The following is a 135,995-nucleotide window of genomic DNA, read 5'->3' on the forward strand; positions in this document are numbered from 1 at the left end:
AATCCAGCTGGTGAGGAATGTTAGGACTCTCTTCTTGGCTGGCTATTTGGCACAGGGAAAACTTTTTTAAATTCAGAAGGCTATTTTTTTTTGTGTCCTTCTGTCCTAGCTTAGAAAGTTTATTTCAAAATGAATGAAACTTATGAGACAGACTCCTCTCCACTTGGAACCACCAGGGTCCCTCTTATTCCCCCTTAGTTTCAGGCTTCCTAGAACACCCTCGGGCTTTATTTTAGTAAATAGCTTTGTCTTTAAAAAATACCCCTGAGAATATAACTTGAAACATAAGTCTTAAGTCTGTAATAATCTGCTTGCTTTCCTAGTAATTTTCTTATTGGATCTGGGATCAGTCATGTCAGCATGATATGAAGAGAACCCTGGTGCATATCTAAGTCACCTCCCTTGAAGTGCTGTTTCTTATCGGCAGAGCACATAGATACCAGAAGGGAAGAGATAAATCTGCACCTCACAGAACAAGAAAACTCCTTCAAAGATAGTTGCAGGTTAATATAATTTAACTTCTTGTTACCAACTACACTGTAAGCAGGGTGGGGAGAGGGGAACAGGCAAAAATTTGGGAACTAGCAAGTAATTCTAAAAGTTGTTGCCCTTGAACACACTGTAGGTTGAGACCCTGTTTTAGAAGTTACACTCAAGAAACTTTGCCTTTCACTCCATTGTATAGGCATTTTAATGGTGTCTGTGACCACAGTGTTTCACAGCAATTTTTATTTGTATGGTATTCAGTGGCTGTGAACAAATAAATACAATGATAATTTTATGTGGCGTTTTCTTTGTCAAGTGTTGGTTATATATGACATTTAGACCTGAACTACAAGAAATGCATTTTGAGATATCGTTTTTAAAAAACCCATCTAAGTTAAAGTGAACAGGGAGTACTTACAGTGGGAACTGTAAGACACAAAACATGTTGCTTAGCCAGAAGAGCAGGAGTTGCCTCAAGAGACACTTGCACAGGTGTGAAAGGTAAATTTAGGATAGGTTTTTTCAAAGTGTCAAAGTCACCTTTTTAAACTTGGCAGTTAAGAGAACTCATGTTCTCTTAATTCTCCTGCCTGTATATAAAAGCATAAGCCTTGATTCCCAGTCCCCTCCATAAGTTAACATCCACAAGTTGCTGTCAGCATCAGTGCTTCTTTGCTCCTTATCAACATTTTAAAAAAAAGTACAAAAACTAAACACAGCATTGAACAATGACCAAAATTAAACTATGTTTTCTAGTACTGACATTGCTTTTCCTCTCCAAAGATGACTTTGATAAAGCCATCACTATGTGGTAGAAGTATTAAAAATAAAGGAAGCCAGTTGCCATGACCTAATTACTTTTGCTTGATAAAACCATAAATATTACATCTTGAATTAATATAGTTAACAATTTAATCCTTATTTCACCTTTGGGAACTCTGTGTATCTTAATATAAATTATGTAACAAGGTACATAAGGTTGAGAAATTAACTCTTAGTTTCATAAAGGGAAATTACTAAAAAAAAAAAAAAACCCAAAAAAAAAAAAAAAAAAAAAAAAAAAAAAAAAAAAAAAAAAACACTCCAAGAATTTTTTCTACAGTAAATACTAATAGTGATTGTGTCACAAATGGATGCCTTTGGGAGTCACTGGCTGCTAACAGTGCAGCTGCTCTTCTACTGTTTCCTGGGATCACATTCAATTTAATAGATCACAGTGGCCCTGAAATGTGAGTGAATGTCTACGTGACCTAAGGTCTAAGCTGCTGGAGGTTTCTATTCCGGAGCTCAGAAGATGAACGCAAGTGGGGTCTTATTTAGTCCCCTTGAGCCATCAAGTGTGCAGTTGCAGAGTTTTTCCATGACGGTGGCACTTTCAGCTCTACAGCAGCCCATTTTCTAAGATCCTTTTCTCATCCTCAGGGAAGGTTTTGTCTTGGGCAGCATAGCTTTGGAGGAACACCATCAGGGGTGGAGAAGGCAGAGGAATACAACTAAGCTTCCCAGTATGTTTCCCTGATGGAGTGCCGAGGGTCTGATGTGCTTCAGTGGTTTGTACTGGACACGAAAACCTGTTTTTGCGGGCATGGAGGTGATACCCAACAAATGGCTGAATAGGAAAACGCTAATAAGCCTTGCTAACTGCTCTCCTGCTGTAAACAAAACTCTCACATAAACTGACTAACTACAAGAGCGTCTTTCGTTGCTTTGCTGTTCATTTCTGTGGTACCTGAATGTGTTTATTTCACTGAAACCCAGGAGCGGCAATAGTCCCGTTCCTCAAAAAAAAAGGCAATACTCAGCGACAGAGGAACCACAGGTTCTGGTAAGAGAGTCATTAATCGCTATTTTAGTATTTAATAGAAAACCTGTTTCAGTTATAAGAAGATCGACGCGGAGGCGGGGTGCCAGCACCTGTAAGCAAAGGGCGGTGGGTTGGGCACGGCGGGGCGAGAGCAGCTCCCGGCCGGGCAGCAGCGCATCGCCGCCGCCGGGGATCGCCCGAGCCGCGGGACGGAGGGAGCGGCACAGCCCAGCCCGGCCCGGCGCGGCCCCTCCGGCGGCGGGCGGGAAGGGGCCCAGGGCAGGCGCACACACCGCCCCGGCCGCCGGCGGAGCCGCCCTCCCTGCGCTCCCTGGGGCTCGCCCACGCCCAGCGCGGCAGCGGCGCTGCCCGGCCCGAGGCTCACGCCGCGCGGGCCGGAGCCCGCCGGGGCAGGAGGAGGCGGAGGTGCCGGACCATGCTGGCGGGGCTGGGCCGGGCGCTGCGCGGCGGCAGGCGGCAGCTCCCGGTGCTGCTGGGCAGGCGGGATGGCCGCCTGCCGCCCTCGGCGCCTCAGGTAAGACGGGGAGCGGGCTCGGATCCCCGCGGGACAGCGGCGGGAGGAGGCGGAATTGCCCCTCAGGGCTGTGCCCCGGGGTGCGGCGGGGGTGCGGGGGGACAGAGCTGGGGGCAGGTGTCGCCCGGCCGGACCGGGGCCCCACGGGCTGCGGGGCTCCGCCGCTCCCCTCGCTCGCCCCGCGCGGCTGCGGGCGGGGCGGCCGTGCCCGGCGGGGCGCGGTGACTCAGGGGCGGCGGGAGCCGGGGGCTCTCCGCGGGTGACTCACGGGCTGCTCTGTAAACAGCGAGCAGTAAAACGCCAGTGCAAAAGAAAGTTTTCGCTTGCGGGCTGTCGTGGTGCTGCTGCTGCCCTGTACGTGAAGTGCTGAAGTCCGCCTGCCTCTGAGCTTCTCCGGGCTTTCAGAAGTCCCAGAGGTTCTGTGATTGGGAACAATACAGGCAAACAGACGCAGGATGAATTTAAAGATCTGCTGGCACGTAGGACAGTGGGATATTAAGAGTCCTGAGCGACTTCTAATTGCTGGGAAAGGAGGCAGTTCAATCCTTTTTTTAATGTTCTTAATAATAGAGATATGCCGTGTGTATGCTTGGAAGTGCTGCTGTGATGGAACACGACAGACCCCGTTCGTTCCTGTGTCCGGGGCCGTCCCATCGCAAGGAAGTTGCTGGGTGTGTGTGGTGACAGAAGGAAGTCCAGGGCCATCTGGCGCTTCTGACTGAGCAGCTTCCACTGCCCGTGTCTGGAAACCTGCGGCAGTGGGTGGAGCTGAGTTGCACGAAATTAACTTTCTACTTTTCCCCAATGTTTTTTTTTTCTCAAACTATTACAAAATTCCATTGCATTATTTTGCCCCACATCCCTTAATGCGAATAGCCCTTCTTTGCTTTCTCCTGTCTGTGGACATCTAAGTAGGGAATTCAAGATAAATATTGACTTAGCCTCCTTAATCTTCTGAGGTTTTAGTGGGGCGTGCTGAAAACCCCTTGTGCTCGCTGAGAGGGTTTACACTGTCATTGAGCTCGCACTGACACTATCTATTCAGTTTGCCACCTCTCACTTCTCCAGGATACTGCTTTGCAGACAAGCTTCGTGCTTTTCCAAGGCTCTAAATCGAGACTGAAGGCTGATAAAGCTTTAAGAAGAGACACCAAAAATGAGAGGAGAAGGAGGAGGTGGAGGAGGAGAAGCTCTTACTTTGGCACCACTGTCATAATAAGAAAGAGCAAAAAATGATCGTGTCTGTTACTTTGTGGGATGGAACGACAGCGGCATGCATTGGGAATTAAGTTCTTGTATCAAATAGGTGAAACAGAGAGATGTTGTAATGTTAAGGAAAGATCTAATTGGGAAAAGTCTTTAATACAAGATTTGGTTTATTTAATAAGTGGACATTTTTTGAATAAATTAATACAAAATACTTTTTATGATCTCTGCAGCTTGTTTCATGCTGTGTTTGTTGTGGGAATCAGTCCACCCTTTTGGGGCCTTGGCTGGAGTTTCCACTCACAAAACTGGAGGTGGTACTTCAGTGGCCACCCCAGGTTGCAGGATGTGCACTTGGTCATCACATACTGCAAGTGCTCAGGTGTTGATGGGCAGGTGTGAATGCACAGTGTGTTTGTGTGCTGTGTTTTTGACTAATAAATACACAGCTGAGGGGATAAATGAGCCCTTATTGCTAATTAATTGTAATTTTTTTCAGGTTTACAGGATTACAGCAGGGATTGCTGTCCTAAGGAGCTGTATCCTAATCATTAGCTTCTCAGCTCCACTTCTAAATGAGAACTACAGCTCTTCCTAAAGCTGTCATTAGCTGCTTTACCTTTTGGAGGCAGAATTCAAAATGCAAAATTCTGCAAAATTTTGTAAAATAGAGGTTTTTGTTAGGTGGGTCTTTCTGTATTTAAAGTTGTTAGTTCTTAGACAGACTCTAGCTGCCTGGCATGTCCTCGGATTGGTGCTTTGAAAATAATGTGTTAGAAATCTGGACAGCAGGCTATGTGCAGAAGAGAAAAGGGCTTAGCAGCATGGTCGGTTTTTCAAAATAATTGAAGCATATTATTTTGTATTCTTTGGACAGGCATTCTTATTACGCATAATTTCATTCCCCAAAGGCTGCAGTTCATTTTGCTAGAGTCCCAGATTTGTAATTCTGCAGTTATTTTGTATGTGGTAAAACCTAAAGGTTGCCAATTCTTTTGCTTCCTCTTGACTTGCGTGTTTTAACTCCTGCAGCTCATGCTGAAAGAAATGCCCTGCTTGCACTGCTCCCCATGAGGAACATCTCCCCTCACCATATCTCAGTGGAGAATGCATTTGTTAACAAAGAATCAAGGCTTTTAATTACTGGTGGTTTTGTTGTTTTTTTTTTTGTTTTTTGGGGTTTTTTTGTTTTGGTTTTTTTTTTTTTTTTTAATTCATAACCCTATAAGCCAGGAAACATTGAAGGAACTGTATTTTTTTTTTTCCTTCAGATGGTTCTAGTTAGTTTCTCTATAGTGTTAAGTCCTACTGGTCTAAAATTGTGTTTCTTTTTATGGCCATTCACGTAAATGAAATTTCTAGTTTAGTCTGTGCTATGGAGATCTCTACCAGCATGCCTGCATCGCTCAGGATGGGTGGCAACCATGGAAAATGAAGAAGTCTGGGTTACATCGTTTTTCTTAGTTTAAAAATGGGTTTCTTTGCAGTCACACAGCCCTGTGTCTTGCTAAAACTGTTTCTATCCTGTGTGAAGGTGCTGGAATCGTGACATTTCCTCTGCAAAAGGCAGGGCTTGCTTTGAGCATATTAGTGAGGGAAGTAAAATGGGAAAACTTGAATTGTTTTCAAAATGTACGTTTATTTACCATCATTAATTCAGAATACATTCCATTTCTATGCACAAAATTCTCTTAAAACTGTGCCTCTGGAATATATTGGCAAGGGGAAAGAGTGTGTGTAAGCTGGCTAGAGCAAATTGCAAAGGTTTCTGTGAAAAACATTATGGATTTATTTTCTTCCTTGATTGGGATATTGCATATGCTTGTTGCTGAGGAGAATTTTCTTCCTAACTGCAAACTGCAGCCAGTAGGAGAGTCATTGGGTTTATCTGCAGAAAGCAGAGTAGTGAGGGTTTTATTTTGGGGTGGTTTTTTTTCTGGTGTGTTTTTTTTTTTTTTTGGTCAATTCCCAATGTCATCCATATCTGTCAAAATATTTTTTTTCAGTGCTTTCAGCTGATAAGTTTTTTACTACCCAGTTCCTCAGACTAGCTTGAACTTTTTTCCTGTCCTTCCTATTAATTTTTACAGTAATTCTTACTCTCAAGTCACCATAATTCTCCTGGCATTACACCTATCTAGTCTGTCCGTCAGTTCTATACAGTCTTATAAGCAAGGATCTAAAATGGGTCCTATTATCCACAGGATATTTCCATGGAGGTTTTTAATTTTGCCTCTTTCTATTTTTGCATATGATCTGCTGGGATTTCGAAGATGTTCTGACAAACAGCAACCCCAGGACATCCCAGGCGACTACAGAGAAGCAGATTGTCCCTGAATGTCTTATGCAGCCAAATATTTCACATAAATGTGGTTTAAGTCCCTGCTTTTTATTTTCAGCCCACTCAAGTCCTTTGGAAATTGATATTTAATTGGAGCCAAGAACTGGGAGTAATTTATGGCCGCTGGGCGTGTTTTTTCTTGTCTTTCCTCCACTTTGAAAGCCTGGTGCAACAAAAGTTAGCTTGTTGATCCAAATCTTCTTTTCTAAACAGAAACGTCCTGCTCATACTGGCATATATCAACAAAACCATACAAACTGCTGAACTGTTTGTTTATGAAAGTACTGTTCACTCTTTCAAATACTAATTTCTGAATGTCTTAGAAAAACCTATTTAGAAGATCTCTGGTGCTTCTGCTGCAGAAAATTTTCCTGTCTCAGCAAGTTCATTTTTTTGACTTTGCTGCTGTGTCTGTGCCAGAATAACAGGGTGGCATTGAGAATGGCTGCTAGTCAATTGCTGTTGTCTCTTCTCATCTGGCAGCTGGGAGATGGCTCTATTTTCTCTGATAAATACACTTTTGGGGAGAGATGTCATATATAGCACAGAAATTAATCTCTTTGTATTTCTGCAGATACTGCCATGAACTGTTTTGCCGTGTGTTCTCTCTCCAGTACAGCTGCTGTAGTGATGCAGTGGACTGTGAGATCCTCTTGTATGTGCACATACAATTACCTGCAAGACACTTAGTCCTTTAGAGATTTGGGAAATTGCTAAAAACAAGCCTCACTCAGGGTTTGAAACATGCATCAACAGTGAGACTTCAAATTATTGGTGTTGTTTTCCAGTGGGGCAATTGACATAAAAGTAGCTAATTGAAATGTGTGGATCAAATCAGCTTTTTTTGCATAATGTTGCTTTTTTTGCCTGCTCTGAGTGTCAGCAGATGTATGTCTTTGGTGGTTGTGTGAATATGGAAGTTCCTAAGGAAAGGAAATGAAAACCAGCTCCTGCAAGGCTGGAAAGAATGTGGTCATTCTCTTCAGCATCACAAGCCTAAGGAAGTTAGAGCTTTTGTGTGCAAAGTCAATGCTGTGTAGTACTGCAGGAAATGTAAAGAAAACTGAAATGCTGGTCTAACATTATTGTCCATAGCAAAATCTGTCTAATTTTTCAATATATTTCTTGAAGAGCTTTCTCATACATGGTATAGGAGCGTAGAGTACAGACTGTGCTTCCCAAAGCTTGGGAAGTACCTTACTCCAAATATATTCAACAGGTTTGCTGTAAAGGAAAATGAAAATTTATATAACTTCCTGTTGATAGTGACTTTTAAAACAATATTTCATTTAGAATGGGGATAGAAATAGTCATAAGGTGACCCACCTGTATTGGGTGCTCCGTGATTAATAAAGTGGATGACAGAAAATGATGCTGTGATTTCATTTGCAGTGGATGCTGTGATTGTACAAACAATGCTGTAATTATAAGTTTTTTGAAGCTAAGTCTGGCACTGTTCCTTTTAGCACTCTTAGCAAGTGTGCTAAAAGACTTCACTCACAATCTTTATACCTGCAAAAAAAAAAAATACTAAACCTCTAGAGGATGTCTGAGAAAATTGCTTTGCAAGTGTCTGAGATGCTCTGAAGATTGACCACAAATCACTGAAGTGCTGAGCACTTAAGGCTGTTGACAAACCTCATTTTAAGAATACGAGTCTCTTCTGATTTTTTTTTTCTTTTTACATTTTGGTGTTTGAGAGCTTATAGGACAAAAATGTAGACCTTGTCCTAGAGTTTATAATATCTTAATTTCTGAAGGGATAAGAGAAGAGGGAAAGGGAAATAGAGATGTTTGTGTTTTGGTTTTTGCTTTTTTTTGTACTGGGGCTTTCCCCTCTGGAAGTCCTTCTTACACAGTGAGATTTTTGGCATCAGAGAAGAAGCAAACAGCACACCTGTTCTCAATATCTAGTTCAACAGCAAAAGTTTCAGTTCTTCCTTCCCACTGAGGCAGAATGATCTGAAGGAAAATGAATGGAGTAGCTGGCTTGAGTTGGGCTTGCTTTCTTTAGGATCATCTTCACCCTGAAGACGTTCTCAGAAAACAGCATCAGAGGTGAATTTCTCATTGGGTAGCTCATGGTGGGGAAGTCCCTACATCTGAGAAGACAGTAAACTCTTCTGAGCCTAGAGGTGTTTCATGGTCACTTCTGTGCCTTTTTATGATATGATGTTAAGTGTCTTTTAAGGGCGCATATCAGCAGCTCTTAGTCTGGGTTGGTTTCTTACCTATTTTGCTCTTTTCCAGAAAGATGAAAGGGAGAGGCAGGTTCTCTGTGTTTCTGTCTCATTCTCTGTCTTGCTGTCAAGATACTGAGTAATAAATAACCTGGTCATTAGGTTTGCATAGGAAAGAGGTGACTTTTTATAAGGTCACTTCTGCCATTCATATGACTACTCACTTTGTTGTTTCTATATCTGAGAGCAGATCTGAGGAGCCCAGCAAAGAAGAGAAGTTATCTGTTTGTTCTGTGAACTTGCATAGGGAGGCTGGGAGGAGGACAATTTTCAGGCCTGCAAGTCATTTGCTGTGACATGTTCCATTCTCAGCTCATGCATGAGTCCTGGCTCCCTAGAAATTCCTGCCATCCAGGTGTGGGGAAAGCATGGATCTATACTCTGGGATCAAGTCCATTGCTAGGAGAATAAATCTCTCATGTCAGAATGACTCTGTGGCACAGCAGCTGAAGAAAATAAGCTAAAATGAGCATTGTTTGGCTGCCTGCCTACTAAGGATGGTAGCTTTTGTCCATGAACTAATTCTCCTTTGTTCAAGTGAGGCTGGGTGTAAGCAGGCCACTGTCAGCTGTCAGCAGTCAGGGCATGCATAAACAAAAGGCTTCGTGCCTGTGTGATGAGAACTGGCAAGCATAACATCCCTGTAATGATCAGGAAATATTCAGTACTCCTTCAAATGGAAGTGGAAGAAAGATGTTTACTCTATAAATGTGACATTTATACCTTTAGAAAAGTTGAATTTGTCATCATGAGCACAGGCAGTGCTCATATCTACAAAGAGGCAGAAAAATTGAGTACCTTATACACAGGCAAGATATAATTTACTTTTTTCCTTCAGATTTTGAACAACTTCAAAAACAGTTTTGAAGCAGTTGTTTTCACATTTACTGTCTTGTCATTTTTGATCAAAATTATGTCAGTCCTCACATTCCTGCCAGGTAAAGAGAATTAAACTGTCTTCTTTTAAGAAGTATTTTGTTTATCTGAAAAGTAGGCAGCAATTTGAGCTTCCCAGCATCTCCCTGTTGTTACCTAAAACTAGAGACTACAAATTGATTTAGAGATCATAGAAGCATCCTTAAATGTATTGTATGTTTGCCAGAGTGAAGGAAAAATTACATTGCTTTTCTTCCTGGCAAATCAAACTCCATATATCACGAGGATATCACTTTGGCCAGAGTGCTGTGGTGAGGAAAAGATCACAGAATCACAGAATGTTAAAGGCTGGAAGGTACCACAGGGGGTCATCTGGTCCAGCCTCCTTGCTCAAGAAGGGACGTCCTTGAGCACATGGCAGAGAATTGCATCCAGATGGTTCTTGAATATTTCCAGTGAGGGAGACTTCACAGCCTCTGTGGGCAACCTGTGTGAGTCTTCTACTCCAAGATAAGTGTTATTTGTGCACTGTAGTCACTGTTGTACTTGAAGTGCTTGTGCCATACTGTTCCCAGAACAATATTCCTATGGGTTTGTTCGAGGTTTCTTTTTTCCTAGGGCCTGACCTGACCCTCTCTGCACCTTCCCATGCAAACTGTTTGTTATTTATACTCTGTACTTGCTGTTTGAACCAGCTGCTCTCTGCCTGTGACAGCACAGCTGTGAGCATTTTCCCTTGTGCTATCTGTGGTAGGAAGCCTTCTGTAAAACACCTTTATGTGTTTGCTCCAAATAGAAGCATAAAGGTGCCAGGCCCCCGAGGCGCAGCAGCATTCACCCTGCTAGGGGCTTTTGTGGCCTCAGCTGCTCCTCAGGCATCCCCTTTAGGCTGGGTCCCTCAGGGAGGACATGGTCATGACAGGGTTCCTGATCCAGGGACAGGCCTAGCACAGGTGTGGGTTTGTAGCTGTGGCCCCTGTGAAGGATGCACTGACAGGGATGGAGGGAGGGTGGCTGTAGCAGTGGGATAATCTCCAAGCTGAGCTAGCTAGAGGCTGGGAACTGAGGTGATGATTCATCTGGGAGTGGGGCACAGGTTTTGGCTAGCCTGAGGTATGTGGTTTTAACAAGTTAATTGCAGTAAAGATGGGCTTAACAGTCTGTAGTATTTTGAGAAGGTGGCAAACCCAGTGCATAACCACAAAGTAGCTCAGCTTTGTTTCCTACACAAACTGTCTCTGCCCTTCCCTAGACAAGGAAATAAGCTTAAAGAATTATTTGCAATGCAAACATATAAGCTGAATAGAAGTGATATATCTGTAAAAAAGAAATGCTGTGTGAGAAGTTGGTGTTCTTGCTTACCTGAATGCTGGGCCCAAGGCTGGTGATAGAGTCAGCTAAATGTTGGAAGTCAAGGATCTTGATCAGTGGCTCAGGTGAATACTTGACACTTTTAACATAGATGAAACAGTTGGAACTTAAAGGCAGTTGCTTTCCACAGCTGTGTTTTAAGAGCTGTGTATCTGATCTGCGTAGCTGATGTGTTTTAGGTAGAAGGGATATTTGTGAAATGGCAAGGTGGGGAGCTTATCTTTGCTTCTCCGTGGATACATTTCAGTTTACAGGCCCCTCTACTCCTCTCACTCCAGCTTTTCAGAATTTTAAAATTCCTGATAAAACTACCAGGTGCCAGTTTCTTAAAAGACAGAATCAGTTTTTAAAGTTTATACTGAGATCAGGACTTCCCGCTGCTCTGTAAATACTTTTCCAGAGCAATACACATGCTAGTATTTTTAACTAAAGGCAGGAAGTCTCTTAAATTTGGGAAGGGAGGGAATGCAGACACAGCAAATAATGATCTTGAACAATCACTTTTTTTCTGCAGCCAGAGGGTGAGTATGTTTTTCCTGCCTTCCCATTTTCGTTTGTCTGCTGGATGGCCACAGCTGTGTTGAAACAGGAAAACTGAATCAAGTCCTTGGAGCTCTTTGTGAGGAGTTTTTGTGCTCAGTAACCAAATACAGTGCAGGGTTGAATCATGGTATCTCTGTTAGATGGAACTTTGCTTACAGTTTACGCTTTCTCTTTTAATCTTCCCTGTTGCTGGCAGTATCCTGGGTTCCTGCTAGTGCTTTCCCAAAAACTGCTTTCAGATGGGTTCTAAACTATTAAGGCATCAGGTTGCATATATTTGTGGCGCACCTTTTGGCAGTTTGCCTTTTGGTTTTGAAAAGTGTTTTAAAGCCATAATGTGTTTATTGTAATATTGTAAGGCGTAAGCCTTGCTAAAAGTGCCCCACAAAGAGGCAGTGAGGATTGAAAATGGGGAGATTCCTGGAGAATTTGCCCTCAGTTGACTTGGGAAATGACCTGCTGTAGGATGAGTTGAAATTCACTTAAAGAAAATTGTAATTAAAATTTTGAGACAAGATTCCTGACAGAAAATGTTCACAGGCCTTGGTACCACAGCATTATCCTTTGCAATCAGTTCTGGCTGGTACATTTTCTCAGATAGCTGCAGTGGATTTCAGTCAAAAGGGTTTTTTGTGAGGCACGTAACACTATTATTTTTTGCACAGCTGGGATTAGTCCAAATTTAATGTGCAGGGACTGAAATTTTCTGTACTGAATTGTCTGCCATTTTTTTTTCATTTTAATCTGTTGGGTGTGAGATCATTCTTCAGTATTTTTTATTATAGTCATTTTCAGTAACATTATTTATCTGATGCCATAGAGTTTGATAGGCTAAAGGATATGAAAATATAATTCATATTTACATCGGTGTACTTCCATCAGAAGCCAAAGGTGTGTGCTCAGTGTTTGTAGCCTTTCTGGTAAAATAAAATCAGGCATACTTAAAAGATTGCAGTTTGAAGGCTGACGTTTCAGGCTTAGTCTTGCGGTGCCCTGTGGCTTTAAGCACACTGGAAATACAACTGAGTTGGAGTAATTTAAAGAGATGTCAAATAACCCAGGCTCTAAAACTGAGTTATACCTATTAAACCATGCATGCTCCTTGGAGTACTGACCCAAGCTGTTTTTCATGGCAGTGGAAGTGTAAAGTGCATATATTTTGCTATAGATCAGACTCTGATACAACTTTAATCTGTGCAAACCCTCACAGTGGTGCCATTCTTCAGCACTTCATAACGCTGCACAATCTGTAGCTTGTTTCCTTGTGAGTTCCTGGTTAGTTCTCCTTATGGAATAACTGTTAACTTATGGAATAACTGTTAACTTTTCTCATGAACAGGGATGCAATTATTTTTGGGGATTCCACTGAGGCAGCAGATGAAAACTGTGATCTCACTGGCATTCTAATACAAATACAGTTTTGGGTTGTTGGGAAGTAAGACCTTGTAACTGGGCACTCTGCTACTAACAATTACAGCTCATCTTGTCTCGCTTGGCATCAAGTATCAGTAGTTAATTCTTTTCTTGACATATGATAAAAAAAATTTGTGGAACTTAGGAACACTCATAACTAATAAAAGAAGTAACTGCATAAAGGTACATAATAAGGTAGAAGCTATCAAAAACTATTAACAGGTTAAAAAAAAAAAAAGCCCATGTAGAATATTCATATACTGCTAAAAACTTTGAATGTCATATAACTTTTAGAATTCAGACCCCTAGATACTGCTTTTGACCTTTGTGGTGCCTCTGATTCTAGATTTTGGATGAGTAATTCCACAGCTCAAGAACTTGAACTCTTAAGAAAATTATGCAACACCCTGTGGCAGGAGCCAGACCAGCAAGACCCACTGGACAGAACCAGGAGCAATGTGCTGGTTCATAGGTCAGTGCATTCTGCTGTGGCACAAGTTCATCTTACCTGCAAGTGTGCAAGAGAATAATAATAATAATGTATTTCCGTGGCACAAATTTGAAATACTCCATATGCACAAGCAATGCAAAGTTCTGGGAGTCAGCCAGCAGCTATTCCTAGGCCTGGAGCTGATAGGGAATCCACCTTATCTGCTGGTTTTTTATTTTATCTGCAGCCAGACTCAAAACTGGCATGGCAGGTCACATACTCTATTTAAATCAGTTGGCTGCTGGTGTCATAGGGCCTCCCTTGCTGTTGTAGAAGTTAGAGTGTGTGTCATTTAAAATTTAAAAAATCCCAATGCCACTTTATCACACTTTGCATTGCTGACCACAGAAATAGCCCTGCCCACTGCAGTTGGCCTGCAGTGTGCCTCCAGCTCCTGCTCCAGACACCTCACTGCTCTTTCATTCCAGAGCTGCTCAAAGCCTCACACCCCTGCAGTGCTGCTTTCTCAGCCTGTGCTGGGGTCTTGATGTGGTTTTTGGTGTTCTCAAGGGATCCAGTTCAGGGGGAAGATGCAGTTGGAGGAACTTTTTTTCCCTGCTTCCATGCTCTCTCCCTGTCTGCCCTCCACTGATGGAAGCAGAAAAATCCAGTGTGTCTGACTTCAGGGAAATATGTTTGAAGCCCAATAGCACATATTCAGAGAGAGAGAAATGTGGAACAACACTTATTCCAAGGCAGTGGTAAAAGCACAGAATTAATGGACTCTTATGTTTAGCCCAGACTATCAATATTTACTGAGCAGTTCACCTACATTTTTGCTGGTTGGTTGTAGCATGCTCTGTCTACTGTAACATGCACTCTGTGGTATTTATAAACCCTGATCAGTGCAGAACTAACTATTCAGACTGTCCCTTCTTGTTTAAGTTATTTTTGATAGTGTTACTTAATGCCTTTGTTTAAATTTCAGTAGTGTTTGCATGTTGCCTCAGAGCCTGCAGCAGCAGCAGGTAGATATGGCAGTAGGGTTTAAACTGAGTTTCACTCATTCAGAGAGTAAAAGAAAACAAACATAAGGGGGAAACAACCTACAGATACTGATCAGTCTCAAGTGAGGAAAGAGGTTTTTTAATGATGTTTATTTATCCATAGCAAATCCTGACTCTTGGAACTGAAACAATGTGAAACTATATCCCAGTGAAATCCTGTGGTATCAAAGAGACTGTGACTGTATTTTCCCTTGTGCTTTCTTCCAGGATGACATGTTGCAAAGACGGTTATGAGTCTCTATTCCTTACTTTTTGTAGATCAGTTAATTTTGTGGACTTCTAATAAGCCATTTTGCACTCTGGGAAAATGTTCATAATAAAGGCCTTTAGGACTCAGTAGGTTGCTGTAGCTTCTGCAGACTGCATTCTTCTCAAGAAGTTTTATAATGTGAGTAAGATTTACAAGAATCCTTTTACTGTGTGACTGTGGGGAACTCAGACCAGCTCCCACTGCCTTTCTTCCTGACAACAAAGCAACAAGACAGTCTGAGAGCCTGGCCAATGCCATTTTCTCAATTTTGCTAAGAAGGATGGTGAGATGAAATAGTCCTGGATATCTGCTTTTGTAATGCAGATGGTCTTGGATATGCAGATTGGGCTCTGTGGGCATGATTATGCTTTTCACTGTGTCTTGTTCTGAGTGGGCTGCAATATCCAGAAAAAGCTGTCCATATGGAGAGGCTAGCTGTGAACCTGGAAGCAGTGTACAGCCTCTCAGTGTGATGGTGCACCTGGACCTGAAGCCCTTCTGTGTTTGGGGGGCATGTAGTGTGCACCTCATCACCGGCGGGGGCAGAGAGCAGTGAGCCAGAGCTTCTTTGAGACTCTTGCCTCAGGATGCAGCTTTTTGTCCAAGTGTCAAATTTACAAGGTAACAAAAACAATAAAAATTTCTTAACCAAGGCAGGTTATAGGTTACAGAAACCTTTTTCCTCTCTGTATTTCTACCAGTGGATGTCATCTGTGTCCATTTCAGTCACTTGATGGCCAGCAGCTCCTTGAATATTTTGTGTGTGTATTTTCCTTTAATGTCGTAGCTTCTCAGAAACTTCAGGCACTTATCTGCTAAACAAAATACTGGGGTTCTTTGTACTTGCCTTCCACTGAGATTTGAGCCTTTGAGATGGATTTGAATAGTGGGTTTTTTTCAAGCTCTTTCACAATCAAAAGGACAATTCTTTTATAAAAACTGAGATTCTTATCCTGTAGACAAGCAATGACAGAAGGTCTGACATAAATAGATTTGGAGTGTATGTGTGTCAGTGAATTGCTGATGGGTATATTTTACTCTCTGGGGTTGGACTTTTTTAATTTGATTTTTTTAACTTGGTCAGCAATGGTGACCTAAGTTAAAGATTGACTTGACTGAATGTGAGTGGGGTTGTTTCAGAAGGCAATGGGTTTCAGCATCAAATAGATTTTACAACAAAGGAAGTTTAATTACTGCTTTGGTATTTTTTCAGGTATTCCGGAGTATTTTTGGCCTCATTCAAAAATTAAAAATACTTTCAATTTTATTGATTTTTAGTGTTCAGCCTCTCCTACATAAGTCAATAAATTATACTAGCATGATTTATTATAAATAAAAAGATGTGAAATTTATACCTTTTGAAACATGTAACAGCCAAAGTCCTAGATTTGGAAAAAGCTAAGGAACTGGTGTTAGTCTTAGTTTGAAGGAAAAACAATCAGTGTAATTATTTACCTATTTTGTACATATGAGCTATTGCTATACTGAGAGGCTTTGCTGCTATAACTATACTATAAATCTTTTCTCGTGGCCCCTGTGGCAAGCAGGAGACATTTATTTGTTTACTTAGGCTTAAAATACTTAAGAGTAGCATATTATCATCATAGATTCATATAATGGTTTGAGTTGGAAGGGACCTCAAAGATCATCTTGTGCCAGCTCCCCTGATATAGGCAGGGACATATTCCACTGGACCATGGAGGGGCTCAGAGCCCATCCAACCTGGCCTTGTACACTTCCAGGGATGGGGCATCCACAGCTTCTCTGGGAAACCTGTTCCATGTCTACTCATTGATCATTTTCTGTGTTTCAGCTAATGACTTTAATTAATGGGGAAGAAAAGTTTAGTGGATTTTTTTCATTAGATACTTCTGAGCCAGCAGTAATATCTAAGGCACTCACACAGAAATATACCCTTTGTCTTTGTAGAGATGTTTCCTGATGATAGCTATATCAGTAAATGCTTTTTAATGCTTACAGTGCCTTAGCAGAGCTAATGTGAAAACATTTTAAAAATATATAACTGCATCTTTAAGTTCTTGATTGCAGAGGCAAGAGCTAAATGTGGTTTTGAGCCAGCTGGACACTAACCACATCTATTCAGTGATGCTGTGAATCCAGGTGAGCAGCTTGTCAAGGATAAATAGTGTGTCAGGTTTTCTTTTGGCAAGTCAAATTGTCTTTTTGTTTTCTAAGGCAGAGGTTAAGAATTCTGATGGGTACTTAGCGGAAGCCAGAGGTGCTGTCTCTCAAAGAAGAAAGATGCTGCCAGCCAGTTAATTGGCAATATCATGCCTGTACATGCAGCAGTGGCTCTCAGTTTCTGTTCAGTGCAGAGCTCTGTGTGAGTCAGAGCTGGGAGCTGATGGGGACTCTGGGTGCACTGGGGTGCTGGACCTGTGCCAGCCTGCCAGCATGGCCTTCAGCACTCGCCATAGCACTTCTGTTTGCACCAGCACCATGCGATGCTGATGTCTGCTTTGAAGAAAGGACAGAGGTCAAACTGGAAGCTGTTTTTCCTTGCCCACTGCCAAATGCAACATAATCATCTGTTTTGTTGTTACTAATGCTAAAGCAGATTTAACTCATTCTCATAAAATGCCTGCTGTGTGAGTCTCGTATTTTTAGTGGAATACAGAAATAAACCAGCTGGTGTAATAATGAGACCTGCTGCTTGCCATGGATCTGAAGGTATATTTGGGAGTGCAGTTCTGGCATTACTCTTACAATGATGCTGGTGACAGTTGAGCTGGAATTACAGAAATAAATGATGTTTGAAATCCTCATTAAAAAAACTGAAACAATCAACTTTCCTCTGCTGAAAACAGTCTAACTAGAGCTTGTTGCTGAAAATCAGAGCTATGAAAGAAAGCTGCTTTGTCCTATCTTTGCAGTGGCACATAAAAAGCATAAAAAGAAATTGCAGTGTTGCTTAGACCCACAGATGTGTCCAGAAATGTATTTTATATCAGCCCTTTGGATATGATCCCTTTGTAGCATTCTAATCCTTATGAATGTAGTCAATTTTCTTAGAAAATAGATTTACATATTAGATAGGACCCTGTGACTCCAGCTTTAGGGGTTTTAGTGCCTGTTTTTTTCTGTGAGCTGCTCCAGCGATCTCCTTTCAGTTTTGAATGCTGACCTGAGGACTAGAGCTTTAGAGGTTTCAAGTAACTCTTTTTCCTAAGGACATCCAGATATGCTAAGTATAATTTTAACAGGCTGAAGAGTTTAAAAAGAGGAAGAGAAGATGGAGAAGTGATGGTTGGAATGACAGCCACTGTCTCATTCAGTTCTCATGCAGTTCTTGTTGGATGGAGGAGCTGTGGGCGTGGAACAGACAGCTGGAACAGAGAGTGGCCAAGACTTGTCTTGCATCCTCAGAATGGTGCAAAGGTTGGGGCTGCTCTACACTTAATACTTGTGTGTATTAAGTGTATTAAGTACTCTAACTACTGGGCCCTGGAATTGCCTGATGACTTTTTCCACATCTGCCCTTCCTCACCCTGGTCTATGCCCAGCTGGATAACACTTTTTCCATAACTGTGAAATGCCACCCGTCTGTCTCCTTCGAACAATTTCTGAGGCTAAGCATGGTTTTCTCCCTCTCTTAATGGTTGGGAAAAGTTGTTCTAATCTGTGAATCTGAAGCTCATAGAGCAACAAGTGTAGAGCAAACATTCAGATGATTCGTTATCTGAAGAGATAAGAGTGACTGAAGTTCATTTCAGAGTAAATGCTATTGTTATGTATTAGGAGGATCCTTGAGGAAAAAGGTGCTAAATACGATAAACTCTCAGCTTCAGGCCATAAGGGGTGAGGAAGGCTTGATTCTGAAGTAAATTTAAGGAGAATCAAGCTGAGAAGTCTGTTGGCATGGTTCTGGTAGTTAAATATTTACCAGCAGCAGACAGCTCTTAGAGTCTCATTTTTCTTCAGCCATCGGTATAATGAGGTAATAAACCGTGCATAGATCATAGGTTTCCAGGGAAATGACTGCAAAGGGTCCTGCTTCCTGAGCAAGGACAGTTAATGTCCAGTTCCTTTAAGCAAGAAACTAGAATACATTGAGTATTTATTGAGAATCACTAGAAAACGAGTTTCTGCTTGAGCTGTAGAGTTGGTGTAGCATAGGTGGTTTCATGTGGGATAGAGTTACTTTTCTTCACTTCACAGTGGCTGGTATAGGGCTAAGTTTTGTATTTCTGGCAATCATTCAAGGCCTCTCTCCATATCATACGTGACTTCTGCAGGTATGTCATGAATTTGATGGCCTCATTTGGTGTTGTTCTCCTTTCCAGCCCCCCTTATGGTCAATGGCTTCTCCCTCTGGACTGCAGTCCTTAATGTGCCTGTAGATGTCCAGAATCTGTGTTACGTGGAAGGGGAAGAGCAGGAGCAGCAGCAGAGCAACACCTGCTGTGTCTTAACACAGCTGCCAACATCATCCTGCAGCTGCTGCTGCTGAATAGAGAGACTGTGCTTATGTGTACCTTATGTTTTGCATAGGCAGAACACAAGATGAATCTATGAAGTGGATGATGGTTTTGGTTTTTTTCCAAAAAAACTGTGTTGCCTCACTGATGCCGAAAACAGTGCTATTTGATGAAAGAGATTAATAACTGTAAATTCCTTTTGTGTCCCAGTGAAATCAAATGGCATAGATGTTGAGAGAGAATCTGAAAGGCACCTGAAATGTGAGAGGCTTTATTGAGATTAACACAGGGTTTATTTTGCAATTTTTTGTTGTAATAAATTAAACTTGAAGTCGCTTGACATTCCATTTCACTTGGCATTATCTCAGTGCTAGACAAAATATTGCTGGTCAGAAGAAAAAGCGGAATGTAAAACCTTTGTTGTGCTCTTCCCCATCTCCTTGTGAGGAAACCCTCTGAATTTTGGCAGTCTTGAATAAAGGTTTTAAATGAGGAATCCCTGTGAATATGCTGGGGTGGTAGGAAATGTCAGTATAGTCTTGTTGCATGTGTAGGAGGAGTTGTTTCAGGGGACAGGAGAAGAGCGCTGGTACTACAGGAGTTGAAATATTGTATTAGTGTTCATGTTATAAAGACAGTGGTCATTGAAGGGGAACTCTGAAGCATTAAATGGGTAGAAGCTGTATAGATTAATTTATGAGGAAAAAATGTGAGAATTAAATATGTATTTAAAACTTGCCTGAGCAGTGACTGTTTGGGTTCATAAGTCTAACAAGCATAAGAGGTATAAGCACATACACAAAAATAAAAAAAAAAAACTCTGCATGTAGTTGGGGCTCTATCTGGAAAGAAAACGTCTAGTATCCTGTGTGTGAGTTCCTAGGTGTATATCTAGTAAATATGCAACAGCAATGAACATCTTGCCTTTTTAGGGTGATTAGAGGTATCTATTGAGCCTGGCTTCATCCCATGACATTAGTCACGTGAGCTGTCAGCGTTATTTGGACCTAGTGTTCATCTAGAGTTAACTGTGCTGTCTTAGGTCCTACAGACAAATGCGGATATGTAAACCTGACAAACTCCTCACTCTCTACTCATCCTTGAACACCAAGCTGGGGGAAGGAGTGTCACAATACTTTTCAATCTCTAACATTTACAGGACAATATACTCTATAAACTAAACTTTATTTAATGAGCTTATTGTGAATGAAAGCGAACAAATATGTCAAATGAGCTCAATCCTCTTTGTACAGACTAGTCTAACATGATTTCACTAATTCATCACTTCATTCATGAGTGATTATCTTTTAAAGCCCTTCCAGCTAATTTGATTATCTCTTCCTCACAGTATAATTGAGCATCTCTGTCTGTGATCCTCAAACAAGTGCTGCAGGCAAGGAAGAACAATTACTTCTTTATGTGCTTTGAAAAACCATCACTGTTTAAATAATCTAAGTTGTTTAAAAGTAATGTAGGTAACATTCCCAAGTTCTCTGATTTGTAACCTGTGCACCAGTGAGCAAAGTAGTGACCTCACTGGTAGTGCTGGTCCTTCCTTCTCCCACACAGTGCAGGCATCTTGGTGTCTCACTGAGATGAACAAAAGCCTCAGCAGTGCCACTGCTTCAAAAACTTTTTGAGTCAGCTGAGGATGTTGGGTCTATAGCATTTCCCTAGGATTTGGACAAAACTGCCAGGCAATCGTAATGCTAAGGTGGTGGTTGCAGGAGACAGCAAGCTTCAGGTGTTAACAGCTTCTCCTCCTTTGCTGGGGTTTGTCTTAGACTTTTGCTGTTCTTCCTTGGGGTTCTTCTTTGAGGATGTGCCAATTGCATTTTCTCTGTTTATGGTCCCTGAAGCATGCAGGAATGACAGGAGTCTACCTGAAGCAGGCCAGAGTGTGGAGCAGAGCGGGCTGCAGTGTGTGCAGCCCCTCTGTGCTGCATTTGTTGTTTCTGTTTGTTGCAGCTGAAGCCTATGAAATTAGATCTCTAAATGCAAGTTGCTGAATGTCTTCAATACATGTGATCTTTGCAGTGATAGTGGTGAGACAAAGCAGAATCAGAGCGTGGCAGGGATGTCAAGCTGCTGCATTTTGTGATAGCCGCTTTAAAGGTATTTGTATTTTGCTCTTTCTGAGTGGAAACCTGTAAAATGGGCTGTGAAGGGGAGTGAAAACATTCTTTCCTTGTCCTCATTAGTCCTTGGGTACCCCTAAGGGATTCTGAGAAGTTGTTGAGCTAGCTGTGCTGTTGTTGGGCCATGAGAGCCATTCGGAGGGTTTAAAAGCAGTTCTTGGTTTTCATGTGGTTCTTGTTTCTTCACAGCTGATCTGTTATGCCCTCGAAATACAAGCAGCAGATATTTTGACAACACTCCAAAAAAAACCAAGGGTTCTTGATAAAAAAATACTAAGTCAACAAAAATATGCACTTACAAAAGAAATAGATTTAGACAAAAGATTTAAAATTCAAAAGTTGCATGTGAATAGTTTGAAATGTAATGTTTTATCTTGGTAGGGTTTTTTTCTGCTGAGTCTTGGGACAGGGAAGCACACAGCACTCTTTCACACGTGATGCAGAGATGACACTCATACAAACCGTATTTGTTCTTTCCTCTACCACAAGTTTTCTATGTTACCTTTAAGTAACTTGAATTATTTAAACTGTGTTGGTTTTTCAAAGTTGATAAAGAAGTTAATTGGTCTTCCCTGCCTGCAGCAGTTGTCTGAGATTCAGAGACAGTCAGTTATACTGTGAAGAGCCTTACAATCAAATTAGCTGGAAGTTCTCTGAAGATAAGAATATATTTCCTGTCTCCATCCTTCCCCTGTTCTGCAAAGCAGTTTTTTCTAAAATGTTTTTTGGCAGGCTCACCGCTCTGTTGTTGAGCTGCAGATAGTGGCACCTGTTATGTTCTGTGCAGAGGTGCTCTTTGCTGTCTGTGCCTGACCACCCAGCAGTTGCAAATAAAGCAGTGGAAAGGACCAAGATGCCAGGTGCTCATTCCGTCTCATATTTCAGATGCCAGCTGTGATTACCACATAGGGTCAGGCTGTTGAAGCAGAGGCATCTTGCAGAGAACGTGGAGTGAGGAGCTGCAGAGGGCTGTCTTAGGGCACTCCTTTATCATTCCTTGGTGTCAGTCAGCTGCTGTCTGTCACAGGCTGAAAGTGCAGGAGCTACCAGAGCAGCTGCTCCTCAGACATCGGCTGTACTGAGACAGGAGCACGGCTTTTTCCATGACAGGAGCTAAACAGCAACATGAACTAAAGCGAATAGTTTGGTGTAAGGAAGCAGCACTCCATGGAGACCTAGGAAGGCTGCAGCCCTGTAAGAATATTTGCTCTTGTCCTAGTTTAATTTTCAGAAAGCTCTTCCTTCCTCTTTTCTACATTTGAGCTGTTTCCTTTTTCTTTAAATGCAGCTCATGAAGTACATTGTTAATTTAGTCAGGTAGTTTACAGTTCTTTTATAAAATCCAAATGAATTACACAGTGTGAAGTAAATACAGGTTTTCAGCACTGTGACTGGTACAGGTTTGCAGTTAGCTATTGGACCGTGGCTAAATCTTCGTGCTGCAAGCCCATGGATATTGTTGATAGTTGCTCCAGTTCAGTCATCCATGAAATATTCACAGATTTATAGTCAACATAGAAGTGAAACTGTCAAAACAACTTGCCTGATTATGACAAAGAAATAGCTATCAGAGAAGTGGCAGGCGGCTTCTGGGCTGAAGTGTTTCACTTAAGAAATTTCAGTACCATTTGCATTTTGTACCATTTCTGAGAAATGCATAATATGTAAAATCCATTTGTGGTTTTTGAAGAATTTTGATATGTCCAAATCTGTCATCTGGCTATTGCTTTTTATGGTATTTTTCTTTGGAGAAAGAAAAAGTAAGTAGACTAATGACTTACAACATATATTATAAAAAATACCTGTTGGTGGGTGAATTGCTACAGCTTAACTGCCTGACCCCATGGTCTGCAGGCAAGTGGCTGAATCTCGTTTTTTTAAGTTTTCAAAAGAGATTGTCATATCAATAATAAAATTGAGTAAGTATCAACAACTGGAAATACAGCAGTTGAGGCTGGCTGTTTCCTATCTGATTTCTTAAACACTGGTCTCCTTTTCGGATGAAGAAAGTGAATGGAAATGGTGCTATTGTACTTATCTGCTTGGCTTTCATGATCCTGATAATAGGAACATGATGTGGAAATGGTCTCATCTGGGATAAAAGTATTATGAGACAGTGTGGAGAGATGTAACTATGTGAGCACCACCAGGTGAACTGAGAGTTGCAGGACTACTGAAGATTGACAACAGTGATACCAACAGCTTCCTTGAAGCCTTTCTTTTCTGCCCCAGGCATCTGTCTGTCCTGCCCTGCAGAGCTCCAGCAGAAGGGTTGCTTACCCTTATTACGGAGGGTCTGCCCACCCTGGATTGCTCTTATGAGTCAAATGTTAAGTCTAGAAACAAAAAAACGAACCCCATAATTTTCAGTTTATTTTTGTTGACATCCCAGGCACTGTTAGAGTAAATCCAGGCTGTACAGAATACCTGTAAAATTTAGGTGATAGCAAAATATAGATGGGGTCTCTGGGTTATTAAAATGCAAATTGGGAGTGAGAGGGAGGTGTCACTGGTGTGACAACAGTGGCACTGGTGTGGAGGCAAGACTAAGGTACAGAAGGGGCTGCAGGGAGAAAAGCAGCAAGCTGTGGTTCTGTAGCTTGCTGTTGTGATGCTGGTCACGTGTGCCCTGCTGAACTCCCTGTGGTAGACTTAAACAGAACAGAAAATCCAAACACCATTGCTAGAACAATGTACCTCGATTTTGTACCTTTAGACCTGTAACATGTTGTGAAGGCTTGAGACATTTTATAGCTACAGCAACTCCCTTCCCTTCTCTGTCTACCATGCTCTCAATGAAGTATGGCTTTGTTTTGGGCTGAATTGCTCTGGAAGACCAGAAAATGTGAGTCCTGCCTTGTGGGAGCTCAGTGTCCTGTGTAAATTTAAGGTATGTGCAAAACTGATGCAGAGCTAAAAGATCCCTTTTTCAAGCTTTTCTTGATGTTTCTGTTCAGGTAGTCTGTGATTACAGGTTGCACAGGACAAGCCATCGTGGCTCATGGACCTAACGAGGCTGTTTCTCTGCAGGTATTCCCCTAGTCACCCTTCCCACAGGACGTGCCATGCTGAGCTGAGGGTGAGAAGTGTCACTGGGTCCCCAGTTGGTAATGCAAGGACTGTCTCTGTGCCTGCCATCTCTCAAGACTGAGTGGAAATTTGTTAGCAGGTTCAGTAGCTCCAAGGGTTGAGATGATTTCCTTTCTTTTGTCAATTTAGTATTTTGATGGCCATGGTCAGGTGGGTTTGGGTGAGAGGTGGGATATATGATGAATGTCTCCCAATATGCAGTTGTTCAGCACCCTTGTAAGAGTGTAAGAGATTTCCTTTAAAGAAAAAAAGTAATCTTTAGTATACTAAACCCCTTTGGGAGATCCATGAGTGTAGTCACGATGTCTGTGTATGTATTCTTGGTTGGTTAGAATAATGCTGTGCTACTTTTGGAAAACTGGATGCCACATTTCCAGGAGTTACAGATTCCAGATAGTGAGGATGCAATGCAAATGTTCTGAAAATAACGAGCATGGTTTAGCAGCAAAACAGAAATAGATCAAGTTGAATCAAGCCAAAATAATAATTTTGTTCCTTACTGGAAGAGAATTCTGAAGTGAACTGGGGAGTTCACTGACCAAACTCCACCTGGTTTTCAGGCTTTTCTAATTTAAGCTAAGGACAGGAAGGCTATATATATATATATATATGTGTGTGTGTGTGTGTGTATGTTCATTAAAATAGAGATAGATGTAGATCTCTCTCTATATATGTAGGTATGAAATAGCTATTGAAGTGCCTCTGATATCATTTTTCATCTTCCCATAGCTCAGGGTTTGGATTGGCTTATCTTGGCTCTAGGCAGAACAGGAGTATGAGTCTCTGCAATGTGGCCTGTCATTTACCTTTAACAGTTAACATGTGTTCTGGGTAATAATTATAAAGAATGAAAAAGAATAAGTATTCTTTGGCTTGTTGCTTTAATCTTCTAGAGATAACACTGAGCTTTAGACTTTGCCTGCCTTGCCTTGGAAAAATAATTGAGTCATTAAGTTCTTTGAAGAGAGTAAATGGTTTACTTCTGACTCTTTTTCATGTACAGGTGATTGCACTGCTTTTACTTGTCGGACATGAATTATGAAATAAAAGTGATGTTGGTTTTTGTTTTTTTTTTTAATTATGACCCTAAAGACATTTTACTGATTAGCTTGGAAATTGCCTGTGGCTGGCAGCTCGGTATTTCAAAACAAAAAGAAATTCAGCTATTCACTGTTTGACAAAAGCTGAGCTCTGACTGCTGTACAATTTTGTAAGGAAATGGGTAATCACACATGATGTAACAGAGGTTAGCTTGACCAGAAGAAAGGTTTGTTTTCTTTCTGATTGCAGGGGATTCTTGAGCAGTCATTATGTTTGCATGGTGTGAAACCTTTTGCTGTTGTGTCTATTGCATTTCATCTTTAATTTATATCCTTGAAGCCAATTTCCCTTGTAAAATTGTATTGAAAGCTGTCTTCCTCCTTTTTGTGAAGGAGTATCTCTGACACTGTGAAAGGTGCAGTAATCCATTTCAAGTTCTGAAGTTTGACAAACTGGAGGTGGGAACAAGTAAGGCCTAACTGGGCTCCCAGCATACCAATTACTAACACCTCCTAAAATGTACATCTTGAATTTGTAAATAGGATGGCACAAAATAAACTGAATGGAGTGATGCCACTTGCTTGGTGTGGCTGTGTAAGAGCTCTTACCTGCCAGTGTTTATGGTTTAGTATCCTCAGTGTCTAGAGCAAAATACAATTACTGACAAGATACACAGATTACCCAAACAATATGTTTTACCAGTTGCTTTGCTGATTTATGGAGAGGTTGGTGGTAGGAAACTCTGTGTCCTTGCTGAAATTGAGTCCTTTGTATCCCATATAATATGTAAATGTGAGCAGAAGTTAGGTTAAGCGATATTATTTCCATCTTTGAGGTGCAGTAACATGTCCAAGGTTTTCCAGTAAGCTACCAAACCCAATAGTGTTGTTTCAATGCTGTTAAAAAAAAAAAAAAAAAAGTAAAATAAAATTACAGGATGTAAAAAGTAAGTTCCACCATCTGGAGAACATAAATGATAGATATGTCCTGTAAAGTGGCCATTGTGAAAGAGGCATGAGGATAGGGATGGCTGTGTGGCTGTGTTTGAACCCCATTGTAAGGTTGTATTCAAAAGATTTTGGGGCAGGTGAGTATGGGGAGGGTACTGTGAGTTAGGAGTACTAGTCTCCCAGTGTAACGTTAGTGAGTCTGGAATTCTGAATGCTGAAAAACTGGAAAGTTTTGAGTTTTCTTTAAAGACACTACAAGAATGGTTTCCAGAGAGAAAAAAATAAATTTTATAGCAAAAGCCTGAAGGTTTTCAATCTAAGTAGCTTCCTGTAGTCTACAGGTATTAACAAATAGGAGGCATTTCTGAGGCTAGGGAGTTGTAAATCTAAGCAGGTTAAACTCTACAGATCAACTGGCTCAACTCATAGAAGAAAAATACAGCACCTGGCCTTTTTTGATTATGCTAGTTTATGATTGTAATCTCTGATTTATGGAGAATCCACAACATCCCTCTATTAAAATCTTTAAAATCAAGGCAAAGATGCTTTCTGGGGGAAAAAAATGGAATTCCAGCTTAGGCTGAGCTTTGTGAAGAAACTGCCATGCTGTACACGTGCAGCACATCAAATAGGATCAGCCTCTCTGGTCTATTCTGGCCTTAATATCTTGGGGTGTGTTTACTGATCTGTGCTGCTGTTTTGCTTGCTGAGCTATATTTATTAGCTGCCCAGGATAGCAAAATGTCTCCAAATCAAACAAAAAGGTTCTTCCTCTTCCACTAGTACATTTTTGTGGAAATAAGTGTACCTGCCTTTCTGTGCTTGCTTTGATTGCTTTTGATGATCCTAAGCTGAAATAGTGTAAATGCAGTTTAAATAAGCTTTTGTCCTAAGTAGTCTTGGCTGCAGTTGTGTACTGGAAATATAGAAATTGTATTAATGTATTGTGACACTCACAATTCTTTTTCTAATAAAAATGTGGGAAGATAAAAACTGACAACAACCAGAGTTCTTTGCTGTCCTTATGTGTTGTTTAGCTGGTCAAATCAGATACTTGATTACATTCAGTTTTTATTACTGCAATGACATTGATTGGGGGTTTTTTGGGCACTACTGGAACAAATTAATTTGTGTCCCTGTTGGCTGTTGAGGTTTCAGCCTTAACTAAAAAAATAAGTTTTATTCATTGCATTTTAAATGTGGGGGGAAAAAAAGAGAAAGAATGAATCCAGTAACTGCTAGCGGTGTTGTAGCACTCTCAGTTGTACTGAGGAGTACCAGTACATCTGTATGCCATTTGTCCTCTGCTCTCTGGTATATCCTCTGAAGTCACCAACATTTTGTTTGTGATAGGCATTTACAGGTAGACCTTTCATTGTTTTACATCCTGCAGTTCCCCTCAGCTAGCCATTAGCTGTGCATAAAGTACTCTGTATGTACCTCTCACTGATAGGAAAACCTGATGCACCAGTGTACACTTCCAATTGAATCTCTTTATTCCATGAGTGCTACATGCCGCAAGTAAACAGAAGCGTTGCAGCTGATGAATGTTGTACAAATTCCTGTGAGGGTCCGTATGGAAATCTCTAGTTCTGGTTGCTACAACCTGTTCTGTGCTAAGCCAAAACCCATGAGAGAGACCTCGTTAAATCTCATCCTCACAGAATCATTCAGGTTGGAAAAGACTTCCAAAGATCATCACGTCCACCATTCAGTGATGTGTGTTACAGATTATGGCAAGCTATGGCTGGCTATGTGGTCTGCTGGGAGTCTCACAGCTGTATTTCAGTGTGAAGCTGAAGTTTAGAAGCTGAAAACCCCAACATTTTATGATGTGCATGCAGATTTGGGGTGCTCAGTTGGAAGGCATGTGGTAACTTTAGGGTGCTTGATGCCAGGCTTAAACACCTCAAGTGTGAAACACCTTGAGGGTACTGCTCTACCTTAAAACTTGGATGTGGATGCCTTTGCCATGTCCAGACAGTGAGACAAAACCAGAATTACCACTTGGTCTGACTTCCAGCTCACCTGCTTGCATTGGCAGCAGGAAGAAAATTACTGCACTGTAAGATGGCAGAGAATATGTTAGCATGGTTCTTTCCCTTTATGGATGTTAAAATTGGTACCTTTGCTGAGGTATGAAAGATATATAATGGACTCCTGGAACAATCTGTGCTATCCTTATCCAAGGGCAGATTAGACTGGGAAGAGCTTGCAAAAGGACTCTGGGAAAAAAAAGCCTGAAAAGTGCAGGAAAGATAAAGAATGTATTAGGCAGTTTATTAAGCCATTTTCCTACACAAAAGTGGTTTCTCAGTGTAGATTGAACATCTTTTCCATGCTTCTGGCAACACCTTTGTTACTTGATTATTTCAAGAAGGGCATGTCTTTGAATATGGTGCCCAGAGTGCACTTACCCAGCCAGCACTCAGGCTTTATGGGAGATCAGGGATTTTGTGGAAGATGAGTCTTCCCTCAGTGATAGGGATATACAGGTGGAAAGTGGTTTTTTGTTTGGTTTGGGGTACTTTTGTCCACATGCACAGAAAAACATGTTAAAACTATTTTACATAGAAATTAATTGTTGTTAGAAGGTACTGGGTAAACACACCAAGGTGGAATAGCTCAGCCTTGCTCCTGGAGAGCATTGCTCCTTCCTCTTGTTTTGGTGGTGCAGGGTGACAAGTGTGCAGTCAGGAGTGAGCAGATATTAAATGTCAGCTTTGAGTAACCTCTCTAATCATATTTAATTTAAAATTAACATCCCTAATGTGCTAAAGTATCATGTGTCCCAGTAGAGGCAATGCAGGCTGTTGGGTCTTGGAGCATTTGTTAACTGTTTCTGAGTGGCTGGTAAGCTACATTATTAAATGATCTTAAATCTTACTGGAAACTGACTTTAGTGTGCAGACATGTGGTGTGATTGTGTTTCTCCTTCCTCTAGGAAACCACACTACCAAAAATAAACCCAAAACCAAACCAGGTTATTCATAAGTCTGCATAATACTCCTGCCTTCAGGTGGGACATTAATTATAGGGGTTTTTCCTATCTTAGTAAGGCTTTGAATTGCCCCTGGTGAACTGAGAAACTTCACCTGGAAAATACTAGGTCACTTGGAAATTCAGAAGTGCCAGTTAATGAGAGAGATAACACAGACCTGCCTTGCTAATGGATTTAAAAAGCTGTTAGTGCTGTGAAGACACTTCAGATTTCTTCAGAACAAGAAGTTCTGGGAGCTTCTGATACAAACCTGTACTCTACATCTTCCTTCAGATTCATTCAGATCAAAGCTGATACAAGGGAGGAACAGGATCCATAATTTTTAATGACTAAGTGTAATTTTGAATTTCATTTATACATACTTTATTCCAATTTACAATTAACAGATTTCCAGTAAAGTGGTTTGGTTGGTGTATCAAAAATACAGGTTGTCCCTCTGTGTTAGTGTTTTAGGGATGAATTTCTCTACTGTTTCAAGAGAAATTTGATGCAACATGTTAGAACACCTGTTGGCTTCCCTCAACCTTTTTTTTTCCTTCATAAACTGGATATATATAATGCTTTACAAATTTAGACAAACTTGTTATTCTTTGGTGTTTAATGTCAAAATATAGTGGCAGAATATTTTCCTGTTAGGAAATCTCTTTGCATATACACATTTGTGTAACAGAGGGAAGGAATAACTTTAATTTTCCAGTGATCTGTGTTAAATTTTAGATCAAGATTAAGAACTGAGCAGTTTTCAGGTAATTGGAATGCAAGTATGTAGTACTGCTTGTTCTGACTATAAAGCAGTAATGATGTGTGTGTCAAAAACCACAATTCTAAGTTATTTGAAATTGGACTTTACATAGAATTCCTGGATGAGTTTGGGTGGGTGTTGGGAGTGAGGTGAAAATAGAGTGACCACAGACCATTCTTGTTCTGGGACAGTGTTGTGACTTGTTCTGGTGTACAGGCTATAAACATTTCAACCTGATGTAGAGTATTCTGTGGGATTTATTTATAAAACGTCTTTTCTAGTATTTTCCTCTAGTAGTACGTTCCCTGAATAAGATGCTTCCACTCAATTAGGAGCAAGACTAGGGACAAAACTCTGTTTTAACTTTATTAACTAACAGCCTGAGAGGATTTATTGGAGGTACCTTAGAGGAAACTTGCCACCATAACTTGTCAGTGCTGCAGGCTAGAGGTTCTGCTCTCTGCGGGAGTCTGATTCATAGATGGCACCTGCATTTAAATGTATCCCAAAGATGAAGCTGGGTAAGAGGTTCTGCCTTACAATCACTGTTACAGCAATCTGCATGTGTTGGAAGACAAGATGACTACATCCAACATATATATTTGTGTTAGTACAGGCTTGAGGAGAAAAAGAGCAACAGCTTTGGGCTACTGCCTGCTTGCTCTGTGTGGCATCAAATTCTTGTTTGCTGTAGTGATAAAATCCTAAAAACACATGGTAAACCTTGCATTCAGAAGATCCAGATTCTAGCCCTGCCTATTGCATTAGTCTTTCAGATACATGTCCAGAATTCTTGAATAGAGGAAGAGGAAATAGAACAGCTCTTAACTGGCTGGAGTTCAAAGGCTCTGGGGTGAAAAGGGAGCAGCTAACATGCAGTTTTGCTCACTTCCCCCCTGGGAGGCACAGCAGGCACATCGGAACACAGGTTCTGGTCCATCTGGAGCACGCAGAGCCTTTCATCTTCCTGTGCTGCTTGTGATTGTTTTTCTTGTGATAGTAAGCTTTAGAAAAAAGCACTAGAAACCTCTACAGGAAAACTTCCATTTTTTGTTCTCTTTGCCTGCTCTGTAGAAAGGAATAAATGTGCAAGCATGTTGTACAGAGTAAAACTGAAGGTCAGAACAGTAGCTCAGTGTATCACAGCCAGTACTGGTTGTTGATTTCAAAATGTCATTGCTGTCTGTATGCTTCGTGCTTTTACTCCTGCAGGAAGAAGGTAAAAATCTGTTTATGATGCATTTGGTTTTGCAAATTAGTTCACTCAGTCACTGGTTCAGCTAAATTTTGTTTCTAAAACACTGATGCCAACAGCTGAAACATGGAAGTGAGTAGTATCACCAAAGCACAGCCATTTGACAGTTCTAGAATAAAAAAGCTTCTTGAATAACAATGGGAGAATAGAGTTCCAAAATAATTTTTAAATGAAGCAAAAATATTTCCTGTTTGACATTTGACAACATTTTGGTGTGTCTCTTTAGGAATGGCAATGTTCAGACCGCAGTCCACAAGGATTTGGGAGTGATGGCTCCTTAGACACAAGTCATGAAGTGCCAGGAACATACATGCTCATTGGGACCTTTGCTGAACTATTGGGCTAGCAAGACCCCTCCACTCGTGGCAGCATGTTTGTGTTTCATGCCAGAGTGGTTGGATTTTCTAGGTACCTCTGCTGTGGCTACTTTCCTGTCAGAAATGCTCTTGAAAGCTACTTCTCCCAGCAGAGCTCTCTTTCAAGAAAGTAGATAGATGGTTTTAAGTTTGGCTGCTAGATGAGTTTCATGTTTTTAAAACAGTTAATGTAGATCTCTGATAAGTACTTTGAATGAGGTTGTTGTCTTATGTAAAGTGTTGGTATTGCTAAGCCCAGTTTGTTATAACTGCTCTGCAAAGTGTGCATGAAGGCTGGAAGCTCTTGAAACTGGTGTTTTTGTAGTTGCCCCTTTGATCTTATTCCTTAGAAATGTTTTCTTCCTTTGGTCTTGTGTTTTTTAAATTCATTATGTTTCCACTGTCAGGCTCTATTAAATAGCAGCTCTGAGGTTTCTGACACCACCTGTTAAAGTTGTGATGTTGTTTGCAGTTGGTTGCTCACTTTGGATGTTCTCACAGTGTCTGCCCTAGACACTTTTAAAAACAATTATTCATCAGAAACTATCAAAAGGGAAAGTATTATTATTCTCTGTCTACTTCAGTTCTTGTGCCTTTGTTTTCTTGGGTTACTTTCTAACAGGGTAAAAAGTCTGTTCTGTACTCCCTGTAAGTACTTTGAGCATCCACAGGAGTGCAGCAGCATATAAAGCTGGAATATAAACTAAGTTCCATTTTGGAATTGCTTTATAACTATCTGTTATAAAGGATATGGATCACTATATCTACATCCTAATGCCAGCTACTAAGAGAGAATTTGATTTGATCTAGTCTGTCAGTTGTTTTGTTCTTCTGCTCCTACTTTTTCTTTTTTTTTTCTTTTTTTTTTTTTTTTTTTTTAAGATAAGCAATCAAAAGTGTTTTCATATGTGAAATCATATAGGTTTTCCCTTTGGAAAGGTACCTGTTTACAGCTGCCTGCAAAAACCATGAGTTCTTAAGCATTTGGGCTAGTCCTTTAAAGAAAACAAAAAAAAAAAAAAAAAAAAAAAGGTGTTTCTAAACCATTGGTATATTGGTGTTTCTAAAACCATCAATATATGATGTGCTATTTTAGAATAATTATATACACAACGCATTTCTGGAATTGTTGTGGCAGGAGAAGGAGAATAAACCTCTCTAATCGTGCAACACCAGATAGTCCCAGTATAATTTAGAGCAAATCTGGGTGTGACTAAGCCAGACACAGACTGTTACTGTTCTCTGTTGTCCTAGATTTGATCCCTAACATTTCCCTGTCCCTCCAAATAATAATTAACAGTCTGCATTGCAAAAAAAAGTTCTGCCTTTGGGGTGATGGTGTTTGGGCAGGAGAAATTGCTGGCTGTGGAAAATGCTCTTCAAGAGAGCAAAGTTTCTCTGCTACTTCATAGAATGTGCAGTTAAGTTTCAGGAAGTGGAAGAGGCGATACAATTGAACAAGAGAGATGGTTGCTTTGATTTTGCAGGGTATTGTGGTTTTTCATGGCTTGTGGTTGGACCCTGGGGGAGGCCTTGGGGGTGTGGACTAGATGGGAAACATCCCCAGCAGGAGAGAGATGGAAACCCTTTGCTGGAGAGGTGGCTGGGTGAGGAGTGGCGTGGATGCGGTGAACTGCCAGCTTTCCTTGCCTGGCGCGTTTCAGCAGCTGCTCAGCTGGTTCCTTTTCCAAGATCTGTTTGGAGAGCGATTCTGAAGTGTGTTACCTGCTAGAAAGCTTGCTGAAAAGCTGGGTGAAAACTGTCACTGCTGGTAATTGTGACTGACTTTTCACTCACATCTGTCAGATACTAATTCTAAGCCTTGAGTCAGTCAGACTTTCCAAGCAGTCTCTTCTTTATTAGCCAAGCCGTAAATACCTTAAGGCTTTTGAAATCTGCAGTTGACTAAAGAAAAGCCTGGGGAAAGAATGCCCCTGAAAGAGACGTACATCCTTGTAGGTATATGAAAACCCAATATTGTTGAGTTGTGGGGAAGAGGAACAGGGTTATATTTATGTTGTAAATAGAAAAGTCCATTATAAATGAAAGTGTTGATAAGCAGTTCCGTTTTCTGAGTTACATGATCTTTTTCCTGCGTGCTACAACCTGCTCAGTGTTCCAGTGTGAAAAGTTCTGTGGGAGAAAAGGAAGACTTGGCTGTAACTTTCATAAACATGTAAGTGTATTCATCTAACTTTGCATCCTTGTGTCTCTTGTTCTCTCATTTCAGCTGAAATTTAAACAAAGTTTTTCTTATCTGGCAGCTTGAACAAATAATGTTATTCCTGGAGAAGAGTTTGAGCAATTTTTTTTTTCTTTCTAAGAAACATGAAAGCAGCTGTGTACATTAAGATACAGTTTTTCTAAGACCTTTGTAAGAAAATGTTCAGCAAGCCCATTTTCTTATCTAATAAAATATAAGTGTATTTTTGAAAACAAAGTCACTCTTGTTACTCTTAAAGTTTTCCAACATTTCCCAGATCAGCGTGCCTTCCCAAAAGAAGGCACAAGAGCAAAGATCTATTCTGTGGGACAAATTAAAAATCCTGTCTGTGCTGACACATTAATTTTTTAACCTACACTGTTCAGGGGAACAGATGGTACAGCTCTTGGACGTGGGCTTGCTTTTGATAAAGCACAAATACGTTTTCATGCTATAATCCCTCCCTCTCAAATTCTTAGCCCTGTCTGATTTGCAGACTACCTTTTAGGTGTTGCATTCTATCTTTCCCTCTGAAAATGAAGTTAATTAGGAAGAACAGCAGCTTTCAGACAATCAGACTTCATTGAAACGGGATGAAGATGCAATATTTCCAGTAATTTAAAACTTTAGACTCGGAAGAGATTTAAGATTTGCTTTTCTTTGTAGGAAGAGAAGAAAAAAGTTTGATAAAATAATAAGACACAATGGTGTTGCTCCTAAAAATGCACTTGGCTTGCACAGCTGTCTTGGTTTTAGGCCTGTTTTTACACTGTTTTGGACATGGGCTTATTTTGAAAAGGGGGAATGTCTGTACCTTCAGAGTAGTCCCCAGAAGACACTGCAGGCAGATGCTGTCAGCTGATGTTCATCCTTCTCATCTCCTCAGCACTTCTGGTGTTGCTTTTTCGCAGTGAGGAGTCACTGAAATCAAACTTTTGGTTAAAGGGGGGTGAGGCTTAATTTCAGCCTGGTTTAAATGTCAGTTTTTTCAGCATCTGTTTTTGTGGCTTGTAAAACGGGTGTGGATGCAAATCATGGTGCTTCCCTAGAGCTCTGCATCCACAGGTGCCTGGTGTAGAGTCAGATGACCTCCGTGAGATACATCTCAAGAAGAGGGACCTCTGCCCCTGTTGCACAATGGATTCTCTCCCCTGCATGCATGCACCCAGTGGAGTGGGGTGTGCATGAGGGCAGGGAGTGGGTGAGAGAGCACAAAGGAGTAGTGAGGGAGCAGAATGCAGCAGGAGCATGCACACCTGCTCAGCAGGAGATCAGGTGGAAGGTCTTCCAGGAAAATCTGCTCTGCAGTGGTGGGTTTGACCTGCTGGACCTTCATAAGAGGGGTTCTTGGTGGCCAGTTGCCTCAATGTACTTCTTATCATAGCTGTCATTTTGGTCATTGGTAATGTTTGGCTGATTAAAACTGGTGGCAGCTGTTCTTGGAATCTGAGCAGAAGCAGGAAATGAAAGATCAGCAGGGATGATAAAGGCACAAAAAATAACAGGCACATGAAACCAAAATTTTCACTGGGTTTTAACAGTGCTGTAAGGCAAGTGAGTTTTGAGGAAAAGCCATGTGAATCCTGTATTGCTCTTGCTTCTTCAAGGTCACTGGAATGTACATACTCATATTGAAACTACTGTTTTGCTGGAAGAGACCTGCTGGGTACTTCTTTTAAAGTTAATTTGTACTGAGGAAGGGGTTAAAAATATTGCAGATTTCAAATTAGCTGCATTGAAAGGATTGAAATATAAATGTTGCAGTGTGGTTTGTACAGTGCCTTGTGGAACAGCTGGGAAAAGATATTCACTGCATGGTCCATTTGAGACAGGAAAGCTGTCTCTCAGGAAAATAAAAAAAATCTCTTTGGTTTTTTTTTTGTCCTAAGAAAGGGAAATGTATCTTGAATACTCCAGGTGTCAAAAGTATCTTCCCTGGCTGAAACTGGTGTATTGGTATAGGGGTGTTACGACAGAATGAGTGATGTGTTTGTTACAAGGATTTTATTTGTTTAATTTAAGTTGGGCTTCCAGAAATCTGAGTGATGGGTAAATCAGAGCGATGTGCTCTGAAGCTGCTGTTTGCATTGAGGCTGTTGTTGCACGATCATCTAAATCAGTTCTGGGACCAGTGAAGAAACAATGACAACCCTTTAAGTGTAAGAAGAGACAAATGAAAAGTTAAGAAGGGAAAAATCTGTATCTCAAATGGGCACTTGTAAGATGATTGTAGGCGGTTGTTAGGGCTCGATATGTCTTATTTTCCTGATCATGTAGGATTGCTTACAAAATCAGCACAGAAATTAAATAACAGATATCTCAAAAATGGCCTTAATGACTCATTTTTAAAAGGGAAATACCTTATGTGTACTTCTTGTAAACTTGATAGGAAGAATGATTCATTTTTGGTTAGCTTGGTTGCGCATGATCTGCACGCTCAGTAGACTGTGGCAGCACTTGCTTTTTTTCCTCCTTTCCCTTGGTTTTAAACCATTCTTAAATGTCTGTAGATTATTCTGAAAATACAGATTGTTAGTCCGTAATTAATCAATCTCGGTTGGTTTCCCTCAGAGAATCAGACAGAAGCCAATATCATTCATCTGCAGGGAACTTCTAAGTGTGTTTGTCAGAAAAACATGTAAGTCACTATGGAAAATATACACAGCTGTTTATAGCACATGCCTTCACTGAACGGTGCTAACAGGTACCTGCCCTGTTTCCCCTTCCCTTCCAAGCAGGCAGCATCCAGGGAGGTGACTTGTCCTGCACTCTGCTTCACAAACTGGGTGAGATCAGCACACGAGGACAGCAATGCATACTGAGAATGTTGGCTTATCTGGTGACACTCAGGGGAAAATAAGGCCCCAAAATTCATTCTTGCGCATTGCAACTACTAGTTTCTCCCATGAATTGTCTCTTCTTGCTCCTTTCCTGCAGTCCTTTTCAGTAGCTGTGTGGAGGGAGCTCTACCAGGTGTTGGACAAGGACTCCAGGAAATAACTGAGCTCTCCTCTTCTGCCTGTAGCACTATCTTACTTTGGAAAAGCACACTGCAAGATAGGTTTTAATTAGAATGTGTTTTGCTGCAGTGTAATTAAGGGTAAAATGCTTGTGCTTTGTGGAGTAGGGCATTTTATTATTGAGCTTTTCAATATCTGATTCTTATCTTTGCCTCAGAGAAAAGGAAATGAGAATGTGGGAGACCATTCACATAACAGTCTGCATTATTTTTTGAGGACTACTCATGAGTTTGACTTGAGGCAGTCTCAAAATGGTCTCACACTGAAGGAATATAGTATTTCACTTTGTAGTATTGCATGTCCCTTCAGGAAGAGGGCAGACAGAGTTGAGTTGACTCTTTTTTAGTTGCTTTCTCTAATAAATGCAAATTACTGGGGACTCAAATGTTGAAGGAATGTTACATTTTTTATTGCTGTTGAAATAACAAACAAAAACTACCATGTTTTCCAAGATGCATATAAGCAAGGACAAAAATTTCAAAAATATGATTGCTGGCTAGCTGCATTTTGATTCAGATTTGTTACAGTATTTTGGTATGGTAAGTCAAAATTAAGTAAACAATAATTCAGAAAGGGTTATCAGAAAGTGTCCCAATAACATCTTTTTGTAGAATTCCATATTCAAGATGACTTTCTTGTTCAAAAAAATACTTTATTTCTGTGCTCTCTCTCTTCCCACCCACATTGTAATGTTCTGCAGAACAGAAGTTATGGTTCCTGGTGAGGTTGCTATATGCATGCATACTATTTGTAGTGCTGAGGAACATCAGATATTTCATGTTGCCTCACATACTGGTAATGATACCAATTTCTTAGGCATAACTGGTCACAAGTGAATTTGAGCTTAAGTTTGCAGGAGCAATCACTCAAAATCATAAGAGGTAGATTATTTGGAACTGCTAGCTCCAGAAACTGCAGTGTAGGTAGGTTCAGTCATTTGCCACTCTCAAAAGTGAAAAATACAGTATTTCTATTCCAGTCTCTCTCACTCCTCATGTCTGGCTGCCTGGTTTTCCAGCTCAGTAATGATGCTTCATTAGTCCCTAAAACTTTTCTGTAAACCACCAGAAAAATGTTGAAATTTCCACTCTTGACTTGTACAGTGGAAGCTTCTCTGTTGTTAGAGACCAGAGGTGCCCTTAACAGAGGAAGTACATCTTTACATTGTATACATATTTCCTGTTTTATACCAACTGGTATTTTTAACAGGATATGTTGGATTATTTTTATCACAGTTAACACTCTATGTCTTAAATTCTTAAGAGTTTTCACTCCCCGGAGGGTCCTTGCCTTGAATTGAATCAAGAGATGAGGCCAACTGCTGCTCCCATGTATTTTGCGTTATATATATATTTTGCAGGTATAGCTGAGGGGGAAGGGGTGTTTCACAGCTAAATGCTGTTTATCAGCCTTTGACTCCTGAACATAATTGTGGTTGTGTTAGAGGTGTTCTAGCCAGATGTCCTGCCACATGTGTATGCAAATTGCAGAAAGCTGTAGAATAGCTTGCTTAGCCTTTGTGAGGTTAGAGGAATTAGCCAAGAGGCACGGACTGGCATATAGAAGAGTTGTCAGTAGTATGCTGTGCTCCTTACAGTATCTCAGAGGTTGTGATGCAGTTAATTCAGGGCACACACTCCTGTTTCAGCTCTCACTGATGATGATGTGAGGGCAGTCCTTTTGCTTTGGTCCCCTAGTTCAAGTCTTCCTTGTAGCTGCAACACTTGCTAACTAACATTTCTTTTCCAGGGGCAGGATAGGGGTTATTCCAAGCATCTCAAAAGGAGCACAGTGATTTGGCTGTAGGGCACAAGGTTTAATAACTTCACTGAAAGTTGAGATTTAAATCTGGAAACAGAAGGAGAGAGTTAACCCAACCCTTCATGCTTCCCAATTCGTCAGCCTAGAGCTAATATGGAAAGAGTTAATTATTTGGAAATTAGTTAAACTCCGTGGGTCTATGGCTTTTGTTTTCCTTATTCTTTGCAGGTGATTTTAAGGGGTGCTCTAAATTTAGACACAATCTTAAAAAAACCCCAAACCAGAACAGCTCCAGTATATAGAGATTCCTTCAGTGGATCATGAATGGTGATGTCAAAATCTAAAGAAAAATAGAATGAACTACTGTAACGATCTTATTTCAATAAATGTGATTTAATAATTATTTTAAATTGATATATTAATATATTTAATTTGCATTAATTGTTGAATGCATTGTTTCTTCTATAAGTATATAATTCATTACTTTTGTTGGGAATTTGGGTAACCTTCAAATAAAGGCAGGTTGCAGTTCATTGCCTGAAGCATGTTGGATGATAAGTATTTAGATATTGATTGCAAAGTTACACATTAAGTGTATATAATAAAATTAGTTCCTTTTTATCCCTTTATTTCCCCATGAAGAAACAAGTTGCTGTTGTGTTCAAAGCCATTAGTTTTCCTGCATGCTGTTCCAAAGCAGATCCTGTTCCGAGGGCTGTCTCCCTGCTCTAGGCTGTGTGTTCCTAAGTGTTTTGTAGGTGCCCCCTGCAAATGGGATGAGAACTGGTGAGCTGGGTGTGTCCTGCCTGGCTCCAGTGAAGGTCTCTTGCTCTGCTCCACAAAGACATGCATCCTTAGCTCTGGGTGGCTGTCAGCATTCCTGTTCTCCTACTGTCTACCTTTCTTTGAGCATTACTTTTGTGTTTAAGATATTCTGCTGTTTGGTCTAGATTTCTGACTGTCTTTGATCGCTGAAGATTACAACACACAAATTTCTCAGTGTTGAAAACACCTAGAATTACTTATTTTCTTTAAATCCTGAAAAGTGCTTGTTCCAGGTAAAAAGTTAGGGCAGTGTCAGCATCTTCGAAACACATATAACAGATACATTTAGAGATGACTTTTTTATTTAACCTGATAGCATATTTCTATCCAGACAGCCAAGGCTGTATTTCTTTAAAAACAAATAAATCATGTGAATGTGGTGAGCAGTGTTTGGCATATTGAATAGTCAGGGCCTTGTGCATTTACAGTTTTGTTTTCCTGCCTTGTCAAAGAATATTATCTTGCAGACTCTGAAATGTTTTGGCCTTCAGAAAGATGAGCTATAAAGCTCACCAGGGGAAAATCGATCCTTATCATCTCATTGTTTTCCACCTTCCCCAGCTATCATATTTCAAATCCCAGGCTTTGGTCCAGCCCATGTGTGGTTTTTGTAACTGGTTTGGTCAGGGATGTGATTTCCCTTCTTTTACCTGTTACTCTTAGTTTATAGAATAACATCTGCTCTGTGGAATCACTGCAATAAAATTGTCCCTCTCCTTGTGCAGGGGGATTAGCTGTGGGTGCAAAGGACATTCCACTTTCCACAGCCTGGGTGGACAGCTTCAAGTAATGGGTCTGATCAGAGCAGTTTGTCTTCTGTGTTTTGATATGACTGTGTTGAAGATGGTTCTCGCCAGTGGCTCTGGAAGGGGCAAGCTTTGGCATGTAACCCTGCAGGTTCAAAAACCCGCTGTCATCGCTGTCCCAGGGCAGAGAGGATACTCACTGCATCTGGCTGTACCTTCTTCACTGTCATACCAGAGCACAGTGGTGCTGGTCTTTGTGTCAGCATCTCTCAGCGTGCAGTTGAAACAGCCATTCATATTTAAAACATAAAAGATCTTCAAGCTGTATTGCTGTTACTGTCCTTTAGCAGCACAAATCTCAACAGCCAGCTGTTGGTATACAGTATATAACTATGAAGCAGCAGGTAGTGACCTCAGTCCCTTATTATTTTATTTGTGATTGTTGTTCACGATTCAGCAGTGAATCTTTACTGAAGCCGTGCCCTCTGTTGGAAGTTACACTGTGGAATTCTGCCTTTAGGCATCATGAAGTACAGGTTTTTCAAGAGGCTGTTTTGTGGGGAGAAAAGAGGTTTTGTTGCAAGAGTTGCATGAAGCACTTCAGAAACACGGCAAATTTTTTCCTTTCATTTCTTCCCCTTCTCTTTTTTTGCTTGAGTTAATTAAACCACAACAGACAAAAAGTTTTTCTATGGGCAATACCGTAATAGCTTTAGCAAACACCATGTTTTCTATAAGGATGGTTTCACCTTTTACATAGAATTGCCAAGTTAGGGGTTTTTCTTCAGGCAGATGCCTCTGATGTCAGATCACACGGAAGCAGATCACCGTGACAGGCTGGGTGCTGCCTTTAACCAGGTACACTTCGCATCCTGACTATTCTAAGGCGAGTTTCCTTGTGTCCGTGCTGCAGGTGGGGTTCTGGAGGCACACCGGAGGTTGGAGGGGCCGGCAAGGAGCACCTTACGGCACGCTGGTGCCCTCTGATGGTAAGCTTCCACAGCAACTTTTCCCCCTTTCCATCAGTCTCTACAAGCTTTTAATTTATTTTATGAGTCTGGGAGATAACATTAGTTACATGGTTTCATATATATCTTCCAGAAGTATAAATAATATATTATTTTTTTAAATCTAGAAATGCTTTGTGTAATTTTTCTTGTTTATCCTGTGTTTTAAAAGCAGCTTTACATTAAACTACAAACTACAATGCAACTTTTTAACTTAGTTTTCATTTTTTTACCCCCCCAGAAGTAACTATTAATTACAGACATGGTCTTCCTGTGATAACTCTTACTTTGCCCACAAGAAGTGAACGCTGTCAGTTCACTGTCAAGCCAGTAGTGACCACTGTAGGAGCATTCCTGCAGGATGTGCAAAGAGAAGATAAAGGAATTGAGAGAGCTGAAGTCTTTGCAACAGGTATCTTGTATTTCTGTTATTCCCTGAAATAAATGCACTCCTTTTCAAATGTCTCTTACTTCTCTTCTGGGGCATAAGTTCAGTCCTCCATCAGGTTGCTGTTGGAGTACCTCTTGAATGCTTCTAGGGTTTATTGTTGTTTCAGAGTTAATAACTGAGTCCTCTTGAAAAGGCTGATTAAAAATACAGGATTGGATCTATTACTGGAACTCTCCTTTTATCCCAGTAGTGTCCTCTGTTACCTTTTTCAATTAGTTTCTCCTTGTAATGCTGTCTTTAAGTGCCTCCTGATTTCCTTGATGTCTCTTTCTTTCCTTGTCCTCCATGATCATTCTTAAAAGACAACCTATTGAATGGGGGCTGTTGAATGTGATGCCTGCCAGTTCTTCAGTGTTACCAAGAGCTAAAAGAATCCATTTGCCTTACTACAATACAAACTTGTGTATGAAAACTCAAGAGCTAAGCAAACAGATAATGTGTGCAATAGTAAAGGATAGCTTTCTAAGACATTGAAGAGATTTTATTTATCAGCTGGAGTACAATATTTCAGTAAACTGATTGCTAGGGTCAAAGGGTAACTGGTATTCTAGCATTGGTGTGGCCTGCTCCTTGGGTTGAAAGGAAACTGCTAGGGTCAAAGGGTAACTGGTATTCTAGCATTGGTGCGGCCTTTCCTCCTTGCAATATCCTGTTTGTCCCAAGTTTTCAGATAATTTTCTCAGGCTTTGCTCACTATTCTGGCCTTTCCTCTTTGCAATATCCTTTTTATCCCATTGTCCCAAGTTTTCAGATAATTTTCTCAGGCTTTGCTCACTATTCTTCTATTTTGTTCTCTTCTGTTTTGTCTCTTTGGTTTGCCCATTGATAAAACTAATATTGAATTAACCTTATTCTCCATTTTACCTCCATGAAAACTTGGTCTTTATTTTGGCAGTGTTCTTGCAACCCCTGCCCTGGTACTAGAGGAGGGTTCAGTCTTAAAACTAGACTTGGGATGTAGGTTTTTTTGTCTGAATCTGGTAGAATAGGTACTTGAATTTGGCTAATTAAAAGCATCTCTTTCTCCCCTTCACCACTCACACTCCTACAAAGAAAGAAAAACAAGGATGCCTGCATATCTATGGAAAGATTTGTTTAACAGCAGGTAACACATAAGCAGAAGACAAGATGGTGCCAATGAAAGCTGGTCCAGTTTCATAGCTGGGTGGATTCATAACATTCTTTTATTTCTGGTTGATACTTACTGAGGGCTGCAGGGCCTTTTAAAGAAACTGAAAATAGATTGATGTTCCCAGAAGGTCAGGAAGCTACAGACCTAAGAGAAACTGCTTTATTTTCCTTCGTGGGCACATTTAGTAAAACAGGAAAATACCCCACAGAGCAATTTGTTTATATCCTCTGGAGCAATGGAGATGTGATCTGTGTGGATCCCAGTGTGGACATGAGCTTCAGGAGCTTTGTGTACATGAGAGCTTTGATGTTGGGTTTTTTTTGGTCTTGTTTTGCTTTGTTTTGACAGTGTCTGCTAGGGAGCAAAACCAGAAAAATCTCTTGAAGACAATTTCCTAAAAGGCTCTCTATCTTCAGAAGCCACTGTAAGAAATGGTCGTTGTGAGCAGCTGGCCTTCCCCTTAACACAGAATTTTTTCCCTACAAAGGATTTCTTAGTGGGGTGGGGCAGAACTTGTGCTGGCAGCAGTTAACCTTTGGGTATGGCTGTTGTGCATTTGAATTGTTTTCGACTTGTCTGATCTGTTTAAACACGCCCCCATCCCCTCTGATTTGGGAATACTTAGATCAAAACACTGACTCAGAATAGTTCTCTGCTCTGTATTTGTCAAGTGCCGGGCAATTGTAATGTTATAGAACAGCTGAGATGTTTAATTCATTAGGAAATTGATACTGTAAAGAGAAACTATTGGTCAAGTACTGAGAGTTGAACTTAAAATTAATTATTAAAGAAAAATTATGAAGCCTTGATTTAGTGTAGACACACTTCTATGTCATTTAACCATTAAATGGAACCTAACCTTAAATAAAGTCATCAGTGCTGTGTATGATGACTCACTTTCATTATCTGTGGATTTGATTTTCATCCTGCAAACCTTTTGTAGACAAAAAATGACTCTTTGTCCACATTGGAACAGTTGTGTTTAGGTACAGAAGGCTATAAAGTAGCCTTTGCTTAAAGCCTGTGAAGAATTTTCTAAAATAAAATACCTCCTTTTTTTTCAAAACTTCTTTTCAGTTAATATAAGGTTGCACAGGTTAATAAATCAGGGGTGTATTCAGAACATCTAGAACAAAGAGCCTGTCTGGCACTTCTTTTGAAAAGCATTTTTCCCTTAAATGTTACAGAAAGAGTTATAAATGTCACCTTAATAATGTACATGCAAATGAGCCTTGATGCTTTATTACAGTGGAAAAGAAAAAAGGAAGGAGTGGATAGGCACATTACAATTTTGGATTGAAGGTGATTGGCTTCTGTGTTTGCTTTGCTACTCACACAGAGTGGGCAGGCAAGCCAGCTGGGGCGTTTGCCTGCAGAGTTCAGCAGTCTAAGCCTCATCAGATGGGGGCTGAGGACAGGGTTCTGGTGAACAAGTAATTGCAGATGTGGGATTGTCTGTGGAGCCTTTCTGTTGTGGATGTGTGAAGACAGGTGGAGGAGCTGAGGCAGTAGCACTGTGACAAATATCTACATACAAAACTCTTGGTATTTTGTAGCCTGTTTGGTTATTCATCTTGGGAGTAAAGCTGCCTAGCCTTTGGCAAGGGGAGGGTGCCCTTTTTGTGTACAGAAAATGAGAATCATCTCTAATAGCCACTGTGGGGCAGCTGCTCCATGGCTTTTCAGACCCTTGTTCCACAGTGATGTGCCCAGAGCAGTGGTGTGTGGCTCTGGGGGCTCTTGGGCCATCTGAGCCCCAGTGTGCTCCTGGCAGCCACTGTTACATGTTCCTGCTGATTAATCCAGGGTTCCTTTTTGGTAGGAGCTGTAAAGTTGCATGTAAAATTTGTGGGGTATCATTCATGTCAATCTGCATTTAAAAAAAAAAAAAAAAAAAAAAAAAAAAAAAAAAAAAGTAGAAAAGGGTTTTCCAGGGGATCAAAGTTCAACTCCTTTCCCTGCACAGGACAGCCCCAAGAATCGCACCCTGTGTTCCTCCTGATTGTTTAGTATTATCTGCCAGCTCTAAAACTCGAGTTGCTTCCAAACATTATTAGTGAAGAACCCCAGCAGTTTTCTACAGGGTTATCTGCTAATGTTTAAAACTCCTCATGATAAGTGAACTAGAACTGAAATCTTTCTTCTGCAGATGGTACCAAGGTCTCTGATGCAACCTTAATGGAGATCTTATTGATGAATGACTTTAAGCTTGTTATCAACAACACAGAGTACAGTGTGTCACCTCCTGTAAAAGGTAAGAGCAATCCTTAATAACTGATCATCTCACTTCATTTAGTGAAAGGCATGGGAAGTCTCAGAAAACAGGGACCTGGGAGAAAGGTGTTTCTCTTTGGCTTTGTCTTTTTAGCTTCAGGTAGTCCTGCCTTTGGGGTTGGAGGAGGGGAGAGAATGAAGAAGGGTGTATTCTTGAAATGGTATATATGACAAACATATTCTTTTCAGATAAGCTGAGCAGTGAGCATGCTACTGAAATGGAAGATATCAAATCCTTGGTTCACAGACTGTTTGTGGCTCTACATTTAGAAGACCACCAGATCAGGAAAGAGAGAGAATTGCTACAGAAATTGGACCATCTGAAAGGAGAGCTGCTTCCTCTTGAACAGGTTGGAAAGTGGGGGTACTTTTTTTAAAACTCAAAAGCTTTTCCTTTCATCAGAAGTAAGTCCTGTGACAGAAGAAGATGAATAGCTAGGGTGTGTCTGTTCTGTCTGTTATGTTTGTTATGTAAATGAGGTCAACTCAGGTAGAATGTAAATTATTTTCAATTCAGTTATTTTTCTTCCTGTTGTGGACCTTAATGGGGTAGAAACCACAATGCCTGGAGAAAGCTGTCATGAACATAGCTAGTACTGAGATTGAAAGGCCATTTGTTAAATTTCATTGAAAGTCACATGTTGCTTTATGAGTTCTGAATACCCATGACAGCAAAACACCACAGTAGTAGGGTTACCATCCATGGCTTAGGGTAGTGGACAACAGGGTTCCTGCTTTATGAGGGCCAGCCTCAGTGTTACCCAGCACTGCCTTGAATGGTAAATGGAAATCAAACATAGGTCCCTAGTAGAGCAAAGGGGAGATTAACAGCAGGAATTTGTGGTGCACAATGGCAAGAAGATCTGGTTGCCCTTGGACTTCAGTGTTTTTTTTGTTCTCAGCAGGGATAGTCAGTAAGAGGTGTTGGTAAGAGTTATGGAGAAAGGATCTAGCGCAGGGCGAGAAAGCATAGCTGAGGAGCTGTTCATCAGAGGAGCACTCATGTTTATTTGAACAGGTTTCTGCATTTCTTTTCTTCAGATGAAAACCAGAATCATGGACAGTGCAGATGCAAAAACCTCCAGGCTTTTATGGGTTGGCCTAGCCCTGATGTCAACTCAGGGGGGAGCGCTGGCATGGCTCACGTGGTGGGTCTACTCGTGGGACATCATGGAGCCAGTCACGTACTTCATCACCTACGGGAGCGCCATGGCTTTCTACGCCTACTTCGTTCTTACCAAGCAGGTGAGTGAGTCCTTGTCTTCTAAATGTATGGAATACTGAAAAGGAACAAAACTGAGTCTGTGAATCACAATGTTTGAGCTCTGATGAAAACAGAATTCAGTAAGTGGCCTTGCCATCAGAGAAGGACTTGTTTGATCCCTAATGCAGCTGGGTACAAACACTACATCATGCAGAATCAAGCAGGTACTGCTGCACATGAACTGCAGGCCAGCTACTGAGCATAACTACTGTCGCAAGATTTCATAACCTAGGGAATGAAAGGTGAGGAAAGAAGTTTCTCCTTTAAAATGTTTGTGGATCACTTTGCATACAAATGGCACCTTGCTCACTGCAGTAATGGAAGAGCAACTGGTAGTGCTGTGCCAGTTTGTGAATGCTGCCTTACATCAGCAAATCACCCCAACAGTAGATTTTATTTGCTGGAGTTTGTGTATATACAGTGCAGGGTACCAAACTGTTTGGAACTCTGGCAGTTGCATTACTGAAATATACTGAAATATATTTAATGCCTGAAGAAGTACTGTTGCTCCACTCTTCATAATCTGACTGCTTTTCCATTATTTAGAATGAATGGAGGTAAATCTAGGACAGCTGAAATGAGGCAGGCATTGTGTAGAAGCAAAAGGTTTGCTCAGATCTTAACTTAGCTCCACAATACAGCCTTGTTCCGAAATCCTCTTAAGACTTTGAGAAATGTTTCTTTTTCCTGTTTTAGCTCTGTTCTTTACTCTCAAAGTGGACATCTTGATGCTGAACTTTCTATGATGCAAAACTCTTTTTGTTGTGGAAGTATGTGGAAGAGTAACTGTACTTTCTCCATATTCCAGTGGACGATGTGGGAAATTAAGATTCCTTGAGTGGAAAGGGGAAATCTGTTTTTATGAAGAGCTGGCTCAGAATGTGGGTTTTACTCCTTCTGACTGGTTTTTAAGAGGGGCTAAACCATTCCTACTTCTTGTGAGTAGATAAAGAGATTACTGCTTGGCTTTTTTGAACAGCTACCTGTGCCATTGCTTAAGACTTTCAAATAAGTCCTCAAGAAGTAGTTCCTGAATTTTCTCTGACTCCTTGGAAGTACACTCCGTTGGCTGAGGTGGCTCCAGTCAAGAAGATCACACTGTGTCTTTATTATAACTGAAAATCCCTTCAGGCATGATAGAAATCACTCCTACTACGTATTTAAAAAGCCCCTTATGGCCCCCATAAGAGCAGAATTTCATAGGTAGCCTCTTTACAAAACACACATAGGTGCTGGGCAAGGTAAGTCTTCCTGAAACAGGCTGAGTTTTCAATCTGCTGACCTGCTAACCACAAATCCATGTCCTCCTTCCTTCCGCAGGACTACATTTATCCTCACGCTAAGGACAGGCAGTTCCTCCACTACTTCTACCGCAAATCCAAAAAGCAGCGTTTTAATGTGGAACGATACAACAAGCTCAAAGACGACCTAGCAGAGGTATTAAAGTGCAGTCCTGCAATTATGATGCAGCTTTTGGCTTAAGACATTTCCAGTAAACTCTCAGCTAACAGAAAATTGACCTTTGAGGCTTGCTATCAAAACTCTGCATTGCTTATCATCCAGTTTCGGCTGTTCAGATAATCATACAATGTTTGCCTTTGATGTATAAACTACTTCTGTAGGTCATCAGAAGGGGAGACCTCCATGAATTTAATTTAAAACAAGTCAGTTTATCAGCATGACATCTGTTTTTTGCATACTCTAATTAACGTTGCATTTTTGGCCATTTGATACAATAGCTGCATTTATTTTGGGAACAGTATGTTTGCTGCACTGTTGTGCTAAACCAATCTCCTCCCTTCCTTGGAAGCAGATTGCCATGCAAGGTGTTCAGCATTTAACATCATAGCTTTATTCCATTTGTAAAAGACTTAGATTTACAGACTATGTGTGACTGGATGGAAAAGGTGGTATGTACACCTAGAAGAAATTTGGTGGCCTTTATGAAATAGCTGTAGCAGATCTCTCACTCCTCAGTTGTCACTCCTCCATCCCATCTTGTCAGCCCTGTGTTCAGTGTCTCATAAAAGAAAATGGAAACTACCTCTAATTTTAGCTCAAACCCCATAGTTCAGGATGTAATTTCATGTGCCATAATTGATGTAATGTTAGAGTTTGATGCTTTTTCAGTGGCCTGGGGGTATGGATTTTTAAAGTGTCATTTCAGGAAAATAATCCTTTGAGGTGTGGGTGAGTGGGTTGATGTGCAGTGTTCATGTTCTCTCTGGAGACTGCATGAGTTGAGCAGGTCTGTCATTGGTGTGGTTCCTTGCCTAAGACCAGTGCCTTCTGAGAAAAGAAAGACAGTGCATGTGTGAAAGAGGAGAAAACAGAGGCTGCAAAACAATGAACTCTCCCTCTCTCTGTCACTGGCAGGCAGAAGAATCTCTAAGGCGTCTGCGCCAACCTCTGCACCTGAGGCTTCCCATCCAGGAAATCAACGACAAGGACTGACTTTGGTTTTGTGTATTTTGGAGATGCCCTTTCAAAGCTGATATGAACATTTAGTTACTCCATAACACCTGGGTATTTTTGACCACTGAAGTTTTAAAAGTTGCAATAAATAGCTTTAAAAATTATTTGCTTACTTGATGTTACTTTGGTTACTTTGGTTTGGGTTTGTTTGGGTTTTTTTTTCTTTCTTCTATGAAGAAACTGCTAAAGCAAAGTTCTTCTAAATATTTGTCAAATCTCACTAGTACAATGGAGGCTGGTAATTCTTACTGCTGGTAAAATGACAGAACAAGGACAGCCTTTTTAGTACCATTTACTATAACATAACAGTAGTCATAGGATAATAATTTCTGCATGAAGTATTAAAGATTCTTTTCCTGAAATTATGCTTTCCTTTTCCCTGGTCTATGCATTGACTCTTTGTGACACCATAGGTGAAGTTTAGATTAGCGTGACAGTTAAGCTTTCTTAGTAAATAGTGCTGGAAAAGTAAGGTATCTCAAACTTGCTATAAAATCATTTCTGTTTCACTGTTGCATTTTATTAAAAGAATTTATCAAAACATTCAAGCATACATGATTATACACCTGTTTAAAAGAAGGTGTAGTAAGATACAGCATCGATGACTCAGAACATTGTACACAGAAAGACTTAACTAAAGCAGAACCAGTAAACCAATTATTTTTTCCCCAGGAAAGTGGATTAAGACACTTTGCTCAGTTTGAGTTCTCTGTTGACCCCCAGAGGAACAATTAATAATGCTAAAAAAAAATATATTATCTGGTTCAAGTCAGCACCACAATTACTTGCAGCAGTAACAATCCTGTGGTGACCATGCACCATCACTTTTATGTACACAATGCCAGAGGTATGGCTGATCTTCTCCATGGCCAAGAGGAGGCCTGATGCAACTCAAAGGCCTGAAGCCTGAAGGTTTGCATATGTTATATTTTGTAGAGCTGCCTAGAGATGGCCAGCAGCTTTAGCTTTAGAGATACAGACAAGGCAAGATCACCCTGAGCAAACTGTGCATGGTCTTGTCTCAGTACTGCTGTTTATCTCCTGAGGATGCAAAGCACCAGCAAACTGTAATTGTACCCCAAGCATCAATTATATTCAAGTAAAAGGAAACCCTTTATTAATCAACCCTATTTGATTAATTCTGTATTAATGCTATAGTTGTATTCAAGGAATTAAGTTCCTTTTTAGTGTTGCAAGAAAATTAAAAATGCCTAAAAAGCCCAAAAAAGCTACAAAAGTTGTGGATTCTGCTGTCTGCAAATTTAAAAAGATGTCTTATAGACCATATTCCCTGTAAACTGTGCTCTAGGAGCAAGACAAGTTAATCTAATAGAATATGAGAAATGTTTTGGAAATAGTAAAATGTGCCATAATTAGATGGCAATCAAGCAAGAAGCTTTTAAGAAAAAAGTAGTCTGGATCATCAGTTTCCATAAAACCTGAGCACCTTCTAAGACTTTGGCACCAGTCAACTTCTCCCATATTCCCTGAGATTAATTCCCTGGTGTAATTCTAACTTTAAAACTGCTTCAAGATTTTAGAAACTATTAGATGTACAAACTGTAACGTCTGATCCCAGTGATGCTGCAGACAGTCTTGCAGAATATTACGTCTCCTCAACTAAGATGGTATTCTTTGCTCTGCAGCAGGTAATAGTAGTGGTAAAGAGTAATTTAGCTCTGCTAAATAATCTACTTAGATTTTGGATGAAAATACAATTTTTTAGTTAACATTGAGGCAAAACAAGGAATCTGTTTTTTCCCTATAGCATTGATGTCTTTGCACATATGTACTCTGCGATACGATACTTTCCTGTTAACAACAGTAAGAAGTTCTGTGAACTCCAAGGAAGATCCATGCTTCCTAAGGGTCTCACACAAATCTTGGATGTACCAGGAGCCATTCAGAGTTTCACGATGAGAATAGTAGCCTAGAGTAGAAAAAAAGCATAAAATTACATCCAAATGTAAGTAGTGGTAACCTCTCGGAAAAATATTTATGGGAGTCACTGTTTGCTAGCTACCATCTGTAAGGAATTACTAATGGGTGTAAATCTTACTTTGCCAATTACAATGCAAATTGTAGATGGGAAATGGCTTTGGTACCACTTGTGGTGCTCAGCTAAGAGGAACACAATTCAGGGATTGGTAGCTTACAGGACTGCATCTCTACTTCATAAGAGAGCAGATGGGATTGAGGACAACACACATGGTGGGACTGGAGAGAACAGCCATGTAGTGCAGGGAAATTTATAAGCCAGCAGAATCCTGGATGAGATGGATGTTGGCTGTCAGGAGGCAGCTCAGCTGCAAGATTGATGACAATGTTTTTGTTTGGCAAATTTAGTGCACCTTGATAATTTACTTTCACTTCTTCTTTAGCACGTAACATTCTTTCCCAGACAAGTTGCTACTTATCAGACATGTAAATCAGATTTACATGGAACTGTTCTCATTTTTTGGACTGCAAAATGAAGACATGTTCAGGGCTGTTACAGTGAAGTAACAGACGATGGATGTAAAATACCAGAACTCACCTTCTGCCACAGAGTAGCACATGATAAAGTCTGCACCAGCAGGCAGAGTGTAGACACCAGCTGCATCCACTTCAGTCTCATTGACAGGGGATTCACTGCTGTTGTCTGTTGCATCGTGAGCAATGACTGCATCATCATGTTTATCACCTCGACAGGCCTGTTGGTGAGAAGTGTTGTTATGTCTGCACCCCTGCTGAGCTCACTGTTAATATGATAATTCTGACACTAACCAGAGGCACTTCTGTTCAGCCACGTGTGCCACATTACCATGGCTCTGCCCTCAGAAAGACACATTTATTTCTCTGTCCCTTAAAATGCTGGGGACAAAGTCCATTGAAAGCTTGAAGATGATCTCAGAATCACTAAGACTGGAAGGGATCTCTTGAGATCATCTAGTCCAACCTCCTGACTCAAGCAGTGTTAGCTACAGCATGCTGTCCAGGACTATGTCCTGTCAGCTTTTGAGGACCTTCATAGGTGGAGACTTCACAGTCAGTATGGGTGACCTCTTCCAGTGTTAGAACCTCACAGTAAAAAAATGTTTTCTTGTGTTGAGATGAAATTTTGTGTGTTTTAATTTGTTCCAGTTGCCTCTTAACCTGTCACTTGGGTACCAGTGAAAAGAGCCTGTCTCCCTCTTACTCCCTCCCACCAGATGTTCAGAACATTGGTAGAGATTCCCCTGAGCCATCTCCTCCAAGCTGAATAGTCCAGCTCTCTCAGCCTCTCCTCACATCAAACTTGCCCCAGAGTCCCTTAATCATCTCTGTGGCCCTTTGCAGGACTCACTCCAGTAAGTCTGCATTTTTGTTGAACTGGGGAACTCAAGACTGGACACAATACTTCAGAGGCAGCATCACCACTGCTGAGTAGAGAGGAAGAACTGCCTCCCTTGCTGTCAAGGCAGTGCTGAATTACTGCTCTGAAGCACAGCCATCATTACATGCTGTTACACTCCTGCTCTTAGTGCAGTCTCAAGTGTGTTTGTTGAGGGAAGGAGGAAGATTTTTTGTGAGAAGTCAGTAGTGATCCCACTATTGTCAGTGGTGCAGATGGAGGATAACAAGGTGAGAACACACTCAAAAGATAAAAAGGAGCATTACTTCAGAACTACCACTAAAAAAAGAAAAACACAAAGACTCTTCTTTACAGTGATAAAGTTTCATCTTGATGTTTCTTCTGATTTTCAGAGGTAATTGCTATGCCAGTTGTGCTGGAAAAGAACTCAGCTGATGAGCTAAGTTAATTAGCTTTTTGATTAGTATATATTATAAATGTTTCCAAGTATTACTTAGAACTTAAAATTGAAATATGAAAGTATTTTTCCATCTTTGGAACCAGGTTGAAAAAAAAAGAAATCTGAATGAGTCCTAATGAAAGGTGAATTAACAATATACTGCTTCTTGCAGCAACCCTGCACCCTTATAAAGAAATTTGGGAAAAAAAGGTAATACTTAGAATTACTCTGTAAACTACTACAATTACAATCTGCTGAAGGCCAGGCTCATGTATGAGTTTCCTGATTGTAATCTGGATAAAGATGGGATAATGGGATAAAGCCCTGTGTGACCTAGTTTGACACCATAACTCTGCTTTGAACAGGAGGCTGGACCAGAGACCTCCTGAGGTCCCAACTTTCATTCTCCTGTGAACCAAGGAAAGCAACAGGAGGTTATATATGGTCTTCATCTGACCACTGAGCAAAAGCAGTATTCCTGAGACAATAAAACCTTAATTTGATTCTTTGGATTCTACAGAGATGCCAAGTATAAGTCATAGACAAAAAAAACAAAAACCAACCAACAACAAATGAAAATCACTACCACCACAAAAATCAACCAACCAAAAAGTCCCACAAAAAAAAGAAAGCAGTCAAAAAACCCAAACACAAAACCCAGCTTCACTCAGGATCACGTAAAAGGACTTGCCTGGAAGGAAGCAATGAAGATAAAATGGTTAGATAGCTTATCAGCTTAGCCTTGGGCCGTGAAGTGTGACCCATAGAAACTGAGCTCGGGCTGCAAAAAACCCTGGTACTGCCTTCTCTGCTATTAAATACACACTGACAGTCGATCTGACATGGGTTTAATTTGTGTTTCTTTTTGTAAAATTACTTATTAAATACAGCTGTAATAATAATATTAACAGTAGTATACAATAGGGTTTCTAATAAAAAGAGAAGAATCCTAGTCTTAAATGCCTTGTGGAAAGACTGCATCAGGAAAACTGACATCTGTATTGCAGGAAGACACAAGTCAGTGTTAACTTCACTGAATTCAGAAACAGACATCTTACCTGAATGATAAATATCTTTGGTTTTCCTACCAAACTCTGGCACTTGTCTCCTCTGAACATGTCTGTGATTGTCTGAATTTTGATTTTGTCATCATATGCATAAATGTGACCATCCTCACCGTGGCTCAGGAACACACACACAAAGCAGTCAGCATTGCTGTGGTCCTCCTTAGAGGCTGAAATAGTCGAGTGGTGTTTAAATGACAAAACAGTCATATCCAGGTCATATTCAGGTCTAAAAAACATTGCACATTTGTATCATATCATCAAATCCCCAGTCAGTCCTTTTTCAAATGGATGCTATTTTCAGGAAAAGCCATTTTGTAGGGATTTCAAGGTGCATTGATTCAACCTGGCTGAAGGGGCCCTAACCATAAAAAGAATGTAATTCTCTTCTCCCAGCTGCATGTACCATCTTTCAGCTTTTAGAGATTTAACTAGTTCTCTCCACTGAAGCTTCACTTACATTGCAGTAAAATAATTTTCAGTCTCACCTTTAAGTCCTTCTAATGTTAAATTGCTTGTGCACAAAAATTTATTTTAAGTAAGATGAATGGAGAGGTTGGAAGAAAAGGTATCTGGGAATTCTGCTGCAATAGATATAACCAATACACAGTCTTACCTTCATAAATTCTCTGCTGCACATCTTCTACTTTCAGGTCATCAAAAAGTCTGACTTCAAACCCAAGGTCTGTCAAACTGTTATTAGAACAGATCAGTGTTAGTAAAGATTTTGCTCAAATTATATATCAATTGCTACCAACTCAGTTTCTTTCCCTGTGGGGGAATTAATATTCTTGTGCATTATTTACGAAGGAAACTACTGAAGTGAATTTGAATTCAAACTGTTGTCAAGTACAGGTCTACCACCTAAAGTTACTTCAAAGAGTTTGTCCAAAGAAAGCTCTAGACTCACTGAACTCACAGGACTTGTGCCAGCAGTTTCTGTGACCTAAAAAAAAAAATGTGCCTTGAAGCTTTTTAATTATGGCTTTCTTCACTCAAGTTGCATAGGTGCTACGTCTGCAAAATGTTCTGGTCTCTACTTAAACACAAGATTTTGGTAACTCCTTAATTTGACCACAATTTCTAAAGTTCAGATTTTTTTAAGGGTTAGTAGAGCAACCAAGTTTCTTACCTGCGTTGCAGATTGTTTCTGTCTGCCATAGTCCCACGTCTGTCGTTCAGCCTTAAGTGCCAAAAAAAGTGCTCGTGATTGAAGATCAATGCAAGTCCTCTTCTTTGATGGTTCATTTTGTACTCCACTGCAGGATCAAGTGATTGTCTGCTGCCACAGAGGGAAAACATGCTTGGTGATTGAGCCAGTTTCATTAGTTAAGGCACATAATGGTGCATTTCAGACATGACTCCAATTCTCCATGTTATGTGTTTAGCTAAATATTAACATAATTGGATAGTACACAAGTACTTACTAGGAATTGTAGTTGTCTGTGATTTGTTTCAAGTTTTTCTAAGTAAATCAAGTGCTGCATTGTAATCAATAGACTATAAACTGGGGATGAGGTGCTAAGTGTAGTGTATCTTGCAAAAGGAGAACAAGTGGTTGTTACATACCCTAATGAAATTAAAGCTATGACAATTTAATTTGACAAGTTTTAAGTTGACAAGTTCATCTAAGTTTTTAGCAACCAGCCCACAAAATCCTGAAGTTGAAGGACAGAGGTCTTAAGGAATAAATGACCAACCCAGCTTCTAAGCAGAAGACTTTATCTTGGCAGCAAACACATAGAATACCTGCGTGTTTGGGAGTAGCATTCTGCAATTGTATTGGTTTATGAGCAAAACACAGCATAGGATGTGTGACAGCATACTCTGGACTTGGCTGTGGACCCAAAAGACCCTAAGTGTTGACATGGCTGTAATTAGAAAGACAAGCAGACAGTCTTTCTGCTTTTGTAGTTATTGGTGCAGAAAACAGAAACTGAAACACTTCTGGCAACAGACAGGTCCAGAGTTCGAGGTACACGGAATGATAGTCCAGGTTATGCTACCCTAGGACTGGCTCTGGTCAGAGCTGCCATTTTTGCCATGTTAATACTTTCTTTCATGCTACAGAATATTCAGGTTTGGTGCAATTACAGGAGAAAGTGGCTTAGAATATTTGCCTGCAGATGTTGAAGATCAGAGTTTCATCGGCAAATGTTTTTGTTTCACAGCAAAATTACCATTGTTACCCAAAGACTATCTCTGCTTCTCCACTTTGTTATGAGAATCCCCGTAATGAAACATGTTTTTGTAACATATACATAAGAATTCAGACAGAGAACAGGAATTTAGGGTGACTGTTCCAAGTCAGGGAGATTTAACAATGTTGGCTGGATAACCAATAAGAGATTGGGTGATTGGGTGCTTTATCACATTCTTCCCATTCTGAGTACCAAACATGATAAAATGCAAAGATTATAAATTTTAGCCTTACAATTATGAACAATTTCACCTGTACCAGAATTTTTTCAGATTTTGGTAATTTCTCTTCCTTAGGATTTGGCTAGGTGCATGGCTAGTGGGGATTTTGGACAGTTTGGTCTCTGGATCCTGTGAATGACCATTGAAGGATGATTCCCTAAATAGTTCTTTCTCTACTCAGGTGTGTGGATGAGGCAAAGTTATCAGGCAGGTAGTTTACTGTTTTCAGGACTTTCATGGAATCACTGTTCCATGGTCCGTTTCCCCTCCTTCCAGAGGAATACATTCCTGTGCTACAACCTAACACTTAGTCTGTCCAGTGGCTCCTTAGATTGTGATGGTCTTTGTACACTGCCTACAATAAAAAGAGAACACTCCTCTTAGTCCCTTCCACATGCCTTCACATCTGCAGCTGGTGTAGCTAAAACTACAAACATGTTTTGTAAGTGGGTGGAGTTGAATCAAATAATTATATCCAATTCTTAACAAAAATCAGAAAACCCTGCACTGACCTCAGTCCCTTTGGACATCTCTGTCACTGCCACCAGAACTTTACCTTATATTGAGTGCATCTACTTCTGTGATGTTCTCATTTCCATCTGTTAGAGAAATCAAAAAGTTATTTACACACAAATTCATTCATTACAAACAAGCAAAACCAATTTGAACTTATGCATCCAGCCTTAAAGTTTAGCTGTTAATGTGAATTAAAAGCTCATTCACACATCAGGTAAGTAGGCATGCAGGTAAACAGCCTCATTAGTTTTTGTCTGCACCCACAGCTTTTGGAGGTTGTTCTGGAAGTTCTGACTCCAGCAGTCTGGATTTCAGGTGGTCAAGACATGAATATGTTCTATCTGCCTGTACCTATATAAACATATTCAGAGATTATGATTTTATATAACTAACTAGCTCAGTGTATTTTTAAACGAGACTAACTCAACAGCAAAAATTTTACATAACTTAAAAATACATTGGTGTTTCTTTTCTTTCAGTAATGCTGCTAATACAAAGCTGAGCATGCTCTTTGGGGTTGGATGCAGCACACAGTAGACAGTCACAGTAGTCAGTAGTCACAGTAGACAGTGTAACAGCTGTTGACAACTGAGAAGATGCAAGATTGAAACCTCTTCTGCTGAACTCTACAGACTAAGTACCTCGAATACAGAATGGACATAAAAGTAGCAATGTGGGAACAACAAGGAACCTGCACATCTTGGCAGTGTGCAGAACTACAGACTTGCACATGGTTAGGCTACAATCCTTGTTGCTCTTACTTAAGCATCTCAGTGGGCTATTAAATCACTACTACTACTGGTAGAGACTAACTACCACATTAATTGAACTGTATAGGACACTGTACCTGTGGTGGGTAATATAGGTCTGCTATCCAGCTGGACATGGCCTGCAATTATAAGAAGAGTCACATGTACATGTATTTTGCAAACTACTTTGCACATACAATACTAGCTTTTCACATCTCTTTTTCAAATGTTATTAATGCTTTTTGCAAAACTAATGTAGCTATGTATTGATAGAGGACAAAAGTTCTTGAGATCCACTCCCCCTGAAACAGATAATAAAATTTTATAGTCATTGAAGTTTAAGACAGAAAATGTAGACACAGGAGGACTAGAATTCCTGGGTGACAGGAAACTAGGAAAGATGGTTTTCCTGTTAATTTAATCCTGTTTAGTAACTTCCTAGTCTTTGGTTTTTCATCGTTGCTCTCATATTGCAGCTTCATTCACAAATATGCTATTTGAATTATGATTTATGAAAAGTTTTCTGTCTTACACAGGAACAAGCTTGTTCTAAAATCTGGTTGAGACCAACGGGACTAGTTGTCTTTAATTTTGTGAAGATGGATTGCTTCAAAGCAATCAAAAATCAGGTATGGGCTAGGGAACACTGGAATCTCACAGCATCTATCCCTGGATGCGTTTCCATCTCAACAGCTCTGCCATCAACACCAAAGGGCAAGGCACGTAAAAACAACGAGGGGCACACAAAATAAGTCCCTTTAAGTCTAGCTGCATCTCCGGGAACCCAGCTCAAGTTTTTCTGCCCTGACTTCTCCAGTTACAGGCCGGGGACCTTCCCCGCTTCCCTGTCCCGCGGCCGTGCCGGGAGCCGGAGGGGTTTTCCCCTGCGCGGCGGGCCCTGGATTTACTGCAAATCCATTTCCTCCTTGGCCGTCCTTTGCCTCGCACCTTCCCCGTTCCCCTCCTCCTCCAGAAGGAAGGAAATGTTATAGATACATATTATAACATTGGCTTTTTGCAAATATTAAATGGGTTTTAGACGTGTAATGTTAAAGTAACTTTGTTATAAAGTTATAATTTTAATTTCTGTTGTTAATTAAGCTTAGTGAAATAGCTGATATAAGTATGCTTGTGTTAAAATGCCTGCTTGGATGGGATAAGATCAGCTGAACACAGGAATAAGACACCTGCTACAGATGTGCCAACTATCAGCACTCACCATCTGAAGACAGTGTGGACCAGGGCCCAAAAACTGGAGGTGTTAAGAATGGACTAAAACCACACCCAAGGAATCCGCATTCTCTGAAAAGGTAGACCCAAACTAAACAGTTCTTAGAATCCGTAAATTAGTTTGGGGAAAAAGTTTACTATGCATAATTGTTTATGAATACACAACAGGCTGATGCAATAGATGTAGTGGCTGATTTAAGGGGTATCCCTGAAGATAAGTGTAGTCTTGCCTGAGGGCCAATATGCACCCGGCCGTAACAGCCTTTACTCTATGGTCTTGTCTCCTATTAAACTTTTTAAATTTTCACAGGAGAGTGAACGTGTTTTTCACAGAAAGAAGGACAGAAGCAAAGCTCCCGCTCCCCGTGAGCTCCCCTCCGGGCAGCGCTCCCAGCGCTCCGGCTGGGCAGCCCAGCTGGCCCCGGCCTCTCCCTGGGGCAGACATTCCCCATCCCGCTCCCGCTCCGCGCTGGCTCCGGCAGGAACCCCACCAGGCCCGCGTCCCGGCCCTTCCCGGCCCTTCCCACCGCGTCCCCGCCGCACACGCACCCGCCGGCGGCCGCCGCTCCGAGCCCGACATCGCCGTGGACCGAGGCTGCACAGCGACACACACGCAGCCCCGCCAAGCCTTCCCCTCTCCTCGTCTTCCGCGCTTTCCCCCGCTCGGCCCGCCCCCTCGCCCTTTGTTTCCGCGGCGGCGCCTCCGCCAGGGACGGGGCGAGGGACGATCCGGGAAGCGCAGGGCTGGGTGCTGAAGTGCGCCGTGTGCTTCCTGGGGGATACTTCAGAGATCGTGGGCGAGTAACTGCGCCGGCTTGTACAAAACCATCGTCCTGAAATGTGGCGAGAGCCTCGCGTATTCACTTGGTTTAAATTTTTCAAAACTGTACTCAAATTCCCATTTCAGGCCCATAGTGTTTTCTTTCCTGTACGGCTCCTGTTCCTCAAAGTGCGTTTCGGGCACCCACACACAACCTTTGAGAAGTTTGGATGTGTGGATCATTCTGCAGCTTCGCTCTGTTCTCGTTTCAGTTCTCTTTGATGATTTCGGAACTGTGTGGAGAGTGACAAGGTATTGACGAGAGTGCCCTTGTGTCTTAAGGAGTATTCCCCAGCCGGGAATTATGCGGCACTTGCCGGTCACTGATTAATTGCATAACAAACAAGTTTCTAAACCAAAGCAAATGACAAAACCTCATTCTTCTGTATAAGAGCTTTACAGATTGTACCCTAGAGGGATCTGAATTTTTTATCCAGCCTACTTCTGGGGAGATAAACTCAGATATGAATGTACACTTAAGAGAGTGCTGCTACAAGCACAAAAGGAAACAGATTTAGAGTGGAATTATAGGCATTTTTACCCAGTCTGGTTTTACTCAGCCTTCTTGCATGGGTAAAGATTTTAGACAAGATGTCTCCCTTTGATTAAAGGAGCCATGGGGTATTTTTAATTGCCTTTGCTCGTTTTTGTCTTGTTCAGACTTGTTACCCTCACACTGCCAGTAGGCAGCTGGAACAAGATAGAACTTTGTTTCAATTGTCTTCGTGCAATCTTTAGTTAGAACATGACACTATCACAAAGTTTGCATCTTACACTGGGTAACATTTAGACTCCTACCAAACAGATTCATTTTTTGGCAACTGCAGATCCCAGCTCTCACAGCTCCTGCTAGAGCTGCCCCTGAACCCACAAGCAGCCAGACTGCCGTGTGAAGTTCTGCAGCTGCAGAACCAAAATCCAGGACTCTGTCGGCCGTGTTCCTCAGCCCAACAGTTTGCTTAGATCCTTGTAAGACAGAGGTTTTTTTCTGCTCTGTTTTGCTGGAGGCTCAGAGCAGGCTCAGCACTGTTGAGTCAGGGGTAACTTGATCGCAGTGTGCAGCCCGAGGCAGCGCTGGGCTGGTGTGCATTTCCAGCTCATTGTAATTCATGGGAGTTTTATTGTGAGACGTTCCCATAGGTTTAGAAACACTTTCAGATTGTAGCTGGGTATTTTTTTGAAAAAGTATTATGGATGGATCAGAACTACAGTCTGAAGAAGGAAATTTGATTGTGGACACACTGCTGTACAGTATTACTGACCACACAAAAATATGCAGTATTGAGTTAAATGAGCAGCTATCTACAGTGTTATGCTTTAATCTAGCATGGAGCTGTTCACTCACTCCCCCCAGTGGGATGAGGGAGAAAATCAGAAAAAAGGTAAAGACAGTCTAACAGGACAGAAAAGGAGGAGAAAATAATAATAAAAGGATACACAAGATGAGTGACACACAGTACAGTTGCTCACCGCCCAGTGATCGATGCACAGCGAGTCCCCAAGGAGTGATCAGTGTCCTTCCCTGGCCAACTGCCCCCAGTCTTATTGTTCAGCAGGATTCCATATGGTGTGGGATATCCCTTGGGTCAGCTGGGGTCTGCTGACCTGGCTGTGTCTGCTCCCAAATCCTTGTGTACATCAGCCTCCTCTCTGGCAGAGCAGCAGGAGAAGCTGTGTTTTATCATTACTCTCATCCTCAAACCAAAACACAGCATTGTATCAACAGCTAAGGAGAACATTAACTATAACTGTGACAACCAGGACAAGCATTACATTTTTGCATATATTTATAAATATGTAAGTTCTTAAATGGTATGGTTGATCCCAGGAGTGATAGCTAGCCTTCATCTTAGGGCTACGGTCTTCTGCAAAATGCATTTTGTATAACTTGCAGGCAACTCTAATCAAGGATTTCTGCAACAGGAAAAGCTTGTGCAAAGTAAAGACTACCTGGAAGAAGTGAAACGCCTCCTGTGGTTTGCAAGCAGAACTATCAGAGTGCTATCCAGCAGTATTAAAGCTCTTTTAGTGTTTTACATGGTTTCAAAGAAACTCCGGGAGGCTTTCATGGTATAATTACAGGTCAGTAGAGGAGGGAACAAAACCCAGCTCTTTCCAACAGTGAAAACCTTCCATGTTGTTGTGGTTTAACCCTAGCCAGTGACTAAGTATATATGTGTACACACACAGGCACACACACACACACGGGATGGGGAGAAGGAGAATCAGAAAAACTCACGGGTTTAGGTCAGAACACTTCAGTAACTGAAATAAAGAAATAAAAATAATAAAAATTAAAAGGCTAAAGAGAGATATTAATAGACCCCAAGACAGACAATTGACACACAATGCAGTTGCTCACCACCCCCTGTCCAGTCCCCAAGCAGCGGTTGGTGGCTTCAGGCTGATCAGGACATAAACTCCCCCCTTTTTATATACTAGGCATGATGCTCTATGGTGTGAAATATTCCTTTGGGCAGTTTGGGTCAGCTGTCCTGGCCATGCTTCCTTCCAGCTTCTTCTGCACCTCCTCACTGGTGGAGTATGGTAAACTGAGATTTACTGGATTTAAGGTAAGCACTGCTCAGCAACAACTAAATCATCAGTTACCACCATTATTCTCACACTACAACCAAAACAGCACTGCATCAGTTACTGTGAAGAAAATTATCTCTATCCCTTCCAAACCCAGGATATGCATTAATTTAAGCACCTAGTTTGAGCCCATTTGTACAGAACTCAGCAAGCCATCTAGCTGAATTAGTGGTTTGGATGCATTGTGGTACTTTTGTCATTTTAAACAAACAACGCCATTAACATTCCCTGCTTTAATGTAAAAAAGATTTTTAGGGTTACAACCATGGAATTCCAGGGTAATGCAGAATTGTTTCAATTCTATGGTAGAAAATAAATGTCACCGAAGTTAGGGGAAGTACAAGTTCATCTAGCAAAGTTTCATAAAGCTCTACAGTAATGCTTCTCTTTTAGTGCTATTTCATATCCACAAATAAGAAAAGAAACCTTGAGGCACAACCAAAGAACTTTAACAGAAACTTTTTTTTTATGAAGCCCTTACATTCACTGTCATGTACACTAAGCTCTAGTGAGAAACAAACCAAAAACACAACAGGTAAAAAAGAAACCACACAAAATTATATCACATTATAGTCTATGAGTCCAGTGAATTTTATGCATTTAATTTCTATTGCCTGTTCACAGATGCAATGTTGTAATTTTCATTCCTCTCCTGTGAATATTTAAAGCAAATTGCTTTTTAATGAAAGCAAATCATTATCTTTCTAACAGAGGACCTAATGCAGAAGTTAACTAAGGACTGACACCTGTAGGTAAGCAACAAGTACAGAGAGCAAACCCCAAATAATTCAGGCATCAGGTGATTTTACTTGGAGAAGTCAGAGAGGGAACAAGTGACAGAAGTACAAGCTCATATATCCATCAGCCTCACAGAGGGCATCTTAAATAATTTTTTTTGGGCACTCTGATCTTAACTGTGGAACTTGCTTTTAGTTTTCATCAGTACAGACTAAATGAAAGCAAAGATGAATACAGTAGCCAAGTTGTGCCACAACAGAAATATAAATCAACATATTTGTACATACATCCTTTCCGTGCATATAATACACAACACAAAATGTTTTATTCAAAAACAGACATTTGATGAATTTTTAAAAAATAACATAGAAACTACATTTCACCATTCTGTCAAATCAAAAGTATATCCTTAGGCTGCAAACCGTTCTTTTGACTGGACAGCCCTTAAAAGGATCAACGTATTTGATCTGAAAAGTGCTGCAGAAGTAAGGCATTGATACAGAATCAGGTAGAAATATGTAGTGCATGTACACTGGCTTGGGCATTTTCCTGGTTTTTTAACAACAAACCTGCAGGACCACACGCATGAGAGAGAACTCAAGGCAACTGCAGCAGAAACACCAGGTACAGGCTATGAAAGATGTCTCATACTGGTACACACACTCTCCTGCTGAACCCATCAGATGCTTCAGCTGCTAGTAAACCTAAAATTTGACCTGTATTAAAAATCACCTGAGAATTCAATATAACTCCTTGGTGCCTCCGATGTCCCCACTATGGAGTCTTCTTGGGAACATTAAAATGGCACCAGCATTTTACAACAGCACATACAGGTGAACATACACCAAAGGAAAGCAATTTCAGTTCCCAAGCTTCTGGCATAAAATGGAGAGAAGGACGACTTGTTTCTTTTTTACATGAATGAGAATATCATAGTGATCTTCAAATCAGTGAATTCGTGTCAGTGTTTAATGTATCACTGTCTGAAAAGCCTAAAGGTTTGTAACCAAAGCCTTGCTTCCTTTAGGCTGGATGTTCAGCTTTATTGTACACCACGAGATCTCGGTGTCTTCTCTCAGAGATCTGTCTTGTCCTCGTAATGACACATGCAAGCAGCTCTCTGGCTGTCCAGGTATGGCTTGCATCCTAAATGTATGACTGCATCAAACAGCAGCTGAACAGTTGATTCACAAGCTGCAAGCAAAGAAGAGTTCAGTTAAAAGTACTCTTTGAGTGGAATATAAAACTAACAGGAGAAAACTCTGATAAACTTTGAGTTTACGTTTACTTTTACTTTGAGTAAAGATTTTTTATATGCCAAACAAAATTAAAATTCATTGCATATGGAATGTTGTCTGTGTTGGAAACATACTGAGTCTTGGAAGATGAAAGAGCTGGTTTACCTTCTCACTCTTTGCATCCCAGTTTATGCAGAGGTTGCTATCTTTAACATCAGCTCAACAGAATTGAACAAATATTCACCAGTTCTGACACTGAAGACTAACATGATGATTTATTTACAGTTAAATAAATTTGAGAAGTTCAAACACAAGGTTGTTCTAAGAACTTACTGCTCCCAGTGGGAGTATTTACTGTGAAAGTGACATTGACCAAGCTAAAAAGTAGTTATGTATCCATCAGATGCAGGCCAACAACCAGAAGAAATACCATATGGCCTGTTACTGAGAAACCTAACATTTATTCACTAGGGGACAGCATTAACTACTGCCACTATGACAGTCTATTATTTTAATACCTTATTTCATAACAGGGAAAGATTCTGTATTCTCCTACAGTTTACTATCAATCACACACAGAAGTTTAGAAATCACCCAGCAGAACAGTCATGTTACAGCTATGTTACAGTAAATGCAAGAATTATAGATGCGTTTTGATCAAGTTGTATTCCAATATTCTACTCCCAAAAGGACAGCATTATTTTTTCCCCTAAAGTTGAAACTAACCTTAACTTGAAGTTAGGTTTAACCCTGATCATTTTCCTATGCTGTGTCACTGCTCTGCTGTACAAGCCCTTGGGCTGCACAGCAGAGGGACAGAACAAAGCCTCCTTCATCAGCTTATGAAAATGTGGCCTTGCTGCACTGCACAAAGATTCTTTGCCAGGTTAAGCTCAGGTTAAACATAAAAAAAAAAAAAAGGCTTTTTCACACTTACCCTGGACACTCTCTGAGATTCCAAGCGTTTTCTGCACATCTCTGCAAATTTTTGAGAGGCAGGTCTGAAACTGCTCATCACAATCATTTTTTTTATTGCCACAAGTATCATAGCATCTGTCGTGGTGATTGCAGCACCTTGTCATTGAAGGGATACCGATGTCAAACTGTGCAGAAAACACACACACACCTCCATTGGTATTCCAGCATAAGAAAAATACAGCCTATGGACAGACTGTAACAGTTAAAAATTAAAACTGATGGGATGGGTTGAGATAAAGACAGTTTAATAGATGAATCAAAGAAGACAAAAATATCCCAAAATAAGCAGTGCAAAAAGCATTCACCTCATTTCAAAGCAGAGGGGATACCAAGCCAGTCTCTGAGCAACAGCCACCTGGAAGTCATACACAGCTCTGCAATGACCCCCTCCCCACCTCCTCCTACTGCTCTGGGAGTTTTATTGCTGGGCACCACTGTACAGTATGGAACATCCCTCTGTTCAGTGTGGGTCTGCTGCCCAGCTGTGTGCCCACCCAGCCTCTTGCCCAGCCCCAGCCTACACTCTGGGGTGGTGGATGGGCAGAGTTGGGGAAAAAGAAAGTCCCAAAGCTGGAGGACAAGAAGCTGACTCCTATTTTCTTTCTAGCATTAAGGAAAAAGGGTTAGTCAGTAAGGACAGCAAGAGTCATAGCCAAACCCTCCACTCTCACAGGGCTACAGCTGCAGTTACACATTGCTTTCAAGACTGTGCAAACAAAGTACTAAACCAAACACTCAAAACCCAAGAAATTTATCATCATCACATTTTATGCTTGTAATCTTTGAAAATGTTTATGCTATGTTCATTTACAATACTAACACTTCCCATATGCTGTCACCAGAGCATGTGTTAGGAGCTGATAAGAACAGAGACGTTGTATATATATGGATGCTGTCTCAGAAGGAGGGATGGAAAAAACCATCTACACTGAGGAAAGCTGATGTATGAAAGACACACAAAGGAGCCCCAACATGGAAATACCTACCTGAACTCCAAATAGAGGGGATCCACAGCCATTTGGTGGTGATGGTTTATATCCATAGCGAGGAACAGGTCTTGATCCTAAAAATGGTAATTTGTCATGTCTCAGATTTTTTTGCACAGGATTTTAGTAGTTTTAAAACTCACCACAGACATTTGTTTGCCTCAAGACAGTATCAGTAGTATTTTTAACTTAAACATATATTCAGGTACCTGCATATCAACAATTCTTTCCAAATCACAACCTGGGGGTACTAGGCAATTTTTTTTAGAAAGGGGGACAAGGGAGGACACACCTGAGCAAGTGTCAATGTTTGCTTCCTAAGTTAAAAAAAAATTATTAAAATCCATGTGTTGGTTAAGTATGCAATATAAAGGACTATATTAACCGAATACTTTAGTGTAAATTCATTAATATTTCTATGCTCTATATGCAAACAACAGCAGTTATCTATTTTTTTATCTTAACTGGGATGAAACATCATTTTTATTTCTACAGCTGTAACATTAATAGAATTTGAATTAGTAGAGACTGCTAAACTCACATCTCCCTGAACACTCGCTAGTGCAGCAAACCAAGGAATTCTGCATCCCAAGTTAAGAAAGACTGTGGAGTTAATTTGAAAAATGATCCTCCCGTTCATTTCAGTATTGGAAACAATCTGAAGCCACAGTCAAATGTAATAGGGAAAGAAAACCACATTTGAAAGACGCATATTTTAGTACAGAGCGTAAATGTCACCGTGTCCTGGCCACTCTCGTAGAGCCAGCCAGCGTGTCACCACCAGACTCATTTCCTGACTTAACAAATAATCTGACACAGTAAACTGGGGTGATGTGACTCCACCACGGCAGGCTATATAGCAGCCTCCCATTCTGGGGTGCTAGTAAAAAGCCTGGAAAGAAATCCCATTTCTGGAGCGTCGCCTGCCTGGCTCTGGGGATGGGCACAGCACGGGAGGTGATCACAGAATGGGTCAGGCTGGAAGGCACCACAGTGAGTCATCTGGACCAAATGCCCGGATCAAGCAGGGTGATCCTAATAATAATGGCCTAATATAATAATAATGATGATTATGATAATAATAATAATAATAACCATAATCATCTATCAGGTCATGCCAACTTGAGCTGCCTCAATTATAGTTCAGGCAAATCAGGCAGCTGAAGCGCAGGGAAGAAGCACAGATCACAGCTGTCCTCTGCTGGCAGCAGCAGGACACTTACGAACAGCAGGATGCATTCCTTCCACTGGCAAACGCGGCTGCCATTAAAACCTGTTATTCAAGAGCGACTTCGAAACAACATATTCCACAGCTCAGATTTAAGCTTTTCTCTCCCAAAGCGAAATGCTCAGGAGGGCTAATAAATAACCAGCCGGGAGAGAGTAACTCTTCCCACTCCAGAGTTTTTCCCTGGACACATCAGCTACGTATTTGACAGTAATAAGCCTTTCTCCAAGGGAAACGTCTTGGACACGCTGAAAAGGAGCGACTTAGAAGTCGCCTTAGGAGAACTGCTTGCGTGTACCCCTGCTCCGTACAGGTTATACACGTATTCAAACACACATACACATACACCTTGCTCGCCGAGGTTCCTACAGTATTTACAGGAATGCACGCCGAAGAGCTCCTCAGCGAGGCTCGCCCCGGCGGCGGCGCTGGGCCGCCCTGCCCGGCACAAGGGTCGCGCCGCCAGCCCCGCTCACCGTCGCTGCACTTGTACTGGCAGAGCCCGTCCTCGCCGCCCAGCAGGTCCAGGGCCGCGTTCAGGTACATGTCGATCTTGTGCACGCCATTGCGGATCGTCTTCAGCGTCATCCGCCAGTCCGGGCTCTGCGGCGCCTCCTGGCCCCGCGCCGGCCGCCAGGCGCAGGCCGCGACCACCAGCAGCAGCAGCGGGGGCAGCAGCGACAGCCGGGCCGGGGCCATGCCGAGCCCGCTAAGCCGCCGCCTTCTCCTCCGCCGCCCGCCCAGCCCGGCCCGCTGCCACCACCGTCACCACAGCCACCGCCAGGGCCGCCATGCTCCCCGCAGCCCCGCCCGAGCGCCCGCCCGCGGGGAGGGGCCGCCCCGCCGGCCGTCCCATGGCCGCGCCGCCGAGCGCTCTGTGTCCCCTGTGCCGTGTCCCGTGTGTGCCATGTCCCCTCTGCCCTGTCCCCTCTGGGTGCGGTGTCCCCTCTGCCGTGCGCGGCCTTCCGAACCGCGGTAGCGACAAGCGGGGCCTGCCCCGGTTCCTGGCAGCTCGGCGCTGGCTGAGCAGGGCCCCGGAGGTACCGAACCTTGTGACGAAGCTGGGTGGGAAGGAAACTGACCCGGCCGTGCTTGCACATGTGTTTTTCGGCGTCGCCGAAAGTAAGGGGCGCTTGAAAAGTGTAAGGAGCAAAATGAAAGTGTATCTGTTAAACGGTAAAAGTCCGGTCTTGATTTGTTCAAAGGAAAAATCAGACCAAAATGAACTTGCTTACTGAGCGCCGTGTTTGGTTTTCAGAATTAAAAAAAAAAAATTAAATGCTAGATGCTTCGCAGATGAGCTGAATTGGAACCACATGAAAATTGTTTTAATTTTTGTAATGAAAACGCTGATTGTTGTGTGAAATCCCTCAGAAAATAGTAATATTTGGCTTCAGGGCCCAAGTTAAATGTAAAGAACCGGAAATGGAAAGAGAGCCAAGAGACGTTCAGAACAGACAGGGCATAAAGACACATGGTTTTTTTCTCTTTTTTTCTTCTTTTTTTTTTTTTTTTTTATTTGCAACCTCGGCATTTAATATTGTGTGTACTTAACTAACGAAATTGTTGGGAAAAGTGCTTCACAGAAAAATTAAGTCAAAAGAGGGAGCTCTTTGTACATCTGTCGAGCGTTTTCCTTTTTAGAATTTCTTTACCAAGACCCCGATTCAGCAAAATTATTTCTGTGTAGGAATGTACTTAAATGCTTTCCTAAATAGCAAACTTTGTTGAGGGTGTGTGTGTTTGTAAAGAGAAGGAATTTGCACCCTTACTTTAATTATTTTGGTGACTGATGGTATCTTTATGTGACAGAGTCATGCTGATGTGGGGTTTTTACAAGTCTGGAAGATGAAGAAAAGTCAAAACATAAAAATTGTTGTCTGACTGTGGTGAATTATAGAAGAAATAGCACCACAACAAGTGTGTTGTGTGAACATATGCAATTTATTCAACAGGATAATTTAGAGAAATAAAGTGAAATAGATATTGAAAGTATTTGTCATTAGAATACAGTGAATGCTATTGTATTCTATTGAATAATTATCATACAACTGGCTGGAGCTATATGAGCTTTGTGTTGAGGATACCAATCCACAAATCAAATTCTACTGCTTCAAAAAGAATTTGTGCACACTTTTTGTGAACAGCTCTTGCTGAATGGGAAGGTATTATGTATAGCCTGATGTTTTCTTTACGACAGCAAGAAGTCTAGCTTTGTATCTGCTACATGGTTTTGTAGAATTAAATCTACGTGTATAAGGTATTATCTTTTTATATATTTATATTGCTATATAAAATGTATGTGTATAAGAATACAGATGCACACAGAGTGTGTGATAGTGTCTAGAGTAAAACTCTGCTTGGTGTTGAGAGTTTGTTGGATACCTGAAATACATATACATACACAGAGATCTTAAGATGTAAAGATGCTTTTGATTTAAGTTGAAGATTTAAGTTTCAAAATCCCTTTTTTGTTTGTGACCAGCTGCTGTTAAATTCATAAAACTTAAGAGCTACAAAAATTGCGCCAGGCTAGATGATCATATGATGTATTAGATATTAATTGTCTAAGTTTGTAGCTGCAAAAACTACCAAGGAGATTTATTATTTATTTTATTATTTAAAACTACCAAGGAGATTTATTATTTGATTTATTATTTGAGTAATTGTTGCATTACAACAAATCTCATGGTCATTGCCAATCTGTTGATTAGTAGATGGGCTGAGGTCTACTTTTGCAATAAGCCTAAGGAATCAAGTGCCAAGCCAGGCAGCCTGCTGAGGGTTTCTGTGACTTAGACCTCGAGATGATGTAAGTTCTTTAAAGCAGGCTGGCTGCTGTCCTTTCTGTGAAGTTCACATATTGCCAGTGCAGTCATTTTCCAACCACTGCTTCCAGTACCATCATCCCTTTTAGCTAAATAAACAACAGCAACTGAAATGCAATATGAAAGTGGGAAAAAACCACAAGATGATGAGAAAAAAATGTTTTAATATCTGCTTTTATTAGAGACCTTTGCAGTGGACTTGTGCCTGTAAAACTCTCTTCCCACAGCCTCTGCAAAAATGTGGTATTCAGAGAGTGTTAAGAATTTTCAAAATACATTCCTTGAAAATCTGTACTGATTCTTGCTAAGTTACATGACAGCTGATTGTGGAAAAGGACTATAAAGGAAGCATTTAATTTTCTGAGCTTCAGATATTGTACCGTGAAATGAGAGCCCTTGACACATGGTGGCTGATCCAGTCATAATAGCTGGCAACTTGTGTGTACACGCCAGGGTGACCGGCCTCCCCGCAGTTCTCACCCCAGCTCACAATGCCCCACACGTAGGCCACGTCTTCTGCATCAAAGCAGACCAGGGGGCCTCCTGAATCCCCTTTACAGCTGTCTGTGGAGCCATCGTAGGTACCTGAAGGGGAAATAAAAAGTGAAGGTGAGTTAAGGTACAAGCTGGCTGGCACACGAGGAGGCAGAGCTCAGGAGATGGTTCAGGTCTGTGTCGCTTCCTGGGAAAAACGCCAATCACTTGTTTTTAAAATTTTAAAAGTTTAATAGTAATAAAATGGTTCTAAAAATAGTAATATAATTAGAGTAATAAAAATTTGGACAATTAGGATTTAGGACCATATGAGACAATAAAAGAAAGAGTTACAGACAGCCTGGGTACCTCTTTCTGGGTAAAATAATCCTGAAAAAGGACACCTGTTAACAGAGGATTAACCCTTAAAAGCAATTGCCTGTTGCATATTCATACACCTCATACATGATGCATAACTCGTGTTCAAAGGAAGGATTCTGTCTGGTCAGTGTCAGCTTCTTCCTCTGAATCCTAATGGTGTCTTCAGGGCTTCTTCAAGGTGGGAAGAAGTTAGTTTCTTCTGATAAGAGAGCAATAAATTCTTTTTCTCTGAAAGATTTAGGTGTCCTGTGGCTGCTGTCTCAGTGCAAGTACCTCATTCCTTTCTTTAAAAAAAGTATCTTACATAGCATAGTTTCTATTTTAACATTATGTTATTATGTAAAACTATATTTAACACACTTAAGAAAATTAATACAGCATAACTTTCTAACATAACACATATAATATTCATTTTAATATTTGAGAAAAGCCAATCATCATATATGCATGTTTCATACTTCCTGACAGGTGTTTGCCTAATGGTCACCAGTAAACAAGATTTTGAACGTCTTCTTTAAGTCTGTTACTTCTCATTTCTAGTGCAGGGCCTCTCTTTATACTTGTGGCTGGTCCAAATTCTCATTTGCATTTTCATCAGTCTTGTTTTATGCAGTGCAATAGAGGAGAATTCAGCCACATTTTTCCTATAGACTCAGTAAAAGTTTATTAATTTCTAGCACCCTTACTACACTTTCCTGCTTGGCTGACTGACCTAGTATGAACCATACAAAGCACAAGTCCCCGAGCTTTTAAAATGTAACCTCTTTCTTGAATCTGTACATTACTGAGAAAGAGTTATGTAAATTTTTCAGAGTTAGGATTACTAATCCTATGAAACAAGAATTTATTGCCTTTAATCAGTTTAATTAATACTTGCTTGTATTACTAACTCCTGTGAATACCAAACCTTAATTTTAAAGTTTTTATTTCCATCAAGGAGGGGATGTTAACCCCAGATATCACCTTTCTGAATGTGTCTCATGTGGTACTGTCATTGTCCCCTCATGGTAGAGTATGATGACTTGAAATATGTTGAAGAAAAGGGAGATAAGTTACAGAACTGGTGCACTAAATAAACCCGGTATCTTACAGATGACATCCTGAATTTATTACAAATTATTTTGTTTTTATATCTGGTTTTAATTTTCTTGTTGAGTAGTTTGTTTAAAGATTGCTTTCCTTTTTTGATTTAACAAACAGTTGAAACCATCTGCCCTGTGAGCTGAATACTCACTGTTCTTTTAGTCATGTATTTGGCAACACTTTGTGTCACTAGGGAAGCAATAAATGTGCATTCAAAATCCTCATTTTAATACTAGGAGTGGCAACCAGTTTCCTGGACAGACTAATCTAAGTTTGAAAAGTTAATTGTATTTTCCTGGCATGCAGTGTGGTAGAGGCAAATGTCTAAGCAGATGAATAGTTATATTCTAGTCAACAGGGCTGTGTGTTCTAGGACAGACATTTGTTTAAATATGTTGCTGAATCAGAATCAAGTGCAGTAAAGGTAGGAGGTTCAGTAGGCTGTAAAGTGCTTGTGTATTTAGAAAACATAACTCAAATTACATGCAAAAAATTGCCCAAATAATCACAGAAACTTGTAATGCTGATGACATATTGACAAACTTGCTGTTTACAAATAGGTGTATAATGGTGGATGCCACAGGCTCAGTGGCTGGCACGTAGCCAACAGTGATATTGTTGTAGTTCATTTATTGTCTTTCTTAAGTCTAGAATATTCCCAGCCAGTAGGTTTGGCCTAAACTGAGAGTTTGATGGAGAGAAATTATAGTAAGAAAATTGATGCTTACCTGCACATGCCATTTTTTTAAAAAATCGTCCTGGATACAATTCAGAACAATTGTGAAATAAATTAACATTTCCCCACTTGAGGATAAATTGTTTTGTGTAACCTAGAAAAAAAAAATCCAAATTTAAAATGACAAGTACAAATTAGACACATTTAATATAATAATTTGAAAGTTAGTTATTTACTTATTTACAGAATATTATCTTCAGTATTATAAACCAGAAACCTTAAACTGCCACTAGTATTTACCACATATGAATTACAGTCCATTTGCCATATATTTCAAAACAAAAGCAGAGTGGTTTAATTGCAGTGTAAACTACAGTGCTTTCATTTTGTGACATTTTCACCCTTTCCATTTCCTTGTGTTCCTCAGGGGTTTTTTTCTGTGTTTTCCATATGAAGGTTTCCAGGCACTTGGAAACAGGTACATTGTTTTTTGTGAACTGGAGATGTGGCTGAGATTCATCCTTATTGCCTTTTTTCCAACTCTATGTTTATGGAGCAGTTACTGAAGATATGGGTGAGCTATGTATTCACAAGTCTAAAGGGATGCTCTCTTTTGTTCTCTGTTTGCTAGCAATTCCCAACTTTGCATTTGCTGGGATGATGCTACTGGGTATGGAGAGGAAAAACCTCCCAACCAGTAAGTATATGGTAACTCCAATGCCACGCTGTAACGCTGTGATACAAAACAAATGCTTCCCAAATCTTTGAAAGCATGATCATATTTGGCTTATCTGTCTCTGTGCAAGCTTCTCTGGCTGAACCCAAGCATGGCAGAGACAGGATGTGCTGAGTTTCATGACTGCTGGCTGCAGCTCAGATCCTGTTGGGAAGGGGACAGAGGACAGGCTGTGACTATGGGCTCCCGTGAGCTACCAAACAACATCTGTTATGTGTCCTTTACAGGTCTCCACAGCTGACAGAACTATTAGATGGTCAGAAGGAAAATTTCTTACTTCCAGGGTAGTTTTCATCCAGATGTGTCCTCCATATCAATCTACAAAGTGGCTGAAACAGGAGAGGAAGCAGTACAGAAAAGAGTGATACCTGAGTGCCAAACCACAGCCTATGTTTTCTGTACTCAGCCTCTTCTGAGTGCTTTGTGCACAACTGTTCTTCAGCCTTTTCAAAATGAAAGCTCACCACAATTAGGAAATGAGTTATACAAACAATACATTCCTGAGTGAGCACTAACGCAAATACCTTTCTCTAGTCCCCATCCAGAAACCTTGCATCTGTCACCAGTCTTAAACATATACTCTGACCAGGGGACACAGGCAGGTGTGCTGTTGTCTTCCAGGGAGCATTCTCCATGCCCAGAACCTTTCAGCTCCAGCAGAGCAATGTCATTTTCATACGTTGATGCATTGTAATTTTCATGAATTATCACTTGGTTTAGTTTGAAAGTATCTGTCTCTTTGTCGTACGCTATTGTGTTCAACATTCCGACCCAGACAAGGTAGAGATGGACTCGATTTGCCCTGGAAAAAAACAGCGAAATAAACACAAGCCTTACATTTCAACTGGTTTAAAGCTGTAAACTGTTGCATTTCATCAAAGTTTATGTAGAATAACAATCCATATTAGATGCATATATTTTCTTTCTGGACTTAATGCCCAGGTTTTTCTGAAGTGTAGTAAGTGTCATCAAGGCAGATGACACATGCTGAGTACTGCAACTAACACAGAACATGATGTTAAAGCCAGGCTCTTTTTAGTGTTGTGACAAACAAAAAATAGGTGTTTATGCTGTTCTGATAAAAGAGTGAGCAGATGTGGATGGGGCTGGCAAATTGTACACATCTGTTCTTGGCTTGTTCTGGGGAATATATAACCCCAGGGACATTCTCTGGGAACAGATCCGGGACTTCCACAAGGTAGAGATGGAGAAGAGGTCCCTTGTATTTAACTTCATGCAGAGTGGTTACAATAAACCTTTCCCGCCTGCTGCTGTCAGGTTGAAGTCTTTTCAAACTCATAGTTACTTTTTATCTTTCTATTCACTGCCAAAACACTGTTTTCTCTGAATCTTCCTCATCCTTAATGTGGGTGAGTCAGTGTTTTAAACTGTTCTATTCAACAGACAAATAGAAATTAACAAACATGTAGCTGAGAAGGGCAGTAGTATCCAAATTAATTTTTCTGCCTTGCAGAAAGAAAATAATTTCAGAATTGTTTTTACCTGACACAGTGAGCAGCAGTCAGAACCCAACAGCCACCAATATAAACCCCTCCACAGTACACTGTTGAACCTTCATTGCTGGTGTCTTTAATTGCCACTTGCCAAGGGAATTCACCCTATTCGATCAACAAACACAAATAATGAGAAATTATTACAATTGTGCAACTTCTGGTGCATAAAGGGAAAAACATTTGATTTTAAGAAAAGATGTGCTATCCAGAAGTTGTAAATTGGACTCCATCAGATATAAAGGATATATATATATATATATAAATTCAGTAATTTTATTCAATCTTCTGACTTTGTGCAATGTGTCCTTCCCTCCAGCTTTTAGTCATGAAACCCCTTGTGGTCAGAAAAACAAATGGAGGATCTCACCTGGTTTGAGTACATTTTTGCTGTATTCTGTTTCAAAGACACAAAATTTAATTCCATTTTGCCAGAATTGTTATTTTTGGCTGTAGTATTAATTTTTTCTGCGTAATTTTCAGTGTCTACTTGTACTTCAGTGCTTAATTTTGTAACTCTATATTTTACTTTATAAACTGTGCTTCTTTTTACTTTTATTCAGTGCAATGCCACTATTGCTGCAAAACATGACATAAGCATTGTAGCTGATTTTGTTCTTTCCATAACTTTAACAGAAGGAAAATAATGCCCAGTTAAATCAGTGCTGAATGAACTCATATCTGGTAAAGTTGTTTTTTACCTTTCCAGCAATCTCTCCACCTATAATTCTTTTCCGTCGAGTTAGTGTGTGATTCCTAACACCACAGTGCAATTGGGGAAGAAGTGTCTTTATCATTTTTCTTTCTTTAACAAAAAGGAAAAAAGTATTTCAGAATTCAGGTATACATTCTTGCTAAGATTTGAATGCTGTGAATATGTGAATGTGCCAGTAGCTGAAATAACAGGAAAACAAAGACCAAAATGTTGGCATCTGGTTTTGCTTTCAAAATTGCTTGTGTCTTAGCATCACATTACTTCTCTCCACTTTCCAATGCTGTTTGCATTCAGGCAAATAATTTTAAGGATGTTCCCCTAGATTTGCTGAGAGTTTACCTCAGCTGAGAGTTTACCACTTGCCAAACCATGCAGATGTAGGTCCTCAGGTAGGATGAATTATTATGGCATTCTTGAAATCAGTGAAAAGTGAGACAAACAGTAAGTCCCATAGTGTATATTAGTAAACCACAAAGTCAGAATACCTGTGTGTTCTAGATCTGAGCAGCTGGCTGGTAGCTACAAAATCACTAATAAGAGGGTATGCTATTGATTTTGGAGGGCTAATTACACTTACCTGTATCCATACTGTCATTTTCAGCACCTTCTTCTTTGCCTGTAGTATTAACAAAATATTTAAATTATCGGCAAACATTTACTTGCATATATGTTTGTGTGCTGAGATCATGGAACACATTTTAAATGCATAAGGGCATAGTGTTCACATGGAGAGCAATACTCTTCAGCCTGGTGCCTGCTGTTTCCTTTCCTGAGGCACTGTTTGGCTGCCTCAGCCTACAAATGACCAGCAGCCAGCAGATACTTGTTCATAACTACACCACATCTACTCACTCTCCAAGCCTGGGGGCCCTTCTGCCAGGAAACCCTGAGAAACTGTCCTTTTTTTGTTTGTGATCTCTGGAGAGATGTCCCATTCTCCTCCACCAGAAACAACCAAAATTTCTCCTCCTGCCCCATTGATATTTTGAAACTTTCTAAAACTCAAAGGAGCATTAAGTAACAGGTTTGTATTTGGGTTTTTTTCCCCCAATTTAGATTATGCTGTTGGGTACTGTGTGTCTCCTTTAACAGGGTAAGGGAGGATATTCAACATGAGACGTGAATTAAGTGCTTGCTGAATCTGGTTTGTCAGCTTTTATTCAAACAAAGTGCCCATTGAATTCAGTCCCTAAATGGGAGCTGAGCATTGTGTCTGTTCTCATGTCACTGACAATAATGTTTACATTTAGAGTTCAGTTTACCTGTGCTAATTACCATTTACCAATAGTTTTTACTTTTTTGGCCTTAGGCTTTGTCTCTTTTGAGAGCAAGGAAAACATTCTAATTTTCAACAAAACATAATATTTTCAACAGAGAGGGGAAAAGCACAGAAGAATTATTATATTGACAAACTAGCTGAATAACTCATTTGTGAGGAAAGTATTCCTGCTTTCTTACACTTTCTTAGGGGATACCAGTTTGATAGCTGGCCACATAAACAAAAGACATAATCTGCCTTAAGCTTCCCAAAACATCATCTGTTTATTCCTTCCGTTAGTGTTCTTGTCATGCCTTTCCAGGAAGAAAGGAGAGAAAATTCTTTGACCTTTTCTTCCTCCTATGCATAACATAACATTGGGAAGACTGATTCTTGCATAATAAATAAAATAGTAATGTGCACTGTGTAGCCTCTAATTAAAATTGAGCTGAATGAAAGAAACAAAAACATTTTCAGAAGAAAACCTGCACAGGTAGCTCCAGCTTCATCCTCTCCTGTGAGGCAGTCAATTTCTTTGTTGCAGACACTCTTATTTGGAATACAGATATTTGACCGGCAGTGGAAACTGTTTTCTCTGCACTCTGTAACACAGGAAAATTATGAAAGTAAATCACAGGATGATTTGGTTCAGCAACCTCACACTGTCAGAGAGCTTTTTACAATGTAAACCAAATGTATATCCATGTTACAGGGCCTGTTCATTAAGAGATTACAAAAGCAGGCTCTGTGCATGTAAACAAAATAAATACTTGGCTTTTTCACTTTAAAATATTGAAGTTATAAGATTTGAAAAAATGTGGATCTCTGTTACCACTGCAGTACTGTACTGCTAGACTTGGTGTCACTCCATGCCAGTTTCATCCATAACACATCCACACTCAACCTCAGCCAAAAGATCTCCAATTTTGCCAGCATCACTGATCACCTCAAATGAGGAACTGATGATGCTTGTGCCAAAGCCTACCCCCCCAAATCAGAGAACAAGCTGAGTTTTGGTTGAATGAGCTAAATGCCTAAATGCAGGATTAAGAATCAAGAGTCCTGACAGGAAAACACTGGATGAAATAACTTACATCTTCTAAAATTCTTGGTTATATGAAAAGGTATTATGAACCTGAGAACCCCCTTCCTTTTAACTTTTGTGATCCCTTTGAATGTTATCAAAAGCAAAGCAGTGCTTGAATTCATGGCAGGATCTTCTGAGCTAATTTAAGATCTTATGTCAATCTCCTATTTAAGATATTTGTCTGTAATAGAAAATAAGGTAGCTCTCTAAAAGTATCCAGATATCCCAAGGTGATCCAAAGACCACTGAACTCAGTTGAAATACTTATTTTGATTTCAAAAGCATTGTTTACAGCACTGTTTTTGTCATGTGCAATCCAAATACATGTCCACTAAATATATGAAATCACAGGTTGTTTTTTTCCTAAAATTACTGTGACCGTGTTTCCACAATTATCTCATTAAAATGACTTACAATTGTAACACTACAAAGTTAAGGTTATGGAGGGATAATGATGGGATTTGTAACCCACATTAGCATTTGGTACCTGAAACCCAAATTTTGAAAGTATTCTCCTGCATTCAAGTCATGCTAGATCCATTCCTCATTTCTAATCAGAATTTTTACAGCTGGAATTGCAGATGCTAAAGGAATGACTGCTCCTGAACAAGCAGTGTGCCAGGAACATCACAGATGTTCCACAGATGATCTTGCATTAGTAATAAATATAAGGGAGATCTTACTTTGGTTTAAAGATAGTTCATTGCAAAACCAGTGTTTTTGCTTAATTACTGATTAAAATCAGTAATCAATAATCAAAATTATTGATTTTTTCCAAGTAAAAGTACCATGTCTTCTTCAAAATGGTATTTCATGCCTGCTTTTTTGCACTTGCCTATATATAAATTATGGTCTGATTTGTTTAATTTAGTGACTTAATGGAAAAGAGAATTTAGCTGTTACATCACTGTAAAAATTCTTTGTGGGTGGATTTCTGCTGAAATTATTTTGAAACACCTGACAAAGGAAATTGTTACCTCTACAGCACAGTTCATCACTCATGTCTCCACAGTCATTGATCCCATCACAGGTTTTATTCAGAGAAATGCACTTCTTGTTGACACAGTGAAACTCCCCGTCTGAACAATCTGTGCAGCAAGATGAAAATGAAGTTAGTGTGGAATTGACTGTAGGTTCATAATTGCTCAGGGAAATACTCTGCCTGCATATTGGATTCTGTCAGCAGTTTGGCCTATCAGCAGTACATATGCTGGGGCCCAGTCAAGTAAATAGGCATAATTTCATAATTTTTTATTGCTTCTGTTGCCTTTCAAATAGGGTTTCAGCGTGACCACTCATTTTCTTCCTCTAAATTTGCCAGTAGCCTGGCAAAAGGGAATTTAATTTCTTCTCCTGAAAGGACTGGTGAGGACTAAACCAGAAATGATCAATTCAAACCCACTAGAAATTATTCAAGGGATTAGGATGATGGAGGCTCCTCCTCTAGAAAGAACTCATCAAGAGTCTGTGAATAACTGCTTTTGTAAGAAAAAACTGAGATGATTCATAGCACTTCCAGTCAGCAGTATCTCAGGCTGATACTCACCAGTGCCAAAGAAAGCTCCCTACAGAGAATGAAAAGCTGTTGGAATTCTAAACAAGGCTTTGATTTCCCCTTTACAGTGAGAAACTGAGGAGTCCTGAAACCCCCTCAGAAGACACCAGTGGTTTCCCCGTAGTCATGCTTGTCTGGCTGTGGTGCTAGTGGTGTGCTAACTGATGTCCCTCAAACAGTGAGCACCACATTGTCACCTGTCTCCTCACCAGTTAAGCCAGGAGAGGTAAGGTTCATGGGATACAATATACCCTGGTGCCCTTGGAAGGGATGATGGAACAAACAGAACCATGGATGGAATAAATTTCCTTTGGGGAAATATCTGTAAAAATACTCCGGGAGCAGCAGTGATTTTTCAAACTTGAAAACTCAAGACTATCTTGACTCCATATTGCCTCAATTGTCTTAAAGTCTGCAAAACGATGATTTAAGTGCAGGTTTTCTGTGGCTGAGAGTTCAGCAGACTGGGTCCTCATTATTTAAAATATACTTAAAATGTAAAACCAGCAAATAGATATTAAACTGAAAAGATCTACTAACCTCTGAGATTTTCATGGCACTGCAGGCTAACCAGTCCCTCATTACTATCTCTTGATTTCATCTCTATGTGACATTCAGCAAGACTTGTCTCTAGGCCCCTGCAACTTATTTGCAGACAGTTTAATGCATTTAAGGCAGATTCTGTGATGTTGGAAGTGGCTTGGTAATATTCAGCACCTCTGTGAAGATAATAACAACAAATTATATAATTTCACAATGGATTGTCCACTGCTTTTATTATTGAGAATTTATATGATTTTCCTCAGTGTCAAAGAATTTTCGTCATGGCTAAGATAAAGAGCAGACTAGCAACTGGAGTTGTCTAGGGGTAAAAATGAGACGTTTACTTTGGAAGAAATGCTAATTTTTGCAGGCTGCTACATAGAACTGTCCCCAAATGCATATGCAGCTCCATGAAAGTCACTGTGTATCACAGGGGATAGAAGTCTCCTCATGTAGCAAAACCTGTAAGCTCAGACCTCCATTTCTCTGTGGACATGGGTGAGCCATAACTTGGGAACCATCCTGCATGGGATCAGATATCCTTGGTCCCATCCAAACCACTGAATGCTGAGGAAGCTCAGGCCACTGCAAGGCTGGGATTGATAAATTTTATCTTTCTTGGTTTTACCTGAGCAGTATTCTCCTAACAGCGTGTGTATCCCCTACCTTAAAGAAACATGGATCAAGTAAATAAGTAACTAGGGAGGCTTTCAATGAGACTCCACTGCTGAATGCTCTGTCCAGGGCAAACCCCTCTGCTATCTGAAGATACACTGATCAGGACTAGGAAACACTTGCTTCTCACCTAGAGAGGTACTGCAATAGCAGCTTTAGTTTTCTGGGGACATTTTTAGGGTTTTTTTTTCTGGTAAGGTTGGGAAGGCAATGCTACCTCAGTTATGTTATGTGTAGAGGTGTAAAATTATTATGAATAGGATATAGAGGTAACTTTATGAGGAGCTGAATATGCAGCTTTGGTTATCATTGTGGTTGCAGAAAAAGTACAGGCTGTGTGTGACTTCAGCTGGCTCTGGGGCCAGAGCAAGCAGTGGCAGCAGGGGTGAAGGAAAAAAACCTGTGTTCTGCTCCTTGTTAGTCTGGCTAATGCAAGTGGCAAAAGAGCTGTACCCTGCTGTCAGCTGTCCTGAGAAACCTTTCTCTGCTCACAGATCATTGCTCAGAGCTACTTGGGAGTGGTCCATCCATGCATTTTCCCTAACACAGGCCTGAGAGAACGCCTCCACACTGGTCTTCATCTCTATTTTAAAGCAAAACAGTTATGGTTTGTATCGTTGTAGCCTGTAACAGAACACAGAAATCTGTTTTGGCTTTCACTCTCAGGTGTCAGTTTAAGAAGTTTTATCAGAATATTGTAGCCAATAAATCATTCATTAATTTTCTGTCTTAACTGTTGGCTGTGACTGACAATTCTGTAAGCATCACTACTTTTTCAGAACCCCTGCAGTTATCCAGAGATAAATTGCCCAAACTTACAATTCAAAGCCAAGGTGCCTGCAAGCCACGTTTGCTTCATTCATAGTCCATTCACTAGCACACACAAAACTGTCCTCCTTACGATTCACAGGTTTTACTTGAAGCAAACTTGAATCTCCGTGACCCAGAGAGACTGAAAATGTTTCTTAAAAAATAAAAAAGAGAGAAATGAAAAAAAAAATCCCCAAACAAAATCATATTATATAGATGTATCTAGTGGAAAGACAGCACAAAACCAAATCAGGACTAATTTTGTATTTACAGCCAAAGTTCATATGGAAAGAACAGTAGATTGGGAATCAGAAGGTTCAGGTATTATTCCTGAATTAGTTCTGAGGATTGACTTTGTGTCTTTGAGCCTGATAATTTCTCAGAATATGCCAGTTTAAGGACAAATGAGGGTAATGGGTCCATAAGAGTATTTGAAGAGCTACCAAGAACAGGTTGTGTTTCAGTATAATGACGTTCTTTAGGGGATTTTTGATAACCCACCAGTAATACTCGAAGTTAGAGGGCCACATCCTTCTTCTATTACCTGTGTTGCAAACTGCCTACAGCAGTCTGTGTAGCAAAGCCAGCAGCAGGGTGACCTGGGCCTGTCAATCACTTTATTTTTTATGAAAATCAGCAGATACTGCCCATTTTCAGTGACTTTTCATTTTCTGTTTCATGTTGTTACTAGTGCAAAAAAATGAACAGACTTTCTATAAATAGTGTAAGCATCTCCTCAGCCACTCCTGATGGATAAATTTCGGAAAAGGAGGTGTGAATACCTTCAGGCTTGCATGTTCCCCTGTGCAGAAACTTTGCTTTGGGTTGCTGGCACTCATAGCTCTTCAGCTGGCAGTAAGTACGGAAGTTCTTTCCACTGGTAGAACAAACTGCAGAACCATTCTTTGGGCACTGGTAGGGAAGCTTGCACAGGCATTTTCCCTCCACACATCGTTCCCATGGGTGACAAAAAACTTTCTGACATGACTTGTGGGTGTATTGGTTGCCCAAGCATTCTTCTATGAGGTAGTTGTCTTGCTCAGCTGGCTGGACAGGCTTAACCTGTTGAAAATGGTTTTTTTCAGCATTAGATGCTGCCTTCTGCAAGGCACACAAAAAATAATTAAAATAAAAGCAAGATTAGGGATTGCACCAAGAGTTTTGCAGATCCCTTTCAGCAAAGTGTCCATTTGTAAGCCTTTTCCTATCTAATAAAAAGTTCCTAAATACCATTTATAGAGTTTATTCCCTTGTCTTTGGCCACCTCGCCTTCTCAGTTTCTCTGAACTCCTTTTTTCTTTTTGGATTATTTACCTGGTGTGATCTTCAGTCTTACTGATCTCCCACAGACTTTATACCCTTTACTTTTCAAACATCAGCTGAAGTGCACAGCAGATTATAAACATTTTTAAAGGCATTGGTTTATAACACATCCCAGCAATGGGACTGTAAGCAGATTAAAACATAAAGGAATTTAAGCACTAGAAAAAGAAAAAAAATAGCAATCTGGGGCTTTTTTTCTAAGATTTGTTTTATTGGCCTGGTTGACTTTGGATTTAAATATCACACATAAATATTTATGAATTACTTACTAGCAAATGAATCTATAGTTAATGATCTGTTTTGCAGAGTCCACATGACTGCTCAAGTAACAAGTACCTCAAATACCTTAACGAGTACCCAAAAGCAATTTGAAAATGAAGTGCTCATCCTTATGAGCGTTTTTCCTGTGTCTTGCACAGCAGTGTGTTTGCAGTGTGGCTGCTGGCCATCACTGGCTTGCAGGTACAGACTGTGACCCTCCCTCTGGGTGAGGGGCACCTGTGTTTGTGCACCTCTCTGCTGGCTGCAGTGCTGGCTGAGTGCTTTTGCTTGCAAAGATCTGCGGGTAGGATGAGTCTTTGAACATGGAAAATATATATGGATGTCTTCTGTGTAAAAATGGGAGAAAAACATTAGTCCTCAAATGTGATTTATCAGCTTTGACTGTTTCAACTGGATCAATAGAGCTGAAGTTTAAAGTTCTCATGAAGAAATCCTGCCCACAGTAAAGTCAAGGAGGATGTAGCTGGGGCAGAATTCAATCCAAACCTCTCCTTTTCATGGCTGTATAATCTTATTAAATTCTTCCTGCTGTTCTTGGGTCAGTAGAATCCAAACTGTGAGCCAGATCCGCCTTGGCACAGCTCCCATGTTATGGTAGGAGTTCCTCCTCAAGGGGAACAGCAGGTGCTGATTTTTATCTCAGAACTTCTCTGAAAGGCTTGGATTGTGCTGACTGCCCAGCCCAGATGGGATTTCCTGGACACTTCTGCCTGGAGAAAATCCGCAGGAAACCTTCTGGCAGCAGGAGAATACCATGCTGCCATATTACAAGACTGCAATCCCATTTCTCAGAAAAGGGAGGTGGGGAAAATTGCAGCACCTTTCTGTGGTCAGCCATGCTTGCAAATTTGGTTTCGGATAGGATCATGATTAAAATCTTTTCCACAAACCTGTTAGCATAAGCACCAGGTAGAATCAAAGCATTAAAGAGAAACGGCAAATTTCAAACACCCAGGCTGGGCTAAAACAAATATATGAAGCACAAATTCTATGAAAGGAACTTAAAAAAAAAAAAAACCCAATTGGTTTTGCTTTTATAACAATAAACTGTTTATTAAATAAACAGTTTAAAAATACTGCTAACACAGTAAAACATGTCTTACCTCTGATCCACAAAGACAAAAGAGACACAAGAAAACCAAGCAGATTGGGAGCATTCGCATGATGAAATTTTATGTCTCTTCCTAGACTAATTCCTCTGGCTGGGATTCTTTTGAATGTCAGCTGTTAGATTTGGGTTTAATTTTTAACCATTAGAAAAATATTTTCAAGTGTGTTTAGAAATAAAGTACAGGAGCCTCAACTATGAACCGATAAATCTGATCTCTTCAAAAGATCCTGCCTTAACTGGTTTTGTCATAAGTGGATGACAGATAACAGAAGTGAAGCCCTTGAAATAAATGATTAAAAATGTGAAAAACGCCAATAACTTGTTTTTAAGATTTTTAAAAGTTTAATCGTAATAAAATGGTTATAACAATAACATTATAATTAGAGTAATAAAATTTGAACAATTGAGATTAGGACAATATGAGACAATAAAAACAAAGAGATACGGACGTCCGGGTACCTTTTTCTGGGCAACACAAGCCCGAGAAAGGACACCCGTTAACAGAGGATTAACCCTTAGGAACAATCGTCCGTTGCATATTCATACACCTCATACATGGTGCATAAATTCCATTCAAACACAGGATTCTGTCTGGCCATCGTCACCTTCTCCTCTTAATCCTAATTGTGTCTGAGCGTGGTGGGAAGAAGTTACTTTTCTGCTGATAAGGGAGCAATAAATTCCCTTTCTCTGAAAGATTTAGGTGTCCTGTGGCTGCTATCTGCTGCGAGTCCTTTCTTTTAAAAAGTATCTTACATAGCATCTTAGAGTTTCTGTTTTAACATGATGTTATAACCTAAAGCTATACTTAACACACTACCTAAGAAGATTAACACAGCACAACTGTCTAACATAACACATTCAATATTCATTTTAATACTTGCGAAAAGCCAATCCTAAAACACACATTTTTCACAGAAGGAAGCGCGTGTTGGGATGACGCTTTGCTTTGCGCAGGGACTCCGAGCGATCCATCGCCCCGGCTCCCAGACCGCAGTTGTTCCCGCGTGCCGGGTTACTGTGCGAGGTCGCTGTTGTCACCCGGTGTGCGTGTCTGAGCGACCCCTCCCGTGGCTGTCCCGCCCGTCCCTCGGGAGCGCGGGACGCTCGCTCCCGGCGCGCGGCAATTATCGGGAATGGCGAGTCCTTTGCGACAGTGCCGGCCGCCGGGCGCCCTTTCATTTACGGCAGGCAGCCCCGTTTGCGGCAGCGCCGGTGTTTCCGGGCGGGCGGGGCGCGCACGTGCAGGTACGTCCGGCCGTGTCCGTGTGTCCGTCCGTCATCCCTCAGGGAATGGCCCCGGGAGCTGGGCTCCCCCCGCCCTGCATGCAGGCCGCCTCCCGAGGGCTCTGAGAGGCGCTGCGGGTGCGCGCCCAGTGCGGCCGAGCACGAGCAGTGCGGCCTCCCGAGGGAGCCTCCCGAGGGAACCTCCCGAGGTTTAACGGGGCCGAGAGGAAGGGTCGGGACGACCCCTGGTACCAGCACGGGCTGGGAGGGATGGATAGAGGGAGAGCAGCCCTGCTGAGGAGGACTTGGGGTGCTGGTGGGTGACAGGATGGACCTGACCCAGCAATGTGCACTCACGGCCCAGAGAGCCAAACTTGTCCCAGGCTGCATCCAGAGCAGCGTGGGCAACAGGGGAGGGAGGGGATTCTGCTCCTCTGCTCTGCTCTGCTGAGACCCCACCTGCAGGGCTGCATCAGCTCTGGGGTGCCCAGCACAGAAGAGACGTGGCGTTTTTGGAGCAGATCCAGAGGAGGCCACGAAGGTGGTCACAGGGCTGGAGCACCTCTGCAGTCAGGCTGAGAGTGGGGAATGTTCAGCCTGGAGAAGAGAAGGTCCTGGAAGATTTTATTGCAGCCTGCCGGTGCCTGAAGGAGGCTACAGCAGAACTTGAGAGGGACATTTCCCAAGGGCATGTAGGGGTAGAATAAGAGGAGACAGTTTTGAGCTGAAAGAGGGTGGGTTGAGGTAGGATATTAGGAAGAAGTTCTTTACTGTGAGAGCGGTGAGGCACTGGAACAGGCTGCCCAGGGAAGCTGTGGATGCCCCATCCCAGGGAGTGTTCAAGGCCAGGCTGGATGGGCCCTGAGCAGCCTGTGGAAGGTGTCCCCGCGCACAGCAGAGGGGTTGGAAGAAGATGACCTTTAGGAGCCCTTCCAACCCAAACCATTCTATGATGTTCTCACTTTGTGCCACTCGTGGGGCTGGGGACTGGCTGGGATGCCATCAGATATGGCATCTGTGTACAGATGGGTGAAAGATGACTAGCTGATCACTGCTAGTCACTTTTTGCAGTTGGATGTTGCAGTGGATGACATCTTAGGTGCAAACTTGATTTTTCATAGGCCAGCATGTTTCTGGTGAGGATTGGAAAGGACAAACCATTAAATTAACAAACCAGGCTGACAGGAGACTGCAGTTTCTACAGCAAATCAAATGTGACGCATACATCTGATTTTTTTTGTTCACAATGCAGGAAACAGTAGAGAATGTCTTTTCGTGGAAGAGGAGGTGGAGGAGGAAGAGGAGGTGGCTTTAACCGTGGAGGAGGTGGCGGTGACAGGGGCGGCTTCAGCCGCGGCGGGCGAGGTGGCTTTGGACGGGGAGGTGGAAGAGGAGGCTTCAACAGAGGAGGATATGACCAGGGCCCTCCAGAAAGGGTAGTTTGTAAGTTACATGGAGAAACTTCATTTATTGTGTTGAGATTGTCTGTTCCAGCTCTTTAGCTTGTTTGTTCTTTATTTCAGTGTTGGGAGAGTTCATGCATCCCTGTGAAGATGACATAGTTTGTAAGTGTAAAACAGAAGAAAACAAGGTGCCTTATTTCAATGCCCCAGTGTACCTGGATAATAAGGAGCAGATTGGCAAAGTGGATGAAATATTTGGACAGCTGAGAGACTTTGTATCCTTCAAAAAATGTTCAATAATTGATTTGATATGAAATGGGATTTCTCTAGGATTTTAAATAGTTCAGGGGTTGGCTACCAGTTCTCTGTGAGTCTTGCTGCAACTGTAGGTGCTTCATACACATTAAGTGCCCACCTTAGAGCTTTTGTGATATGACAGAGCACTTGAAGTCAGTCAGAGGTTTTCACTCTTTAGCAGTACTGATGCTGTGTTTTGGATCCATGGTGGTTCAAATTGTTACTTTTTGTGGCTAACTGACCAAATTTTCTGCTATAGGTTATTAAGCCATGGCTGATTTGGATCAAGGGCCTTGGGGTTTTTTTGTGGGTTAGGGGACCTTGCTCATGCTCCAGCACATTATTTAATTATAAAGTGTGTTTATACTAAGATGTCCTGTGGCTCATTGTCCAGTTTATTACTTTACCTGCCCATAAAAATGGGCATATCTCTGACATCAGAGATATCAGGACATCTCTGGCAGAGCCAGCCTGACACAGAGACATTGGGTACATTCTGTGGTCACTGCCAGGTGGACAGAACCCATGACAAAAGGAGGATAGCTGGGGGAGTAACCCAGTTAAGACTCAGCCTGTGTTGGTTGGTTGAGTACCAGTCACTAGCTACGTGCATTTTCCTCACCCACATTAAATATGAAGTAAAATATGCAGGTTTCAATCACTTTTAGTTGGAATTGTGTTGAAATTTAGCTGAATTTATGAAATACTTAGAAAATGTCTGAATGTTCCTTCCATATACTGATCAAAATCACAGTTTTGCAAGCTTTATTACTGCAATGCTCCTTAAGGAAACCAACAGTATTTTTCAGTGAAACTGTCTGAGAACATGAAAGCCTCTTCATTTAAAAAAATGCAAAAGGTAAGTCAGTCTCAATAACAGAATTTTACTGAATGTCATCTGTTAGCTAAGTCTTTGTCAGCAGATAATAAAAGCTTTATTAAGTTTTTAATAACTTTAAAAGCAGATTGTCCTATGTAAACATAGGAATTAAATTCCTCATCCTTTCCAGTTTTGTGTTTGCCACATTATTCCCTCTCCCTGCCCCACAAGAAAAGATGCAACAAAATCACACAAATACCACCTATATTTTAGCAGCTTTTTAATTCTGGGATTTACTTCTTGTGTGCTTTCTCTGTTTGGCTTTTTGCAGAGGACAGTTTGACATAATGGGATAAGACCAAATTGTGGTTATTTGTAAAGAAAGATATTAATGTGCTTTTTCAGTCTTGTTATTTTGAAAGCCTAATGGAATTCTCTTCCTGCAGTTTTACATTGATCCAGCAAAGCTGCTGCCTCTTCAGAGATTTTTGCCAAGGCCCCCTGGAGAAAAAGGTGCTCCCAGAGGAGGTGGTAGAGGAGGACGTGGTGGTGGACGTGGGGGAGGAAGAGGTGGTGGTAGAGGTAAGGTCACAAGAATCTTAAAGCTGCAGAATGTTGGAGTTATTTGAGATGCCATGAGTTGCTTTGGTCATTTGTTCTGTGGAATATTTGTGTTTTGTTTTCTGAAGCTGCTGGTGAGTACTTGAATATCAACAGCTGTATTGCAGATGAAAATGTTTCTGCTTGACTTTATAGAAGAGTCAGTGATACCTTTCAGGTGGTGAGACTGGCTAAATAACAGCTCCAAAGCAGAGGGAGGAGAGAATGCTGATTTGTAACAAAGACAGAAAGTTTTTTGAACTTCACCTGTGATGTACTCTTCAATTAAAGCTGAAGTTTGTTTTTTCTTACATCACAGTTTCTTGTCTCTTTTCCATACCCTGCCCCTTTTCAGCAAGGCCTGAGTGTTTCAAAGTGGTTTGGTTTAATGTTGAGTTGCAATTAATAGATAATAATTACTAATAGTTGTAATGAATTACTGGTTAATATATGTAATTTATTTTTTGCTCTTGTGAAGGTAATTGTTAAGTCTCTTTAGTATTTTGGACATGGTATATCAGATATTAAGCAATACCTAAAATGCTCCAGATGGTCCCTAGAAGAAACAGGGTACTAGTAATTGACCTGGTAACTGTCTGGCAATTGACAGTTTCTGGTTTTTTGTTGTTGTTCGTTTCATTTCATAAGCTGTCTATGAAATAAATTGTTGTGCATAACCAAGAATTTACATGCTCCTCAAAGGGTAATTTCTTTTGTTTAGGAGGATTTGGAGGAGGCAGAGGTGGAGGAAGAGGAGGAGGATTCAGAGGAGGTAGAGGCGGAGGAGGATTCAGAGGAGGAAGAGGTGGTGGAGGAGGCTTTCGGGGTGAGTGTGGGGTTTTACCTTTCAGTAACAACAATAGCTTCTAAAAAAAAAAGCTTGTAAATATTAAAAAGCTTATAAAAATTAAAATAATTTAAAGCTTGTAAATATTAAACAGAATCTTGTGACTTTTAATGTCTTATAGATGTTTATAGTTCTGTGCAAGAGATTTCTGTGCATCCTGGTAGTTTAAACTGAAGCACAGTACTCTGCATTTGTTGATGCATGTGTAAAACCATGTTTTTTGCATTTTATTTTATCAACTCATTCAATGTTATCTATAGAATTTGCTTGAAGCACTACTAAGATAAGAATTGTTTGATGTATTTTTCTTTTCTCTTAAAATAGGAAGAGGACATTAAAAATGGACCCATGAGTATCTCCTCATTGTCTTATCATGTCATCTGCAGAAGTGAAGAACGATCAAAAATTTTTGTAAAGGACCCTGAAAATCTTTTTATAAAGAACTTGAAGCTACAAATGACAATTATTTTTACACTTCATGACTGTTGATGGACACATGAGGAGAGAGTAGCCCCAGGTGAAGAGCTGAAGACTGCTCAGAATATGTGTAAACTTTTCTAACTGAGCCACGGTTCGATGTTATTCTTAAACTGTTTGTTTCTGACAAGCAGTGCAGTCAATGCTTAACTCCATGTTGGAGTTGGGAGTAAACAACCAGCTGAAATGGGTTTTCAAAAGACCCTACAGGTTCACTGCATGCACATACTTCAATGTGAACCTGTGCATGAGTGATCCCTGGTTCTCATCCTCCTTTTGTATCGAATCTTGGCTGCTCTGAAATGGACATGCCGTTCAAACAACCTTTGTGAACCTTTTTTTTATAAATTAAATTTCAAACTTTGGTGTCGATAATTTTTTAAATGCATAATAATGTCTAAGAGGAACACAGCAGAGTATATTTTTGTGAATTTTTCTGTGTAAGTATTAATGAAAGCCAAAGGCATTAAGACATAGGCCTCTTAGAAGGTGCTGTCTAATGAACAAGACAAGATTAATACTATACTTCAGTCATCTAATAGTATCTAATTACATTAAAATGCTCAGGGTTTTTTATTGGCCCTGCCTCTCTCCCTTAGCCTGTTTCTCTGGAGGCTTTGATGTCCTGGTACTGCACCTCTGTGGTGCTCTGGGTTTGTGTCGAGCTGAGATTAAATAGCTGTTCATAGGGCTCCTCTACACACAATGCTTTCAGTTATGCATTGCTTAGAAAGGCGTGACAAAGTCTGCATGAGTCTTTGATCTCTTTAAATGGTTTCATAATGAGGGTTGTTGGAAAGATAGTGACTGTGTCTTCCTAAGGATGGAGGAGACCAGGGTGCCTCTCTGCTCTGGAATTTTGGAAATAAAATAGGTGAAAATAGAACTCCCTGGATTTCTTTCAACTGGAGCCAGGAGTCTGTTTACAGACTCTCCTACCAAGCACTTTTGAAAAGGGGTCTGTAGAATAATGTATGTGCAAGTATTTTGAACATCTTGTTCAGTGTGAAAAAAGTTCCTTTCAGTACTGATTGCACTGTTATGCTTTTGAATTGATGAATGCAGTAACAGGCAGTTTAATTATGTTAGCCTTCTGCTTAACAAAGGCAGCAGGTAATTTTTCAGTACCAGGATTGGACACTTACTGCATGTTTTAACAGATGTGACCATTACTTTTAATAACGTTGAACAAAACTTGAAAGAGTAGAAAAACAAGTAGTAAAGAATTAATTTAAATGTGAATAGATGCTGCAAAGGATAATAGATAAAAATGTTCTTCAGATTAAAAAAAAAACCAAACCACAGAATACTGAAGTTCTGCTAGGTCTGCTTTTGTGAGAAGAAGCTGAGTATCTTAAACCCAGGAAATGAGGGATTCCAAGTTTTTTGCCTGGTGTTGCTACAAGCCTAGCTTTAGCCAGGTCAGTTAAATCTGGAACTGAGAATTATTAGGCTTTTGTTGCTGTGCATTGCTAGGCCTAAGTGTCTTGGGGCTTTGACTTGAGGCTTTGTAAAATTACCTTTTATCTAAATTCTTTGCAAATAATTGCATTTTGGGCATTCCACGTTGCAGCTGAACAACGCAAACCAAGTGCACCTGCAGTGTCAGTACTGTCATGTTTGCAGCTGGATCCTCTGCTGTGCTGGGTTTCTTCACTGATGCTTCAGTGGTGGGCAGCTGGCTTGGATACTCTTTCTTTATTGTTTTCACTTTGAAAGACTGACATAACACAGTCCTCACTCTTTCACCCAAATCCGTGCTGCTCTTTGCTGTTCTTTAGGGATGTGCTTTTTGCCAGGGTGTCAGAAGGCTCCTGCTGTGACCTGCGGAGTGCAGGGTGCGGCAGGCAGTGTTTGGCTGCAGGCAGTGTGGCCTGGCAGCCCAGGAGCAGGCGCAGGCAGGAGAGTGTGCTGGGTCTCGGCAGGTGGAGCAGTGAGTCAGCCTCAGCCGCTGCAAGGGCAAAGCAAAAGCTTTGACCTGTGCAGAGGGGCTAAACAGCAATATCCATTGCAGCTCTGGAGGAAAGATTGGCCTCTTGGATATAAGGAAGGGAGCATTATGGTATGGCCTATGCATACAAACCTGTTTGGATTTTGTGCAAGTATCCAGAGAATTCTTAAATCTCCACTGAGATTGTATGATGTTCTTAGGATGGAAGAACATATGAGGAATCTGTCTGGTTGTGTTTGCCATATGATGATGCCTTTTTTTGATTCTCCATTCTGGGGAAGGGGTTATTTGCAAGGCACATTAAGTCCCTGTTCTGTGTTGTCTTCTCTGTGCCATGCTGTGACCCTGCCCTCCTAATATACGATGCCTTCTTTTCATTCTCCATTCTGGGGAAGGGGGTTATTTGCAAGGCACATTAAGTCCCTATTCTGTGTTGTCTTCTCTGTGCCAATGCTGTGACCCTGCTCTCCTAATATAAGTAAAGTGCTAACAGTAACAGATTGAAAATTCAGTCTCAAAAAATGAAGATGTCTTGTCTGCAGTGTAATGCTGTAATGAACTAAGAAGTTCTCTAATTTTTTATGACACCTTTCTCTCAGTCTTGAACTTCTAATTCAAATTCTAGCTGTGAGTCTGTCACAGTGCTCCTGATTTTAGTAAGTGAAATGTTCTGGTTTTATTTATGTGCTTAATTGGAGATACTCTGTGCTTCTGCTGAAGAGAACAGAAAAACGGCTTACAGGTGCTGTGACAGAAATAGGTGTGTTGGCAGAAATGGCAAATTTCAAGTAGTTGTAGTGTCTGGGGTAGAAAAGTCAGAGTGCAATCTGAAGTGAGGGGTAAGGTGTTACTGTAGGCTCTGGATGACAGTTTGGTGTTCCTTGTATTTATATTCCCCTTTCTGGTAGTCCTTGGAGCACATAGCTGGACTGTCTAAATAGCTTCTCATCTGCCACCTGCTCCAGCAGCACAAGGGGGGTTGCTGTCCTGGAAATTCCTTTGAAGCTGAGGTGGGCTTCAGAGCAGCTCAGTACACAGCAGTAGTGGTGTCACCTACCTGTGTCCTCCTCCACTCCCATGGCAGTGTTTGACCCTGGTGTAGGATCTGACTTTGAGCTGATTTTGAAACTGACACCTGGTGCAGCACCAGGATTGCTTACAAGTATTTAGAAGACCTGGAGCCTTTTGTCCATTCCACAGCAAACTTTTGGGGTTATTTTTTTTTTCTATTTGGGATCTAAATCCTCCTTAAACAGAGGGTAATACATGGCAGTGTATTACAAGGCTTAAATAGTTACCTAATGAAAATGGCTTTAGTGGCCCTGCATTCCTTGCAGAGTTGTTTATTTCCTTGTGTTTTCTGCAGATGGTGGGATAGGATGGCTCAATGTAGTTCATAGATTTGCTGTGTTATTTATAGACATTTGATGAAGTGCAGAAAATAATTGGGATATTTTCATGTAAGTCTTAACACTGGCGGTTGTAGAACAGGAAGGATTTTCTCTGGCACTGACTTGTACATCTCAATGTTTGCCTGAAGAAATGCTGGACTGTGGCACATAGACTGGTGCAAAGTGATTTGCAGTTGTATAAAGCATTGTCTTGGCAAGAAAGAGTATTGTTTATAAAAAAAACAACATAGCTATTGGGTGATGTATGGCAAGTAAAAATCTTAGTGGGGTCGTGCATCTTTCAGGGCTCTCAGCTGAAGATCTCTACAGAATGAAATTTTTCTAACAGTTTAAGTCTAGTAAAAACCTTTGTGAATGAGAAGAAAGAGGCAAGTTATTAATTTGTTTTCCTTGGGTTTTCAACCATTTGCATCCCTTTGGGAAAAGGTTAAAGAGACGTTTTGCCTTAGAGAGTCCTCCAGCGGTGGAGGGCATAGTAAACATGGGAAGGGGTTGGGTTTGGGATGGATTTGTAGCGGGGTTACTGGAAATAGGAAGAGGTTTGGGCTTGGTTTTGGTTTCCAGTTTATTTATTTTTAATGCAAAAGGTAAGTTGCTCTACTCACATCGTTCATGCATTGATATATATTTTACACATAACTGAAAGCGGCTTGCTAAAACTCATATTGCATTGCCCCACATATATATAGAAATACGTGCAAATGGAAGAATGGATTTTAATAGAAGTTACATTTTGCTACTGATCTGGGACAGGTGGGAAGGAAAAGCATCACTTATAAGGCGCCCCTCTGACACCTGTAATGCTATGTTATTGAAGGATAAAAACAGCCTGCGGTTTTGGATTTTATCTTCTTATACCAGTATTAATAAGCAATGTGGTAAGACGTATTTTATCTGGTTTAGAAGCTGTGGATTATTTTTACACTTCAATATTTAATTTCCTGTTTTATCTTTTTGACTTTCTTTTATGAACTAGAGTGTTGCAGAAAACGAATACTTTTGATGATGTCTGCCTTTAGTTTTGACTTTTCTCTGTCAGTTCTAGTTGCTGTAAAATTAGTCAAATTTGAGAAGAGAGAAACAATTGGTACATAGGAGGGACTGCATGTATTAGAAAGTTGTATTTAAATCAACAAGTATAACATTTATTTTGTTAATTGCTACTGTACATTTGGAATCCTATCTGAGTAAAAATAGTATTGGTTTGCTTTTTTGAGGCATTCATCATTGCAATCTCTGACTTCTGTGGAAGCTGCAAGATCTGAGGTGCTTTTGAAAATCTTGCCAAAGTGTCAGAGGAGGAAAGCAAAGATACCAAATTATTGCCATGCCAAGTCTTTCAGGGCAGGACAGTGTTGCACGAGGAAAGTGGCTTCATTGCCAAATGGATCATCTTTCCTTTCAGAGCCCTCCCACACTGTTCCTGCCTAATCCTCTTCTGACAGGAAAATCACTGTAATAATACAAATACCCTGAGAGCTGTGAGTGCAGATGTGGGGCATTAAAGGAAACGTTTGCTCGCAGGACTGTGGTGCGAGATCGTGTGTAATAATGATGATTAAATGCTGTGACTGCACAAGTTTATATAAAAATTTTTTTACCTTTATATTCAGAAGAAAGATGCAGGATGTTTGTTTTGGAGAACTAAGGAGTGGGAGGGAATACTCTATGAGTATTTCACAGGTTAGAGAAGAGAGAGCTCCTCAGGTGTACTTTCTATAGGATGACTGTATTCCTGTGTCACTGCACCCTTACTGCTGCTCAGAAGGCACTGCCCTAGCCTGGGACCTGCTTGACCTACCTGTGAACCACATACAGCTGAAGAACCACTGGTGCTCATCTTTGTCACTTTTACACACAGTATGACTACTGACTGAAGGCAAAAACTGTATGAAGCAGAGCTGAGGGGGAACAGCTGCTTTCTGGTACTCCGTGTAAGTCCTTTGGGCAAGGACTTATTGCAGCTATTATTTATGCAGGGTTTTTTAAAGAGTCTTTGCTTTGATGTGTTGGTACCTCATAGTTGAAGGGAAGAAAACATGAGCTTTTGCTGCTCAGATCTTTGAAAAGTGCCCAGTAAGATGCTTTGAAAAATTTGCCCAAAGTAAACTTACATGTATTGTGTTTAAGGGAGGGAGGCATATTCAACAACCATTTTCTATAGACCAGGCTGTTTTAGAAATGTAGCAGCTGAGTTTTCTGAAAGTCATGCTTCACTTAGGAAAATACTGGAATGTGTTTTTCTTGTGTCTTTGTCAGAGAGTTTAAATCAAACAAAGAATCTTGGAGAAGTAAGTCTTTAAAGATTTGAAGGGATGGGCTTTAGAGTATATTTATCCCGTTTTTAAGGAAACTGACATTTGTCTCTTCGTGTTGTACTGCAGGTTTTTGTGCTATGCCTGATGATGGGAATTAGTTCCAAATCAGGCTGATGATTGAACTGAGTCAACTTTTGTTGAGGTTTCCAAAGCATTGCACAAGAGGTTTGAGGGGAAAAAGTTTGGGGGCATGTGACAGTTAATCTCATTAGCAGTAAGAATGAAGTTTAAGCACGCTGTTCAAAATTTGCTCAGTTCTGTGCTGCTCTTTGTTTTAATTAACAATCTCCTGCATAGATTGGGAGCGTAAACTTCTTTCCGCTTTAGTCCAATCAAATCACGCTTGGAAGCTGTCAGTGGTGGGGGGCAACTCCTACCTACCCCCCCTTGTTTTAATTGTTCAGTGAGTCTGTTGAATAATGAAAGAATTTGCCTGACAGGGTTTTGTAGTGTTTCGTCTTCTTGATGAATTATTTCAGAGGATAGACGACAGTCTTTTGTTAAAAATGCATTGGAATGACTCATCCAATTCCTCAGAAAGTGACAATGAAGCTCATTCAGCCTTCACACAGACTGAGCACAACATAGTTGCAGCTTACTTAATAACAGCAGGTATGGGCATTGGCAAATTGTTGCGTAACTTTTTAAAATAGAACTTGTAAATCTGAATGCTCATTTTGTACAGTAATAGTGATGGTATTTCATTTTGTATTAGACAGCTGTCTGATGGTTTTTCTCCATGTTTACTGACAAGTTAGCAATCAGCTGCCTGACTGAAATATGCAGGAACATCTGAAGTGTGCAGAATCTAAGTTTTCTGCTCTATATTTGAAGGCAGCGTTGTGTCTCAAAAAATACATTTTGTTGATATGTAATTATAGAAGAGAGTGAGAATTAGTTTCTGCCAGCTTGCAAAATAGATAAAAATAGGGCATAGCTGTCACATCTTGCATTTTTCTGAGATGTGCTCGAAGCTATCTTGAGATTTCTCCTGGGCCACACGTTTGTACTAATATCTGTGTAGTCTGAGCATGTGAGCGGGTGTCTGTTAGGGGGATGTAAGGGGAAGGGTTGGAATGTGACTTAGAGGGAGGGAGCTGGTCATTAATCAGAGAAGAGCAGATTCCAGTTGCAGCTGTATTTTTCACCAATGACACGTGTTAGAAAAGCACGCTGTGAGGCTTCACATCATGTTTGTTCCCTGTGACTGCAGTGGTCTTTAGCTAAACTTGAATGATTATAAAATTATTCTTTTTCTTCCCTTAAAAACTTATTCATTATATCACCACAGCTTCTTCAGTAGTGCTTTACTGAAGCATTGAATGCTATAGTAATGAAATATCCACCTAACCAGAATGCAATGTTTAAAAACAGGCCTTTAATACCTTTATTATGGAAAATCAAATCAGTTTAGTCTTTATTCATTGACTGTACCACGAAATTTTCTATGCTGTAGTTAGATTTAAAAATACTTTACAATATTAATGTATTTTACATTTATAGGAAATAGTATTGCTGATGGTCGCAGTTTATTTAGCATATATGTCTGAAGTGGTGAGTATCAAATTGCTGTGCTGGAAAAGTGGGTATTTTTGGATGCAAAGACAATAATTTATATAAGGTCTTTGGAGAAATTAATAGAACAGCTACACAGAGCAGTAGGTTTCTTAAGAAGCTGTAGAGATAAATAATTGCCAAGTATTGGAAGCCTAGATATACCTCTTATATTTTTATTAAAATTGATTATGTAGTATGTAACAAGGTAATATTTTCAGATAGCTTTGACCAGCTGGTGTTCAAGATCAAAGCTATCATTGGTGATCATAGGGTATCAATGGAATTAGCCAGAATCAAGCCAGCTCTTCTTTCTTAATCTTGCATGGACATTAAATGTCATGGGAAAAAAAAAAAAAGTTGGATTACTTTGCAGTTTTAGGATTTTTTTTTTATTTTTCTACTTCTAATTATGATTGGGGGAGTCTAATAAATCTTTACTTTCTTAATGAGAAAATTTTTTGGCAATGAAGTCCATAAAGTATTTGAAAGTATGATTGATTGCTTTGCACCGGCCTTACTGCAGCAAATTTCACATCTTGAAGATTTAAGCCTTGTTAATAAGCAGAAGTGTAAGAATAAGAATGAAGTCTGGCTACAGTGTTCATCATTATTCTGCTCTTTAAAAGATTTAAGTGTTTCTCTCTTGTTTTCTGGGAATGAAGTAATTGTTAAGCATTACACTGGTCAGTGTATTCATTTTTGTAATGACAGTAGGGATGCTCAGGCTGCAGCAGGCTCTGCTGCCTCATGGATGTCTTTCTGCTTATAGTGGTGAATTCTCTGGTATAATTTTAAAATGCTAACTGGAAAGGTAAATTCCGTGTTATACTTGTATCTAATTTTTTTTACTTTGCTACTCCTATCTAACATTGCCATGTCCCACCCTAAACTATGTTCCCAAGCACCATATCTACATATTCCACGGCATGGCAACTCAACCACTTTCATGGGCAGCCTGTTCCAGTGCTTGATAACTCTTTCAGTGAAGAAATTTTTCCTAATATCCAAAAGTACTCTTCCCTGGTGCAACTTGAGGCCGTTTCCTCTCACCCTATCACTTGTTCCTTGGGAAAAGAGACTGACTCCCATCTGGCTTCACCCTCCTTTCAGGAGGTTATTAGAGAATGATAAGGTCACCTTGACCCTCCTTTTCCCCCAGCTAAACAACCCCAGCTCCCACAGCTTCTGCTCATAAGATTTGTGCTCCAGCACTTTGACCAGCTTCAATGTTCTTTTAATGGGCACTGCTTAACTGCTGCCTGGAGAAACTTCATTCATCTGCTTGACCTGTACCTCAGAAACAGAGAAGAGATCATTTCTTGTATCTACGTGCTTTTTCTTGCTTCGTTCAAGATGGAATCCATCTTCCATCTTATATTTTGTTCCTCAAAACATTCTCTTTCTTTGCTCTATTATTAATTTATTTTACTGATACTAACATTTTTAATGAATATAGGTCCCACTTTTTCTTCCCTGTTTTTCATTGCCTCCCCTTTCACCGCTTACTTTTAAGGCTGGACTCTGAATTATTTAATTTAAATGCTTCTAGAAGGATCTTTTCTTCACCCCGAGGATACAAGTTTACAGTCTTGTTGTATGTCAGATTTCATTATTGGTAGCTGTAATATCTGTTAAAACATGCCTCATAAAAAGTCTGCATTATTAAACTTCTAATTCTCCTTTGCTCCCTCTCCCCAAGAGATGACATGCTATCTGTCAACAGGAGAGCTGACAGAACTGGCACTGCATGTGGCTTTTTTACTGTGGTGTTCATTTCAAATCAGATCCTCAGCTCCTTGTTTATTTAAATTTTAGGAGTACATAGGATCAATGTCATTCCTGAAATGTGTGAGTATATGAATATGATAGATGATGACATCTGTGAGGCCAAAAAAGATTAGACCTCCAACAGGAGACGTGCACCTGAGAACAGACATCCTTGGTGGTGTTAAAAGAGAGATAGCTGAGGGGCAATTATGATTTTGCCTCATTTGATTTTAAAATTGCTGAATCTCAGGGGTTGGCAGTGGCCTTCTTGTAGATCTAGGAGCATAAGTTTTTTTATAACCCTTTTTATTTTACCAGTCACCGGCCTGAATTCTTCTTTACCGAGGAGGTCAACGCTGTACTTGGTCGCCGGAGTGTTTGAAATGTAATCCTAGATGCATTTGAATTTCTGCTCTGCTAGTTGTCATTACATCAAAAGTCTTATTGGTGCTTACTGAATCCATGTGAAGGTTGCCTAATTGGACAAGCTTTTCTCTCCTTTTCAGGTGTCTATCCTCTTTGCAAACTTGTACTTGACTGAAAAGAAATCTTTTTTGGGACTTACATGTTACAATAGGCTGCATTTTCTTCTGCATGTGTATTACTGGCTGGTGGGTACCTTTCGTAAAGTTTTCCTTTTTCTGTTTTTACAGGAGTGATAAGCATTTTCAGTAACATTGTTGTGTTAGGCATCTTTGTTAAGTACAAAGAGCTTCGGACAGCAACCAACGCAATTATCATCAACTTGGCTTTTACTGATATTGGTGTTAGTGGCATTGGTTACCCCATGTCTGCTGCCTCAGACCTGCATGGAAGCTGGAAATTCGGATATACTGGATGCCAGGTATTGCAATTCAGTTAGAGAGAAAGTTTCAGCACTTAAAAGCAAAGTGAGAAGTAAGTAATGGCTCTACCTCATGTTATTTTAAGAGATAAGGTGGAGATGCAGAATGTGACTCTGGACCTGAAGCTGATGTTCTGTGATGTCAGCAATTTCTGGAGATGGTTTTTTTGTGAATTTCACTTTAAGCTTATATTCACAATCTGAAAACATTTACGTGTAACCTTATATCTATCAACTAGACATTTTAAAATAGCTTTAAGAAGGCTTAGAAAATCAAATCCTGAAATGAAGATGGTTATAGTAGCACAGGCACATTTGATGATTTCGCTAATATCTAAATAACTTTGATTGCGTCTACTGTTTTGATGGTGAGTTCTGCTTGGCAAATGAATGTCCTTTTTGGATGGGACTGATAGGATATTCAAAGTGAAGGCCTCTAAGGTTTTTGGTCTCCATTAAAGACTTAGCCTACTTTTAAGAGCGCCTATTTTTAAGAGCAGACTGATTGAAAAGCATGCACTTCCATAGGAGAGAGATGGCGGCCTTTGCTCACTGTATATTGTGATTTTAATTTATGTAATTTATAGACTGTTGGGCTTAAGTGCTCACAAATATGAGTAGTAATGTGAAGGCATATACTGAAAATATGTCATAAGGCAAACATTTTGGACATGTATATAACAGATGCTGTCACAGTCTGAGATCACTTGCCTCAGTAGACAGTACCTTCACGGTCAAAATTCAGTCATTGTTTGGCAGGAAGTCTCACTTTTAACATCTTTGGATCTGGATTGGTTTGTGGTGTGTTCAGGTTGATGAGAGATCTCACTGACTGGAGAGTTAAGGCACTTGAAGCACAGCTCATGTCGACCTAAACCAAATGAATCCTGTGATCTGAGGTGGCTGAGTGCCATGTGGTTCTGTTATAACTGCTGGTGCTGTGTGCTCTGGCTCAGGGCTCTGTATTACTGGGGTGCCAGAGGTAACACAGGCATTCCAGTCATCCTTCCTGGTCAGGCTTCCCATGGGATGACCAGGCAGATGCATTTGGAGTATGCTGGGATTGCAGCATGTGTTGTTCTGTGCAAAAGATCTGACACACTTAAAAATGAGGGGTAAATCAGTGGGCCACATCTTTCAAATCATCACAACAGATGAAAGAGTGATAATTGAGAACCTCATGTTTGCTAAAGCCGTAACTCTTTCTGATAGACCAAATACTCCTCAGGTCTCCTTGACATATATTGATAACATGAAATAAACCCCTAAACTCTGAATCTCAAAATTTACTTATTGAAGGACAGTGTTTCTTTGATTTTGAGACTGCTGTCTTTAGGATTTCTAATGGGCACACAAGCAGGTGCTTTTGAAATGTTTACTTTCTAATGAGCTGTCTTCAAATTGCTTGCATTGAATTAAGACCTTTAAGACTTTGCTTATGGAAGCGAACTCTGGCTGAATCGTGTTGATTCAGTACACAGATTTGCGCTTGCATCTTTGAAAGATTTCTCAGAAATTATTTTCTTGCTTGTTTTAATTTCAGATCTATGCTGCCTTAAATATCTTTTTCGGGATGGCGAGTATTGGTTTGCTGACTGTTGTTGCTGTTGATCGGTACCTGACCATCTGCAGGCCTGATATAGGTACTGACATAGGGTCAAAACTCAGTCACTGTTGGGAGGAATAAAATTCTGATTTGATTCTATTGTTTTTTCATCAATGACTCCGTAGTTACAGCATTGGGCAGGACTTGAACCTACAGTACTTGGTTAAGTTACCTAGTTGGCATACTGCTCTTTAAAGTGAAAAATTCATCATTAGTCTGTTACTCTGTTTATAGATTGTGTTTTTATGGCCATTTTCAGTCTTTAGAGGGCCACATCCATGCAGAAAAGCACACAAAAATCCTCTGGCTGTGTGAGGTTTTGACCTCTATCAAGCAGGTGTGTGCCTCTGTTGTGTTAACACCCCCTGGGTGTTTTTCTGTTGTAGCAGTTAATTCCTCCCCTGCAATCTTCCAAGGATGTGCTTGAATGCTGTGTTGCATAATAAGCTTTCGGTGTGGGGTTGGGATTGGGTGTATTGGGTATGATTATCACCCATTCCAACTCAGCCTGTATGCTGAGTTGGAATGGGTGATGGTGTTCAAGTGGTCTAAAAGCTGCAAGGACTGAGATGTCAGTCAGCAGAATGAAACAGGTATGCTGCAGTGTTTGGGACTGCGAGCCTCGGAAAGGGTCTTTATTAACTCTTCATGTGCTTGCTGGAAGCCACCTGTCACTCTAGCTTGACACTGGAAAGAAGCAGCAGATGAGAGCTGTTTGTGACTGTCTGTGCCTGGCTGCAGGAAGAAGAATGACCACCCGTAGTTATGCCACTCTCATCCTTGCTGCCTGGATAAATGCCGTCTTCTGGTCTTCCATGCCTACCGCAGGCTGGGCCAGCTACGCTCCGGATCCCACCGGAGCAACGTGCACAGTAAATTGGAGGAAAAATGATGCGTAAGATTCCCCCTCATGCTTTCTTTTAACTTTCCAGGCTCACTGAAGTCTAAGATTGTTTAATTCACCGCTGTAGGAGCATAGCTTCTTTCTGAAGTATGGAGCAAAATTTTTAACAATAATTTAAAACAATAGAAATAACATAGAACAAGTCTAGCAAAAAACCCTGTAGGAGTTGAGATATGCTTCAAAACTTCAATACTTGTACTTTCCAATAAAAAAAATAGCTAAAAAAATTTTCCTTGTTATTTTAGAGCTTGTTGAAAAATGTCATAATCAAATCAAAATACCAAATTCTTTGGTAACTTTTCCAGGATGGCTATTTGTAAGTTACTCTGTTTTGTTTTTCTGTCTTATCAGGTCCTTTATTTCCTACACAATGAGTGTAATTGCTGTTAATTTTGTTGTGCCCTTAACAGTCATGTTTTACTGTTATTACAATGTTTCCCGGACAATGAAAAAATATGCCAGCAGTAACTGCCTGGAGAGCATTAACATAGATTGGTCTGACCAAGTAGATGTGACAAAGGTAAATGAGTGCATGTTTTGCTTGAAGCATGTTCTTTGTGTTAAAGTCCTATTTGCAAAGGAGTGGTGCAGGCTTATAAGCATTTAGATTTCCTACATTCCCCCTTTCTTTTATACTAAATATTAGCTGATACTGAGCCTTAGTGAAAACTCTTAGCTTGATTTATCACTCTAGATTCCTTATTTTTGGTCTAATACCCTCTCCAGATGAATAGCTACTTTGAAGGCTGAGAACATTGTGAATTTTCCTTGTCTCTCTCCTCTATCACTACCTAGAAATGTACCTTCAAGGTGCCCTAGGAGAACTTTACTGTGTGTCTGCAGAGTCCTTAGGCTTCCTGCTTGGTTCACAGATGTGTCTGGTCTGAAATGGATTGGTCAACTCTCACTTGAACTTGTGGCCTAGGAAAGAGAGTGCATTTCCAGCTCCCAAGCTGTGTAATTCCAATCCCTTGTTCTTTTCAGTCTGTTGAGCTTATCTCTTATGTAAGCAGTAGCAAATGTGAGTTATGGCATGAAAAGATATATCCTGCCTGGAAGGTTGACATTCTTTTAGTGTATAAAAGTCCTTGAGAAATCTTGAAGTTCACCAGCTCCTTTGATTTTGTGTAAAGATGTGATTTATGGTTGGGCATGATGAAAAAGTGAGAGAGAATTGGACAGAAGAGTATGTACCTATGTTTTTGAATTACTTATCAGTGTAAACAGCATTCCTTGGAAAAAACTTCTCATTGCTAAGTTCTGAAGAATAGTATTTTTACCTAAAAAGAGTAATTTGAGTGTTTTACTTTTGTGAAGAACTTTCAGAATACTTGAAACTGAGGATTCAGTTAAAAATTCAGACTCATATTTGTGAAGAAAATGCATTTTTCCTATTTTGCAGTTGAAGACACTAAGTTATAATAAAAATAAAGAGAAAAAAATAATGCTTTGGAGTTAAGCAATATCCATCTTTAGAACTGGACTACTCTCTGCTTTTTGCAAATTAGCATCCTCTAAGCTTTCTATGCACCAAACTTCTAAATGAAAGGGTTCTTACATTTTGGTATTGTGTTTGCATTGAAATAGGGATCTTCTGTGAGAGCCACTGCTTGTGTATTGATTGTGCTCTACAGCAACTCATACAAAGTAGCTGTTTATTTCTTGTTTCTCATTTTGTTCATGTCTGAAAGACTAACTGGGGGTGTAGGTGAGCAGCACTAGGGAATCCTGTGTGTATGCAGCCCAGCAGTTTTGGTTGGTTTTCTAGGGGTTTGTTTTGTCCTCTTGATTCATATGACATTTCCATTGCCAATTCATGTACCTGACAAAATCCAGAAAAGTCTGTCTCAGCTGATGACCTCTCCTACCCTCTACTACCCCCAGTTTGTCACTGTCCAGGTCTGGCTGTGGCATGGCATGTCCTGGGGTGTGAGCCCCAGGCTGCCCAGTTTGTTCTCTCTGCAGACAGGTAGAGAAGACGTGACAGCTCAGATACCTCCTCTGTATCATTCTTGAACATGTCTATGTTGCTCCAAGAATTGAACCAAGCAGAGACTTCTGGGTTACTTAACTATATGTCCTGGAACATTTGCTTTCTTTTATTTAATGGTTTCATAATTAAGCCTTATAAAACATTTTTATTCAGCGCCAAATTAAATATTTGGCTTAAATTTTTGTCTCTGTTCGTATTTATTGTTTGTAATAGCATCCCAGAGTGACTTGTTAGGGGGGTCATAATTCATGTGTGAAGTCCTCTCTGGAAATTTGAACTCCTGATAGGCAGATTTAACCGAATGAGTAGTGCTGATTTTGAAGGAATATTGCACGTAATGAAATGACACCATGCCAAAGACATGGCAGAGAGGTGTGCTATTAAATCCCCAAAGTAAGATTTCAGTGTAAACTGTCAGAATGTGTCAGGTGTGCTTGGTTATATATTGTTTAATTCAGGATAGCTCTGTTTTCACCTAGTCGTATGTGCTTTTGTTACGAGGTTTTCCTGTGAGGTCTTCATCTTGAGGTAATATTGGTTATGTATCTGTTCCTCTCATTTTACAGATGTCTGTTGTGATGATTATAATGTTCTTGGTGGCATGGTCTCCATATTCTGTTGTGTGTTTGTGGTCTTCCTTTGGAGACCCAAAGAAAATTTCTCCTGCAATGGCCATCATAGCTCCTCTCTTCGCAAAATCTTCCACATTCTATAATCCCTGCATTTATGTCATTGCAAACAAAAAGTAAGTGTTCTCAAATTTGTCTATTTCATGATTTTAGCATATCGTCTGAGTATAGAAGGATCACCTGTAAAAAATGGCAAGCTGATTAGTGAAGAGCAAAGGGTATGCCACTGTTAATTTACTGAAGATGACCTTTTGGACAGAAAAAGTAAATTGTTATGATCATCATCACAACATCCTGGATTGATACATATTTTTGAGAACATACTAATATAGCTTTTCAAAGACCCATTTGTGTTTTCTCAAGGAGATTTTAGGTTGCATCAGTAGTAGACTGGTTTTAATGACTGTGGCCAAAGTGTGTGCATCTTAGTGACATGTAACTGGTGTAGATTTTAGTATTTGATTGGGGATGTATCATATTCTAATGCATTAGGATGGATTGACCCTTTTCATTCCAGTAAATAGGTTAAGCCTATTCTGATTTCAGCAAGCATAACAAATCTGGCTCTAATCCAGCCAGTGCCTCTGACTGAGGACTGTGTTTTGCAAAGAGGCATTCTTCCCGTCTCTGCTACCAACCTTCAAGCAGAGCCTGTGATCTCTGCCTAGGTGAACATATCTGCTGAGTCAATGGAAAAACATCTGTGTTTTTTTCCCATTCTGTGAGTTCATCTTTGTTATGGCTGTAAGCTGTCCTGGAATAAACAAATGCTGCTGTGATCCCCATTTAAGAAATTAACTTTACAGTCCTACACCTGGAACTGAAAAAGACCCAGGTCCTTTTGAATTCCAAATACATGGTTTTTTATTAAGTATATTCTATTAAAATTGAAAACTGTTGTAATAGTTAAGACCATCATATCAACTTTTCCCCTTCTCTTTGGTTCTCCAGCTAATGATCTTTCTGTTTTCCCTTCCTTGCCCTTTGCAGGTTTCGGAGGGCGATCCTGGCAATGGTGCGATGTCAGACAAGGCAAGAGATAACCATAAACAATGCTTTGCCCATGAGTGTGTCTCAAAGTGCACTGACATCGCAGAACTCCAGTCATTTGCCTGCATAAATTACATGGAAAGGAGTGAAAACTGGGTTCAAGTTAATTAATCTTTTGGACAATTTCTTTTTGAATAATAATCTTTCCCAGCTAGCTGGTTTATGTGAGTCACAGTAATCTTTTTAAAGAAGCTAAGGAGACAAAATCTGCCAAGACTTTAGTTTGAGAGTGAGGTTTATTGGTCCAATATGTCTGTCCCAAACAAAAAAAGGTAGCAAAGTGGCCACTGTCACTCTTACAGAGCTAGACAAGGTGACAGAGGGGCCAGAAGAGACACAAGTGCAAATTTCTTAGGTTCAATAACCGCAGATTTTTCTTATGTATTAATTTCTTTCATGCAGTACTTTCCACCAGCTCCCCTTGAAAGTTTTCAGACTTCAAATATTCTGGATACTCCCTGTGGCTGTATATGTCCATACCAAGTCCATGTTGATATGCTTTGCAAAGTTCCGTTTCTGTGAATATGTTAGGGTGTCAAAATATCTACACTCACCCCACAGAATCTTTTATTAGGTTTTAGGGTTTTGAAGGAATTTCAGCATATTTAAAGTATTTTTAAAAATTTGACTGGTAGAACCAAGTTAATTTGTAGTAAAGACAGCTTTTGTTTTGTAAGTAGCATGTTTCTAGTGCTTGTGACTGCACAGCAAGTCCTGAAAATGTGACAAATGTACCCTAAAGCTTCTCACTTGGGAGGTGCATAAAACTGAGTAAATATTTATGGTAATTTCTCATCACTTCTGAGTCAATCTTATGTTTATGTAGGTCTGATGTTTAATTTTCAAGAAATAACTTTGTCAGTATGAGTAATGGATTTATTCAGGGTGAAAAAGATGACTGTATAGATTTAGCTTCAACTATTATGTGTTTGTGCATATGCAGTTTGGGTTTGCAGTGTAAAACTTAAACCATTTATGTATTTTTGGCAAAACCCTGTTTTTACGGGATTTTTTGAAAGCTCTGGAATCTGGGCTTCCTATTAATTTGCCATTTTCAGTATTAAAGAAAATGCCAAGCAATGTCCTCATGGTGTACTAGATTTCCTTCAGGAACCTTGGAACACTTTATAGACAGTAAAATATATGCACTGCCTCTTAGGAGAAGAAAAGAGATATTTTATTACACACTAACTTTACAATCTACATATTAAAACAACCTTGGAGCATGGTTGGATGTGATTTGAAGCAGAGTGTGTTCTGACAGACTAAAGAGTGAGCTGCTTTAACTGATGGCATTCAGGATACATTTGAAGGTTAAGCAACCACAGATCTGGGCTAATCTGTTGTAATCTGCTGTTACTAAATGGTTGGCTACATTCACATTTGTAGCACACTGCACATGAATGCCTAGGAATAAAGCCTTCACATTTCTTCATGTCAGTTCTTCTGGGAGGAAGCCATGTATCTGTTTATTTGCTTCTATCTCCTAATGAGTTTTTTTGAAGAAATTCATGGCTTTTGTCCTTCACAATGCACTTGCGTTTACCATGGCAGAAGTGATGGCACTGGAACAAGGTATATATTTTATTTGTTATATAGGGCCATTTATGAGGAAAAGGGTTGAAGAAATTGGAGATAACATTCTCAGACATTGCAAATTATTTCTAGAATAGCTGCAATGAAGGCATATTTTACATTAGCATTCTATGGCTAGCAGCATTCCTGAACAGGAGCAGATGGTGATTATGGCTTTGTACTTAGCAAATAGCTACTCTAAATCTTCATTTTTTGCAGGTGGCAATTTCTTTCTGCTCCATGACATTCCTACTATTGTAATGTCCTTTCTATTTCCACAAACTACTTAACTAGTGTAAGATGATTCTGGTTAAATAAATACAGTACTTTTTTAATCTGCAGTAAATTATGTAATTTGTGATAGTAAGGAGGTTAATTTGAAATGTGGTGACCTGGTATTGCCATGTCAATTTTAGGACATACTCTTTGTCATTGCTATTTATTGTCACAGGCTATCTGGAATAAAGCTGCATGAGGAACAAGTAGAATAGAGGAATAATCTAGAGAAAAGGGGGAGAAAATTAAGGATAGACTTACTGAAGGCAGAGAATTCTTCAAGCTAGGATGTGTAAGCAATATACCCCGAAGAAATTGTTTCCTGAAATCCAATAACTGAAAATGCTGAGAAATCCCATTTCACTGAAATCATTGTGAGCAGAAAGTTTTTTTTATCTCTATAAAGCAAGTAATTTGTACATAGACATCAACAAGAGGGCCAGAAAGCTCTTCTTTACTAAATTTTCTTTGGTATATTTTCAATTTTCAGTCTATTCCAAAAGGTAAGTATGGAAAATACTTTGAATCTTCATCATACAGAAAAAAATAGAGATTAATAATCTTAATTTTGAATTTTAATATTTTTAATTAAGGGGCATGCATTTCCCACTTAAGATACATGCATGTATTATTCTTTGTACAATGGCTTCTGTCTTTCAGTTGTCACTAGAGTGAGGGGTGGATAGATGGTGGTGCTTATATACTTTAGAATAAAGCAAACCTAGGTTTCATGTGAAAGGATCAGGTCTGATTTTTATTCTTTTTCTCTTTAGAATCTCCATGTTTGTGGAGTTTGTTCAACTTTTAAATGCAGAGGACTGTTCTTGATTTCCGTGTTCTTTGTTCTGGTAGTAGTGTTGCAGAAAGTTACAGCATTTGCATTTAAATCTGAAATTCAAATTTCTGGTGAATAAATGCAAATATGTCTCTCTCCCTCTTTTTTTTTTTTTTTTTCTTTTTTTTTTTTCTTGTTGCTAGATCTGTACTTTGTAATGACCCTGACATGTACGAGATCCCTGTGAATGTTCCTGTGGATACTGTAAAACTGCGTATAGAGAAAACTGTCATACGAAGGATTCCCACTGAAGCCTTTTACTACCTGGTAGATCTCAAATACCTGTGGGTCACTTACAACTGTGTAGCCAACATTGATATCAGCAGCTTCTACAACTTGAAACAGCTGCACGAGCTGAGGCTGGATGGTAATCTGCTTTCAACTTTCCCTTGGGAATCCCTGGCCGAGATGCCCAACTTACGGACTCTTGATCTCCACAACAACAAGTTGACCAGCATTCCCGCTGATGCTGGCCGCTTCCTGAGAAACCTCACCTACCTGGACCTATCCAGCAACAAGCTGACCACCTTGCCATCAGACCTCATGGACATTTGGCCCCCCTTCTCAGGAGCTATCGTGTCCAAGAGCACAGACATTCTGGTGACACAGAGAGTAATCTTGGGTATGTTGAACAGCCTGTCTCATTCCTTACCAAAATATACCTGAACATGAAATTGCAAGTGAGAACAGTTAGGAGACTAGCCTAGGATTCAGGAGAGGGGGTTTTACCCAGGACACTCTTGTGGTTTGCTCTGTGGTAATTTATTTATTTTCTACTGGTAACAGAAAACCATGAAATGAAGATAGTGAACTCCATGTGTGTTGTTACCTCAAAGCTATAAAACTGAAGTAAAAGCTATGAGAATCCAGATTGCAGGAATACAGTAGCTACAGAAGTAGTAGGATTGCAGGCCATTCAGTAGCTACAGAAATACAGGACTTACATTGTGTTTCTGGAGACATTTCCCTCATCTTTGTACGTGTTTGTAAGCATGTCCATTTGCAACTGCTTTGTTCCAGAGGCTCCCAAGCCAAGCCAGCAGGTAGAGCTGATGCTCTTATGGAGTCTGTCCTGTGACACAATGCTGCAGATAGTGTTGGTGGCTTAGAAGAGGGCAGCTCTGGTCTCCCTGGGACCTCTGCTGACCTTGCGTTACTCTAAAGCTGACTGATAATCCTGAAGTCTTTTGCAATTTACATATTGAATATGAGAGAAAATAGGAGTATGATCCCTATTTATTAATTTTATTTTTTATAAAAGTGTCTAAGGTAAGTATTTAAGAATAATTTGGTCTGACTCTGATTTTTTTCATAATTTGATCCCCTTCTCTAGCATGCAATTGCATCAGTTCTGTTTGTGACCTTGTGCTTTATCTGACACTTTATCTCCACTTCCTAGTCTTGCCAAGGTAACCCCTTTCTCTTCTTCAGTCTCAAGATGGAACAGTTCTATCAATACTGTTCTTCTCTATCACTGTTTACGTAGAAGAGCATAATTTGATGTGTTTGTAGTGCAGCAGGTGGAAGGGAGGAAAACCAGCTGGCTGTATCTACTGCAGTAATTCTATAAGCACTGGTAAAGATCTGTCCTACATTGTATTGCCCAATATTTCCAATTTCTTGATCTAAACTCCCAATATTCAGTGTCCATTTGTTCAGCTGTTTTGTTTCACAGCAGAAGCTGCAGCTTGAACTCTCATTCTCTTATATTTTATATAAGCAACTTAATAGATGCAAGTAGGCTGCATGACTTCACAAGTATGGCTAAGCATGCATCATTAAAGATTTTTTATTTATTCAGGACAGAAAATAAAAGAGTGAAAATGTAAAAGTAAGTCTTTCTCAGTACTGCTTTCCCTGTCCCCACACTGAAGACTACAGGAAACTGTAAAGTGGGAGCTGATTGTGCTAGATCTAATCCTCATGATCTCATGTGGGAGTCCCAGAGATTAATTGGTTTCCTTGTCTTACATAGCCCTCACCACTTCAGGCAAAATAAAATGAACTGAGAAAATAAAATAACCCCCAACACAAAAAAAAAGCACCAAAAAAATATTGAACCCTCACACACTCCTCTCTCCCCTTAACTCTGGGAATCATCTGCACGCTTCCTTGGTGCAGGCACTTTTCCAGCCTCCTGTAGTCCTGGCAAACCCTCTGATGCCAGCATTGAGTTCTTTGAAGGCTTGGGATGTGACCTTTGGACCATTTTCTGTTATGAACTACAGCTGGGTTTTAACACAGGCCTCCAGAGAGGAGCACACACTGGTTTAAACAGAACCTTGCTTCTCCTTTTTTCTTTTACTGTTAGGTGCTAAGTGAGGCTCTGTGCAGCCGTTATAGATTTGCACCTGAGAATGCAAAATGCAAGGTGGTACTTTCCTTGTGTTATATTGAGTAAATTTACCTTGGGTAAGTTGTGACTCAATTAGCTGAATTATTTTTTTTTCATGGACATCATAGTTTTCCTATGAGTTTATCCCAATGCAGACAGACAGTGCTTGCTACATAAGAAACTTTATAGTGAATAAGAAAACATCCCCTTTCTCTGGAGATTAGAAAGATTAGAAAGTGCAGTGCTCTTTATGTCATGGGTCATTTTGCCAAGTTTACTTAGACTCCATTAGGTATTAGTGCTTCCCTTCTGATGGCCCTCCTTTCTCTACTGGCCTTGCTGGAGCCTGAGAAAGAAGTGCATCCCATAGATATCCTCCTTCTCCTCTGAGCTACAGATAGGGATTACAGAGATACGTGGTCAGGAAGGACCTAGCCTATGGGGATACAGATCCAGAGGAGCTGAGCCATTCTGGTAAAGTCTGTGCTGTTCTTAAAGCTGTGGCCAGACCACCCCAGAGCCTTCCATGGTCACCTCCTGCAGTGCTTATCTATCAGGGTAGTGAGAAAGTTTCTGCTAATATCCAACCTCAATCTCCCTTACTGCAAACTAAGCTGATTACCTCTTGTCCTACAGGGCATGGACATGCAGAAAAACTAATCACCATCTCTTATTGTAAGCTTTCATAGGTTTTCCTTCCCTGTTTGCCATCCTAACCATTTCTTTCACACTATTTCTTTCACCAGCTTCTAATATAACGTGAAGGTTTTTTGTGGTTTTTTTGGTTGGTTGGTTGGTTTTTGGTTGATTTTGTTTGGTTGTTGTTTTTTTTTTTTTGTTTGTTTGGTTTGGTTTTGATGGGTTTTTTCATTTGTTTGGTTTGGCATTTTTTTTTTTTTGCTGTGTGTGGTATTTTTATTTTATCTTCATTTTGTACCATAGTTATTGGTTCCCTTTCAACACCTTTAACATTTTTTAAATCTAATTTTAAGGTTTCCCTTAAAATGTAATGCCCACAATTGCACACTTTGATGCTCCAGCCACTCTCTTGGGGGAGCATTCAGCCTGACCTGTGTACCTACATGGAATGATCACTGCAGCCAGAACTCTGCTGGAAGCTGAAACCCAGAGTAAATAAATGCTGGTTTTGTCTAGTCAAGAACGCAGCAGTCAGATTCTAATTAGTATAATCAATTATGACTTGAGCTGTCTTCTGGTTCTGGCAAGACAAGATTGTCATGTGCATGTAATTAACAAGATCAAAACCAGCAAGGCCCTAAACTCATATGTTTGTGCAAATGTATTTTTTAACACCAGGAGGCAATTTTATCTTTGGTGTCTTGACTGAGCATCAAGAAGGCTGCTCCTATGAGAAAGTTCTGGTTCCCCTTGTTTGCTTCAAAGTCTTTTGGAGGAGCCAAAGGCTACTTTTGCCAGAGGACTGGCATGTTAACATTTCCTTATTCCAGTTCATTATCTCTGTACTAAGAGGTTTGGGTTTTTTAACTACTTCCCACTGCATGATGTTCCTCTGTGTGTGCACTATGCTAAATGAAAGAGGGTTAGGGAAGGATTCTTGGCCCTTTGGCCAAGTGGTTCACTCTGGCTCTTATCCACACAGTTTAGGGGCAGCTCTCTTTAAAGCTGACTCTCTGTTCTACTCTTTGTAAGATTTAGCCCTTGGTTCTTTGTGGGCTCTACAGGATGCTACAGTGACTCTCAAATGTAATTCTGGGCATGGAGGTGTTTTTTCTTCAGTCTGACCTGTCTGAAGTTATGTGAGAATTGCATTGGAAATCATTCATCTATGCTTTTGGAATATGAAATAGCAGGGGTATGTTGTATGCCTGAAGGGCTGACAGATACGCAGAATAGTTTGGAGGTACAAAACCTGCTGCACTTTGGGGGAAACAACAGGATAGAGAGAGAGCCATCCTTGCTGTGGTCTCATTTATAAACTTTTCAGTGAGCAACCCTGGAGTGCCTGCTGTCCCTGGGCCCATGTCTGGCTTTGTCTTGGAAAGCTTGCTTGCCCTTTGGGGCAGCTCAGAACAAAGTTCTGGAGTGAGTTGAAAGTTAAACATTACAAATGACTGGGGGAGCAGTGTGTGAATTCCTCTGGCCCTCTTGGTTACCTCTGGAGCCATAGCCTGATACTTTGATCCAAATCACAACTAAATTCCAGCCCTGGCTGCTGTGCAGAGATTTACATTTCTGGCAGGAATGATGGCAGTAGCATTTTTCATGTGGGGAAATCTAGTGAGTCCCTGAGAGGAACAGAAGAGTCCGGTATTTGACAGAGTGGCAGTTATCTGAGATCTTGCTTCTGTTGCATGCAGAGGTGCCAAAAATTTGGAATACTGCAGGTCCATCAGGCTTCCACCTCTTATGCTGAGCCACTGGGTAGATATTGCTTTTCCTGAAACTACTCCCTTAGCAACTGGCATGTGGTGAAAGTACTGTGACAGTGTTGGATTTGGAATTCACTGTTTAGGACCATGGATCAAAATGTGTAGGTTCAGTTGGAAAGAGCCTGGGGTAGTCTGACCCAAGCTGTGGTGAATATTTCTATCAGCCCAAAACTTGACATCTTGCTATTTTGCAGCAACTAAAAATCAGTGGGTTACACAAGTTTATGGTCTGAATCTGGTTACTGATTTACAAAGGAAATTTTGCTCATAGCTAAAGTCCATATTGACACAGTCCAGGGAAACCTCGCTTACTGAGAAGACTACAAAAATGTGCATGCACAGACACACATATACATATAAGTTTGACATTGTATGTGCAAGCATACATATGAATGTGTGAGAGTAAATATAAAATATGCTAAATTTAAAATAAATGGTTTTAGAACAATTTATAATTAATAATTAATATTAAAATAGCACTGCATTGGTATATAGCAATTAATAAATATTTATCAATGTTTGTTTTGCCTTGGCTAGTATTCTTTCTCAGATCAACAAGCTGCCTTGATATTTCTACAAAAGAATCCAGGGTTTATAAAGACATTCTCTTTCCTCAGATATGTGTGCCATCAGAGATTTATCATTATTTTCATTTTTGCTACTTAAGAAATTATTTCTTTTATTAAAGCTCCCTAATCTTTTCCATTTTCTAATTCCCCTCCCCCCCCCCTTTTTTAACCTTTTCTTTATTTTTTCACGTTTGTTCTCACTTCTAACATCTTGTCAGTACAAACTGTTGAATGAAGTTCAAAATGCTCCTTGTAGCTTGGAAAATAGGTTTATAGTCACATTTCTGTTCTCTTCAACACTGAACTATACTGAAATTCAGTGTTTTATCTTGCTTCCAGCTCAATAGTGCTTTCATGTTTTTGAGAATTCACATAACTTGGTGATTTACAATGGCTAGAAATAGTGTGAAGACTGTCAGATATTGGCAAGACACAGATAAACTGAGGGGCTGTGCTGTGGGGGCAAGGAAGGAACACATGTAGCTGTGTCTATTATATATATTTGTGTAAATCCTGCTTCTTTAGGCAGTTTCATTGGGAAGCATGATGGATGGAGAAGATGAAGGGCTGACTGACATAACTCTTCCTTTGCCCTACACTCAGATGGTCAAACCTGTGTCCCAGGCTGGACTGAACAGCCATCCAATCTAAGGACTGTTCACTGTTGCTTCATCATTCCTTTCATTCTGTCAATTTATGATACCTATTATAATGACTTTGGCCTTTCTTCAGGACACTGGGACAATATGAAAGCTGTGTAGGTATATATATTAGGAAAAGTTCCTTCACTGAGAGGGAGCTCAGGGAAGTGGTGGAGTCACCATTCCTGGAGGTATTTAAAAGACAAGTAAATGTTGCCCTCAGGGTCATGGTTTAGTGCTGGACTTGGCAGTGCTGGGTTAGCAGTTGGACTTAATGGTCTTAAAGGTCTTTTCTAATGTAACCATTCTTTTGTTCTATTTCAAAGGTTTTGAGTGCTTCAAGCAGGTTAAAAACAATATTAAACCCTTCCTTTCCTGCAATAAATTTCTCAACATAGTGAGGAAAATTGCAAGAAAATGAGAAGAAAAAGAAAATTATCAGAGTATTCTGTCTGACTACAGAGCTTCCCTAATTGAAAAGATGAGCACAAATAGTTACAAACATGTGCTTGATTGAGCAGAATTTCTATAAGCACAAGCAGTTGATGTACCTAGATATAGAAAACACTTGGATAGTATATTTTCTCCTTTTGAATATGTGTGTGAAGTTCACAGGCAAAATTTTTAAGTTTTGGAGACTTTTTTTAGGAAAAGCAATTGTTGATACACTTTCCTTTGACTTCTTCTCTGTTTCCCACAAACAATAAGTAGTGAATAGATGTAAAATCTCTTCTGTCTGGAAGGGGTGAAATTGGATTGTGATGTCAAAGTCAAGGAATCTCTTCAGGTCAAGTGTTGTTTTAAAGAGCAGGGATTAATTGAGGTTTACCATAGTTTTAACCAATCACTACCATTGTGCTTAAAATAACCTAATCTTGATCTGGTGATAAAAGGAAGAAGTAGTCAAAAATTCATGTATTCTTTCATGTGCAGGTTTTTCCAGAACAACCCACTATTTTTCCAGTAGCTGTTTTGATGATTCTTAAAATTACATTCTGAAAAATATTTGCAGGTGGTCAGGGCTCTTTTTTCTTTCAACACTGCTTTGGCTTATATGACTTGTTTATTGTACTGATCAGTAAATTCACTAGCAAAGGGTCCTTGCATAGCATCCCTTGTTTCAGACCATAAGTTTTGTTTATTAGTAGTACTTGAAGAAAATGAGAAAGGCATATTCAAAACTATGAGTCCACTAAGAAAATACGTGAACTCCTGAGTGATATGCTGTATTGTATTTTACCTGGTGAAGCCACTGTTGTTCTGTGAAAGTCATCATAGTGGGGTAATCAATACCAGCTGAGGATTTAGACTGATATTCCTCAGAAGTGGTTAATCTCTTCCAATGCCATAAATTTACAAATAGGGAAAAGTTGCTAATTCATATACTGGAAAAAGCAAATGTTATTGACTCTGACAGAAGCAAATATTATTGGTTTTGACAGAAGAGAGATAGGGTTCTTGTGTGCCATCATAAAAATATTGTAGTCATTATGGTGTTTTGTGGGCCTTCCTATTTTCTACTCTTCTGTTATTCTTCTTGAATATATTTCAGAGGCTGTAGTGAAGCCAGCTTCTAACAATATTCGTGTAGTTCAGAGCCATATAAAAATTTTGTTGGCCTAAAACTTTTTCTCCTTAGCCTGTATCCCTTTTTCTCAAGGGGCAGAGATGTTGGGTAAGCTTAAACCCTTAAACCATTGTATTCTCCTCAAGTATTGAAAAAAGAGTCGGGGAAGGTCAAGCTGTAAGACCCTAAAGAAGGACTAAGAGGAGAGGAGAGTGACACAAAGCAAAGAGAAGCTGTCTTTCCAGGAGGCACAGGCAGGTGAAAATGTATCATCAGTCTTAAGACATCTTTTCAAAGTGGTTTTGAATGTGGTAGATAAATAACAAAGTTAAGCACAAGTAACGCCAGCATATCAAAATGCTCCCATAGACTTCTGTGAAGAAGTAGTTTAGCTTAATAAACATTTATACTGTTCTCCCTAACCTCTGAGAAAATTCCCCCACCAATCAGCTGAACAAAAACCACAAGTTGAAAGAGAAAAGATTAACTCAGAATAGGTCCAGGGTTGTCCTTGTTTGTATTTGGTGGTAGTCATGTGTCATACTGTAATCACAATATCCATATATTGACTGACAACTTTTTTTTTTCTTTCCCTACTTCCCTCCTTGCCTCAGGTTTTCAGGACAACCCATGGTTCTGTGACTGTCGCATTTCAAAGCTAATTGAATTTTCCAAAATTGTGGACACCTCCGTTGTACTTCTTGATCCATTGGTTTCATGTAGTGGACCTGAGAGCCTGGCAGGAATCTTGTTCCAGAGAGCTGAGTTGGAGCAGTGTCTTAAACCATCTGTGATGACCTCAGCAACAAAAATCACCTCCCCACTGGGCAGCAATGTCCTGCTACGCTGTGACGCCACGGGCTACCCAACACCACAGCTCACTTGGAATAGGTCAGACAATGTTCCAGTGAACTACACAGGTATAACTGCTCTTTTATAGGAAATGGGAGAAACAAACATTGTTGGGTTGCTTGTGCTTTGAGATCATTGTAATGAGTAATAATGGACCATGTATTGTGTCAAGCTGGCAATCGTATCTGTGCAACAGCTGTTATGGAATTCTCTGTCTAGTTCTCGGTCTTAACAGGTCCAGCAGACTGTTTTGGTTGTGGATGTGGTCTGTTACAAGAACAATGTGTGTGGAAGGGAGAAATGGATGAAGTGGGGGAAGGAAAGGGAAATGGAGTTTGGGTTAGCTGGACCCCAACTCAGAAGCTAGAAAGGAGAATTTTTTGCTGGAACTTCTGTTTGAAAATGTTCATGTTAAAAAAGGCAGTAAGGCCATAACTGAGCAACTTAAAACTCAGCATTATAAACACAGAATTTTCCAAATTCATGTTTTCTGTGTGCAATTGATGCAAGGCATCATTGTCTGACATCATTCTAGCTGCTATGACAGATACTTATGTAGTAACTTAAATGTAAAAAATGCTACTTGCTAATGCCAAGTAGTTGTCAGTCATCATAGGTCTGATGAAGGTAAGAGAACTGAAATATCTTAGGACATAGGAAATTTATGATAGCATTTTAAATGGGTAGCATGGTAAGTGTCACAGGAAGTCAGTGGGTCTTGTATTTAAGAGTCAATAGCAGCTTTAAGACATTTGATTTCACTTTATGTGTTGTTTTTCTTAGTGAAACTACAAACTATATTCTAATTACTCTAGACATTTATTTCCATTTTGACCCAAGCTGAGCATATTTATTTAATGTATGAGTATGGCTTGGAATTCCATAGTTTGTTTTGGAAATTTGGGTTGATTTTTTGTGTTGTTGTGGTTTTTTGACTGCTTGTGTTTCATTTTTGAAATTTCCGTACACGTAATTCCTTCTGGCAGAAAGGTAAGAAGTATTCTAATAATGTTCCTCTTTACTTCCTATTCATAATGTTTTACTCTTTGCCTTTTCCCATAGTAATTCAAGAAAGTCCTGGAGAGGGTGTCAGGTGGTCCATAATGAGCTTGACAGGAATTTCTTACAAGGACGCAGGAGAATACAGATGTAAAGCCAAGAACTTGGCAGGAATGTCAGAAGCTGCCGTGACTGTCACAGTGGTTGGTGTAGTTACTACAACTGTGTCACCACAGAAGTTTGGGAGGAAGCCAGAGGCTGAGAGGCAGAATACAACTCAGGAGGAATCCAAGCAGGAGCCTGAGAGGACAACCACACCTCTTCCCATCACACCAACCACCACAGCTCTGGTGAGTACTGAAAGATCAACCAGCATGACATTTACTGACAAAAAGCAATCCAGGCTCATGTTGGATGGAAGGAAAGTTTCAAAGGCAGTGACAAATGGAAACAGAAAGCAGATTGGAGATTCAAGCAAGAAAGGTGAGGATACTTCATTGAACACAGCAGGTGTGGCTGAGCAAAATGTTACTGTGAAGAACCTAAGAGTGATCAGTGAATCTGATGAAAGAGTGACCTTAACTTGGAAAACTGTCAATGCCACAGGTAATTCCGCTGTGACTGTGTTATACTCCAAGTATGGTGAGAAAGACATGTTGCCTCTCAGCACTGATTCTAACAAAAACAAAGTCACAATCGATGGTTTGCAACCTAGTACTCAATATATGGCATGTGTCTCACCCAAAGGCGTGCCGCCTACAAAAGAGCAGTGTGTTGTTTTCTCCACTGATGGGTTAAATGATGAAAGCAGCTCTGAGTTTTCTATCCTGATAGTGGCCAGCAGTGCAGCATGTGTGGTTGTTTTACCTTTGATATTTTTCTTACTCTACAAAGTTTTAAGACTTCATTTGAAACCAAAGTCTGCAAAGGAAGCTGAACTTGCAAAAGAGACTTACGTGCAATTTGAAACACTGTCTCTGAAGCCTCGAACGCTGAGTGCAGGAGACCAGCTTTGGGCACGAAGGTACACGGATGAGTCAGAAAGACTTCTCCTTTGCTCTAGATCAAGCATGGATTCTCAAATGACCTTCAAAAGTGAGGGCTCCAGGTCTGAGTATCTGTGCTGAACATGGGTGAGGGTGGAGATGAAATAAATAATAGGTGTAATTAATTCAAAATGGTGATGCTGCATCTGGAAGCAGGTTGATGCTAGATGGTGGTCAGAACATGTTATCTGGTGTAATAGAGTCTTACTGGATGTTGGTGGGTAGGAGGGGGAATAGAAGAAAAATGTTGCCTGTTTATTTTCTTATTTTTTATGTTTGTGATTTTGGATATGAAGGAGTGATGTTCTTCTAAAGAAAAATACAGCATGGAATGGCTCTATGGTTAAAGGTATTTTTTGGTTTTATTAAAACATTGTCTTCTCTTCTCTTCTCTTCTCTTCTCTTCTCTTCTCTTCTCTTCTCTTCTCTTCTCTTCTCTTCTCTTCTCTTCTCTTCTCTTCTCTTCTCTTCTCTTCTCTTCTCTTCTCTTCTCTTCTCTTCTCTTCTCTTCTCTTCTCTTCTCTTCTCTTCTCTTCTCTTCTCTTCTCTTCTCTTCTCACCTGTTTATTTTCTTATTTTTTATGTTTGTGATTTTGGATATGAAGGAGTGATGTTCTTCTAAAGAAAAATACAGCATGGAATGGCTCTATGGTTAACGGTATTTTTTGGTTTTATTATTATATTCTCTTCTCTTCTCTTCTCTTCTCTTCTCTTCTCTTCTCTTCTCTTCTCTTCCTCATTTTACCACATGGTGTGCTAGTGGCATGTATCAAACATGAATCACAATCTTCTTGAAAGCTATGTACTTCAACATAATAGGAAAACAGTTTTGACTTCTATTGTGATCAAAACTTTTTTTGGATATACAAGTTTTCTTCTGACATCAGCTTGTGCTTCGAGGTGTCATAGACCTGTTTGTACGGTATCTTGGGTTGAAGTATTCTCAGGCCAGTCAAGACAGAAGTCACAGTTTATGGGCCCTTGAGAGGTACAATACACGTAGTATTGTCATTTTGCAGATGTTATTGCAAAGGGCAAAGAAGCTTCTTTAGTGTCCTGAAGCTCAGGAAAGCTGAGTAACTGAGAGACACTAGATAATTATATTAACTTACATCAGATGATCTTATTGCAAAATCTCAGCCTTAGAATTTACTTGGATGTGTCTGTCTATATACCTCAATTTCAGAAATCTCTGTACAGAAAATTCTGTGGTGCTGTGCAATACAACAAACACTCTTATATGTAAATATATGACACAGATGTTGCACAGTATTATGTACTACACTGCAGTAATATAATACCTTTTGATATAAAGTAATAGGAGTTTTTGTCCTCAGGGCATGTTGAATGTGAAATTCAATGAACACAGTGAAAGTTAATTGTGATTGTGCTTCCCCGTGTTTAAAAATCAGGAATTAATAGTAACAATGAATTCAGAATTGTCTGTTAATGATAATAATGAATAGTCTATTCTGAGGTTTCTTTTTTTAATGCCTGAAGTAAATAAGTGAACTTTTGTTGTTCTAGGTTCAGATATTATTTTACAAGTATGTATGAATTGTGAGCCACAGTTTTTCCTGAAAATTACAGCTGTGTTGTTTTCTTGGACCTTTCTATGCCTACAGAAACTGTTTTTTTTGATAGGAAATTGGGAATTGACATTTTCCAGAGGGAGAAATATTACTCAAAACTACAAACCAAAGCTTAGTTTGTCAGCTTCAAACAGTAGCATTTCTCATTGTCACTAACGTAGGATGAAATTTTGCCTGCTGGAATGCTGACAAGCTTATCTTGTAAGGCATAGCTTGGTGAGAGGTGTCAGAAAGCCTCTGACACAAAATCATGGCAGGAAATGAACACACTGAAAAATCTCTGTAGCACCTACACCATGGTGTCCAGTGACCAGGATTAGCAAAATGAGTATTTGAGACTATGGGAGCTGTAATAAAGAAGCAGATGGGATGTTCAAAAGTGCAAAATTAACTTGCCTGCTTAGAATTATCCTTGGTGTTCCTTTCTGTGTTACAAGTATGTGTGGTGAAAAATCAGTCTTTCTTCTTTTTCCATGAATAATTTTGATTGCAATGAAAATGGTTTTATCTTTCTAACCCTACTTTGGCAGGGTTTTTGTTTTTTGAAATTTAGGATTTTTTAGGGAAAAGAGATTCTCTGTGTGTCAAAACCAAGGCTCATCTGACACATTAATGACAAAGCAGATTTGTGCAGGACCTGAAGTGTTACAATATTTGCCTTTGATTTTCCTGACAGGCAGTGTAAGTCGGTAGTTGTTGAAGGTGTTTCCTGTTAAAAACACCATGGTTTTTGTTAATGAGAGCAAGTGTTTTAACTTTTTTTTCCTGGAGGGTATTTGATTTCAGGTTTCAAAGCTCTAAATCTAATTCTGAAGTCCAAAATTGATATCACCTGACTTGCAGGTGATACATCAATATATGGAACTGAGGTGGTGCACAGTTCATTGGAGAGAGCTCACTTGTGAGTGTCAAATCTTTGGGTTTGACTAATCCTTGTGGAATTAGCATGTCCTAAAGTTAGAAATTAATCTCTGGCCACATGGGCTATCAGTGTATCAAAGATGGAATTTACTATCAAGAGCATGTTCTTTCAAGAAAACATGTTATGCATTATTTTTTCCGCAGTTCTCAGACATGCTTCTGTAACTCATGTCAAAACACCAAATGTGCTGGGGAATTTTGGCAGGAATTTGACACACAGGGCAAATCCCACAATAAAGACATTTGCACTGTATCACCCAGAGTTGGTTTAATTAAAGTGCTGAAGAAATGCTTTGCTAACAGATGTTAATTTTTTATATTGTCAATTGTTAATGATGGAACAACTGTGAAATAGATTTTGTCACCCATAATCATTTGTCTAATGTCTTCTGAAATGCAGCACTGGATCAAGCATTGGTATGAACAGTGAGGACTATAATCTGTGTAGGAAAATTCGGAGATTTTAACCTCTGTTTATGTGTCGCCTTTCATATATTTTTCACTTTGTTTTCTGAATTCATCCTGCTTTTCCCAAAAAGGTTAGACATCTTTTTATATGTTACCTACAATAGATGTGTCAAAACGGAATGGCTAATGAAATAACTGAGTAGTGAAATAACTGAGTAATGTGAGCTGAATTCTAAGTAAACCTCATTTTTACTTAGAGTTTTAGTGAGCATAGTACTTATCACAATACTTTTTAGTACTTGTCATATTAAACCATAATCTTGGCTTCAATGTGCACTTACTAAGCCAAACTTAAGTCATCTGTGCATCTATTTTAGTCCTTGCCATTGCTCACAGTGGGCTTAATATTCCTTGCACCATCATCAGATTCTCATCCTTTTCTCAGGGAGGGAATTAAGAGAGAAAACTCTTTCATGTGTAACATGAGAATGTCTGTAATAGCAAAACCATTCACACTTGGACTTTGTCTAGGGGGCTAAACAAAGAATATTTCAAACTCAATACCTTTTCAAAGGAGTAAGTAAAACAGAAGTTGTTTCCATGTGAAAATAAAAAATTGTTTTTGTACAAGGCAGTGTGTATGCCTGACCCTTTTGTCTTTGTTTATAGCTTTAGACAACATGTGATGAGTGTAGCTGTGGGGACAAAGGGAAGTCTGAAAAGAAATGAGAGAAAACATAGGAAGAAGGCGAGAAAGGTGTGAAGGGTGATATCCTAGAGAATTCTGTGACTGTGTGCCACAATATCCTTTACTTGCAATTCTGCCATTTACATGGCAAGGGTGCTGCGGCATCTGCAGACAGGTAGCTGTAAAATGATGGATGAAGGTACTGCTGGATTATTGCAACGATTGGAGCTCTACACATCTAGCTCAGTTTTGACAAGGTGGGGACAGCTATGAAACTGGAGTGTGGAACAATGGCACCGGGGGAATTTGAAGAATGCACTTGAAGCTGGTCTTGAAGTCTGCCTGTGCCCCAGTGAAAGTTCTGAGAAGTTTTTGGAGACCACTGCCTTTAAACTGAAAAGGGATGAGCAGGTAGCTTGTGAGTCTATTGCAAAAAAGAGGGGCATGCATCAGCAACAGGTCTGGAGAGGCTCTGTAACCAAGATATAATATACTACAATCATCCATCTTGGTCTGTGGTTTTGTTTTAAAAACAACCAGTTTGTTGGATTTGTGGCTGGGAGGTAAACACAAACTTGAATCTTCTTCATGACCAGAGATGAAATTTCAAAATGAACCTTTTTAAAATTATCTAACTGTGTGTAGATTGGAAACCTGCTGACCTGGATGCCTTCTCTCATGGAATTAATTGCATTGTTGTAGGTGTTATAGGAAGCCACAGAAGCTCCAGGTCAATATTGTCACATTCCTTTGTTGAAAATGAGAACAGATGCTTTCTTTTTTATTTACAAATCACTGATTTTTTTTTTTTATTCTGAATTTCAAGAGATCAGAGTTCCCTTCAGAATGGAGGCACAAATAATGTGTCATTTTGATATATCTGAAAGACTCCCTTGCTAAACAGAGGAAAATCAAGCTGAAATATCGGTCTGAAACAGCCTGTATGAAGGATTTTTTTTTTTTTTTACAAAGCTGTATTTTTTATAAGTGTTCAAGATGGGAATCATTTCAATCAAAAAGACAGAAAGCAGCTATGAACAAAAAGGTATCATATTTTCCAATATAGAAGTAACTTCACTTTTCTCCATTTTCTATTTTTTATGAAATAACATCCTAACCTATTGTTTAAAAAAAGAATGTAGAATTGCTGCAGCAAGATCAATAGCACCTGCCAGGTATATATTTTAAGTATATTTGTTCTAACTTCAGGTCTGGTATTTCTGAAGGACCCTTGATTGACTTAAGAGTATTATGAAAGGAGCTGACTGTGCAAACAACTGCAACTAATCTCATAATAGTGGAATACCAGTTTACTGACAGTGTATGAAATTCTACATATTGCAGAAGAGGCTCTGACAAGAAAATATTCTAAAGCATGATGAGCTGTCAAATATCTTACTGAAATATCTTCTTTTTTAAGGAGAAGGTAAAGGAATTTGTGGTTTCTTGGTTTTTGGGGTTTTTTGGTGTTTTTTGTTTTGGTTTGCTTGTTTGTTTGTTTGTTATGATCTTTGAAAAGTTCAAGCAGTTTCTTCTAAGGCCTCTGCTATTGGCTTCTGGCACTTGAAAATGCTACTGGACAAGATGGAAAGTAAGAACACAATGACAATTACTAATATATTTGGTGCAATTCTAGTTTAAATTCAATATGCTTGTTTGGTCAACTAAATGAGTACTTTGGGTTTTTTTCATCTTTTTTTTAGTATTTTTATTCCTTTAGACATACAATTGGAGAAACCTCTAGCATCCTCAAACAAATTTCTTTAATACTTCAAAAAGTAAATTCATGAACAAATCTCTTCAGGTTCTTGCTTCACTCTCATTTATTTCTAGTTTAGTATTGTTTTGGAAAAGAGGAACAAAACACTATGTATAGTCTACTTTGTATTATTTTCTAGTCTGTAAAACAGTCACACCTTTGTTGAAGGAAAAGGAAATTAAATCCAATACTCATAAGTTCTGGTTTTTGTAGGAACCTGATTTAATTAATGGTGTTGAAATCTAATGCCATGGACTGATCAGATGGACTACTGAGTCATGTGTCTTGAATTTTTTCCTGCTACTATTTGGACAAACGTTTGAGACTCCAAAAATAACTTGGACCAATTATATTTTTTGTTTTATAGCCCAGTCCATTGTGTTTAAGATTATGTGGGAGTTAAATCACAAAGACAGAAAGAAGGCACTATAAGTGTACAGTAAACAGGCAGCTACATAGCATGGCAAACTAAATTCAGAATAACATTACTTTGTTTTAATGTTATTTTTCTCTTTGCATAGAGCCTTCTTCTATGTTAAACTAATCCTGCAGTGCATTGCTTGCTTCAGATTGCACATTATCTGTGTGTATTTTTACAGAGCATGCTCTCAGGTCTTGAGTGACCTGTTCTGGTTTCTCACTGATTCTCCATGAAAGAAAACTGCTTGGTGTTTCTTGTTTTCTGGCACAGAGGTGATCTGGTGGAGTGATTTCCTCCTGCTGAAGCATGAATGTGAAAACAGGAATTGTAATGCTCCTGTTGGTTCTGAGCATCATGTTTCATAGCTGAGGATTAGAGAAAGTAATATTATTCTAAATTTAATTTGCCATTCTCTATATCTGGTTGCTTACTATACTCTTTTCTTGTCCTCTTTCTCCCTTTGCGATTTAACTTCCACATGAACTTAGGCACAGCTCCTTGCAGTTGTGCTGTTTGCTGTTGTGTCTGGATCAGTATCTCTCCAGAGCACTCAGTTCCTGGAGTTCTGTGTCAATCATTCTGGGTTCAGCCTAAAATCTGAGCATAGCATTTTTCAGTAGAAGATTGAGCTACGTTACTTCTCAACATGAGGAAAGGAACTCTCTAGAATGGTGGAGGCATATTTTCATACACAAAAGTGCTGTTTATTTGTTCCTTGCTTGAGCATTTTTTGCTCTTTGACAGAGGAGCAGACATTCCCTTTGGGTAGAGTAATCAGCAGCAAAAACAAGGAAAGAAACATTTTTCACAAGCCAGAAAAAGAATAGTCTTTGTTCTGGTCAGGAAAAATGATTGAATAGGCATTATATCCAGTAGCTATATGAACGATTTCTTTCAAACTGTAAAAGGAATTCATGAGGAGAGGTAAGTAATAAAGTCCCTTGTTCATTGGTAGAAAAGTGACATTTTCTTGTGCCTTTGATAATGACTTAACTCTAGAGAATGTCTGAATGTGGACTGGCAGAGACAAGAGTCTGGCTGGTCACAAGGTGATTAAGTTTTTGGTTTCTCACTATTGAAGATTCAGAGATTTAGAAATGAAATCTGAATCAAATGATGTGAGAGAAAAAAGGGTGATTCTTAAAGCTCATTTACCTGCATAAAGGAACTAGAAGAATGATCCTGAAAATTCTTTTAAGGGGTGATCAGCCAGAAGTTGTGCCAAAAAATGGAATAATGTTGAACAATTGCTCTTTTAAAAATAAAAGACTGGAAAAAGCCCAGAATCAGTGGATGAACATTTAGAAAGGTGCTCAGTATAAGCAGAACACAGAAATGATAGTTTTGTGGCTGGAACAGGAAAAAAGAATTTTTATTGTAACTGTCTATGTGCAAGTCTGCCTTGAAGTTGATTACTAAATTGGCACCTGGTCAAACCCAGATTCTAAAATAACAAAAAGGCTGTGGTGGAAGAGAACGCATGAGAAGCAAGGGAGATTCTTGATACAGAAAACACACAAGTAAGATTGAGTGAAGAATAAAAACACTCTGCTGAACAATATGCACCTCCCTGAGTGGAAGGAACTCATCCTCCAGTCATCTGGCTTATGAAAACATGGGCAAGAACTGAGAGGAGATGAATAGTTACAATTCACCAGTTCCAGTAATGGATCCAGGAAAGATCTTCAGTAGAGTTTAGAGAGATCTGACCTGGGGGATAAAAGACTCTGTTGTAGTACGTGATTTTTTTCACTATATTTGATATCAATTCAGAAGCTGAGGTAGCTGCTTTGCAACAAGACTTGTGGATAGGGAAAACGTAGGTTGAAGGACAGAAAAAGAAAGAAAGGAGCTGCAAGATTGACACCTTTATCATCAGTGGAATCTAACTGAACTGTAAAAATTAGATGGGCCACATGTTAAGCAGGAAAAGCTAGGCCAGTGTTTGATAACAGCTGGCACCTAGAAAGATAGTTGAAATGGACTTGGACAGTGCTGCCTGAATGATTTTCAGTCTCACTGTGTGGAATACTGAAACTTCAGAGAGAAATAAGCTACGTAGGTGATGTACATTTATTGGATATGTTACACTCAAAACATACCTTGCATATCTTTCTGATCCTTCCCAGTTATAGTTCTGGGCAGAATGAATTGAATTGACAAAACTTTAACTATAGGAAGCTCATTACAGTACAAATAACTTGTGATTCATCAAAAGGGCAGGGGGACAGGCCTGGAGGAAGTTGAAATCAAATGTCACCACCTAAAAATATAGCTGAAATGATGAGATTTCTTCCTCTGATGAATGTTTGGAGTACATCCCACAAAAGGCCATGTTCTTTTTGAACTGTATGATGCCAGCCTTGTGTGGGCAGGGGAGAAAACATAGGAATAGGTTCTGAAAAGATGCTCTAAATGATTTATTGACAACATCCTGGGAGCTGACATTTGACAATGTTTCTGAGCCCACAGCCATTTCAGCAAATGCCAGTAGTGCAAGATTTAGGGGGGTGGTGCTCCAGTTACAGTGAGATGAATACTGTCCCACGTTGTTTCAGGCAGTGTTCAGACACCAAGAATAAGCAGGCATAAATAGCAGGAGTGTCTGGTGAGAGGTTGGGATGTGTGAAAGGTTCAGAATATGCTTCTGCATCTTGGTAGCTTCAGCAATGAGTCAGAGGGAAAGCCTCTTGCAGTATTGATAAAAAAGTAATAGATAAAATGTTCCTTATTAATGTATTTTGAACCTATCTCAAGAAATGTTATACTAAAAAAAGTCTCTGAGGCTGACTGTTTATTGAGGGGACCACAGACGACTGAGATTTTGATCAGGGTCAGGGAGCCCATGGAGGTGCAACTGAATGGTCTCCTTTTGTCACTGTACAGACCTGGGGTTGGATAAATGATCACTGCTGCTGCAGACAAATGAAAATTCTCCATGATTTTTTGAATTTGCCTTACTAGCCATCAGCAACCTCTGCTCTGCCCAGCACGCTGATACAAGAGAGCTTTTTTTGTTTATGTGCAGGTATTTCATAGCAATTCCACCATCCTCAAAGTTCAGCAGTTTTTGAGAAACAGTGCTTCCAGCTGCCATTAAGTTGCCACTCACAGAATTTAGCACATCCACTGTGTAAGTAATGATGCTGCAGAAATGAAAAGTGACTGCCACTCACAATGTAGCACACCAAGTCCTTCTTTAGTGTAGGCTGAATTCGAGTTGTGCAAATGCTGCTTCTCAGTAAGTCTGCAATCCAACTGGGCACAGAAAACTGCTTGGAGTCCAGCACTCCAATCTCCAGAGTATTATTTCTAGCCCTAAGAACATTGCCTGAGCACTGACTGCCAAGAACTTTGCTGCATCAAAAAGACTTTATCTATTCAGCTACTAAATAGGTACTACGTTACTTCTGTGAAAAGTTCATTTGGTTAGTGAGGAGGAGAAATCCTGGCAATTTTGGAGGTAAGTTTTCATGGTAAATCTATGTCAAACACATGAAGCTAAGATATGGCAGTATTTTCCTCTCTGTACATTAGTCTGCACAACACATTTAATCTGATGAGTCCTGGTAAAGCCAGAGGAATGTGAAAGATAAATGTTATTTATTTCATTTGGGTGCAGCAGTAGCAAGAGTTCTCAATAGCCAAGTATCAGTACAGGCAAACCACTGAGCATTAAATGCTTATAAGACTTCCCTCTCTTGAAGGGTTCTGCACTTAATAGATTGTTCTTCATCTTATTATAAAAGCATTAGTAGTAGCTGCATGCTTGATCCATGGAACACTGTGCCTTGAATAATCTTTAATTGATAATTTCTGAAGGTTTTATTTCTTTATTGATATAAGTGAAGAGATGCCTGTTTTTGGCAGTAGAGGAGAAGAAATACTGATGCCAATTGCTACTGTTTGCTGGTGGAACCTCCTGTAGACTTTGGATTGGGAAAAGAAATGTCCACGTCGTATTCATGCAGTGGCACCTTGCTGTTTGGGATGGGTGTAAAAGGGCATGACATGAAAACCATATCCTGAGGCCTTAATCAACCTGTCCTCTTTTTTGTTACTATGCTTGCTACTATTTTCTAATACATTAGAAATATTTTCCAATTTTTTTCTTATTTCTCAGTGTCAGGCCTACTTTAAACTATACATGTTTTAAAAAAAATAATACTTAAGTGGGCCTTGGAGAGCATATGATAGTGATATTCCCATACCAAAGGGCCTAAATGCTTTTGATTTCTGAGGGATAAAATAGAAATGTACTTTTTTAAGCTGTGTTGATGGTTAAGGTAAGAACCTGTCATTTCCATAACGTAGGCCAGGTGCAATGTTTTTTATGTAATTGGTAGGAATTTGGTATCAGTGAGCTCGGGATCAGTTTCTCCTTCATGTCTGAAAATAAAGAGCTGTCACTCTGGGTATTTCATCCTGGACTGTGAAAGTAAGTCTGTGATCCAGCAACATTTGAGGAGAGTCCCTGCCCTTAGTTGTACATTTTGCAGCTGTGAGTGGCTGTGAGCATTGCAATGTAATGTAAGCAGGAATGAGTGTCGTTGGCTTCTGTGCCAACACACATAAGGTAGGCACTTCTATAAGTCTCTCTCTCTCAATACATAGATTGCAACAGAATTTTAGTGTTTGCCCCAGACATTTTGGTGTGGTTGGGTTTCTTCTGACACGTCCTGCCTTGCCTGCCAGCCCAGCTCTAAATAAGGCAGCCAAATGCAAACACACAAATGGAGAAGTCTCTTCACCATTGGGAACGCAGACTCCCAGAATAGATTTCCTGTGCCCCTCTCCCCTTACTGGAGTCTTATTTCATTTTAGAAAACTGGGCACCTATGGCTAATTTGCAATGCACTGCCCAAGAGGTACAGGATCTTCTCCATGCACATTGCTGAGGAGAATTTGGGTGGGGGCTCCTTTTTAGAGTCTTTTCCTAATGCCCACTTGTAATATTATACAGAACGGCCTTGAAAAATACTCTTTTTTTTAAATAAAGATGCTGCTATAGGTTGGATTGCATCTTATAGATGTGATATTGGGTTAGATAATGTGTTCATTATTATAGCAATTTTAGTTTGGTAGTTTGTGAAGTGGCTTGAGAGTGTGGAGCTTTTTGTATAGAGTGTATGGGCAGTGGCCCTCAAAAATACTCTAATAGCACTAATAGGAATTTTATTATAACAAACCTAGCTTGCACTTTGAAAAAGATAAGTTTCTATAATGCACTGCAATGATTTTTGGTTATAAAAGCACTACAAACATTAACATACCTTCTTTGAAGGAATTATATTTTTACTGTGCTTTTCCATATAGAAATAAACATATATTGCATTCTGAGAATAGCAAGTGATATTTAAAATTTTCAGTGCTTTCCAACATCCCTGTGTTTCTGATACAACTCATGTACAAATCCAAATTAATTTTCTCTTTTACCTTGTGTTTTATGGCCTAGTGTGTTCTCTCTATGTGATTTTAGCAGGAATAAATGAACAACTACTTTGCAATTTTGAGTACAACAGGCAAGAGTCTTAGTGTACTTTATAACAGCTGTTAAATTAATTAACCTTTCTTCATGTAAAAGGAAGTATTGGGCCATTTGCACAATATGCCAGGATCACTCAGGAAGCCTGTGGCAGGGATGTAGGTGAAATGAAGGAACCTTTTAATATGCTGGGCATATGGTTACAGCACATATCCACATCTCCATGCTCCATAGGCATTTTATTTTGCAAAGCCTAACTGTGATTGATGTCACTGCTGTTTTCCTAGCCTGGTGTAAGGCAAAGGCTACGCCAGCCAATACATGCTGGCAATTGTAGAGGAGGTAGCTGCAGCTTCCAGGAATCTCTTCATTCACCCTTCAGCTAGACAGACATTGCTTGTTGTGTGCAGCCACGGAGACACTCTGTGAGAATGGGTGTGAATGTTAGTGAGCACTTTGCTCTCTGTGTGTTTGTTGCTTACACAATCATTTTATGCTGCTCTATTGCAAAGCGATTTTCTCCCTTCCCTAATGCTTAACACAGCTCTTAGTCCTTTCCTGGTCAGTCCCTGAGACCAAGCTTTTGCTAGGTCGTTTCAATTTCTTCAAAAACTACTGTAGAAATAATACAATTTCTGACTCCTGTAGGCAGTCTCAGGGGATTCCTGTAGGGCAGTAGTGTTTTACAGGACTCCAGAGGGAAAATGACACCTGCAAGGAATGGTTTCTCCCCTTTCTGAAATCACCACTGTCAGGTGAGTCTGACCTGGAGCTTCCATATTCACACTCCAACCAGCAATATGGAGTCTGTTCAAAGCTTTGAAGTACAGAACCATTATCTAAAAGCTAAATATAATGTGGCTTATTGCTTGTGCTTAATGCCCCAGCCTTTTCCCCCATTGCTCTTCTCTCCTTGTCCCTGTTTAGATGGAGAGCTGGCAGCTGTGGCCTCGAGCAGGGTGTGTTTGGTAGCTGCAGGATTTGGATGCCAAGTCCTGGGATATCACACTCACAGAGGCATTTGGGTCTGTGATAGGCTCTGGCACTGCTCTGCCTGCAGCTGTGAGGCTCCCTGAGGTGCTGTCAGGTCAAGCCGCCTCCTGCGTGGCAGAGCCCTTGCTGATCACTCTGTGCCAACTTCTTCCCAGCTTGTTATAAGAAATCCACTCTGGCCACTGTAGGTAGGGTCTGACCCCCATTTATTATTTTAATTTTGTTCTATATTGCACCTGTAAAATTGTCTCACACAAGAAATGCCATTACATCAACAACTTGTACTTCCAAGTGCAAGTTTACTTTCAGCAGGCTCTGAACAAATATTTCAGGAGATGCTCAATGCTCAAATATCTACTAATCAGGAAGAAGTTTCTTCCAGAGATATCTTGAACCTATTCTGTGAATTGTAGGAAAATTGAACATTCCCAGCAGCCAGAAGTATATTTTACTATACCTGCTCTTGGTTGCCCACCAATTCACCAGAGAATCCCTCTGACAGCAGCTGCATGGGCATTTGTAGGAAAATAATGGATTTCCACAAAGAGGATGTGGCTTGCAACATGCCTCCTTCAGAGGGTTTGAGTATGGCAGCAACTTTGAGCATCCTGTAAATTGCTTGCAGGAGCTCAGTACTGGGCACTGGCAAGGTCTCAATTCTCTCTTGAAGGTCTCAATTCTCTCTGACAATTCCAGGCTTGGATTTAGCTCAGGTGCTTTTGCTGTGGAAAGCCAACTATAACAATGCCTGTTTCTGCTCCTATTTATTGTCCATCTTGTTTGATTCTGTCTTTGAGGCATGCTAGACAGATGGAAGTTTGTGTAGATGTGCCAAACTGGTGCTATAGATGCAGCAGGTGAAATGGAGTTAACTGGACAAAGTGAACTGGATTGGTAAGTGCAGTGATTCTGTTCCACGTAGCCAGCATGGCAACTATAAAACAAAACTATAAAATGTTCCCTGCTCTTTATTCTCTGTGGTCATAAGAAGAATTAGCCATCTGAAAAGGTCTGTAATGAGGTGGAAAAAGTTGACTAAAAAAGTAAATTTAATTGTTCACCTCTCCAGGCCAGAACTTATGGGATGAAAAAATCTATCACAGCAATATCTGTGATAGACGGACTTCAAATAAGAGCCTATGGACTGACAGATAAATTCCTAATCTCTTACTGGTACCAGAGTAAATGGTGAGTGCTCAGGAACTCTAAAAATTAGTGAAATTAGATTTCAGCCAGTGCCTTTGTTCTGAGATCTGCTAGAGCAGCTGTTCTAGTATGTGTACTAGAAATCATTTTGCTGTGAGGGAAACAGAGCTATCCTTGGGATGGAAAGATCAAAACACACAGAGAGGATACATTTTTTAACTCTGATAGTGAACTAATGCCATACCTGTTACTAAGATCCTTTGTTCAATGCTCACACATAGCAAGCTGCATAGATCTTATTCATGGCAAAAAAATGACTTGCTTTATCTTCAGTTTTGTTTCCACCTCAGAGAGCCAACTGGCTGTTTCAACATGCTATTTTAACTGCTCCTTCATGTCTGTTAACATAGAGGCCTGAAGTACTCATCTAACATTGATAAATGTCATTAGTCACTAATGTGCTATGTGGCTTCCCCAGAATGTTTCACTCTTGTTCTGGCTGTCAGGATAGGAGAGAAAGCACATTTAACTTTCTTTCTGAGTCCTTCTGTGGATTCCAGTGTGGTCTAGCTGATGAAACAAGCATTTATTTTATAGCAGCTGGTGAAAGGTGCCTGTTAAAATGTTCAGTGTAAAACTGCTTTGAAAAAGATAGTATTGGCTATAGTTAACAGTATGCTTTAAACACAGATTATTTAAACTTTTGCTTAAGATCAGTTTGTAGTAGGAAAAAAATGTAACCATAGCAGAAAAATTATGGTACTCAAGCTTCCAAAAAAATCCAGTGGATATTTGTTATAATTGCTGCTGTGCAACTGGAAAGAGATTACTTACAGTAACACTTGGTTTTCAGAAAGCTTTCATGATTTAAAGCCCCACTCTTTAATTAATTTTATTAGTAAGTTAAATGAAAACATCCTGCCAGCCAAATATAATCTCCAAACTGCTGAAGTGATGAGTGACATGCCTGAGGACAAAGCCAGAATGGCCATCATACCTCAGGAGGAGATTTCAGGCATTCTTGCTTTTAGAGATCACTGGAATATGCCAGTCTCTCATGCTGTGCCTCTCTCCGCTCTGACAGGCAACTTAGCATTGCATAATGTCCCTTTTGTCAGAATTATAGATGATGCAGGCCGAACCTGCAGAAATGACATTAACAGTACTGAATCAAGCACTGTCATGTCAAAATACAGTGATCAGTCACACACTGACCCTGAGGTCAGGCTTCAGCAGTAGGTGCAAGGCAGGCTTGGCCAGTTGTGAGGTGGTTTTTTTCTGAAGACTGTGAGAAATCCCCAGCAGCATCACAAAAGTTGCTTGTGTCAATCAGCTGCTTCTCTGGTGGCAATACCTTTTCTGACAGGATGACACGTACGTGAGCATCCTGTCCCAGGGGCTGGTAGATTTTCTGGGGCCATTGGAGAGGTTCTGGAATCTGTTTTGTGGGATCTGAATGTTCCTCACTGCTCTGTGCTATTTGAACTAGAGATAGCTGCTACGCATTTCCTATGCTACATCCGTGAATTCACATTTAATAATTAACCTGTGTTGGTGATAATTTGGATTATGTTGACTATGAAATATAACTTTAACCACATTAGAATATGCCTAAGGCCAGAATTAGCCTTTCAGAGGCTGACAGAAACAGAAGTCCAATTGCTGACAAGCTAGTGTAATGTGTAGTGAGCAGGAATACAAGCCAATGTATGATTTAAACATTGTGCTTATTAATAAAATGTAGATAATGGGAAGCTGAGGGAGATCTGTTTCCTCCACAGTTTAGAAACAGTCAGAATTTACTGTCCTTGAACTAGAGCAGCTGTTTGCCAAGAAGGCCCCAGTTTTTGAATTTCTAGCTAATCTTTCCCAGCTTTGGTAAAAAAATGCTTCTAGAGCCAACAAAGATAGTAAGAACTCCAAGACAAAGGGATAAAATGTTTATTTGCTGTTAGTTCATAAATGTCTTGAGTCAGCAAGTCAAATTCAACTAAATTCTTCACATTTGATGAACTGGGATGGTTTTAAGATCATTGGGACTGATTCTGCTGTGACCCCTGCAAATTAGACTGTAGAGCTAATATGGTCTAATTTATCATATGAGTGCCAGACTAATGTAGATTGCTGTACTTAATACCAGAAGGTGAGCACAATAATTTGATTTTTAGAAACTTATTTGAACAACTTCTGAAATGTTAAATGACTTCAGGTGTGAAGGAATTATTGTGAGCAGTATGCTGAACCAACTGGTAAAAAACAAGATGTTTTAAAAGTGCAGGTGTGGCACAGCCTGATGCGTTTAATGCTTTACTGATCACTTTCTGGTTTGTTGTAGGGGGAGGTGATTGGTTCTATGCACTTCCAAATGGATAGTTACCTTCTTTGGCCCATCATACTGTGGGTTTGGTAGCTAGCTCTGGTCCAAGTCAAATTTCAGGTTTAAGGGTAAAAAAGATTAATTCCACTATTATGATTGGTTTTTCTTCCTCTTTTTAAAGCCATTCCTTTACTTCTAGCATGGTAAAATTAACAATTTTATTAACTGGTCTCTACCTGGCTAAAGTGAAGGGTTCTCTTCCTTCAAAAATGTTGTTGGGGTATTGGCATACCAGACAGTTCTATATTTATATTTAATTTAGAAGGAAAAAAAAGAAATTCTGGGATGTGCTGTGTTTTGTGTAAAGGCAAATGTGGAAATGGAGCAGTGGGGGAAGATTGAGGGAGATGTTCAGAAAAGATGTGTGCAAATGAGAGATGGAAAGAATGTGAGACAGAAATTGTTTCTGGGTTTTAAAAGGAAAGGAAGAGCTTATTCACTTTGTCTCCTTCAATAAGTTTGTCTGAGTCTGGAAGAGGTCAGGGATGTGCTGGGACGGCCACCCTCACGGTCTGGCAAACATTCTGCTGATGGCTGCTCACAAAGTAGTGACACATTCCTTTTAAACTGTCGGGGTTGCTTGCTCCCAGCTTGAACAGCGAAGAAAATTGTGTGAGGAGGAACTGTTGACTGCAGAATTAGTAAAAGAGGTTCATGTGGAACATACCACAGTTCCTGAGCGGGATCCTGTAATCCTAGATGGGATGGCATTATACTGTGCTTTCACATTGTTTGCCCTTTTGTATTCCCAGGGACTATTTGGAGAAGCAAATGCTCTTTGGCATGACTCTGGCCCTGCATAATTTACATTACTGTTATTGTATTTTATAGCATAGCATGTGGGATAAAGACTGGGTTCTGAACAGAGGATATGGAAACGTGGCTGCCATTTGTCAGTCTGGATTTAATTGCAGTGGGTGTAGCAGTGAAGATTGAGACCAGAATGTGCCTGCACAGAGACAGAAACATCAAGAAACAGTTACTTTCAGTGGAGAGTGGCCCAATTCATTATCAGGTTTTAATCCTGTTTTCTGACAGTACAAGTCTGGACTCTTATTGATTCAGAAAAATTTGGGGAGAGGAGAGGAGAGGAGAGAGATAATTCTGAGAGACAGAACTTGTACATTTGTAGGTACCTTCTGATGCTGCTGCTGTACCCAGCTGTTGTGTTAGTATTCATTCCAACACAACACTCCAGAAACAAAATTTTTGGAAATTAAAGGAAAGAAAAAAGTGGCAGAACCAGATTGCCTCACAGTAGTTAGCTCAACAAAGCCTGGC

At 40.2% G+C, this 135,995-nt stretch overlaps 7 protein-coding genes across 16 annotated transcripts; 4 read left to right on the plus strand and 3 right to left on the minus strand.

Annotated features, from left to right (window-relative positions):
* Positions 1-2,523: 2,523 nt before the first annotated feature.
* On the plus strand, positions 2,524-48,832 carry MCUB (mitochondrial calcium uniporter dominant negative subunit beta). The gene is made up of 8 exons (XM_041427923.1): positions 2,524-2,825; positions 41,043-41,118; positions 41,378-41,548; positions 44,869-44,973; positions 45,183-45,343; positions 46,035-46,238; positions 47,578-47,694; positions 48,634-48,832. The coding sequence occupies exons 1-8, from the start codon at positions 2,727-2,729 to the stop codon at positions 48,709-48,711; spliced, it is 1,011 nt and encodes a 336-aa protein (XP_041283857.1). The 5' UTR covers positions 2,524-2,726; the 3' UTR covers positions 48,712-48,832.
* A 422-nt stretch (positions 48,833-49,254) lies between these two features.
* On the minus strand, positions 49,255-59,114 carry CASP6 (caspase 6). 9 transcript variants are annotated; one of them, XM_041427982.1, is made up of 9 exons: positions 59,035-59,108; positions 58,475-58,576; positions 57,354-57,395; positions 56,547-56,589; positions 54,702-54,848; positions 54,186-54,262; positions 53,564-53,739; positions 51,269-51,425; positions 49,255-50,662 (listed from the first exon to the last, which is right to left on the minus strand). In XM_041427982.1, the coding sequence occupies exons 1-9, from the start codon at positions 59,063-59,065 to the stop codon at positions 50,424-50,426; spliced, it is 1,014 nt and encodes a 337-aa protein (XP_041283916.1). In that variant the 5' UTR covers positions 59,066-59,108; the 3' UTR covers positions 49,255-50,423. The 9 variants fall into 9 exon arrangements, with proteins under 9 accessions (XP_041283916.1, XP_041283923.1, XP_041283924.1 ...); XM_041427989.1 differs by lacking the exon at positions 58,475-58,576 and adding an exon at positions 56,771-56,857 and having other exon boundaries at positions 59,035-59,106; XM_041427990.1 differs by lacking the exon at positions 59,035-59,108 and adding an exon at positions 56,771-56,857 and having other exon boundaries at positions 58,475-58,535.
* A 3,004-nt stretch (positions 59,115-62,118) lies between these two features.
* PLA2G12A (phospholipase A2 group XIIA) lies at positions 62,119-67,888 on the minus strand. The gene is made up of 4 exons (XM_041427912.1): positions 67,545-67,888; positions 65,841-65,917; positions 64,814-64,979; positions 62,119-63,832 (listed from the first exon to the last, which is right to left on the minus strand). Exons 1-4 carry the CDS (start codon positions 67,765-67,767, stop codon positions 63,714-63,716), a joined length of 585 nt encoding a protein of 194 aa, XP_041283846.1. The 5' UTR covers positions 67,768-67,888; the 3' UTR covers positions 62,119-63,713.
* Positions 67,889-70,219: 2,331 nt separating this feature from the next.
* On the minus strand, positions 70,220-84,247 carry CFI (complement factor I). Its single transcript, XM_041427913.1, has 12 exons — positions 84,109-84,247; positions 82,183-82,501; positions 81,410-81,554; positions 79,913-80,091; positions 78,795-78,905; positions 77,216-77,332; positions 76,050-76,088; positions 75,459-75,562; positions 74,750-74,865; positions 73,771-74,048; positions 72,563-72,664; positions 70,220-70,481 (listed from the first exon to the last, which is right to left on the minus strand). Exons 1-12 carry the CDS (start codon positions 84,166-84,168, stop codon positions 70,264-70,266), a joined length of 1,788 nt encoding a protein of 595 aa, XP_041283847.1. The 5' UTR covers positions 84,169-84,247; the 3' UTR covers positions 70,220-70,263.
* Positions 84,248-85,320: 1,073 nt separating this feature from the next.
* GAR1 (GAR1 ribonucleoprotein) lies at positions 85,321-90,151 on the plus strand. Of its 2 annotated transcripts, none has more exons than XM_041427911.1 (7): positions 85,321-85,364; positions 86,596-86,786; positions 86,867-87,021; positions 87,843-87,902; positions 88,310-88,445; positions 89,185-89,289; positions 89,635-90,151. In XM_041427911.1, the coding sequence occupies exons 2-7, from the start codon at positions 86,609-86,611 to the stop codon at positions 89,646-89,648; spliced, it is 648 nt and encodes a 215-aa protein (XP_041283845.1). In that variant the 5' UTR covers positions 85,321-85,364; positions 86,596-86,608; the 3' UTR covers positions 89,649-90,151. The 2 variants fall into 2 exon arrangements, with proteins under 2 accessions (XP_041283845.1, XP_041283844.1); XM_041427910.1 differs by lacking the exon at positions 85,321-85,364 and adding an exon at positions 85,380-85,591.
* Positions 90,152-95,871: 5,720 nt separating this feature from the next.
* RRH (retinal pigment epithelium-derived rhodopsin homolog) lies at positions 95,872-105,888 on the plus strand. Its single transcript, XM_041427798.1, has 7 exons — positions 95,872-96,080; positions 99,446-99,636; positions 101,180-101,279; positions 101,984-102,137; positions 102,498-102,666; positions 104,706-104,884; positions 105,759-105,888. Exons 1-7 carry the CDS (start codon positions 95,975-95,977, stop codon positions 105,886-105,888), a joined length of 1,029 nt encoding a protein of 342 aa, XP_041283732.1. The 5' UTR covers positions 95,872-95,974.
* Positions 105,889-107,277: 1,389 nt separating this feature from the next.
* Positions 107,278-119,005, plus strand: LRIT3 (leucine rich repeat, Ig-like and transmembrane domains 3). The gene is made up of 4 exons (XM_041427799.1): positions 107,278-107,393; positions 108,648-109,126; positions 116,642-116,947; positions 117,942-119,005. The coding sequence occupies exons 1-4, from the start codon at positions 107,278-107,280 to the stop codon at positions 119,003-119,005; spliced, it is 1,965 nt and encodes a 654-aa protein (XP_041283733.1).
* Positions 119,006-135,995: the final 16,990 nt, after the last annotated feature.

The sequence above is a fragment of the Onychostruthus taczanowskii genome, unplaced genomic scaffold (genome assembly GCF_017590055.1).
Source record: "Onychostruthus taczanowskii isolate IOZ18803 unplaced genomic scaffold, ASM1759005v1 scaffold12, whole genome shotgun sequence".
Lineage (NCBI taxonomy): Eukaryota > Metazoa > Chordata > Aves > Passeriformes > Passeridae > Onychostruthus > Onychostruthus taczanowskii.

Excerpts from the sequence above, each read along its gene's own strand:
- CFI (XM_041427913.1), bottom strand. The coding sequence starts at position 84,168 with ATGCGAATGCTCCCAATCTGCTTGGTTTTCTTGTGTCTCTTTTGTCTT. Across the intron at positions 72,665-73,770 it reads TGGATGGGGACTAGAGAAAG|GTTACACAAAACAATTTATC; the intron begins GTATTTGCGTTA and ends TTTTTTTTCTAG. Across the intron at positions 70,482-72,562 it reads TAAAAAAATGGCATGTGCAG|GTACCTACGATGGCTCCACA; the intron begins GTAAGCATCAAT and ends TTTCCCCTTCAG.
- MCUB (XM_041427923.1), top strand. The coding sequence starts at position 2,727 with ATGCTGGCGGGGCTGGGCCGGGCGCTGCGCGGCGGCAGGCGGCAGCTC. Across the intron at positions 41,119-41,377 it reads CACGCTGGTGCCCTCTGATG|AAGTAACTATTAATTACAGA; the intron begins GTAAGCTTCCAC and ends TTACCCCCCCAG. Across the intron at positions 44,974-45,182 it reads TGTGTCACCTCCTGTAAAAG|ATAAGCTGAGCAGTGAGCAT; the intron begins GTAAGAGCAATC and ends TATTCTTTTCAG.
- CASP6 (XM_041427982.1), bottom strand. The coding sequence starts at position 59,065 with ATGTCGGGCTCGGAGCGGCGGCCGCCGGCGG. Across the intron at positions 57,396-58,474 it reads GTCCACACTGTCTTCAGATG|GCCATGTCCAGCTGGATAGC; the intron begins GTGAGTGCTGAT and ends TTATAATTGCAG. Across the intron at positions 50,663-51,268 it reads GTGCTACTCTGTGGCAGAAG|GCTACTATTCTCATCGTGAA; the intron begins GTGAGTTCTGGT and ends TTTCTACTCTAG.
- GAR1 (XM_041427911.1), top strand. The coding sequence starts at position 86,609 with ATGTCTTTTCGTGGAAGAGGAGGTGGAGGAGGAAGAGGAGGTGGCTTT. Across the intron at positions 87,022-87,842 it reads TTGGACAGCTGAGAGACTTT|TATTTTTCAGTGAAACTGTC; the intron begins GTATCCTTCAAA and ends GGAAACCAACAG. Across the intron at positions 88,446-89,184 it reads AGGAAGAGGTGGTGGTAGAG|GAGGATTTGGAGGAGGCAGA; the intron begins GTAAGGTCACAA and ends TCTTTTGTTTAG.
- RRH (XM_041427798.1), top strand. The coding sequence starts at position 95,975 with ATGCATTGGAATGACTCATCCAATTCCTCAGAAAGTGACAATGAAGCT. Across the intron at positions 102,667-104,705 it reads ACCAAGTAGATGTGACAAAG|ATGTCTGTTGTGATGATTAT; the intron begins GTAAATGAGTGC and ends CTCATTTTACAG. Across the intron at positions 104,885-105,758 it reads TATGTCATTGCAAACAAAAA|GTTTCGGAGGGCGATCCTGG; the intron begins GTAAGTGTTCTC and ends TGCCCTTTGCAG.
- PLA2G12A (XM_041427912.1), bottom strand. The coding sequence starts at position 67,767 with ATGGCCCCGGCCCGGCTGTCGCTGCTGCCCCCGCTGCTGCTGCTGGTG. Across the intron at positions 64,980-65,840 it reads CCCCTCTATTTGGAGTTCAG|TTTGACATCGGTATCCCTTC; the intron begins GTAGGTATTTCC and ends TTTTCTGCACAG. Across the intron at positions 63,833-64,813 it reads AATCTCAGAGAGTGTCCAGG|CTTGTGAATCAACTGTTCAG; the intron begins GTAAGTGTGAAA and ends CTTTGCTTGCAG.
- LRIT3 (XM_041427799.1), top strand. The coding sequence starts at position 107,278 with ATGTATCTGTTTATTTGCTTCTATCTCCTAATGAGTTTTTTTGAAGAA. Across the intron at positions 107,394-108,647 it reads AGTGATGGCACTGGAACAAG|ATCTGTACTTTGTAATGACC; the intron begins GTATATATTTTA and ends TCTTGTTGCTAG. Across the intron at positions 116,948-117,941 it reads TGTTCCAGTGAACTACACAG|TAATTCAAGAAAGTCCTGGA; the intron begins GTATAACTGCTC and ends CTTTTCCCATAG.